At 44.1% G+C, this 142,898-nt stretch overlaps 4 protein-coding genes and 1 long non-coding RNA gene across 10 annotated transcripts; 4 read left to right on the top strand and 1 right to left on the bottom strand.

Moving 5' to 3' along the window:
- Positions 1-63,533: 63,533 nt before the first annotated feature.
- TACC3 (transforming acidic coiled-coil containing protein 3) lies at positions 63,534-85,625 on the bottom strand. Of its 4 annotated transcripts, none has more exons than XM_076335775.1 (16): positions 85,607-85,625; positions 79,299-79,479; positions 78,998-79,143; positions 75,478-76,566; positions 74,194-74,293; positions 73,548-73,740; positions 72,453-72,505; positions 71,474-71,607; positions 71,254-71,383; positions 70,394-70,546; positions 67,947-68,023; positions 67,806-67,849; positions 66,612-66,772; positions 65,154-65,260; positions 64,823-64,943; positions 63,534-63,704 (listed from the first exon to the last, which is right to left on the bottom strand). In XM_076335775.1, the coding sequence occupies exons 2-16, from the start codon at positions 79,476-79,478 to the stop codon at positions 63,639-63,641; spliced, it is 2,754 nt and encodes a 917-aa protein (XP_076191890.1). In that variant the 5' UTR covers position 79,479; positions 85,607-85,625; the 3' UTR covers positions 63,534-63,638. The 4 variants fall into 4 exon arrangements, with proteins under 4 accessions (XP_076191890.1, XP_076191889.1, XP_076191891.1 ...); XM_076335774.1 differs by lacking the exon at positions 85,607-85,625 and adding an exon at positions 83,061-83,122; XM_076335776.1 differs by lacking the exon at positions 85,607-85,625 and adding an exon at positions 83,061-83,122 and having other exon boundaries at positions 71,272-71,383.
- On the top strand, positions 83,336-84,361 carry LOC143160013 (uncharacterized). Its single transcript, XR_012995295.1, has 2 exons — positions 83,336-83,609; positions 83,913-84,361. It is a non-coding gene; the product is annotated as an uncharacterized LOC143160013 (long non-coding RNA).
- On the top strand, positions 85,547-106,074 carry TMEM129 (transmembrane protein 129, E3 ubiquitin ligase). Of its 3 annotated transcripts, XM_076335779.1 has the most exons (5): positions 85,547-85,775; positions 86,355-86,829; positions 89,245-89,404; positions 101,557-101,816; positions 106,015-106,074. In XM_076335779.1, exons 1-4 carry the CDS (start codon positions 85,571-85,573, stop codon positions 101,803-101,805), a joined length of 1,089 nt encoding a protein of 362 aa, XP_076191894.1. In that variant the 5' UTR covers positions 85,547-85,570; the 3' UTR covers positions 101,806-101,816; positions 106,015-106,074. The 3 variants fall into 3 exon arrangements, with proteins under 3 accessions (XP_076191894.1, XP_076191893.1, XP_076191895.1); XM_076335778.1 differs by lacking the exon at positions 106,015-106,074 and having other exon boundaries at positions 101,557-105,895; XM_076335780.1 differs by lacking the exons at positions 101,557-101,816; positions 106,015-106,074 and adding an exon at positions 96,215-100,250.
- A 712-nt stretch (positions 106,075-106,786) lies between these two features.
- On the top strand, positions 106,787-125,181 carry LOC143159940 (uncharacterized). The gene is made up of 12 exons (XM_076337516.1): positions 106,787-106,971; positions 108,759-108,875; positions 110,674-110,778; positions 111,501-111,632; positions 113,332-113,481; positions 114,298-114,435; positions 115,123-115,239; positions 116,300-116,407; positions 116,831-116,944; positions 120,873-120,986; positions 121,756-121,941; positions 123,805-125,181. Exons 1-10 carry the CDS (start codon positions 106,787-106,789, stop codon positions 120,976-120,978), a joined length of 1,272 nt encoding a protein of 423 aa, XP_076193631.1. The 3' UTR covers positions 120,979-120,986; positions 121,756-121,941; positions 123,805-125,181.
- Positions 125,182-130,975: 5,794 nt separating this feature from the next.
- Positions 130,976-139,883, top strand: SLBP (stem-loop histone mRNA binding protein). The gene is made up of 8 exons (XM_076337568.1): positions 130,976-131,118; positions 131,736-131,867; positions 134,911-135,015; positions 135,547-135,606; positions 135,852-135,983; positions 136,612-136,761; positions 138,073-138,157; positions 138,903-139,883. The coding sequence occupies exons 1-8, from the start codon at positions 131,075-131,077 to the stop codon at positions 139,017-139,019; spliced, it is 825 nt and encodes a 274-aa protein (XP_076193683.1). The 5' UTR covers positions 130,976-131,074; the 3' UTR covers positions 139,020-139,883.
- Positions 139,884-142,898: the final 3,015 nt, after the last annotated feature.

The following is a 142,898-nucleotide window of genomic DNA, read 5'->3' as shown; positions in this document are numbered from 1 at the left end:
TGCTACGCTAAACTTAAATAGTTATGTGCAACCACAGCACTGCTGAATTTGATCCTTGGTAACAGTTTCCTTTCTTTGCTATGATTTCAGCACAACTCTGGGGCTGAGGCACCCTTTGGGTAGCCACCCTGACATCAGGACGCGGCACTGGCTTCACACTAATTTGGGTCACAGAAGAGGAGTTCGAGGAGTCAGGTGCCATCAAGGACTTAAGACTCCTTTAGCACAGAATGAGTAAGCCCTTGCTTACTGAGAACTGCTTACTGGGAATGACAGTAAGGATGGATATACAGGAACTAGAGAGCTTCAGATCTGCATAAATTACTAGAAAAATGGAGGAACTTTTTTAACAAGAATGAAAAGATTCAGGGTGTGTATCTTACAGGGGAAATGCATGTAGTCTGGCCAAAAAACAGTTTACATACTGGGGTAGTTTGGGGTGACTGAGAATTTTATTGATCCATCAGCACAAGCCCCAGTTCAGGAGCAACTACACTGATATAAAGATGCTTTAAGGCAGAGATGCGTGTTTGCTGAGGGAGGAACAGGGCCTGTTTCAGATGCTACGTTACAGCTGCTCTCTATCACTCCTTTTATGATCACATCAACACCAGATCTAGCAAAACAGACCGTATGGACACTGGTCACCTGCTTTGTCTGCAACAGTTTAAATAACCATTCAAAGTGAGCTGAGCTAACTGCGCTGACTTTGCATCAAAACCGACAAAGGACCTTCATATACTGATTTGCACCAGATTTGCTAATGGAAATACTTGCCAAGGGGCAAGAGGTCTTCAAAATAATAGTGTTGCCATGAATGAATCCTAAATTTGGATTGGGACCTTGTGCTAGACGCTGTAGAAAAAAAGTGTGATAACACTTACTGCAGACAGTTTCCAATCCGAGTATGTTCTAAGTCTAAAGAGGCAACAGAGATGCAGGCAGAGGGGGAAATACAAGGAAATGATGAGACATTACGGAGTAGCACACTAGAAAGCAATCTCAGCATGTTAGTACTCACCAGTTATCAAATTCTTTGAAGAAACATGGCAAAAGTGAGTTTTAAGGAGGGATTTCAGAGATAGCTATAACAGGATGGACACCACAGCCACTGGGAGGAGGACGGCAGCTTTGCACCAGTGATGGCACTGCCAGAGCTGATAACAGTTCCCTTTTTGTGTGTAGACAAAGCATAAAGGAATATGGTACAAAATAATGAACGGTACAGAGGTGGCAAATAGGTTATACGCACTTATCCTCTCTCAAAGTGCAAGTGCATGAGAATAAGCCAAAGGAAAACAAACACAACTAAAGGTGGAAAACCCTTCTTTTCATATATGGGCATTATTAACCTGAGGAACTTATTGTGTGTGATTTCACTGAGTTAAGACACTATCAGAATTCAGAAACAAAAAGGATTCTTGTATTTTTACTGAGCAAACTGACTAATATGTCAGGAAGAAATTAATCCTCAGGACAGTTTGTTCCATAGGCAGCTGCCTAGTCCCGTGTAAAAGAAAAATGCCTCTTCCTGGACATGGGAGAAGGGTGATCACTCTAATATCTAATAAAGCATAAACGGGAATGGAAACGTCCTCTGCAATTAAAACACTTCATGGAGCGTGCTTGTGTGGATTCTCAAGTGTTTAATAAAGCCTGAGGTCCCAGTGCAGCCTATCAGTAAGGGCATTAACAGAGCCTCTCTTCTCCATCCAACAGCTTATTTACACTTGTAAGAACTCAATATGCTTGAACTCTCTACCCTTCTGTTATGTTTAGTTGAAATTGGCTTGTGAGTTCAAAACTAGTTAGAGAACACACCTGCTACATAAACATGTACGCGCACACACACAACATACTGTGTGATGGCACAAGTCTTGTTCTGTTATGAGACCAGGCTAAAAAGCAGCATGGGCACGGGAACATCCCCCCTTTGACCCCTTCCCAAAATCAGGACCTGAATTCACACCAGCATTTTACACCTACGTTCCCAGAGGGCACCCATGGCTGTGCTCAGGACCGGAACCAGGATGGCAGGCAGGGGCCAGACAGCTTCTGACCTCCCAAACCACAGGGCTGGGGGCATGAGAGACAAGCTCACCTCCCTCCATCCACACCTGAGTGTTTCTTTATACAGAACAATTTTGGGGTGAGGGATTTCAGTCATCTCCCAGATCCCCGAGAAGAACATTTTGGCCCCGTGTGCTTGGAGAACATGTGCTGGGAGACACAGACTACGATTGCCAAATCCCCAGCCCCAGGTGGGCAGTGGTGCTCCCTGAGCAATCCCTCTCGCCATGCTGCACAGACAAACCTTCGCACGCACCAGAGCGTGTCGGCTCATTTCCCCGCTGCTTTCACAACAGGGTTCGCCAACCTCCACTGCGATCTACGCTGGAGCCATCACTCAGTGATTTGTGATGTACTGAAACACAGTTTACATTGCAAAAAGCTCTAATATGTCCCTGGAAAGCAATTAAGAGAGAGTTGCATATGAGTGTTAAGGGTTTTGCTTCACGAGCAGATGTCCTCTTGGCGGATGCACTGCCGACCTCTCGCTCCGGCAAGCTTTGCTCCACCTTGGAGCCACAGCAAGGAGAGGGGCCATCTTGCTCCTGATCAGCCAGGCTGATTTTTATTAGGTCTTTCTCCGGAAATAAGAAGTATGGTAAAGCGAGGTGATCTTCCCCCGCGGCTGCTGGTGTGGATTACAGAGCTGGCAGCAGCAGGAACGCATTAAGGGAAAGCTCCCAGCAACGGGTAAGTTTTAAAATGAAAGCTGGCTCAGTGTTAATGCGCAAGTAATGTGTCCCAGCTGTCTTTAATAAAACAGCCAGCTGAAACTCAGCATCATAATAAACGGAGCAGGGATTTCACAAACATCCTGGCTGCTCAGAAAAAGACTGTATTTTTTTTTTTTTTTAAATTGATTAAACGTTTCCTGTTTTCAGCTTTCCAGAAAGGTCCTCGGAAGCCTCCCCCTGCTGCTTTCGTGCTGGCAGCCTCATTTTTCAAGGCCCTCTCCTGGTCCCGGTGTGACACAGAAACAGGAGGATTCGTGTGGACCTGATGCCTGGGCAAGAAATGCCTCTGCTGTGGCTGCAGCCCCATGGGGTTTGATGCCATCCCTGCAAGCATGGGTTGGCACGATGCTGATGGCAGTCCCAAACACCGGGTAGTCTCACAAGACCCCGGAGACGAGCCTTATGACCCGTCGCATCCTATTTGCAGACAAGGTGCGGAGGAAGTCCTCTACAGCTGCGAAATAAACCTCGGAGCACCAGTGATTTCTGCTTTTGCTGCTGATTCAGGCAAAGTCACCCTAAGGCTAGACCATCAGAGATGATTAAGTGTTCAACAATTCACATAGGAACAAGTCCCTGAAGCAGAACCTGACAAAGCAGCTGGGCTGGGTTTCATCCCATTAAACTCAGGTCAGCCTTTAGAGTCTGTCCCAGCCAGTGGAGCAAAATAGGCACCTTTGGGAACAATTAATCTGAATTAATTTGAGGGTTTTTTTTAAATAAAATTTAACACATCCTAGAAGATCACGGACATGACTGTGCACCTCTCTTGTGTCCATAGCCAAACCTCGCACCCATCCCATGGCTGTATCCAGCCCAAGTCTGGAGGAGAAGAGGAGAGTCTCCTGGCCATGCCAGTCCTTTTGATGATCCAGGGCTTCTACAGCTCTTTCCACAAACTCTTCTGAATCAGGGAACTGGAAGAAATAATGTGCTTTTTCTCAGCTTTTTTCCCAACCTCTGAAGACCAATCAGAGCTTGAAATCCAAAATGAGGGATGAAAGCTGCCTTGAAATTCTCACATGTTCCTGCCTCTGCCTAGCAAGCAAGTGGTACTCCTGACCTTCAGCTGAGGTACACAGGCATTTTGCCAGCCAATAAAATCAAGTTTCACCAATTAACTTTCAGTAGTGGAGGGTCTGGCTAGAAGTACTCAACTTTAATCCCAGATAATGCGTGACAACTTTCAGTGCGCTCATTCCAAATGTTTAATGGGCTTCAGTATTTCCTATAGCTCTGTAATATCTCCCACAAACATATAAATCATCTCTGTGGTACAGAAGAGAGAAAAGGCTCGAAACACTGACTGTAGCAGAAGTAGAAGCGTCTCCTCATGATCTCCTGGTTTCAGTGGTATGTGTCCAAATATCTCTAGAATTCAAGCTTCGCCGACTGTTTAGAAATGCCTATGATTTCTATGTTGTTATCTTGATAGCCAGCTAGGGATCCCTTCATGAACTGGAATTTAACTTCTTCTTGCCTTAACTTTCCACATCTGACAAGGGTGTTGCAAGGATCAGTTAATATTGTAAGGTGGTGATTAATGAGCGGATCTTTCAAAACACAAAGTGCCGCCTGATGCTGAGGGTTTTCAGGGGAGTTTGGAGAGTGGCATTCCTAAGGAGCTAGTCTGAACTTGACCTCTCTAGATCATAAAATTATCATACACACCAACATGAAATGGAAATATTCTCTAATGTTCCTTTTTGGTAATAGGCTCGTGAATGGTGAGGGCTTCAGTTGATGCTTCTGGCTACCCATAAATTTCTGCAGGATTTGTAACATTCTGAGGGATGTTCCAAGAAAACAGATTAATTTTCTTTCCCCCGCAGTCTTATTTTACTTTGAATCCTCAGCATTTTCTTTTCCTAAAACAAGGTATCAAAATATCTTGGATGGAATTATTCAATACATTCTGTGAAACACCTTGCCAAAAAACATTCACTTCAAACAGTATTTGTTTGGAGTACCTGAGTTTTCCTTCAGCCTCAGGAATTCTGCTTAGCACAACTCCATAATATTTTAAAATGGAAACAAAACAACATTAAAATTTATCAGCCATATGCAGTGCTTTTTTAGACTTTGTACATTGATCTTGGATAACTGAAAATAAGTTTTTCTGGAGTTTTCTCAAATTTGTTTTACACTTATTCGTCCTTTTTTCTCTTCTATACAATCTTCTTCTTTATTGTCCTCCTACAAGTTTTCGGAAAGGTTACCTTCATGTTGTGAACAGACTGAAGATAAAGTGTAAGCACGTAGCTTTCCTCAGTAACACATGCCTTTATTATCAATATTTCTAAAATAACTATCAATCAGTGATATATTTCATATTTTCAGAATTTTTTCCAAACACTAGTATGGCCATCCCACAGAGGTGATTTAGAGTAGCTCATACTCTTTATGGTTTTGTAGTCCATGCAATAGACTGACCCACAAATGCAGAAAAAAGATATATTTCAACAACCAGCTAAAAATATTTTCCCAAAAAAGTTTCTACCCAAGAATGACTTTATGTCAAACGTGACATTCTTTAAGGAAAAGGAAAAAAAAAACCAAACTCTTTTGAGAAACTTTTCCATTTCAAAATTTAAAGACAATGCCCTTTCTCACTGTTTGATCCGCTTCCATTTGAGGACTAAAGAAAATAAATATTTTTCCTGCTGAAAAAGCACAGGGAGAAAAAAGAGTGAACACATTTTTTTGTCTCTACCTTAATGCTCCCATTCTAACAAAAATTACACAAAATCAAGATGAAATACAAAGTCGAGAATCAGAAATCATCCTCTACATTTTCATTATGTCACAAGGTATTAGTGATCTTCCCAAATGTGAGAGCATTTCTGATGAAAGCAAGTCCTGGACAAAAATTACTTAGCCTTAAAATGAAATGCTGTCCCAGAAGGAAGGTTAGATCCTGCTGAGCTCAAACTTTCTCTTTCAGAGATTTGCCAATCAAGCTACCGCTTTGCTCTGGAAATTGCCATTGAACTCACATCTCAGACTGTAGGCAAAGTAAAACATTACAGTACACACTACAAAACCAGCCTAGGAGCCTGCCTAGGACAGGTGGACAATTTGACCTTTGGAACAGTTGGGTCTTTTCATTTTTTGTTTCTAAAGCCTAGAATTAAACAGTGGTCTCAACGAAATAACCTTGAAAGCGGCCTTCAGATAGCACAACCTGTGTCTATTGTATAGTAATGCTCGCAGGCCTGGAAAGGGAACAAGCCTCTATTGTTTTTCATGCTGCCCCTTCCCCCAGGATTTCTGGTCTGACACATACAAAGCCAGGATAAAGGAAAGTGGCTGTTATTATCCTCCTCCACAGCTCCATTGTATGGGCTGAGAACCAGGGCAGAAGGTCCCATGACTTATTCTTGGATGCACACCCAAAGTCTGTGCCAGCAATGGTATTTAACCCAGCTCTTTGTCCTAGGCCTATGTTTTATCAATAAGACCCATTTTTCCCTCCACAGATTTTTTCCAAACAAATACACATTTTTAGACTGCCCCTGCTCTTTTGCTATGGCACATCGTCCCTGTCAGCCATTCCTTGGCATCTGCCCAACCATCGTGGCCATCACTTGTTAGCAGCTTCATCCCTCTGAGAACATGGCTATTGTCATGATGCTCCACGGAGATCAAAGGTCCCAACCAAGATGGAGACTTGGTTGTTTTAAACATCACCTAAAATTACATTTCTATAAAATAAACCTTTTCATACAGTGAAAACTCTTCCAACAGAGCTGACACATAATCAGCTTTAGGTACAACATATCCTTGGCTGTAGATGAGCAACTGCTGTTCACACAAGTCATCATTTCTGGGAACGGGGAGACAATTCCCCATGGCACCAAACTGTAGTTCTTGGAAAAGGTGCTATTTGTGATTGGGACAGACAGGTTCCTTTTGCCAGGTTGGAGACAACACTGGTGCGGGTACACCCAGCTAGTTCAAAGCACTGTGAAGAGCAGCAGTATCATTCTCTAGTGGAGACCTGCTTCGGTAGAGCTAGTGGTTTAGCTGATGTCTCCCAAACCTGTGCTAAATAAAGACAGGCATTAGTGATGGGAGTGCTTGTTCAGGCTCCATGATGATTATAACATGGTTTTTACTGCAGGGGAGACTGCTAATTTTAACTCCATCTGTACTAATTAACAGTCAAACATACTTTTTCCAGATTCTACGGCAGTCTAAATGGGAAAGCTCATATTTATTTTCAGGAGATTAAAGAATGGCATGTCCATATTAAGTGATTGTTTAGAAACTTCTACATTCATTTGTGTGTCTTGTCACAGTTAGTCTTGAACCCCGTCCTTCATAATAGCCATGCTGACATTAATGGCATAGAAACTGGCTTGGGTCCTGCCATAGGGGCTATGCTGTGATTATATCCGTAAACAAGCCCATCTTTTGTGAGGATTTTTTGTATTTGTTTTTGTTCTACAACTGAATGGAAACCAAACTTTCTAAATTTGTTTCACCCACAGGAAGAAAAAGATATGACAGGCCATCCTGGACTACAAAAACCTTCCTAATAAGAAACACAGCTCCAACAAACCAGCTCTTACCGATCTAAAGAAGAGAAAGACATAAAGAAGCACAATGAAAGAAGAGCTGGTTGGAAGACTTCAGGCTGGCTGCAGAGGTGAAACCCTTCACGAATAGTGCAGGGGAGGACGGTGCCATCACTGCATCATCACTCCAGTGGCACCTGTGACCTTTGGGCCAGTGTATTGGGGTACGGAGGAAAGCCCACCTCCATCAGTAAGGGGCAGAAGGCATGGAGAAGGCAATTTCCCCTCGTGCCACCCATATTTAGCCAGGGGCATGGTCTACTCCAGGGGAACAGTTGTGGGCACTGTACTAGCAAGATCCATAGCAGAGACAGGGTCTAGCTTCAATGCCAAGGACAAAGAGCTTCAAGTAGACCTTCCTGTAGACTCTCAGGCTGACTTTGCCCAAAGTGTCTTGCTACGAGGGCTTTTATTTTTGTTTGTCTGTTTGTTTGCATGGTTTTGCACTTCCTAAGAGTTGGGCCAGAAGTGGGAGCAAGGAGACAATACACACAATGCTGGCCTCGCAGTATTTCCAACTGCCAGCACAAGGGAGGGCAGAAAAACTCACAAGAAGCCCAGTTTTTCAGAATAGAAGTGTTTGGATAAATACTGACCGCTTTGAGGTTTAATCATTCCGGTGCAAAATGGGGAAAACAGGAACGGAAAATGCCTCTAAGATCACTGAGGTTCATTGCCTGCCGGGATAGGATTATGCCTCTTCTCTGTTCTGTCCAGTCCTGGTGTAAAATTCCTTACCAAGGAACCCGCATGCTCATTTTGGTAGGGCAGCAGAAGTCCTCATCCTGTCGAGGAGGGCAGCTGCTCAAAGCAGGGGGTTTTACGCCTTTGGGGCAGCAATTAGCGCTGGCAGTCCAGCCTCAGAATCCCCTCGCACGGTTATTTTCTTCTGTAAATAGACCCATGTTTTATGTTTTCCCTTGTGCTTCTTCATTTTATACCCAGGTGAAGACAGTGCCCATTGAGCCGAGCTGCCTTTTCTATTACTTCACCATTTCTGTCTCTTTTGTCTTCCCTCTGCATGTCGCTGAGAAATGATCATCATGTCCTCATGGGGAAAGATTAACACCTCACTTTACTAGCAGTTGCCCCGAACTTCCCTTTCCTAATTTTTTTTCATTGCTCCTCCATGTACCTTCACAGCTCCTGAGGGAAGTCGTAAAGAGAGAAATGTTCTTTTCCTTCCAGAAAGCAGCCCAAATTAACATTTTCCTTTGTCTATATGACCCATTGTCCAAAATTTAGGTCAGATTCTCAGCCGATACAAAGCTCACAAATTCGTACTCTCTATCATTTCATGGTGGTTGAGAATTGATGTAAAATGGGTCTGAGCAAAAAAATAAGCCTCTGGTTTTGGACTGTCCTGGCTGCACAGACCAGCCACTTTCAATGCTGCTAGCAGAAACCATCTCTCAGGTAGGATGGGCAAAGAGACTGTCCAATGCAAAAAAATGGGTATTGTATATATTAATATAATCTCTAGACATCTGAAGTAAAACAAGACGCTATTGTAGCCAGACTAAAAAAATCTAGGGTTAAAAGAACAAGTAATCAGTCTCTCAGAAATGTTTTTTTCTTTTCATCAATCTTTGTGGCCACATTTATCCTGACAAACTATAAGGCCATTGACATCTACCAAAAGCATTTCCTGCCCTTCTGTCCCAAAACACACACGTTTCTGCCTGGAGTGGAAACCCTGTGAAGAACATGTGTTGCCCTGCAGCAAATGTACTGAGGGACATATAAGACATATAAGCAACATGGAAGCCAAGAAACATGATGGATAAAACAGGCTGGATTTTCATCGCTGGTGGCCATAACAACACACGATAGAAAGTGTAATAAGTACAGTGTTTCCGAGAGGATGTGAGGTTATGGATCCAGCAATATCGGTAAATGGCGTCTGCTCTTCAGTTTGACCACATAATAGCTAAACTGCTGTATTTTCCACACTGCTCAGCTAAACAGCTTAAATTGGACCCTCTCGAAGGCTAAAAGGAATCAATTTCATCCTAAACAATTCCAAGGCCAACCTGACCAAAGCCTTTAATTCATGCCAGTTAAAGTCAAAAGCTGTATGGTGCTGGTTATTGTTTAATATTTACTGGCGGAGTGAAGTGCGATGGCCTTGTTCCCCTTGACCTCCCACTGCAGAGGTGACCAGCAGCTGATAACTGGGATCACTCAGAAGTGAGGAGCTCCCTGGGTCAGTCCTCCGCTACTGACTTCATTTCGGCGCAGCTCTGCACCCTTCTCATTACCTGGAAGCTATTAACTCCCTGGTCTGCACTCCCCTTTCAGGGGCCACTCAGCAGAGCATATTGCTGACCAGTTCCTGGTATGTTCTTTCATCTGATGAAAGAGCTTATTTAAACAGAAATTTGAACATTTCTGCTCTGCCAGGCACTGGCTGAAAATATGTTAGTAGATGCTTTGTCATGAGCAAATCCAGACCAGAGTTTCCCCCTAGGTTCCTCGAGTTCCAGTTATGAGGTCCTCAGTTTTCAGCCAGGTAGGTAAAAATCATTCACATTTTACAGATGGGGAAACTGTGGTGGAGCAAAGAGTGTAAGAAACGCGCCCAAGATCAACAGTGATATTTTTTTGTGGCGAAGTGAAGAGTCGAGCTCAGATCTCCTGCCACCCAGTGGGGTGCTTTCACCACACCACCCTCCTTCCTTTGCAAGCCTGCTAGATCTGGGTTAATGGACAACACTTCAAACCCAGTGGCACCAGTCATCCCACAGAGAGCAAAACAGTGCCCAGGGTCAGTGGCTGGGTTGCTAAAATGCAGAAGTGAGACACATCACACACATCTCCTGCAGAATGACAAGCATACTGTCAGGGCTGGAGTGTCCCACCACCATCTAAGGCATAAAAAGCTAAAATCTGGCTGCAAAGGAAACTACACAGACAGCTCTTGGAAACCACTTGCAAACAACCCTGTCATCCAGCCCAGGACCTGATAGATCAGACCACCCACTCCAGCGCAGGCATTAGGCGCCACGGACCTGGTGATCAGTACGGGAGGAATTCATTTCACCTAACTTCAGATGCCTACAAGGTAGAACTGGCCACCCTCATGCTCTTCAATAGATGCTTTTTAAAGAGACACTTGTCTGACCTACTTTAGAGGTCTATTTTAAGATAAGCAGAATTATACCCTGGATGTAAAAAAGTAGAAAAGGCAGCTGCAGAGTCCAGCTCAGATGGAAATATCTACGCTCCATGCATCTACTTTTGATCACATGTATCTCACCCAACATGACAAATGGGAATAAACTCAAATTTAAGTAGAATTCTCTCAAAAACCTGTGAAGTGATGCTTAGTCCAGAGTCGCTTTCTTTTATTTTAAATATATATATATAGATCTTTCATATAGATGTAAATGTAGTGCAATATCATTTGGCCACAGTACAGAGCTGATATTTAGGAACATGGGGAATGTTTCCATTATGAAAGATGTTAATTAAGTTGAGTGTTTTTGATGCAGTCTTGTTTACCTGCAGAGAAAGTTCATGTTCTCATTTTCTTCTGGGCATAGTGGGAATCAAAGAGTAAAGAAGAGCCTCTCCCTATCTTCTTGGTCTCTTTTTCTGGTCAACTCTATACTCAAAACACCCTTTTCGCGGTCAGTTGGGGTTACACACACAGCTGATTTGTGGCAGCTCTGGGCTTTCTGCTACCATCTCCTCTCTCCTTCTCTGGCACATTTGCTTTTACACACACAAAATTCAACCAAAACAATATCCTGACCCCAGGTTTGCCTTCTGCTGCCAGTGAAACACCTCAGGAAGTACAGCTGGATTTCTGAAGAGCCTCAGTACAACTTCTGTTTTGGGAAACAGCTTCTATTACTTGAGCTCAGACCTACCTGTCTGGAGTGGAGGATGGCCATAATAGCCAGCAATTCAGTGATATTTTGCAGAAGTGGTCAGGCATGGGTAGAACAAGTAGCAGAGCTTGTCCCCTTCAGCTCTCGGTCTCCTCCTGAATGGTTCTGGAACAGACCCTACTTTCAATCACTTCCTATTTTGCCAGACTTTAACTGTGTGGGCTGAAATGTTATGCTCCAGATATCTACTGCAGTCAGTTCTATATCAGTCAGATATCTACAAGTCAGTTTGAGACAAAAAGTTTCAGGAGATTTTGTACACAAAGCAAAGGAAAAATACGTTATTTTGCCCACGTTAAGCAAGCTGTTCCTTGAACAGTGGAACTGAAGAAATGTGGTTTCACCTCAACATGCAGCCTTTGGCTGCTAACATAACCTCCCTGCAATCCCCCTCGTTCCCCCCATGCCTTCTGCTCTGTCCCAATGGAGAAGCAACAAAATACACTGTGGTTTGTCCTGAGCCATGTGCTTACGGACAGACTGGACATGATGAAGTTTGACCTCTTGTCCCCATTTTCAGGACACTTACATGCATCTCTATCCTCTCCTCAGCCATCAAGTTTCACAGAACTTGCAGGAACTTTATTGTATTGGAGATCTTCCTCCTTCTCTCAAAACTGGTTTGCAATTAGCCAAGTGATTAAAAAAAATGAAGATGGATGGGCAGAGGGAATGATCACATAATCCTTCTTTTCACATAAGTTAAAATCATTATTGGACCTTTATTAGTGGCATTACCAACTCTGCTTACAGCCCATTTAATAGCACATCTGTGTATTAACATGTACCTAAATACTGAGGAGAAAATAAAAGAGCTAATCCAAAGCCTCTTGGGCCAAGGACAATTATTTCAACACCTCTGTGGCGCTTTAAATCAGGCCCAGAAAGAGGAACAAGACTTGGCAGGTACTTTTATTTTGGGATTTATTTTGAAGAAACAAAACAATAAAAAAAACCCAACTAAATTTTCTACAGAGACAGTGTTTTCCACAGTGTTTCTAGGTTCATCCTTGTCTCTTGGGTACAACAGCTTTGTGTAATTTTAAAAAAAAATCCAGCAGATTATATCTATTAGCATGATGAGTTGCATTAAAGCGAACAGTTGTACACTGGGGCAATGTGGGGAAGGTGCTGAGGTGAACACATTTAGAGCAGCTGTAAACAGAGATGCTAAAGGACTGTAATGTACTCCATGTTTACAGCTTTGTGGCACCCGCAAGGGACTGGGAGGATGTTCTTGACAGTGACAGAAGAGATGGTTTCTAGGGAAAATTAGTGTCTTGTCTTCCAAGTTTAATGGCTTTAAGGAGTCCAGCCCAGGTGTTCATTGCAGGGGATTAATCTAACACATGAAACTCAAGCAGCCTCCAGGAGTCTGCTCCACACACTCACCTGGTGACTTGGGGCAGAGCAAAAGAGACAGCAATCTGGTATTCATCTGCATATGGAAATGCTACACTGGAGGTGACAAACGAAGCTAAGAGAGTGCTGATGGACTGAGGGAATGTCAGAGAAGACCTCAGCTTTGCTTCGAGATGGGGACCCACTTTGGCATTTTTGATGTTTGCAGCAGGGTGGTAGGAGCAAAGCAGGTATAAGATGCCCTGACTGTCCGCGTAAGCGAGGATGAGGTGCAAATACAACACCAACTTCTGCTTCACTCCATTGTGAGGGGAAGGTAGGAAGGCTCCCTCTTCCAGATTCGAGGTTTCCTAGCTTTAGGAGGCCACGTGCTATTAGGAATAACTGATCTTATTAAGAGCTATTGTCACTTACATCACAGCACTGGACTTATACTGTACTTTACAAATAGTGGGAAGGGTGTGCAAAGGTTGAAAGCAGAATTAGAGAGCAAGCAAGGATTTTCTTGCTTATGATTCCTCGATGTTTGAGTTTCACCAGATGAAAAGCTCTTCCTATGCTCTTCACCTCAGCATCTGTAGGTGATTCAAAAGTAAAGTCCTTCCCACTTCATCTCTGAATTTGACCTACTTTCTTAGTATTTCCTTACAAATCTGTTTTGAGCAGCAGCAGAAAAGAGGATATTGCTACCCAAGGACTTATAATACAACGTCATCCTGTGCTAAGGCCAGCAAAACCCTTCTTCTTTAGTCACCTGGCTACAATTTGATCTTTTCCAGCAGTGCATGAAAATGAAAAAGTCAATGAAAGTCTACAAACTTGTTTGAAGAAATGTTATCTAAAATATGAAATGCCTGGTAGCTTAGAAGATAAACGTTAGTGGTCACTGCCCAGACCAGAACAGATATTCCCATGTTAAACACCAGCTAAATGATGTCTTTTGGGCACTCACAGAGGAGGCACCAGTATGAAAAGAATTTTTGACCATTTCTCTGATGTGGCCCTTTGGGTTTAGCTGAAGCAGGTAGATGAAGTGCCGTGGAAAAAATGTGTATTGACCACTATTCCCCTTGCACCACTTGTAAGGGATGCCAAGAAGATGACAAATCCCAGCTGGTCATCCAACTCGGTTAATGAGCCACAGAATCACACTATGCAAACCCATTGTTCTGCACACATTATTTTGGCTGATGAAATACCAGCAAATTAGTTCAGAAACTCTTGGAAAGCAGAGCTGCAGTATTGGTATCAGTTCTTCTTCCACCAGCCCTTCTGCCATCACAAGAAGGAACACACAGGCAGGCCTTTTCATATGCCCCAAAGTGTCTGAGATGCTCATCAAAATGAACAATTCATCCTCCCGGTGTTGCATGAAGAAGTCCCTGCTCCTTGGCGACTGCATAAACTTCCTGAATACAAGAACATGCATGTAATTACCAGCAGCCCTAAGGTTAGCATAAATCAAAGTGAGAAGTCAGCTGCCAGTGGCACTTCAGATGCAATGCCCACATCTCGAACAGAGCTGAGCTAAAGCAATAACCCCATCCAAGTCCCTGAATGGGCCATGGCTTGTAATGGGCTGGCACAAAGCTACATTATGCCACAAACTGCACCTGCTTCTAGAGCTTCTGTAGCAGTAGCAAATAGAGATGCCACCTGGCAAGATGGCATTTCCTGAAGCCTGCAATGACAGGGCCAAAAAAAAATTCCCAACAAACAGATGGTGCCTACAGAAATGGGAGCTATATGGAAACAACAAAGGGCACTATAGCGACGACAAATACACTGCTCTCAGCCCTCTCTAAACTGTCACGCACATCCTTAGTGGGTGGTAAAGACAGGCCTAAATTCAGGTGCCTGCTCTCCCAGGAGAAAGGGATCTTGTTTTTCAAGTTCATTGCTCCTCAAACTGTATGAAAAAGATTAGAATCACAAAGACCCACTGAGCAGTGTCTGTCCCTCAGCATAAAGACAGCAAAAAATAAAACCCAAGGACTGACAGTGCTAGAAACAGGCCATCTGCAAAAGGATGTAAATGTGACTGTACCCCTAAGTCATGGCTTACAGTCTTGGAAAGCAGAAACACACTGACTGAAAGCACGCAATTAGTGCCAAGAAGAATATAAAGTATGGGAATACAAGAAGTGGGGAGGTGGTCGAATTTGCAAGAGGAAAACAAAAGTTTGTTTATTCCAATGAATTCATTGCAAAACTTGGAAGTAACAAACAATGTCAGAGGTGCCTCTGCCGTGGGTTATTGATTCTGACGGTGTCCGGCTCCAGTTGCAGCCACCAGTTACAGAATAAATGGCCTGAAAGGAGAATTACTTCCTGACCCACAATAGTTATGCCCTGAAACATAAGAGCTTATGTCCTTCCCATAGCTCTTGTTTATCTAGTCTTTAAAGTGTTATGATTATAATGCTGGATAGTCCTGTCATCTACTGAAATAAGTTATCCTTATTTCCATATGGCCAATTATTTCTTGAGTCACGACCCTTGAGATTTCACAATAGTGTCGAAATAATAATTGCATCTGAAGGATCTGAAAGAGCTTTGCAAATCATGGACAAGATCCTGCCTCCCTTGACAGGAGATGCCCCAAGTTCATACTGATGGAGCCTCCAAAGTAGCAGTCTCCTTGGAGACTGAAGTTACCTTCCCATGGGAATGGTGGGAGAAGGAGAGACACGGCTCTCTGGGTACCCAAGGAGCAACTGGAAAAATCTCATGTGTCTAAAATCATCCACAGAAAAGTCAGTAACGGCTCATAAGTGGCAAGATATTCTAGAAATTATCCCTGGACCACCATCCTGAAGAAGCAATCCATTACTTCTTAACCCCTATTAGTGTCATTGCCCTACAATCCCATGGGGGTTCCCTGCCCCACACCACACACTTGACAAAGCAGAGGCAGACATAGCTCAGCTCTGCTCAACTTTTGATCCAGTCTCCTGAACTCTAGTAGATCATTTGGGAACATGGCAAAGGGTTGCCTTCCTTTTTTGACTTATGTTCTAGAGAAGGAAAACACCTCAAAAGGAAAAGCTGGAGCAGCTTGGCCAGTTCCAAGGGCTGCAGGTCATGTATTTGTGGTGGTATTAGCTGTTCAGAGGGGTCAGTCACCCTGCCTCAGGCAGCAGCTCTTTCCTCCCTGACATCCCTGTAGTGCAGCAGAGAGGAGCGAGAAGACCCTGCTCCCCTCCCATGTGCCATGACACACCATTTTGCATCCTGGAACATTATGTTTTTGCCCAGTTGGCTTTAAACCCTGGGAAGTGCTAAACTGGGGAAAACAATGCCAAAAGAAGTCTGCAGAACTATTAGGCTGAATCCTGGTGAGCAAGGCAGGCAACGTGGTGCTCTGGTGATGGCTGCATGCTGTGCAGGGAAGGGACAGTAAATTCCTGAAGTCCAGGACTCTGGTGTCACTTTATGCTGTGTTTCCCCTTTGTGATCATTCCATTTCCAGCCTATTCTGGCCACTGGGCACTCGCTTTGGATGTCTTGTCTGGTTTCTGGCTGTGTACTAACCACAGACATGTCTTTCCTGAAAAAGAAAAAAAAAAAAAAAAGGTGAAACATCTATGCCACCACCTCCACAGGCCTTAGCTAACCCCAAAGGCATTAACATAAAGGTGCAAAGACCCGATCTAGATATTCCCTCTCTTTTTTCCCCAGTGCTCTCCCCTTTTGTACTATGGTTCGTCCATTTTTCCGTACGTCCAAACATCACGAGGAAACTTTTCAGCCCTCCCTTTCAGTTTCTGCCTAACCCATGAAACCAGTTAAGCATGCTTCATCCCAGCCTCACTGGTGTTACCAGTGGTCTCCTTTTGGCTGGATGACCCTGGTGTCCCATTAAAGAGACCGTAAGGATCAGTGTGATACTTACACATCCTGCTTCTATGTGGCATGCTACAGGCTATGCATAATAAATAGAGCTACATGTATCCTCATGTATGTCTTTTCCTCATCTGGTTTTCTTTTAACAAGGAACATCTATTTATTGATGTCCTCACTCGCTCCACATGCCACACACAAAGTCTTTCTGCTCAGCGTTCACACAGACCAAAGTCAGCGATCATCTACAGCTTGGGCTACAGCTTTGGAGAGACATCTCACACTCATCTGGGTAGAAGACCCAACACTGAAGCGTTGCTCTTCCCAGAAGGACACCAAAGTTTTCTGTATCAACTCAGTATACATCCCCCTGGAGAAGTTTCACATCCTTCCAGAATAAATGCAGCATGCTGAAATCTCTGTGTGATCAACAGGTCAGCATCTCACCCAGGGTTTAAGCTTCTGTTCAGGCAGGGCTAAGTTTAAAGATAGACTTGGTCTTCTTTTTTTTCCCTAAGGAACGTCGTGCCCCACCACTGCTGTGTTATAACTGCAGGAGGCTCAGCTCAGGCAGCCCCTGTTGTGAGACCAGGGCGAGCGACCCAGCAGAAGTTAACAAATGAGAGAGTCAAGAAGATGCAGCAGTGGAAAGATGAGACGAGACGAGACGAGACGAGACGAGACGAGACGAGACGAGACGAGACGAGACGAGAAGAGAAGAGAAGAGAAGAGAAGAGAAGAGAAGAGAAGAGAAGAGAAGAGAAAAGAGAAGAATAAGCAGCTTCAAACAAGAATAACTTGAAATGACAAAAAATCAAACCAGTTCATGGAAGGGAAAAAAAAAATATGAGACTTAAAGACAGAAGAGTTGGCACAAGGGCAAACGCAAAATTATCACAGCCTCAGAAATGGATCCAGTCACAATGCCAGATGCAACACAGGAATAGTTCAGATCCAAACCAGAGCTTTCCAGCTCCTATCTATTTCTGGGATAATCAGTACCATGGGGGAAAGGGAAATAGAAACACTATAAAGTTTATCTAAGGGATGGAAACACACCCAGCATTTGACGTGAGAAAAGAAAATGTGCTATCATCTAGCATGTGTACTGCAGGAATGGCCACAGGCCTGGGCTGGGATCAAGGTCTATTGCGCTGAACTGCATGAGTGCACATGGAGAGGCTGAAGTGAAAATACTCTCTCACCATCTGCTCTGACAGCATCTGAACCAAACATGCAAAGACTGATGGTTTGGTTTTTTTCCCTCAAACAACTCAGAAATGAATGAAAAGCCTCCTACGATCCATAAAACAAAATTCAGCAAACATTTTCTTGTTTTCCCATCTTTGTTCGAAGTACATCACAGAAGATAAAAGGCTGCAGCCTCAGCTGGTCTGAAACATTATTAAGCTCAGGTGAAAGGTCCCAATTTACTACCACTGGAGAATTAGGTTTCTAAAACTTGTTGATCTGCTCCAGAGATATTGGAAGTTAGGAAAAAGTGTCCTGCTAGAGTTTTGGGCAAAGGCTGTAAGTGAGAAAAGTTTGCACTTCATGTAATCAAAACAACTGAGCCAGAGAGTGAGAGGAGAGAGGGGAAGAGGATCAGAGAGAAAACCAGATAGACCAAGATTTCAAGAGTGGCTGATGACTTTGGATGTCTCATTTCTAAAGACCTCAGCTTGAAGAAGACCAGATTGTTCCACATGTGAATCAGTAGAGATTCACCGCTGGGATCAGCAGCAGGGGAGTGGAGAGCAAACCTGAGAATCAACACAGCTGGTACCAACTCCTGGATCTGCTAGCTGGTCTTAACTAAAATTCTCTGCCTCTGCTTTTCAATTCCCAGCCCAAGCTGTCTTGACTATACAGCATGACGACCTCTTTGAAGAGGGAATTGCCTCCCATTCTAGATGGCACACCTACCTAAATTTAGGCATCAATAACACAGGTGTCACTCCAGCTTCCCTTGCGGTTGGTGAAGAGAAAGAGGCTTTCTCAGGAGATCAGTCTTAGGTGACAATTTTATGATGTCCCACTCTCTACTGAAACAGTATTGTCTGTACTGTTTCCATTGCCTATAGCTCTGATGTAGGCACCCACACTGTAAACTTCAAAACTTGGCCACCTAAATCCCAGCCTATATGTCTCTGTCTCTATTTCAAGGAGCCTAGATTCCAGCCAGGACCTCAGTATACAGCAATAACAAAACTAATGTTAGATAGATCTGAACACACTGAGGCACTGGGCTCACAGCCACCAGTTATTTAGGGACTCAGCTCCTAACCTGCACCATAGCTAGGAAACCACTGGGAATCAGGGACCTAAATGCCTCTGTGGATCAAGATCCAAATTCCTGACTTACTGGAAGTGTAACAGCAATGAACTTTACCCACCTTCCACGGGCTTCAGCGGAGCTGTTGTGGTTTCATACTCCCTCTAACATCCACTGCTGCTGATCTGCTGACCTGCTGACCTCAGGGGTCCTGGAATGCAGGCCACATTTGGGGCAGGATGAGAATCGGTACTATAGCCTTTTTCCCGTTCCCAAGAACCAGCCTGTAATCAGAAGCTGGCAAACCTCAGAAAGTTTGGTGCGCCATCCAAAGAAGTTCAAATGAAAATGTTAGGGACAGGAACCGGGATCCAAATCTGCTGAGAGCAAACAGGGTTTCTTACCATAGCAGGGCAGAAAGTGCTAGTAACAATAGGCATTTTGTGGTGTTTCACTTTGAGCCCCAACTGGAGCCAAGGAGCACAGACCACCTGCAGACGTATTTTAGACTGCAATGAACCTTTTTTTTTCTACATACCAGAGTGAAAAAAAGGCTGGGAAAAGGCTCTGGGTTGTCACCTGCATCTATTCAAATATAGCTAGTCAGTCACTAATGACAATCTACATTGAGACATGTCCAAAACACAAACCAACCCTTTGATGGAGTTTTTTAGAAGTCTGAATAATAAGGGTTTGGGGTTTTTTCCTCTCCTCTTCTTTCTTTCCCGCTCTGTTCTTCAGGGTCCCCAGATCAGAAGCAGGAGCGCCAAAATACGAGGGGAACTGTCCATCCAGCCAGGTTCCCTCAAAGCAATGAATACTGTTATTTTTCATGTCCTGCAGTGTGCTTTCACCGAGGTCTCTGCTCACTTTAATTCCTCACTGTCCAACAGGGGCTGTGAGGACACGCGCCTCCCCAGTGATCAAGACATGTTAGTTTGCCTGTGTGTTAGTTGTCGCAGCCAGTGATGGGCAAACTTCAGAAAGGTAGTAACTAGTAAAGCTGGAATTAAACATCAGCTTGCAGGGCACACAGCCCTTCTTATACAGCTGACCCGACATGTTTTGGGGGAATTTAAGTCCTTCTTCAGATCTGCCCTGAAGAGGGACCTGTGTGTCCAACTAGTTGTTGATATATTTCTATCTAGATAAAGTAATCTAATAAAAAATCTTCTCTACCCTACAAACTTGTCTCTTCTTTTGACAACTAGACTATCACCTCTCAACCTTTCAGGCACATAGGGACCTTGATTTTGGACCATAAAAGCTATTGAGGCACTGCAGGCTGGGGCACTCAGCTGGATGCAGGCATGGTTTCTCATCTCTGCTGCCAGGTCTTCAGTCCAGTGAGAAAGACACTGGCACGTATCTAGAAATATCTGAGGATTTCTTTTTTTGCTTTTCATAATCGCACTCACACTTTGATGCAAATACAATTCAGAGAAACACAGAGTTGTCACATTTTGTGAGAGGGTCCTGGGTGTGAGGGGAGCACCGAGGTGGTGCTCCTGCCAATGGATCCAGAAGTGCCCCACTGAAGTCAGAGAAAGATAAAATCTTCCCCTCCGTGGGCCTCTAGAGAATAAGGATCACCTTCAAATCCCACCTGCATTTGGAGGTCAAAACCAGAAGCCAGGCAGAGGGGAACTGTAGGGTGGTCTTTGACAGCCAGCTCAGCCAGTGACTGTTTCTGGGAGGATCATCTCAGAATTTCCACCACGCTGGCTGTTTCCTGTAATTGTCTAAGGGAACACAGAGGCAGCAGATGCTCTGGCTGGCCTGATAAGATTAAGCAATTTTTTAAACAGCATCATTCCAAGAGAGAAATCAAAACGCCCGAGTTTGTCGTCTTCTCCTCATACCCTCTCCCTGAGTCTGAGTAGGAAAAGCAAAAAAGAAAGCCTCAGATATTTCTAGTTAGTATTTTAAACCTTTCCACTATGCTAGCTAGGAAATGCTGCAAAACTGTTCCAGTTACTCAGAGCTAATTGAGCCACTGAGTGCAGGAGAGTTCATTGAACCAGACTGAGCCAAGCAACAAATTATAGCCTGCATGACCTACTGAAGAGTCTTTTCATCTTTATCATTTTAATGTCACTCTTCCTTTTAATTAAACAGTTTATTTTTCCGGATAAAGAGGAAATCCCAAATGCCATTACTTGGGAATTTTCAAGCAATTATTGTCTTGCAAAGTCTATCCCTGGACACTCAAGGATTTAATATGGCTCGGTACTGGCTAGTGAATGTTTGTAGACCCATTTGTAGAACAAATGTAGATTTGTAGGAAGGTCCTATGGACCTGAAGAAAGGCGTGCATGGACACTGGATCATTTGAAATCAGTAATAAGTAGACTTCAGCAGGATCAGGATTAATCCCACTGTTTTTTTCCTGAGAGCAGGGAGCTTTTCTCCTCCAGCTTTCCATAGCTGTCACGATCTCAGGCTGCAAGGAAATTGCATTATCCCACCAGACAGTTAAAACGGCAGTTGGGTAGCTACACTTAATAGCAATAATACAAATAATTCTGATAGACATCAGATTACTCACAGACTCATAAAAACACCTCTCAAGCAGGAAAACAACTTTGTACCAGCCAGATTAAGACTAAGAAATATTGTCTGTCTCTTTGTGGCAGACATTCATTAATTCTGATAAACATGGAAAATGTGGCTTCTCTTTCCATCATGATCTGGGTAATGGTCATAAGTTCAGACAAGCAGAGCTTTGGTATAAAAACACACAGGAGTCCTGACAATTCAACAAGAGGTTTTTCCTTCCACTCTCTATGCTTCTATGTCTGTTGCTTTTTCTCCCTGTTTATATTTAGCACACTTAAAAGAACTGCAGAATAAGCTTTATTTATATCCATAAAATAAATCCAGAGAGAGTCAAAAGGCTGATGAAGAAAACGGCACAAGGTTGCAAAGTCAGCAGATCTTGAACGTTGTGAACCCAAATCCATAATCAACAAGTTTGTTAGGAGTAAGCGATGCATGGGCATGGCATGACTGAACTCCAAACAAAGAGTACAGTGGGACATCTATGTGTTAGGCACAGAGGATAATAAATCATAGCTGTACTTACATCATTATGGTCATCCCAAAGGAATTCAGGATTACAGATTAACATATGGAGATATTTTCACCTTCCTCAGAAAAGAAATTGCCTCAGGCTACATTATGTCAAGAGAGAATAACAGAATCACTGGGACCAGAAGTAGAGAAAAAATTTGCACCCAGCTGAAACTAGGGAAAAACTTGGTATAGAATCATAGAAAAGGGATAAATACAATCTCAGGAGTCATATACCACCTTCTGCTGCCCCAGGACAGCAGCCCTGTGAAGGACTTGGGGTACTGGTGGATGAAAAGCTGGATGTGAGCCAGCAATGTGCGCTCGCAGCCCAGAAGGCCAATCGTATCCTGGGCTGCATCCAAAGCAGCGTGGCCAGCAGGTCGAGGGAGGGGATTCTGCCCCTCTACTCTGCTCTGGTGAGACCCCACCTGCAGTACTGCGTCCAGCTCTGGAGCCCTCAGCACAGGAATGACATGGACCTGTTGGAGCGGGTCCAGAAGAGGCCCACGAAAATGATCAGGGGGATGGAACAGCTCTGCTATGAAGAAAGGCTGAGAGAGTTGGGGTTGTTCAGCCTGGAGAAGAGAAGGCTTCGGGGAGACCTGATTGCAGCCCATCAGTACTTAAAGGGGGCTTATAAGAAAGATGGGGACAAACTTTTTAGCAGGGCCTGTTGCGACAGGACAAGGGGGAATGGTTTTAAACTAGAAGAGGGTAGATTCAGACTAGATGTAAGGAAGAAATTTTTGATGCTGAGTGTGGTGAAGCACTGGCACAGGTTGCCCAGAGAGGTGGTGGATGCCCCATCCCTGGAAACGTTCAAGGTCAGGTTGGATGGGGCCTTGAGCAACCTGATCTAGTTGAAGATGTCCCTGCCCACGGCAGGGGGGTTGGACTAGATGACCTTTAGAGGTCCCTTCCAACCCAAACTATTCAATGATTCTATGATTCTATAAATACAAGATCTAAATCCGTTCCCACAGATCCCCATAGCAGATCCCACAGCTAACACTGTCAGTGCTTCACTGCCCTTCTACTATTCCTAATGTCCAAATTGATTTTCTCCTGTAACTTATCTTCATTGCTTCCTGTCTTAGCTTCATATGTAGGCAATGTGTACTTAAGAAACCAAACCTTGATGTCTTCATAGTCCTGAATTCTGGAGTGTCAGCCAGCCTAGATCTGATTTTTTTTTAGTTAAGCTAAACATGGGACGTAAATGTCTCCACTTGCCCTTAAGGGAATGCAGATCTGGGGTCTCAGGCTCGTAGCAAGCAGTAAAGCAACTGGGCAACTCTTACCTCTCTTTATTCTCGCAGGAACCACTGCGGAAACTTGAATAAATTGCACCCTTGGTTTTATATCCCATAAGAGAAGAAGAAATATGGACTGGCTCAGAAGTAAAAGGCTTCAGAGGAATTTTGCTGGGCTAGGGGGCAAAGTCCTGAGCAAATATATCACAGGACCTGAAGGGGGAGACTGCTGGCAGGAGGGAGGAAAGGTGCGCAGAAGAGGAGCTGAAGCCTCTTCTGTGAGGCCTGGGACTTTTTCCAACTCAGTCAGAATACCCTTTCTGCAAATATTTCAGTGCCTCAGAAAATGTTGGATGATATCAGTTTAGCCCTCCATAAAAATAGCTGAAGCAAGGGGTAGGGAAGAGAGGGTGCTGCTCCGTTCAGCTGTGCCTCTTTCAACTACCTGGCAGAGTCCTGGCCTGATCCTTCTCGGTCCGTACCAGGATTTGGCTCCATGGATAGTGACAGCAAGTGACATTTTGATAACATCCCTTATTTTATTTTCTTTCTAGGGTCTGTTACAGAAATGCTGCTTCACTTTTGCTGCTTCACTGGTTTAACTCCCCTATGAACTCTGAATCCCCAAATTATGAAATCTTAGACAATACAAAAGGAAGCTTATGAACCAACAGCAGTATTTTGGCTGCTCCAGCAGACATGCATTTGGACCAGCAGCTAATCCTGTTAATAATTTCTCACCACTTCATCTACTGATGCGAACAGCGTGTCTGTCTGATCCTCATAGTAGGATCTCTCGGGCTATGCACTTCAGAGAGCCTGTAAAAACACAGTGGTTTAATATGCTTAAATCCCCCCCAAGCTGAAAAGAGAGCTAGAGAGACATCCCATGTCACCATGAGAGCCTGTCTCTTTTGATTGAGACAAGAGCGGTGACTGTGCTGCATGAGTGCTTGTCAGTGCCTGTCCGGGAAGGTTTAGTAACGATTTCTAACTCACACAAAAACATTATTCATCTATTTTGGTGATAGATGCCTAGCACAAAAGTCAAGGCAAAGGTTTGCTTCGCTTGTCTAATCCAAACTTCCCACCTGCCCCCTTGTATTTTGGCCTATGCCTCATTCCCCAAGCCGGAGATGCTCCTTCAGGAATGCAATAAGACTTGAAACGGGGACAACGGCCCCGGGGCTGCAAGGCTGTGCTGGTCGGATGGGGTGGGTTCGCTCGGCTCTTGGTTTGAAGTCTGTAGTGCAGAGCAGCAACCGCTGAGCCCAGGCAGAGCGCAAGTCCCAACTTGATCTCAACGCACGGCCAAGCTGGGAGAAGTGAATCAGGAGGGGAAGGGTTTGGAAAGGAGTAAGTGGAGGCTGGAACCAGCTCTCCACCTCTGCTTACAAATGTTGCCACTTCAATCGATTCATCGGGTACCAAAGTACCTCTCTGGTGTCTGCTCCTCCCACTCCATCACCCTGGGCCCAAGCTTAAAAATTGCATCAGCCAATTTTGCCCTCCCGGCTCCTGCTGGGACTGCTAATGTCAGCAAGATGTCACGCCTTTCCACCAGGGTCTCAGGTACCTCCTCTGGAAGAAGTGACAGGACCCCGGGCAGGCATCACTCACTAATTTATTGATTTTTCCATTTCACTCTTCTTTTGATACTTCCACCTGTGAAAGCAGTTTGAATGGTGTACAGATCAGGTTTAGCCCACAGTGCCCCAGTAGGTGCCTGTCTATCACGGTGGCCAATATTCAGCGAGTGACGGACAATTCAGGATACTTATTGTCCAGCTTTTCTGCCCCAGATCCCTATACAGAGAAGCTGCTATGATGCTAAAGCCACATCCTGTAGCTAGACAGATTGAATACGGCCCTTCATCAACACTGTCTGGAAGATGTGATGCTCCCTTCAGTCTCTGAAATAGGAAAGAAATTTTTGAGCTTCTCTACAGTGTCGTGCGTACCAACCCCCTTCGCATCCAGGGCAGTAAAACAGAGCAATCTGCACCTTTCACCTCAGCCGTCTGCTTTTCATTTTCTCCTTTAATCACAAGCAGATTTCGGCTATCAAGTGTGAAAGTTTAGCAGACTCAGAGACCCCTGCAGAGGAGGAGATCCAAACTCAATGCAAAATTCATTTTGTGCCTGCTGATATACCTGATCCCTGATTTGAAAAAGGGGATTTGCTGAATGTTTTACCCCCATAGGGAGAAAGAAAAAGGGAAGATTTACACTCGCAGGAAGGTATTTAAGCAAATACCAGCAGTACTATAGACAGTCTCCCCCTGTTTCAGGAAAAAAAAACACCTTCTCTGTGATAAAAAGAAACACAAACCACAAAGAAAAATGTGCATGATTACTGATTCACCCAGCTCAGCGCCAGCTGACCTCTGCTCGTTTTCCTACGTGTTCTGCATTTGCACAGCGCCTTGCACCATGAAAAAATAATAACTTCACTCCAGCTCTTACAGGATGGGTACCAATGGCTTAAAGCCCACCAGCAGAAGAAGGTGAGGGAGAAGCAGGGAGGCACGCTGACTGCACAGGCAGGCGTGCTCCAGGTGTGGATTCCCATGGACGTTTCTCACAGGGGGATCTGTGAACCCGGGAAGTGTCTCCAGCTGGAGGATGCACGTGCACAGTCAGTGCAGCCTTTAAGAGGCAGCGAGTGGCTTCTCAAAGCCAAATCTAACACAGGGAATGATGCAGAGCTTTCCAGCCCAGCAGGAACAGCTCCCCGGGTGGGACAGTCTCTCCTGGAATTGTTTCCATCACCCCGTGGACTGTTCAGTCCGTCAGGTTGGAGCAGGGTGACGCGTACATGGCAGGACAGGTCTGCTCTGAATCATGCACCAGAGCACAGTGGGGAAGCTGATGAAGCAGTCAGCAAATTCCTCAATGCCCGAGGGAGGAACAGATATGTTAAAAGACTTTTTTTTTTTTCCCCCCCCCAAAAAAAAGCTCCTTTCACAGTCATCAGTGTCAGCTTTGCTTTCTCCACTCTTATTTATTTTAGTCAGTTTATATAGCTCCAGACACCATTCAGCTGGGCATGTCCATACAGAGGGGAGGAAAACACATTTTCAGGGCAATGCATTTGATCACAACCCCCTGACACGAACACCTCGTGCCCGTGAGAGTGGGGGGAGCAGATGGGCCGTCCTCCTGGGAAAGGCTTGTGTGAGCAAGACTTTGGGGACTCACTGTTCGCCTCCCAACCCTCTGGTCCCCTTAGGAAAATCTCTCAGACAGCAATAGCTGCTACTACTACTTGTTTTCTCTCATCGTGCCTGGCAGCGTCCCACGCATTCACTTTTTGAAGTATGTTCCCAAGTCTATCTTGGCCATATCAGCCATCCCCCACTCCAGGACTCTTTGAATTTGCTGACAAGTTTTTCATGCTCAGCATACCAATATCTCACAGCTTCCATCCAGCTTAAAAGCCACGTCTCCATTCCTCTTACTCTTGTAATGTGTATGTTGTTCTGATGCTTAAACTATTTACTATTTTTGTGTCTGGCAAGTGCACTGAAACTTGAATTCTAGCAGTCTCAAGAAAATAATGAAAACAAATATCTCCAACAGTATATCTATGTGATTTCTATTAATCTACAGTCATCTCCTCTGCAATGTGTCCCTTCTCTGAACCATTAGTTAGCATCAATATTATTGCTGTTAGCATTATCTCTCCAGAAGTCAATCAAGATTAGGATCTTACCATGTTAGACGCTGCTTTTTGCACAAAAAAGCAACTAGTTCTTGGACACTGAATAGAAAAACGTGGAAAAAAGTTAAGTGAATTGAAAGGGGTTTGGCACGGCTGCTTCTCTCGCTGGTTGGACCATGGCAACAATGCGCTCGGGGAGTGTGTGAAGGTGCTGTCAGCAGACACAAGTTTGCCCAGGATCACTCGTGTATCAGACCTGCCCTCCTGGCTCTACCACACCTCAGCTGGCGATGAAATCTCCCCATGCACATGGGATTTCAGAGAAGTTTAATTATTCTGTGGGAAAGTTTTAATTATTTTGTGCTTAATCTAGCATTAAGGTATTTTTGTACCATAACATTGACAGGGCATTGCTACGGTGGGTTAGTAGCATGTGTTGTATTAAAATAACACCACACGTTGCATTTTAATGGGGATCAAGGGTGAAAAAAGTCTAACAGTTTGGTAAGTGTGCCTCAAGTTATTTTGCCACGCAGTGAAATAATCCCACATGACTAAATATTTTTTGCTGCCTGACATTTCCTATGGTTAACTCCTCCTGAGAACCGAAGGGATTGAAACAGGCAGGTATAAGCTCCTCACTGGTGTAGACAGGAGGGATTATTGTAGGAAGCTGAAGTGGCAATGGGGAAGGGGGTGTTTATACTGAATTTGCTGCTCTGGCTAATAAAAGTGCTGAGGCACCATGTCAGTTGTTGTCAAACTTACACTGGTCCTTCAGCGACAGTCCCGTGTGATGTGCGCGTCTCAAACCAGCACTTCCCCTGCCCACAGCGGCATTCATGAAAACTGTGTTTGCTTGCTCTTCTGCAAAGACAAGACAAACGGCTTGTCTGCAACGAAACAGCTTTGTCACCTGCTGACGCCGTGGTCCTGAGGGGAAACTGCTCTGACTGCTCCGGAAAACAGACTGCAATTTGCTGGAGAGGGAGGATGCTGTGGAGACCTGAATGGCAGGCATCACCATGAACCAGCCACCCCTGCAGGCTGTGCTACCGGCAGAGGCTCTGGCTTGCAGCAGGCATTGCCCCTGCAAAACAGACTCTGGCTGGTCTCCTTGGCTCGGACACGTCACTTTCCCAGCTTTTCCCTTAAATAACTTGTCTTTGCAACAGTCAGTTTGTCGGCAGCGATAACCACCTGAGGAGCAGCAGTCTCCTATCAGTCTGCAGAGAAGGTCTCAAAAGCAGCTGTGCCTTCTGGAGCCACCCCAGTTCCTTCAGAGGGCCGTACACCCAAAACCACTTGCTCAAATTACCACAGTATTGACCCACTAATCCCAAATTAGATACACAGGAAGCACAGCAATTTTCAAGAGAATCTGTGTCTGCAAGTGGATTCAAAGTCACTTGGGAATGTCATCTCTCTGGACCTGTGCTGGTGTGGGGCCACGGCCCCACCAAACGTACAAAGAGCCTTAAGTTCATTTCCCTCTGTCTCCCCATGCTCACCACATTGTAAATATTGTGCTTATACCCTGCAGCTATTATGAACCTGGGGCTTTGTTCTTATACATAATATTTTATTTTCCAAGGACAAACATAATAAGCAGGTTTCTAATGTGCTGGAAATGCTAGGAAATAGTCTGCGCTCTAGATAACAGTCCACTTGTGTTGAGTGCTGACCGTCCTAAATTGCTCCCTCAACTCCGGGCTGGGAAATACTCACTGATGCTGGGGACCTCTAATGCTGGAAGAGTGACAAAAGCAGGGGACCCACGTGGCATCAATCCACCCTGATAGCACAGACACCCCCAAACTTACCCCGTTCGGAGGACTACCTGCAAACTCCAAACATGGCAAAGATGCAGAAGTTTGAGTGGGATATCGGGAGATGGAGATGCGATGCCAGAGATCCTCCCCACCCATGTGGCCATTCAGTAAAGATGTAATCAGCAGATCAGAGCATCTTATGTACGTAGAAAAGGGCTGGCCAGAAACAGCCAAGGTCCAGCTGCCAGACAGCCACACACTGCCAGTTACGACATGGCCGACAACATGCCCCTGCTACATGCTTTGCTATTTGCTGTACGGAGTAAAGGGGGTAACGATCCTGCTGCTGCATGCTAGAGAGGTTAAGAGTCCTTCACTGATGGGAAAGGCATATTCTGGAGAAAAAGGTGACATCACAGCCCACTAATATTTGTGAACACTGAAGCAGAACAAAAATTAAAGTTTGGACCTCAAACTAGGAATCTCAGGAGGCAGACGGACTAAGCCTGTCAAAAATGCCAGTTGCTTTATAAAGCCCCAGTCTGGTGTTAAACTCTTGCCACACGAGGTATCAATAAACTTACCAGCCATCGTCACTTGAGCTGGGGATCGGGGAGGAGAAGGAAGAGGCCCGCAGATGAGTGCTAGGGCTGGCGAGCACCTTGCTGGCCAAAGGAAGCCTTCCCTCAAACCTCATTGAAATGTGAATTCTGCCACTGTGCAAGGCCTGAAATCTGAATGTTTCCTGACGTCCCACACTGCTATTAAAAATAAACCGAAAAGGTTTCCAACAAAGCAGCACATTTTATATATGCCAGGAAGAAAATGAATTAAAAATGCATATCTTTGTTTCTTCCTGACAGTATCCCATTGATGCAAAGCAGTGAGCAAACTAGAGCAACAATCAGTGCTCTGCAAAGAGGTGCCCATAACCACGCAATGAGGAGGTTTTGTTCCCCATCCTTGGATTACGCTCACTAATAATCTGTATTTCCACGCACATCTTCCTCCCCACCATGGGGAAATCTCAAGGCCTATTTGCATGCAATGGCTCTTGAAGGGAGTAAGCTCCTTAAACCATTCCTGACACTGGAAAAATCAGGAAACTTTAATTAAGGGAGCAAAAACAAAAAACCACCCACAAGACATTTTTGTACTTACTTTCACTAAGTGCAAAAACGAACTTCACATGAATTTCATCCCACAGGAATTTCCAATATTTTAGTATTTGTTTCCGTTATGACTTGGGACAAAATGTTGAAATATCAAAGCATTTTCATAGAATGAAGTGTTCTGGGAAGCAATATTTTGTACGTCATTTTGACGTGTTTCATACTTGAACTTGCACCTGGCTGAGCTGCTGAGAGGTCACCATGCAAGTGCCTTGTGGTCCCAGGCTTCTTTATAGACCAGCATCAGAACATCCGAGACTTTCCACCCAAAATACATCACCAGGTCCCACAGCGCAACACAGAAATGCAACAAGGCAGAAGGCAGTAGTTCATCACGGGACATGTAGTCCAGGTAATGACTTGGTCTGTCTAAGAGAATGGGCCATCAGATCTCCATCCTGTGTGAGCTGAGCATACATAAATGCTGAACACAGCCCAAATGTTTCATTTCAGAGTTGTTGGCTTTGTTTATTTTTCAGCATAAAAGATGGACAATTCTCAGCCAGCTGTAACAGTGTATTGGTCTGTCAGCACTCCAGTGACATCCCCACCTCAAACTGCGTAGCAGAACTGCACCCCTGCTGTCTTCTCCATGACACAGATGGGCAGGAGAGGGGGGCTGTGGTGGCTAACGCTGGGAACGCCTGTCCACACCAGCATGTCCTTGGCCTGGATCCGTGCTGGGGGCTGGATCTATCCGCCTCTGCCCTCCATCACCATCTTCAAGAGATTAAACTTCTAGCTTAAGCTTGTTGCTTAAGCTCTCTCACTAAATCTGTCCTCCTTTTGTGATCATTTGTCCCAGTCCTGCCTTGCAGAGTTTTCCAGAGGAGATCAGGGTCAGAGAGCAGAGCAGCGAGTGGGGCCACCAGGAAGAAAGTCACCTTTGGAGGAAAGGGGAAAAAACCTTATTCTCAACACAAAGCTGTAACAAAAAATCCCAGCAGTACAAGGGCCCTTGTGCCTTTTTCTGTTGGCCAGTCTCAGCATCAGATTTCATATCACCTGGCAGAAAAGGATGGCAGAACTGATTGTGAGTTTTAATTTTTCAAACATGTCTGGCCTAAGAACTGCTATTGTACATTTTCCACGTCTGATACTTTCTCACATATTGTTTTGTGCTCTCCAACCATTGCCTTTCTGGGAATTCAGGTGACCCGTGGCTTGTGCAGGAATTTCCTTCCCAAACTTCATTCTTCCAGACATTTTTGGTATCAAGAAAAATAAGCCCCATTCCACACACACACCCTTTTTACCTTTGAAACCTCAATCTCTCCTGGAGCAAGCATGGATCAGGAGCTGGCCAGGACCACACACAGCTCTTCTAATATCCCAGCCTGATGAACAAGAGAGGGATGGAGGAGACAACCAGCGCACTGTGCAGAAAGGAAGAAGATGAAATCCAGCCATGCACAGCAAAGGACCGTGAAGCCTTTGCTCAGATCAAAAAAACTATGAAAATTAGTGCAGCTTTTGACAGAATAAGGACAGAGGCCCATGATCTGCACCCTAGAGCTGTGCATGAGAGATTCCTCCAGGCACGAGCCCCATTTTGGGCAGATCGTGCAGGCTGGCATGCCCATCACTTCCTCTCAGACCCCTTGCAGGTATCTCCATGGGCCAAAGTCTTACGGGCAGCCAGGGACAAAGGTGGGCTTCTCACTGCCAGCTCAACCCCAAGGCTGGTCCAAGCCCCTTGCAGAGCTCCTGGTGGGGTCGGGGGCTGTCCCCAGGGCTTGGCTAGAAATAAATAAGTGTGTGTTGCATTCCTGTGGGTTTCCTGGCAGGCCGAGCAATCACACCCTGCTGAGTTAGGATCACAACCATTCGTGTACTGTGGACTTACCTTCTGATGTAACGGAAGGTTTGATTTCCACCGTAATTCAACAACACAAGTCAATATGTCACAGCCTGCGAGGACGTATCTAGCCAAGGGCTGGAAATGATGCATTGGACACAGTTCTTGCAGAAGGGATTGTTTTGTTCCAAAGGCAGGTCCTCACCCAGCAAAAGGTGTTGCCAGCAAATGCAGCTCCTTCCCGGAGCCCACAGCCCTCCATGCATCTCTTGCAGCAAGCACTTTCTCTACTTACAAACACGTCTTGCGCTTCCCAAGCAAGGGTGTAGGAAGATTTTTGATACATAGTCTCCATGGCCACAAACACATTGTGCATGTTGTGGGCTTAACAAACAAAGAGAATTTGTTATGCTTACCATCAGATCATTTCCACCAAGATATGACACATTCTCAGGTCCAGTCAGTGGAAGCTTTTACTTAAGAAAAGACTGGGAAAGATGTCTGTTGTAGCAAATATCAGCTGATATTAATTGGGAGGGGGGCCTTTATCTCCTGTAATGCTATGCTAATTCAAACCAGATCAGATTTCCTTGGACACCATGGTGGCAGGCTCAGATTGTTACGAGAACCAGGACTGTTCATAAGAGCAGACTCGCCTGACCAGACCTAAATCCTAGAAACGCTGTAACCTGGCCAGAAAGCACCTGACTTGCTGGCAGGGTAGGTTCAGCTGGTCCCGCTGCTGTGAGGTCTGCCCATTCAGACGTCCGACCCCATGTCAGGCCAGGACTTCACCTCTTTTTCCTTGCCATAGTGCCAAGAACACTCAGTCCTCTGTGCTGCAAAAGGCTGAAGCACATGACTTTCTTTCCAGCCAAGCATGAAGGAAATCACAAATTCTCAACCTTTCAATAACCTTTAAATAATGCACAACTTATCTAAGTTGGGACAGATCCTGTCATTTTGCATCACTGCAAATTCATCGTAGGGCTGTCCAGTAGGAACTGATGAGGAGTCACTCCATGTGGGCAGTAATTTGCTGGTGTCAGAGCAATAGAATTGATTACTTCCCACTCCTGCAGGAGCATGAAAATATGTATTAGTGGCATTGGGTTCAGGGCTTTTGGCTCCAAAAAACTCTTGTCTCAGTTTGCTTGAGACACAGGGAGTGAGTGAAGACACCAGAGAGTCAAACAATGCTTCTCAAAGTATGTGATTCCTCAGGACTGTAGGAATTAGGATTTCTAGATGCAAACTCCCTTCACAAACTCCAGGAAAAAATGTCCAAACACACTTACAGACAGGGACAATAGCAGCCTGAGCAACCCTACCTGCTGACTGCTGGCCCCAGCTTTAGGTGGGGGTCCCCTTCGGTACCCAGTCATGCAGAGAAGGGTACCATGTTGGCTGACAGATCATGATCTGCTCCCAAACTACACTTTTCCAGCATAATTTCACTTCTCACCTTTTTTACTCTCTCCCTAATTAATTTGTTATCTACACAGTTGTTTCCTACTTCTGCTCCTAGACCTTACCATAGCCTCTCTTCCGATGATGCTGAGTGCCTTCTTTGATGCTCCACGCTAAATGAATTCTTTCCCTGGAGTCCTAAATGACAATAGAAAAAAAATATTTCCTCGTATTGTTTTTGGGGATTGCCACTTTTCAGATCTGCTGGCATCACCATTGTAGGGAGGGTCAGCCTGAAAGGAGGAACACCTCCTTTGCAGAGGCAGCGCTGGGAAGCAGGAGTGGCATAGATGGAGGAGGAATGGGGAGACCTTGCAGAAACGCTGCCCAATGGTTGAAGGTGGCACCAATACCTCACAGCAGCAACTTCCACAGGTCAACGGCAGCATTTGTAAGAAAACTCTGTTTCCCATGTATTTGTCACCTCTGAGTTCAGATATGTTGGAGATGGCCACAGTATTACAGCTAAACAGAACAGAACATCCTCCAATAACTTTAAAAGCGGAGCCCTTTGACTCAAATATCTTTTTATCTGTCATGTCTTCCTATATCATCTGCAAAGCTGTGAGTCTGTATACAACAGCATCTACCCGCAGGTGGGTTCTCTCTCTCTGCAGCTTCAAAAATGAAAATGAAAAAATAAATTCCCAGCGCAGGCACAGAAGCACCAGAACTAATTTTCCGGCAGATGCAAGAGACCGTCAACTAATGTAGGAAATTAAATGTTTAAGGAAATTATAGAACGAAAATATAAACTCTTGAACAGGAGCCAAAAAATACAAATTCCATCATTTATCAAAAAGCTCCAAAATGAGCCTTGAAACGGTGTGGGGACGACTGAATGAAAGGCTATATTCAGGCAGCAGCACTGTTTAGCTTACTTTTTGGACCTTTTCCCTTTATTGATGCTGTTGGGAGGCCCTCATTCCAAAACCTCTAATGCCATCGTGTTCTAGGATGAGTTACTAAAAGCAACCGTTCTTCTGCATGTGAAAACATTCGATTATTTGCATGTTCGGTGTCTTTAATGCCTCTTTTGTGCCCCTGTTTTTTGGCAGGAAGGCAGATGAGGGATCTTGAATTTCAGCAGTATTCTGATATAAACTTCCTCTGAGAGAGGGAAGGCAAAGAAGAAAAAGTCTTTGCAAGCCTGAAATGGAGTCAAGGAGGGCTGGCTTTCTTGATTCACTTGAAGGGACTGATGAAGGTGTTTATTCAGGATTTGCGGAGTCCTGCCAGCCCTTAAATAAAGACTCAACCCTGAAGTTTCAACATTACCTAGCGTCCCTTGAGCCATGTGACAAAAAACACCCAATCTGAACCATCCCGAACTGTTGGGGATGGTTCAGATGAAGGGCTCAGAAAGCTGTTCCATAAGCATCTCCACACAGAAAAGGGTGAGGGTGTGCAGTGCTAGGTAAGTGTTTTGGGGCAGAAAACTTCCTGGCAGGTCACAGCAGTCAAGTCCAAGCCTTCATGTGGTCATCTTGGCTCTCTCTTGCATGGGCTAGAAGGTTACAGGAAAGCTGGAGGCACCTGGCCAGCTGTAGACATGTTACCAGCATTAGGAAATACTTTAAATACTGTCCAATTGACCTGTGAAACTCGCTGCTACAAGGCATTACCAAGCCTCTGGGTATAAGCAGATCATGGCTTGTTCCCTAGCACGTTGGATGATGTTGAAACAGTGTCTTGTGCTGGGGGAGATCCTACCCTTCTGTAAATGCAGGTTAAATCTCAGTTAAAACTGCTGCTGAACTCCGCTGTGCAATTGCAAAGGGCTAAGACCTCACAAATGGCCAGTGGCCACAGCTCAGTGGAGAAGTGGTAATTCATTATGCCCTGATAATTCAAGTGCTTGTGATTTTCTTCCCATATCCAACAAATCTAGCAGGAATCCAAAAAAAGAATTGCTTGCATTTATGGCTAACAAAATTAGCTGGTCATAAGAGCCAATATTAAACAAACAAAAAATAAGAGGTTTGGAGGAAATAAAAATCCTCAGGGTTTAAACCAGTGAATGGGGCCAGTGGATGGGGATTAGGAAGAAATTCCTCTGAGGCTCAGTTATTCCTAATCTCTCACGGCTTGTTACATCTCCTGCCAGAGCCTCTAGCCTTTGCCCAAGAAGTACAGGCCTAAACAAAGCACTATCCTGCTTCACCGTAGGCAGGCATGGGTCTGCAGAGGACAGCCGAAGGAGAACACCTTGCCCCCGTGAATCCCACAGTGGTCCTCCATCACTCGATGCCATCTCTCTGCGTCCCATTTTTGACTCATCAGCGTTTGGCACCGGAGCTCAGGATTGACCCGTCAAGGTGCTCCCACAGCTCTGAACCGCCCGGGTTTTCTCAGTCCTTCTGACTTGCTCATTTAACACTGCTTTTATTGGAGCTTTTATTATCTGTGAATGAAGAGCCCAGCTTTGCTTTCCTGGGCCAGCAGCACCATCTACAGCCTGCTCCGACATGGGCAGTCCACTTCTGCCTGCGGGAACATACCTCCTCCTTCCATCCGCAGCTGAGAAAAAAAAAAGACAAAAAAAATTTACACGTGTTAGGGTGGAAAAGAGAAGTTGTTGGACTGAACAGCACCTCTGGGGCTAGAGAAGCTAATAGACAGTCATATACAGCTGGTGTATTGTACTAAGAGAAGGGAAGTAGGCTTTGTACAGTTAGAGGCATAAAGGATGTGATTTGTAGCTAAACATGCTGTCTGCTAATACAAGGTAGCACTGCATGTATTTGGAAGAGAAAGCTCTTCAGCCAGGGGGTATATGAGCCTCGTATACTGCTTCCATGGTGTGAAAACAGGGAAGCAATTTGGGCAGACTTACAAAAACAGCTGGTGACAGAGCCAGGATCGGAGCCTGTGGCCGCTGCTTACAATTGCCCAGCCAACAGCAGGTCATTGCTACTTTTCCAAGGACAAACGAAGAGGGTCACTGCCTTCAGTGTCCTAAAAACATCCACCCAGTTCAGGACAAGGGCCCGTGGCACAGTCCCTCCATGCACCTTGACATGCGCTGGCGCTGTGCAGTGCTTCCAAGGGCCACTTACGGTGCAAACTTATAACCCGCAGCAGAACCGTATGACATCACTCTAACGTGCCACTGGAAGAGAGCGGGAGAAACCCAAGGCATAGCCTCTTGCAGACCTCTGCCTTAGAAAGGAATTTGTAAGATAAAGCTCTGAGATAATGCTAGCAAGCAGGGCGTGCCCCGTGCTCACAGAGGAGAGCAAAAGTGAAAAAACTTCTTTCCTCTGTCTTCTGGTCTAGGGGAAAACCCTTCCTCACGCCCCTTCACTTTAAACTCACCAGGCTGACCTTTGAAGCACTCAGCTGGATAGGGGAGCCAGTACCCTAGAAATGAGCATGGGGTAGTGTGCTGCCTTTCCCCAAATGATTTGGAAACATCATATCCTGAAAAATGGGTTAGTCAAAGCACTGATATTTGTACGGGAAAGGTCAGCCCTGCATGGCCCCAGTGCTACACACCACCACTGAGGACATTACAGCAGCTGCGTACATCTGCACCATGACACACACAGAAAGGCGCGAGGAAGAGCTGTATGCACAAAAAATGGAACAAAATGTCCTAATCTATCCTGTCTGTTTTTGCAACAAATCTATGTTTTGCTTTGCTGTTACAGGAGCCGTGGACCAGCGAACCCAAGGGAACAGATAGATTTCTCCCTTGTCTCCTCTTCCTTCCTCTCCTCTGCAGAAAGCAGGATCTGCTGTACTGGCAACAGCTGAGTTAGACCCCACCAGCACGTAGTGGGGTTAGACAGTTAAACAAAGCTCTCTGGAGCACAGATTGTACCTTGTGGCTACATCCACTCTAGTAACCTGGGTGGGACCAAGACACAGTCCATAGTCCCATGGGTGTCCATTGCCTCCCACATGATGCTAGGACACAAGGCAACATGGGCCAGAAAAACTGCTTTCCCCATAGATAGTTTGGATGAAACCCTCTGCCACTCCTGAGGAATTGCTCTGAACACTTTGGGGAAAGCTGCTATATGCAGTAGGACGCTGCGGTCTCGGGTACTCAGGAGTAGCAACGACCAGGTCCCAGAGCCACAACTGCAAAACAAAAGTTCCTGGCAGGAGGGAGCAGAGATTTCCCAGGAGATGCTGAAGTGCCAGCACCACACGTCTTTGATCTCATTCACTCTGTCTCTCTCTCTGAGCAACAAGGGACTGTATGGGAATAAATCAGCATATTAATGGGGATGCTAATTGCAGCTGAATCTGGGATGGACTGAAATCTGTACATTCCTTCTAATTATGAATTCTACAGGCCAATTTGAACCACACTTGGAAAAATTCGTGAGAGCAGCTATTATTTTAAAGATCAACCATCCTTTCAATGGTTTGATACTTAGATTAAAATATAAAGACAGATAAGAGGACAGATCCCAATCTCTGTATCACAGCATAATCCAGACTACCTCCCTTATAGTGCAGGAGCCATTCAGAGTAACTGAGGTCAGGCTAGGGCCCTGTATTTGAAAATGCGCCTTTTTAATGGGAGGCAGAAATACACTTCTCTTCCATTTCTCCTTGGCTGAGCAACGCTGCAGCGATAAGTAATTGGCATTTCAATGCCTGTGTGCAGTGACCACATCCTTGAGTGAGCACAGACCTATGAAGTGTCTGTAACTACAAACCCTACATATTGGGGGGGGTGGGGGGGTGGGGGTGCATATATATTATATATATATTTGTGTGTGTGAGAGAGAGAGAGAGTTGCGTGTGTGTGTGTGTGCACGCGCTGCTTTGTTACCACTCCTCCCTGTGCAGAGGAGTCAGGGGGGTTACCAGGTTTCCCATTACAATTTCCCCAGCCCAGGAGGGCTTCACAATGGGGTTTAAACACCTTTACCTTTTTCTTTTCTTTTTAGGCAGCTTAATGAAGGAAGTCTAAAAGAAATGAAATGTTGCCTTGCACCCACAGTGTTATACATGGCCCAGAGCCTTGTCTTGCACCTGCTACCGCTGAAGACAGCATGAGCGAACCAGTATCAAAGATCTCACACTCGTGGGAGCCTGTCTCAGGAGGGGATGATCTACAGCCACAGTTATGAAAGTTAATGTCTCTTACAGGACTCTTCTGAGGGCAAGAGGAGAGGTGAGAAACCAGGTTCTGGATCTTCCCCACCTCCTTCCAAGCTCTGCTCATTTGCTTCTTCAGGCTGAGCTTGCGGCCCTCGAGGTGCATTGCAGCAATGAGTTCCACAAATCATACCAGTACTCTTCACTCAGCCCACTACTTTGTATGAATTATCCCCAGGCTTTGGTTATTTAATGCAGTCTAAGTGTCCAGTCTGCCTTCTCTTGTCAGTCCATCCTCCTGCCAGTAGCTTTTTCACCCCTTTTATTGGTTATGGTTGCCATTCTCCAAAGAGTGAGCACGTACCCCACTGGAGACCAGTCAAGCCACCTGAGTCTCACCTGTCAATGCAGAATTTCAGAGTTTGCATCAACTGAGTATTTCATGAGCTTGAGACATTTCCAGTTACAGGGAAGCTGCAATAGCCCTTAGGAAATAATTTTAATTAATATCACAGTTTCCTCTTTTTCTACTGTCTTTCCATTAAACCCTCTGTAGGTCCCAAAAGCACCTCCCTCATGTCCTCTTCAGCCTCTGGCTGCCTGAGGTCTCAGCCCCAAGGCCAGACTCTGGTCTCACGTGCACGGAAGAAACATCCAAAGCTACTCCCTCCAATTTCTCCAGAATGCCACCAGCAAGAGGCCGCTTCAAATCTCTCCTTCCCCCATCCACATGTGGTCTTTTCTTCATGGCTTTCTGTATTCATCCCGGACACTTCATACCTGTGTCCATCCCAAAACATTTGCCTGGAAAATAAGCAGTTTGGCAAGTTTCCCCATTATAACCTATTCTCACTTATTTCTGGAGCTTTGTTCAGGAGAGAGTGGAAAGCTCCAGGGGCTTCTTGTCTTGGGTCACAGCTCAAACCTGAAGATGATTTAATTGTGGCAAAGTCCAGAGCCCTTATAACAACTTGATTTGGGATATTGCTCTACTCCTAATAGAAAGGCTCAGAGACTAGGTCCAGGCGTGCACATACTTCCTTCTATACTGAATTTAATTTATGGTGTGTTGTCATATGAAGAGCTGTTAAATGGAGTGTTCTTCTTCTTTAAGGGGGAGCTGTAATAACACAGGGGTATGAACAGGCTTGTGCATTTGAATCAGCTAAGTCGCATCTCTCCAGGCCTTCTCCCCTGTAGAGAGTCAGGGTGGGAAGTTATAGCACTGCTGATGGCAGTGTATGAAAAATGGTCAACAGCCGGCTGAACATGAGCCGGCAGTGTGCCCAGGTGGCCAAGAAGGCCAATGGCATCCTGGCTTGTATCAGAAATAGTGTGGCCAGTAGGAGTAGGGAAGTGATCGTGCCCCTGTACTCGGCCCTGGTGAGGCCGCACCTCGAATACTGTGTTCAGTTTTGGGCCCCGCACTACAAGAAGGACGTCGAGGTGCTGGAGCGTGTCCAGAGAAGGGCAACGAGGCTGGTGAGGGGTCTGGAGAACAAGTCTTGTGAGGAGCAGCTGAGGGAACTGGGGCTGTTTAGCCTGGAGAAGAGGAGGCTGAGGGGAGACCTCATTGCTCTCTACAACTACCTGAAAGGAGGTTGTAGCGAGGTGGGTGTCGGTCTCTTCTCCCAAGTAACAAGTGATAGAACGAGAGGAAATGGCCTCAAGTTGCTCCAGGGGAGGTTTAGATTGGATATTAGGACAAATTTCTCCACCGAAAGGGTTGTCAAGCATTGGAACAGGCTGACCAGGGAAGTGGTTGAGTCCCCATCCCTGGAGGTATTTAAAAGATGTAGATGTGGTGCTTAGGGACATGGTTTAGTGGTGGACTTGGCAGTGCTAGGTTAACGGTTGGACTTTAAGATCTTAAAGGGCTTTTCCAACCTAAACAATTCTAAGATTCTAAAATACATATTTTCTGATACATTAGATATGCATGCATAGAAAAACTTGCTCTTCAGCTTTGTGATATGCAGGTATATGCATAGTCTGGCTTTGTTTCTTTGGCAGAAACCTTATGGCTGGATGAAACATCCAGGTGGGACCAGAGAGTCTCCAAGAACCCCGGGACAGTGGTCCTCAGTGACACTGGTGCAGTTACATGGGGCACAGCCCCATGGGGACATTAGAAGGGAAAGCCTAGAGAGCAAGAGGAGTGCTAGGTTGGCTCTGGATTCCCCACCACCAGTCTAACCTCCTCCCAGAACTGGTTGAAGGGATGTTTCAGATGATTATGAGAGTCAGCCTTGTCTTGGAGCATGGGATTGCAAAAAACAGCTTTGAGTTTCCCCCTAGCCTTGCTGGGGTTGTGATTCATCCCATCCTAAACAAGGATGCCAAGCAGGATGAGTCCCCCTCTGGAAATGCTTTTCCCTCCCCAGTGACCAGACAAGGGGCAAGAGAACTAACTCATGTCAAGCACGTACCCCACTTTTAAAAAGCTAGATCCAGCAAGATTATCTCCCCCCTCATCCTCTGTGAGTGTGGAAGGACCCTCTAAGAGAGATGTCAAAGGAGTGGGAATGTGTCAAATTCTGGCTGAGGACTGTCCTGGTTTTGGCTAGGATAGAGTTAACTTTCTTCCTAGCATCTGGTACAGTGCTGTGTTTTGGATTTAGTGTGAGAACAATGTTGATAACACACCGATGTTTTAGTTGTTGCTAAGTAGTGCTTACACTGGTCAAGGACTTTTCAGCTTCTCATGCCCTGCCAGCGAGAAGCTGGGAGGAGGCACAGCCAGGACAGCTGACCCAAACTGGCCAAAGGGATATTCCATACCATATGATGTCATGCTCAGTACATAAACTGGGGGGAGTTGGCGGGGGGGCGGCGACCGCTGCTTGGGAACTGGCTGGGCATCGGTGAGTGGGTGGTGAGCAACTGCATTGTGCATCACTTATTGTGTATATTCTTTTATCATTATTATTATTATTATTTTTATTATCCCTTCCTTTTCTGTCCTATTAAACTGTCTTTATCTCAACCCACGAATTTTACTTTTTTTTTCCCAATTCTCTCCCCCGTTCCACTGGGGGTGGGAAATGAGCGAACGGCTGTGTGGTGTTTAGCAGCCTGCAGAGTTAAACCACAACAGGACACAAGCCCACAGAGGTTTTTAGCGTCAGAAGGGGTCTTTAGCAGTAAGCCTCAGGTCCAGCAGTCCCTACATGGCTGTGAGAAGATGTACATATCACTTGACTCCAGCTGGAGGTCAGCAGATTTCTCCACGCTTCAGCTTCAATGTGGGCTGAAGTGTCTGGTTCCTAACATCTCACCTAAGAAAAACTTCAGCTGCTAAAAAAAGTTAAGCAGAAGGACCTCACCTCCAACCACGGCTTCAAGAGCTCGCCCTGCCACAGGCACCGCTGGAGAACAGGCTCCCTCCTGCACCCAGCCTACCGCTTCCTCCAGCCCCAACAGCTCGGGACCTGTTCACAACACAGACGTACCCCAAGCACTCCACCAGCAAAGCGCGGGCTGAGTTCCCGGAGTGAGTGGCCAGTGATTTAACTGGGCAAGCATGCTGTAAAGTAGCAAATAAGTGGGTCAAAAGTAAATAGTAGGTTTTATATAGTTGTTATATTTATTCTGCTGAAGTGTTTTGATGCCAGATTCAGGAGGAAGGGGGGAGGAGAATTTTAATTCACATAATGGGAGCTGGCTCCATTATAAACATCCTTTCAAGGTTTGTCAGTCACTGTTATAAAAGGGGGTGGCAAGGTGGGTTAACACACCAGCTTTTCAGTCTTGCAGATTTATGTTCAGTTCACAGCCACGCACTGATTCCAGCTCTCACTAGTTTAACATGTGCTTTGACACGGGGCTCTGCTCCTCAAGCTGCAACCCCTGCAGTCAAGTACGCAGGTGAGACGCTCAGCTCGTGATGAACAGCAAAAGCTTCAAGACATCACAGTGGGGCAGAAAGGCTCAAAAAAATACACAGTAAGAACCCCGAATTGATTATTTCTTTAGACGCGAGGAGTTTTTAGGTGCATCTGGAAATTTCCTGAACCACGATACAAGTTTAAACAAACGGGCAATCTCTGCTGGAACAAAACCCCCACCGGTGTGCCCAGCACTCCCTTTGGGGAGAGGCTGAGAGAGGGACCAAGGCATGTGCGGTGCACGCTGGTTGCACCCTGGTTCCAGCGATGGGAAATGCATGCCTGCAAGGGGGGCACTTTTTCTGTACATCGCAGTTTTAAATATTCATGGTTTGGTGGTTTTGGATTCCTCAAAGCGACAGACCTGACCAGGTGCTGTTTATAATGTTTATCAGCATAAACACCCAAGGGGAATGTATTGTACTGCAGGATATTATACGTCTTTAAATGAAAGTCGGTTTAATTTCTATCTGCTTGTATGTCTGTCCCCTGTGATAATGATCTCTGATGAAAATCAAGGCTTCCCTCTGAGATTTCCACACTGCTATCATTTTACCACAGGTACACTGGAGGGGGCACAGGAATGATGTTATTTGAACACATATACATCCTACCCACCACTACTGAAAGCAGAAGTACCCATATACAAAAATACCAGTCACACAAACCTTTGCTGGTGAAGCTTTTCTCATGACTACCAGCATTTCTGCAAGAGGAAACACAATAAATACAAACAGGCTCCCATTTACTGCAAAAGCAGAGCTTTTAACCAACGGCACTATGCAGCACACAAAAAAAGTCAGCAGAGCTAAAGATCCTAAAAAATTTAGCCAGGCCCAAGTCTACACAGCAAAGCACCATGGGATTTTAGTTCCATTTAAACCTTTACCAAAAAGGTATAGAAGAAAGTGCCTAAATTATAGCACAGGCCAAAAGAAATATGACAAAAATATGTGAAAGTCAATGGAAATGCATTGGGAGTTGAAGGGCTCGTTGCCCAACATTGGCTGCTTCCCGAGAAATGGTTTCTTCTGTTTTCAAACGTGCTACAGAAGCAGCCAAAGAAAACCTGCGGGTTTTCATAAAGAAAACCAATGAGAGCAAACGTGTCTCCTCGGTGCTCTCACACGAGAAGAATTTTGCATTCAAAGCCTCATGATAAATTTTTCATGTCAGGTGCCTCCTTCACCCTTTGGCTGGCAGGTCTCCACCCAGGCTGCCCACAGAGACATCAGGCTGGCCAGACATTTGTGCCCCGTCTTGTCTAAACAAGTCCTAGGTGAAGGTTTAAAAGAAGCTGCTGCTCAAGCACAGGAATAACAGGAGTCTGCTGAGCCGTAAACTATTAGCCCCAGTTCCTCTGCTCTCCTGGCAAGGTTCAATGGACAAGAGGCATCATGGACTATCCTGGAGCCGTGCACCCACTGATCGCCTTGTGGGCCTCTCTCACTCAACATGCATGCATACTGGGTGCTCCCTGCTTTCTCCTGGGTGGGTCCTCTCATTCTCTGGGCACCCAGACACATAATGAATCTCCTTGACCAGATCTGCCAGCTGCATTCACAGCGTGGTCTTACAGCAACAGAGACAACTCTGCAACTTCAGAGAAAACCCATTAGCTACGACATGTGAAGATCTGGCTCTGTGCTTTTTGGTGGCTTAGTAGATGCCATAAATGACACAGAAACACATGTTGACAGAGTCTGGTCCTGTGGGCTGCCTGACTAGGTGTGTTGCCATTGACCTGGCAGGGAAGAGGACCAACTCCACACATCAGCATGACAGATCCGAAGTCTGGGAACAAAGCCCAGTGAACAGTGGAGAAGAAAGGAGGAGGAGAGCTGCTCAGTGTGCAGCTGGGGACACCCCATGGAAGGGCTTGAAAGCTGTACCCTCACTGCAGCACAGACAGACCAAAGTCAGAGGTCACCAGTGTGGCAACAGCTTCCTCTCTGCCATGACAACGTTGTAGATAAGTGAGGGGGAGAAGCATGGAGACATGACCCTGCTGGTACGGTCATGGTACGGGATAAGTACAGTCATGGTACCCTGGTCTGGTCTGGTACAGCCTTCCGACTACTACCCACTGCTGGTTATACAGGCTGGCAGTGATGAGGTTCCAGAGAGAAGTCCTGCAGTGATCAAAAGGGACTTCAGGGCACTGGGGCGACTGGTTGAAGGATCGGGAGCACAGGTAGTGTTTTCCTCTATCCCTACAGTGGCAGGGAAGGATACTGAAAGGAACAGGAAAACACACCCGATCAACACGTGGCTCAGGGGCTGGTGCCATCAGAGGAATTTTGGCTTTTCTGATCATGGGGAGGTTTACACGGCACCGGGCCTGCTGGCGACAGATGGAGTCCAGCTGTCTCACAGGGGGAAAAGGATCATTGCTCATGAATTGGCAGGGCTCATTGAGAGGGCTTTAAACTAGGTTTGAAGGGGAAAGGGGATAAAACCAGGCTCACTAGAGATGAGCCTAGGGGTGGCATGCCAATGCTGGGGGTGAAATCGATAGCCCAGCTCAAGTGCATCTACACCAATGCACGCAGCATGGGCGGCAAGCAGGAGGAGCTGGAAGCCATTGTGCAGCGGGAGAGATATGACTTAGTCGCCATCACAGAAACATGGTGGGGTGACTCTCATGACTGGAGTGCTGCAATGGATGGCTATAGACTCTTCAGAAGGGACAGGCGAGGAAGGAGAGGCGGTGGGGTGGCCCTGTATGTTAGGGTGTTTCAATTGTATAGAGCTCAACGATTGTGATGATGATAAGGTTGAGTGTTTATGGGTAAGGATGAGGGGAAGGCCAACGAGGCAGATATGCTGCTGGGAGTCTGTTATAGACCACCCAACCAGGATGAAGGGGTGGATGAAGTGTTCTACACGCGGCTGGCAGAAGTCTCTCAATCGCTAGCCCTTGTTCTCGTGGGGGACTTCAACTTCCCGGACGTCTGCTGGAAATACAACACGGCAGAGAGGAAGCAGTCTAGGAGGTTCCTGGAGTGTGTGGAAGACAACTTCCTGACACAGCTGGTAAGTGAGCCTACCAGGGGAGGTGCCTCGCTCGACCTGCTGTTTACAAACAGAGAAGGACTGGTGGGAGATGTGGTGGTCGGAGGCCGTCTTGGGCTTAGCGACCATGAAATGGTAGAATTCTCCATTCTTGGTGAAGTAAGGAAGGGGGGCAGCAAAAACGCAACCATTGACTTCCAGAGGGCGGACTTTGGCCTGTTCAGGATGCTGGTTGAGAGAGTCCCTTGGGAGGCAGTCCTGAAGGGCAAAGGGGTCCAGGAAGGCTGGACGATCTTCAAGAAGGAAGTCTTAAAGGCACAGGAGCAGGCTGTCCCCATACGCTGTAAGAAGAACGGGCGGGGAAGACGACCAGCCTGGCTGAACGGGGAGCTCTTGCTGGGACTCAGGAAAAAAAGGAGAGTTTACCACTTGTGGAAGAAGGGGCAGGCGACTCAAGAAGAGTACAGGGATCTCGTTAGGTCATGCAGAGAGGAAATGAGAAAGGCAAAAGCCCAGCTAGAACACAATCTGGCTGCTGTCGTTAAAGACAACAAAAAAAAGTTTTTACAAATATATTAATGACAAGAAGAGAGCCAAGGAGAATCTCCATCCCTTATTGGATGCGGGGGGGAACATTGTCACCGAGGATGAGGAGAAGGCTGAGGTACTCAATGCCTTCTTTGCCTCAGTCGTTAACAGGCAGACCAGTTATCCTCAGGGTACTCAGCCCCCCGAGCTGGAAGACAGGGACGGCGAGCAGGATGAACCCCCCATAATCCAAGAGGAAGCAGTCAATGACCTGCTACGCCACCTGGATGCTCACAAGTCTATGGGGCCAGATGGGATCCACCCGAGAGTGCTGAGGGAGCTGGCGGAGGAGCTCGCCAAGCCACTCTCCATCATTTATCAGCAGTCCTGGTTAACGGGGGAGGTCCCGGACGACTGGAGGCTTGCCAATGTGACGCCCATCTACAAGAAAGGCCGGAAGGAGGATCCGGGGAACTACAGGCCTGTCAGCCTGACCTCGGTGCCGGGGAAGATTATGGAGCAGTTCATCTTGAGGGCGCTCACAAGGCATGTGCGGGACAACCAGGGGATCAGGCCCAGCCAGCACGGGTTCATGAGAGGCAGGTCCTGCTTGACCAACCTGATCTCCTTCTATGACCAGGTGACCCGCCTAGTGGATGAGGGAAAGGCTGTGGATGTGGTCTACCTGGACTTCAGCAAGGCCTTTGACACCGTCTCCCACAGCATTCTCCTAGAGAAGCTGGCAGCTCACGGCTCAGACAGGTGGACTCTGCGCTGGGTCAAAACTGGCTGGATGGCCGGGCCCAGAGAGTTGTGGTGAATGGAGTTAAATCCAGTTGGCGGCCGGTCACGAGCGGTGTTCCCCAGGGCTCAGTACTGGGGCCGGTCTTGTTTAATATCTTTATTGATGATCTGGAGGAGGGGATTGAGTGCACCCTCAGTCAGTTTGCAGACGACACCAAGTTGGGCGGGAGCGTTGATCTGCTCGAGGGTAGGAAGGCTCTGCAGAGGGACCTGGACAGGCGGGATGGATGGGCCCAGGCCAACTGTATGAGGTTCAACAAGGCCAAGTGCCGGGTCCTGCACTTGGGTCACAACAACCCCATGCAGCGCTACAGGCTTGGGGAAGAGTGGCTGGAAAGCTGCCCAGCAGAAAAGGACCTGGGGGTGCTGGTTGACAGCCAGCTGAACATGAGCCGGCAGTGTGCCCAGGTGGCCAAGAAGGCCAATGGCATCCTGGCCTGTATCAGCAATAGTGTGGCCAGCAGGAGTAGGGAAGTGATTGTGCCCCTGTACTCGGCACTGGTGAGGCTGCACCTCGAATACTGTGTTCAGTTTTGGGCCCCTCACTACAAGAATGACATTGAGGTGCTGGAGCGTCTCCAGAGAAGGGCAGTGAAGCTGGTGAGGGGTCTGGAGAACAAGTCTTATGAGGAGCGGCTGAGGGAACTGGGGCTGTTTAGCCTGGAGAAGAGGAGGCTGAGGGGAGACCTCATCGCTCTCTACAACTACCTGAAAGGAGGTTGTAGCGAGGTGGGTGTCGGTCTCTTCTCCCAAGTAACAAGCGATAGGACGAGAGGAAATGGCCTCAAGTTGCGCCAGGGGAGGTTTAGATTGGACATGAGGAAAAATGTCTTTGCTGAAAGAGTGGTTAAACATTGGAACAGGCTGCCCAGGGAAGTGGTTGAGTCCCCATCCCTGGAGGTATTTAGAAGACGTGTAGATGCGGCGCTTAGGGACATGGTTTAGTGGACATGGTGGTGTTGGGTTGACGGTTGGACTCGATGATCTTAGAGGTCTTTTCCAACCTTAATGATTCTATGATTCTATGCTGCAATGAGTCTGTGAGGAGGGGTCTTACCCTGAAACAGCCCCCTTCCAGCCCTGCAAGTGGTAGGTTTTGGAGATAACCAGAAAAGATGATCTGACAGAACTGGGACATTGCTGGAAAAGTAAAAAGGTGTCACCAAATGACTGCTGCAGCAGCCTTGCATAGCAAACAGATGGTCAGATCCTGCAAACAGCAGCTGTCTGCCCAGGAATGACAGGAGGAGCCCAGGTTTCCCAAGGGAAGAGCTTAGAGAAAGGAGCAGGAATCCAGTCTGTCCATGCCTTGAGTTGTAGCTACAACCAGCACTTTGACAATTAATTCTCCTTATAATGATTTGGCAGCGTTTTTCATGGCTCTGAGTCCTTCGACAGTATTACCTACAGTCACAGGCCGACTGCATCATTGCAGAGCCCTGGAGACCAACCCGCTCAGCCCCGGGGCCAGACCGGAGCTGGCCTCCTCGCTCTGTGCCATGCCTCCTCTGGGTGATAAACCACCCCAAACCTGAGAAACTTGGTGCAACCATACAGAGCTCACTCCTTTTCTGTCCTGAATGTGATGAGACCAAATGCTGCACCATCAGAGTAAAAATATTGCTCCTAGTACAGAGAATAAGGAGGAAATGAACACAGGGGCTGTAGCAGCATATAGCAATGGTGACAAAATTTTATAGACCTATTTTTTAAGTTAGGTCAAAAAGAGAGGCCAAGGGGTGAAGTGTCAAGGAAATGGGTATAGGCAGAGGGAAAAGAAATGAGCTTTCCACCTCCACAGCTATAAAAGACCATAAAACAGGGTCAGGTCATTTTAGGGAGCCTAAGATATAAAATTAAGGTAAAATCAGAGTGGAGACTGTCCAGAAACAGAGGGATAAGTACAGCCATTCCCTATTTGAAATAACACAGGTTTATATGAGAGAGGAGCTGATGCGGGTGAGCTCTGCCCCAAGCAGCGTCCTTCCCACTGACCCCCTGTCTCCACGCTGCAGTGGGACCCCATCTCCTCACAGCTGGACCCCTGAAGCTTGGGCAAGGCTTAGTCCTAACCCACTGGCACCCCAGGGACAGTTCTTAACCTCTGCTTATCACAGAATCACAGAGCAGCTGTGGTGGGAAGGGACCTCTAGAGACCCTCTCATCCAACCCCCTGCTCACGCCAGGTCAGCTGGAGCAGGTTGCTCAGGACCTTGCTGGCACCCCTGTTCGTCTCACCAGCACAAGATGTCCACGTCTGGGGATGGGATCACTCCCTTGCTGTCAGCAGGGAGTTCACCACCCTCAGGGAAGCTCCTGGTGCAAGGACTGATCTGCAGCCCCACACAGAGTGGTCCTACTGTGCCCGGGACACATGCAGAAAGGCAAAATATAACCCCAGTTAAAATCCATGTCTTCACCGCAGTTTTTACTCTCTTTCTTTGAGTTTAGAAAGAAAAAATCTCCACTCTAAAGCACGTAAGTTACATCAGCCTGTGTGTCTGTGAGACATGATGATGGAAGTCAGGCCAGAGATGCTCTGGGACAGTGTGGTAGCAGGCAAACCTTGTGGAATTGAAGTAAAACAGTGCCGGGACTCCTTGGGGCGATGGATTTCTAGAGAAAAAAAAAATGTTCAGACCAATGTGGAAGCAAGCACAGTTTATATAACAGGCTGATGATGGGATAAAGTGGAAGAAACAAAAACACAACCAATTTTACTGTCTCACTGTGATGAAAAGCATGTGAATTGAGTGGAGCATTGCAGAATGATGTCCAAAGGAATGCAAAGGCTTAGGAGTCATTTGATGAGTGCTGAGACTCCAGCAATTGGAAGAATGAAAAGAAATACAGTTGTTTGGGGTTTGTTTTGTGGTTTTTTTTTTTTCACTTGAAACTAAGGAATGGAGGACAGAGTAGAGACTTCTGCTCCACAGCTGAGAACTTTGGCATCTGTATATGAACCGGGAAGCACAAACGCTTCCTGGCTCAAGAGAGAGCTCTTTGCGGGACCCAAGATTTTCAGGAGGAATTACTGAGGGCAGCAGAGCTAAACTTCCAAACAGCAAGGCCAGCAGAATTGTCCAGGGAGAGGATGCGATCGACAACCACTCGAGTAAGCAAGTACACAGCTTCAAGCGAAGGGAGGTTGGGAATCAGGATGGAGAGGTGAATGGGGAAATCATCTGTCTCAGGGCAGTGCAGTGATGTAGTAAAGAAAGAAGTACTTAAATTCTGGACAACAGCACAGGGAGAAAGAGGTTTACTTTGTGTCCCCAGCTAGTCCTTCCTTGCCAGAAGTCAGGCAAGAAAAAAGCAGTTTTGGTGACTGAGGCTTTGGGGCTCTCCAGCGTAACGGAAGGTGTCCAAGCAGGTCTCAAGGCTGGGTGGAATTAGATGGGATTAGAGGATTTTCCCCTCCAGTCCTCTCCCCTCCATGTAAAGACGTTTTTACTCCAGGACAAGAATAAGTCAAGGGAGAGGCAATCCTGAACCATGGTTCTGAAGCTGTGCTGCCTCCCCCATGGAAGGGAGCAGAGCGGGACAGGCTGACCTGATGTCCCTGGCATCCTGGGCACTGAGGGAAGAGCCTGCACCCTAAAGAAAATGTAAATGTGAAGCATCTGAAGGCTGACAGCTCTCTGAACATATACTCGGAGATAACTCCCAAAGAGGTGTCACGGAGTCAGTCAGGAACCAGCAAAGGATGTCCTAAGCACGAGACCAGCCCTGAACTACTGCAACAGCGCAGAGCAACCAAGGATCAGAGTGGGGAAGAGGCATAAGGATAGCTCAGTGCACAGCCAGCAGCTCGCAGGGCCTCAGGCAAGGATGGGGGACATCCTCATGAATGGGTCCAATCCACTGGCTTCATGAACATGGACCCATGTGAACTCTCCCTTATGCCAAACATGAGACATGAGCCTGGCTGACAAAAGTAGCCAAATGTCCCAGGCGCTGCTTCTCAGGTACCAACAGATAACCACCTAAGGAGCTGGTGGTGGATCCCATCACTCAGCTGGCTGCCTCCTCCCCTTCTCGGATGTGCCTGCTCCAGGAGACCTCTCAAACCCTCACATTTCACAGCACACAAGGCCAAAATAGCAGGTGCCAGTTTCCCTAGCATCCCACGCTAAATAGCATCACACTGCAGAGGAGCAGTAGCGTTACTGTGGTCATCCTAAAGCAAGAATGCGACTGTGCCCTTCGCCCATTTGCTCCTCGTGGCACATCAGCAGTGGCACGTCAGACCGAGGACAACAGTCCCCAGCACTGCTCAGCCACTTGCTGGCAAATCTAAGGCAGCCCCATCGCTGGATGGCAGGGAGCATTTTAAAGCATATTCAGCTTTGTTATTTGACAGTGGCTTGCTATGCACATTACGGTATAAAGGTTTTCATTTGTTCCTGTTGTTGCAATGTTTATTCCCCAAACTCTTTTAATAGTGGGCTTTGACGAAGTGTTTCCCCAGCAGTGGGAACTACATATACAGCACAAAGCAAACACTTGCAGGATAAACATCCTTCACGTCCCGTGCTGGTCCTAACTTCTCGGAGCTCGCCATTACCCCCCTTGGAGCAATTCAGCACAACTTAATCAAAGTTAAAAATGATACTGTGTGATTTTATTTTTTGTACTTGCTCAGCGAGCTTTTATTGGCAGCTGCTGCCAGGATCTGAGACTCTGCCAAATTCCCTGGTTATATTGCTCCAGTGTGGACAAACAAAGAAAGCCTATTTCAAGTTTCTTGGACTCAAATAAGGTTAAAACATAACAAAATTAAAAACAATGTGTAATTATTTGTTTCCTTTATGAAAGACCTCCTTTGGAGTCCTTTGAAATCAGTTCTGGTTTCCACCTACGGAAGTCACCCAAGTGTATTATTTAATACCAATAGACATTCCTGAACCAGAATGTTACAGCCAGAGGCACAAAATCCAAGGAAAAAAGGCTATCTACCTTTGCCTTTCATATTACACTTCCTGAGCCAAAATAACAACTTTAGCTCCCTGCCTTTCTCAGTAACGTTTGTTGCTTCAAATCATGACTCAAAACAATTTTGTATTTAAAATATTTAAGCACAATAATATTAATTAAGAATTTTATATTAATTAAGCATTTTCTATTAATTCAAGATTAAGGCCCCCGTCAACAATACCTGCCTTTAGGTGCATGCGTTGATCTCCTGACCTTTGGTGTTTCTGCATGAGGACTGCTGCCGTCTCATGCCATTTAGCAGGCAATCGTTGCTCATATGTGACACTGAGGGCCTTGCCACCTTGTTAAGGTCACTGCCATTGTGCTGGGTTCTTCAACGGTTAAAAAGTCAGAAACACAAAGGGCACTGCTGAATGCACAGTCTGAAATTCATCCCTTTGCACAGAGCAGCCTCTCGCCCCATATCCTGTATCGGAGGGAGAGAGGTGCAGAGAGGGCAGGAGAGAAGGAGAAGGAGAGGGAGAAGGGGGGGAGAGGGACAGAGAGAGAGGAGAGAGGAAGAAGGGAAAGGGAGAGGAAAATCTCTCCCTTTTGGACAAGGCTATTTGGCAGCATTTTGGAGCCAAAGTGCCTCCTGTCAACAACACACACAATGTGCTTTTGAAAAAGCAGAAACGTACATGCAGTTCCTTGGCAATTGGAAATAACAGTCAATATACAGACAAACAGGTTTTGGAGCATATGTTTTCTGAAATCCCAAGAAACTGCAGCTTATCCGTTTTTTTCAGGTCGCCTCCAATTTGTTATGCAGAGTCAGTCACTTGCTGGTGTGCACAGTCCCGAGTCACAATAAGCATAAGAAAAAAACCCACCCTCTCTCCCAGCAGAAAAGTCTGACAGCAAAAAAGGGCTAAAAAAAAAGCTTCTTGTTTCCTCATCAGTGGCTGCAAAAGGAGATTAGGGAGGAAATAAAATCCCTGTTTTGCTTCTCCCTCTCACTCAGCAAGTTTTGGTCTGAGAGAGCCTCTTAGAACTCATTTAAGAAGCTTGAAAATTCCAAGTCTAAAATTCAGGTCATTTGCAAGCATTTCTTGGGCTCGGGAAATGTCTGAATTCCCACGTGTAACAGAAAGCAGGAGCTGAGATGTTTGCCTTCCTTGCTAGACCACCTTCCTCACCTTTACTCCACCCTGTCTTAGCAAGTCCAGCTGCATCAGGACTTGTGTCTGTTACCTGTGGACAGCAGACGCAGCCAGCCTGCTCGGGCTGGGAGCCACCTGCCAGAAACTGCTTTTGCCCCTGGACATACCATGCACTTTGGGCAGCCACAGGGACATGGAGACACAGGCTGGAGACCACAGCGCGTCGGTCCCTTACTGCTGCAATTCGGCTTCCCCCACTCTTGGAGACAAAGGTACCCCAGCACCTGTGGTGTTTCTGCAAGGGACGTGCCCCAGGACATGCATGGCTCTATGGAGCGTCCTGTGGCTCATAAAGATTCTGTTATCTTATTCTAGCAAGGCGGGTTTCTTAACTCCATTTATTGCTGTGCAAGGAGGTGTTGGCTCTTCGTTGTTTTTGTCAGGGTAGATGTGACTTGAAATAGGACGGAGGGAAAGAATCGGGACTTCACCCCATGGAGCTCATGGCTCACGTGTCAGACCCTCAGTCAGGTAGACCATCTGGAGTGAAAAGCCCTGGGTGTGTTCTGCAGATCTTTAACATGGCCGCAACCTGCCAGTCTTCGAAAGTCAGTGTCCTTAAAACCTACCGATTCCTTCCTGCAATTCATTCTCCGCTCCTGCCGCAACCCATCAGCAGCTCTGATCCAGAAGGATTTCTTGTGTCGCCTCCCTAGTTCTCTTTGCAAAGGAGAGATCATCTCTCCACTGGCCTAAAAAGAAAGCTGAGAGTTGGAAGTTGTCTATTGATCCATCTGCAGAGCTGTGAAGAGGGAGATGAAAAGGAAAGGAAAGGCAATTTGCTGTGACACCAGCCTCCCGCCCTGGAGAAGTGCATTTTGTACTGGGGGAAACAGCTGGGAGGCAGGTTAGCTCTCGGCCAGAGGAAACGCTTGATTCCACTGAAGTGACACCAGCTTGCTTCAGCCGTATATTTTTTAAAGATACCTTTAGAATCATAAGTTATATTAAAAGGTATTGCAGCAGAAGGAAATCGCAGCAGAGTGCAGCTTAGTAACAGGGGTTCATCACAAGTCTGCCATCTCCCCTTGGGCAAAGCACAGCCTGTAGGGGAATAGTGCTCAGGTCTTTGTCATGAATAGGTACCTCATTCCCATTGAAATCCATGAGAATGACATGTCTAAACCCCTTTGAGGATCTGGCCTTATAGTACCCAGGATATTTCTAGCTTCCCATGCATGAGAGTCTTGCTGAAACGTGCCTTGGATCTATTTATCACTGTTATTGAGATGATGCTGGTTTCTGCTGGTGCTAACCCAGTCCTAGAAGTTTTGCAGTGGGAATAAAGCAATTTGAGAGCATACAGTTTTACACTCAAGGCAAAAACCTAACTCCTTCCCGCACCTTGCTGCAGGTGGTATGGATACACTGCCTTGCAGTTTGGTCTGTCTTGTCTCAATTGTTCCAAGGGAGGAGGAAGAAGCAATCTTGGTTTCACCTTTTCTTATTTGCAGACCTCCACCAGCATACCAAAGCAGGCGTGGACTAGCAACTGAAGAATCCAAACCCACTTGCAGCATGTACTTACCTCTCACGGAGCCCCAAGCTATTGCAAACCACAGGCTGAAAATCATGCTGGCTCATTCTGCCCTGTGTCCAACAGACAGCATGCTGCCAATGGCCTTCCCTGAGCTCTGGGGTCTATCACCATCATCTACCATGAATTCATAGCTCAGACCCCTCTCGGCATGCTTGTATAGACCTGGAGACAGGCTCGCTGCTAACACAGGGACCCACAACCCCACCTGAGCCATACCAGAAGACCTGGAACTCAAATTGGCCCATCCAGTTAATTTCTCCTGCAATCTCTGGGTTACAGCCCTTTCCTTTATATTTTACTCATTGTTAATCAAACTAAAACCCAAGCTGCAGTTCATTTTCCTTGCAAGAATCCACAATGTAAATCCCTTTTATCCATTTCTTTAACACCCTCTGGATTTCGCAGCCACAAATCACAGCAAAATCCAACTGAAAGATGCAGTCTGAAGTAATTACTTTGTTGGTTGCCAGGAGGATAAAGTTCCCGTAAATAATATTCCTTACAATGCTGAGAAACTGAATATCACTGTGAGCAAAGCAAGTAATTAAGTGCAGAGCAGTTTCACACCTGGATGGGCAATACAGGTAGCCTAATTCCTTGTCTACAGCAACCAAGCTGCTTTGCTCCCTGTCCATCCACACAAATTAGCTGAAAAAGACCCGGCAGCCATGCAAAGTACTTTCCTGTTAGTGGATCCGGACTCTTGTTTAGCTATGGCAGGACTTCTCAGAGCTGGTAAGCACCAGGGGGGCTGCGAGGGGCACTTCACATCCCCAGCGGTGCAGGGCATTGGTAGCTCAGACCAGGCTGCATGACAGGACCACTGCTGTTTTGCAATGGGACCTCTGAGATAAACTTATCATCGCCTGCCTGTGAACTACTCTCTTCTCCATGGCACGCGGCTCAAGGCTGGTGGCTTTCAGCACATGAAGGTTTCGGGATACCGCCTCTAGGGTCAAGAAGCTTGGCCACCTGTACTCAGAAGACAGTTGGACCCTGACTCTAATTGCAAAGCAATAAATGTTGCATGCCTATTTCTCACATATGGCCTCAAAGATCTCTCTCCTGAGTGAGTTATGCTTCTTGTGCAAGGGCAAATAGTCAATTCTCTGCAGCCAGCCTCATCCCCATAGATTCCCTATAGAACAAGGATACCAGGGATGACCACCAGCTCCAGCTCTGCATAACACTTGCTGCAACAGGCCGTAGCTTGCCCAGTGAGTGCTGGGATGAAAATGAATAGGTGAATATTAAAAATAATCCTTAGCTGTGCTTCCCAACAGACCTATGCAGGCATCATCTATACCGCTGCTGATGTCCTAGGAAGCTTTGATTGGAAAGCAAGACGTGACACTTAGAGAGATGTGCATATACATACAGACACACGTACACCTATATATAGGTATATATACGCACCTATATATATGTGTATATATGTATATATATTCTGTTTACGTGTATATATAGGTATACATGTAAACAGAAGAAGACAAATACGCTGTCAACATTTCCAATTGCAGTTCTTTTCCTGCTCAGGTTAGTATAGATGCTCAGATTAGACCTAATCCTGGAAATTAGGATTAGGTGCCCCTAATTCCAAAGGGCACTGAGAGAGCTCATTTCCTTCCAGATGGGACTCTCTCCCTTTCAGGAGCCAGCCAAACACAATCAATGTTTACTCTCAAGTATATGCAGATACTTCCTAACTTTTTATGTGCAGTCTGGATGGACGTAACATTCTCAGCCCCTACAGAAGCAGCCAAGGACATTTCATGGTACATTCACACCTGGTCCAGCTCTTGATCGGTCACACACATTTCTCAGTCACCTTGTCTCACATTACCAGCTGGTGTCACCACCAGTATCCTCCTTCGGCCTCTGCGCTCTGTTGTTACCTAAGCCGAAAGCACAAGCGCTTTCCCAGATCTCCTCAGATGGGCTTTACAGTAAAAGGCGAGAGCAGCGCTCGAAGGAATGAATTACAGATCCCCGACAGACAAACTGACTCCAGGCTCCGCCTTGCCTAATTGTCACTGGAAGGACCTCAGGCACCAGAAAGAGGTTAATAACACCTGGTGCTTGTGTTGAGTCACTCCAAGTATTGAAATGTCACAAGTTTGAGCAGTGGATTTGTCAGTGCCAGCTAAATAAATGGTGTGCGATAACACACCAGCTGCTGTGGGCTCTGTGACAGCCAGTCCTTCAGGGTGCCCACAAGATGCTTCTGCCTTGCTCCCGGCACTGACCGCTCAGGGTCTTAACAGCAGCCACCACTTACAGACTCCTTGAAAGCCCTCATTTTACAGAAAACACGGGGCTGTTTCCATTTTTATTTAGAAGTAGCACATTTTTCTCATTATAAATGGGTGATGTTTACTGTGCTTTCTGGTTTAGAGGTACCGTTGCACACAGAGACAGCTCCTACATTGCTTGTCACAGGTAATGCAAAAAGCGCCAGACCAGTTTAAACTGGGTTTCTATTTGGAAGGAGGGTTCTCGTACATCACCTACATTAAAGAGTTAAATCCACAGCAAATCCTCCAGCCCCAATATCCCGGATTCCAGTGGGACTAGATCTGGTCTGGAGACTTCAGATTTGGGACCCAGATATAAGTTCCATTGTTTGGAAATAACTGCTGATCAAAACACTGTTTTGGAAAGGACTTTATTTATTTACAGAAATCTCCATAGAAACTACAGCAGAGATTTTTCAACCAGATGTGATGCTTCATTGTTAATTAGTTCATTTATCGGAACAACGGCTTTCCTATCACGAGATCTGGGCAGCTAAAATTTGAAGTGCTAGCTCCAGGCTGTCCATCAGATGGAAAATATTAGTAACACACTCGGCTTTTGGAACTGAAAATCTCCAAGTGAATTGTGTAAAAGCAGCAGACATTGTTAATCTTTAGCCACCACCGTGGAAACAGAGGCGCAAAGAAACCACCACCAAAGTGGCTTCTCCAAGAGCACGCTGCTACTCAGCACTTGGATCCCAGCACTCAAACTTGGCTCCCGTCACCTAGGCCATTATACCCTGCAACAGACTAGGATCATAGAATCATTAAGGTTGGAAAAGACCTCTAAGATCATCGAGCGCAACCATCGACCCAACACTACCACGTCCACTAAACCATGTCCCTAAATGCCTCATCTACACGTCTTTTAAATACCTCCAGGGATGGGGACTCAATCACTTTCCTGGGCAGCCTGTTCCAATGTTTCACCACTCTTTCAGTAAAGACATTTTTCCTCATGTCCAAAAACTAAACCCCACCTTTGCTGCAAGATCCAGTAAACAACACTATTGATTAATATTATGGATTATATCCAATGACTTTCTGCATCTAGGCTCTGGGGGCCATGGTGAATAGCAGCAATAAAATCAGGGTAGCAGCAGGTGATACCATGATTGGGAAAACAAAGCAGCCGCCACATCTCTGTCTCCCTAGCTTTGCTGAGCACAGTTTAGGAGCTAGGCTGAGGATCTATTTTTAGATCAGCATTTACCTCTCTTCCAACCCAAACATAATTCGCCCTTGTAATACTGATGATGCTTTCAAACGGAACAGCGAATCATGGCGCCATAATTATAAATAAAATTATCAGCTGTCGGGCATGGGCTCCCACACAACTCCTCAGTGCGAGCCGGGGTAACGCTTGTCTCTTGCCTCCCAAACGCAGTCCCATTGGGTTTGCTAATGGAAAGAAAGGCAGGGGGTGTTGTTTTAAATGCTGAAAGACAGACAAGCGGTGGACTTTCTGCATGATGAAACGTTGCATAACTAACTTCCCGAAAAATGTTCAATTCCTGGGTCTACCATCCCACGGTGGGTTTTTTTCCGTAATGGTACCTGTTCACTTAAACTGGGGACAAATCCCAGACAAGAAATTAATGTAAAACATTTGCATTCTCTCACCACCGGGGCCTGACTGGCATCCTCCTGCCCTCTGGGACACACAGCCCATTCACACTAATATGTGCTGCTTGTTCCCCAAAGCCAGCATCACCTTTCTGCTAGCTTTGTTCTCTTTTTGGCTGGTGCATTCCCCAGGGTGAATAATAGAGAACCGGCTTGAAGAACTTGGACAAAAGGAAATGGGTTGATTGAATTCGAGAAGCACAAGGTTTACTTGTGTTGGGAGGGAGCGATGTAGGCTCTTGATTTGGAAAAAATAAAAATTAAAAAAAAATTACATGGCACTGCAGGGAAACTATTTCTTTGAGGATAAAGTTAAATCAGACAATAGAAAGCCATCTTATTTTTAAGACATTAAAATAAATGAAAAAGCAAAAGGTAAAGCAGTTAACTGGGCTCCAGCATGCAATATTACTCAGCAAGCTTGGAAAACAGAAAGAAAATAGAAAGTTTAAATGATTCATTAGGTAGCTCCATGCCATCCTGCCACATTTCCTCCACAAGTGTCTGAAGTTGACCCTGGCATTGTACGAAAGGGCTAGACACCAGGTTTGGGACTAAGGCAATATAGAAGCGAGTACTGGAAGGGTCTGAAAATCTTCCCCCCAAGTCTTGTGCTGCAAGTCTAAGTGGATTTAAAGAGATGCAGGGAGGAAGATTCACCACATTTGTGTCCCCAGTGGCTCTTTCCTCAAGCCTAACAAGCCATACGATACATGTGAGCACACTTGGTGCTCTGCTGCGACCCATAACATGTGTCAGCCCCGTTAAACTGTCACAGCTGCTTCTGGGCCACTGAGACCTATCATACATAGTCAGACAAGCTGGTCCTCAGCTCCATCAATTCCTGTAGTGCTCTGACAGGTGACACTAGCCAAGGGACTGTCCTCTCGCACACCAAGAGCCAGGAGAGACTCCGTGGAGATGGGTGAAGTTACACCATAACCCTCTTAAGGACAGCAGGACTTCACCACTGGGAAAGTCTCCCAATGGAGAGAAAAATCAGGGTCTGACACAGGTTCTGAGTCTGCAGACTGCTAGGGAGACTTTCAAACAGCAAGACATCATTGGCAAAAACCTGGCAGCAAGCACTGAAAAGCAAATAGCTGATGTAAACTGCAGTTAATTTTACTGGCACTATCATCAAAAATAGGACAAAACTCGCAAGGAACAAAGTAGATGCTGTGACTGATCCATTTGACAAAGTCAAAACCACACAGGTCTTTCAGAACCGTAAGATTAGTCATGTCATGATCTAACGACTTCTGAAAAGATGGAGAGCTCCTCATACAGCCAAAGACAGCATGCTGTGGTTAAATGCTTTATAAGTTTGTTTTCTAATGGAAAAATAGTATTAATTTCCCTTTCTGGCTTTAAAATGCTCTGTTGTTTTCTAGTTCAGGTAATAAATCCATCCTCCAAACTGAGGAAAAATAGGAGATGGTCCATTATTTCTCTGTTTTTCTTCTGTGCAATTTAGATTTTTAAAAGAGGGAGAGGAAAAAAGATGAGTTATACCTGCTTTGGAGGCATAAATTGCAACCTTAAAAGTGAAGCTGTATGTTTAGATGTCCAGCTGAAGTCACAGGGTTTGATTCAGCCCTTGCCTGGTTCCAGTTTCACACCGAGATGACTCTGTTGAAATTCCCTCATATCAAGCTATGGCATTTCTTTAATTACTCTGTGCTGTCAGAGCAGCACAAAAGGACTAGAAAGTTGGTCAGAATCCAACCCACTGATCAATCTGGAGACATTCCCCGAGTCCAGCAGGGTTTAAGCCATGGCTTCTGAACCAAAGTCTTTAACTATGCGAGAGACTATAGTCTGTTCTCGGACCACGACAAGTGTTGTGCTGAAAATTGGTTTTGGTGGAACAGGAGTGGAAATGGCTGGAAAGAAGGTGACCTTAGACCACGTAGGCAAGGTTGCACAGTTACGTTTGCTTTGGAAGCCTAAGAGAAGAAAAAGATCCGTTACAAGAGAGATTGACCAACATCAGTGCAGGTATATGGCACAGATTGCCTGCGTAGTAGTACGGTCAAGAAGAGTCCAAGGGCAGATGTGTATCCTCAAGACTTCCTGGAGAACCCAAGAAATGCCACAAAAAGGTGTTAAAAGCACAGACCTGTGGAAGCCCTTGATGTAACACACCAGTGTTGTTAGATCGCACAAGCCAGGTTCAGTAGCTTTGATCCACCCCGATCAGCTCTGAAATAAAATACATTCTCCCATATACTTGAAGCAGGAACAGGCTGTGTGGAGCAAGAACTGTCATCCTCTGTTTGTACAGCACCTAGCAATTATTCATATAAATGAAAAATAAAATCAAGCGAGCAGAGGCACCAAGCAGTGTCGGTTTTCCCTCCTATTATCTGCTTGCAGAGAGGCCAATTCACATCAGATGAGGCTCAGTAAGTAAACGGCAATAAGGTAACAAGCCAGCTAGGTTGAGTCTTATCTCAGTAAGTGCACACTAACTAATCCCACCGAAACACACCTGTATTTTGCATACAACAGCTCACACAAGTTCATTAATGTGCGTCTGGCCACTAATATTGTACGCTGTAAAGGTGAATTCTTCTGAAGGGGACTGTCCAGCATAAGAAGGATAGTAACAAGAACAATTCTTTAAAATAAGGACGGTAACATTTAAATGATACTTTCCAGCTAGGAATTACAAAATACTAAATTCTTTCAGACGGTGTGAGTGTTAAGTTGGAGGTACATATTGCACCTGCAGACAAAAATAAGCCATCCCTTCTGAGCAGTTTAAAAATGCAGAGGCCCCCCCGTCCCCCAACCTTTGGCAAGCAAAATATAGTTATCCAAGCTGAAAGCTAGGCAATGCCTTGAAGTTAAGCCCTGGGGACTCACACATTCGAAACCTGCTCGCTCATCCTCTTCAGTGCCCAGGCATTTATAGCGATCTCCATTCAAGCATTGGTTTTCACATACTGTCAGTTTTGTTGTAAGTACTGACACAATCAGGAAACAGGAGAGCCCGGGGCAGATTTCACAGGCAGCGGTCACAGATTACAGCAGGAGCGTGGTGTGCTGTCTTTCCACTGAAGTGCAATTTCCATTATCCACTATCAACAGGCAATAACTGGCCGCACAAGGTGTGATTCTTGATAACGTGGGTGATAATAGACCAAATAAGGTGGCACTGGCACTACCATAGCACCTGTATCTGGTATGCTGGTCTCTACTGCACTTCTTCCTCTGTATCCACCTCCACCAGCAGCCTGGGGACAGCGAGGTCTGTAAGGCCGCTGTATTCAAGCAACAGAACAAATAGGTTGAAAATCTCCCCTCCCTTCTCTCCCAGCAGCTCTCCTCCCTTCATCCAGCAAGCTACCGGACCGGAGACATTCTGCATACATAGTAGAAAGCCAGAGGGAATAGCAGAAAGCCATCTTACCCTGAAGGAATAAAGGAAGGTAAGGAAGACCCCAGTGCTCACTTATACAGCAGTTGCCTGAAGGCGCACACAGTGCTGTAATACTACTTTGGTAGTTGTAGCACAAAAACTCCAGATAGCATTATCACTATTTACACACAGTCCATTGGCATACAATCACTTAGCAGCTCTTTATCCTTTCCAACAGGAATTTATCAGAACAATTGTCTTCTTAGCATTAAGTGCAACTAGAGAAGAGAGGGACAATCTCCACCTCTGCAATGTGCTGAAGCACAGGCTTGTCCAGTATAGCAAACATTTCAAAAAGCAGCAGCTACATCTTGTGGAAAAATTTAGCATTGCAGGCTTATTCCTAATAAATGCGAGTTTATAAAGTTAATAGCTCAAGTTCAGCATTATATTAATCTAGCCAGGGATTCTGCTGAAATGCTTCACCCTTTTCTACCCCTATTTGTGTGTAAGATGTACAAAGTGAACCTGCACAGCACACTGATCCACTGCAAAACAGCAGTTTTGTCCAGTCAACACCCTTTCCCCCAGACTAGTTTGTCCGACTCATCACACCACCGAGATGACCCAACACCAGGGGGGAAAGAGCAGGCCTACCCTTTGTGGCTGCACGCTTAACCTTATCGAACCGTAGGCTACACCAGCCTATAACCTCAACATTCACTGAGGACTTGAATAAAAATCAGTTTCTATAATTAAACACACATGGGCAAGACAGTTCACAAATTAGACCAAGTACAAGATTTCTCATCTGTATGGTTGTCTATTACAAAGGAACATTCCAAGACACAGCCTTGAGCAATCCCTGCTATCTGAAGTTGAGGCAGGGAGTAGACTTTGGTTTTGTACATTCTATGACTAATTTTTTCTCTGCTACCATCTGGCACTTTCCTAAGCAGTAAGTTAAGGAAAACATAGAGCAGAGCAACTTCCGCAGGAGCTAGGCGTTCTGTATTGTTGCTACTGACTTCATACTGACCCTCTCAGGTTAGTGCAGAAATCACAAAGAAAACATCACATACCATGAACCTGAAGTGTGTTAATTAACTGTAGACCTGCTCCGCTCTATAGGGCGTTCCTGCTACATGCAGTTGCCAATAAACATAACAGTACTGATCAGTAGCTACCTAACCAAACGGTAGACCCCAGATCTCCTAAGCACTGCTACTCATTTTACCATACATGTAAGGGAAGGGCTCCAAGCACACCTACAAGCACCCCCAGCAGCAACAGCCCTTCTGAGAGGAAAAGGCAGCTACTAGTCAGGCAAGTGAGGGAATGACCTCCCAGTAATATTAGAAATAAAAAGCTGTAGCTTGCAATAAGACAACCCTGTTAATGTCTGTTAGGTAATAACAGCTTATCTGAAATGTCTGCTACTGCCCTCCTTAAAGCTGACTTCATCATAACCTGTGACCTGCAGCCTATATCTCTCAAGGCTTTCCATTACAGGCAAGTGGCAGGGAGCTCTCGACTGGTGACTGGAGAGTCAATAGCATCGGACAGATTAGTGACATGAAAAAAAAAATCATGGAGATAAGAGTAGCAAGCAATGTGTCCCGCTACTCAGTACTCTGCTTAGCTTGTCTGCAAAAACAGAATCACTCCAGCTCCTCTTTAAAAAAAAAAAAAACACAAACCTGAAGTTCCAAATTTTTTTTTACATCACTAAATTTAAAAAAACATCATCCCACCCCTCCCCCCCCATGTTCTGTTCACAAATAAAGTACAAGACAACCATATGAGATATTTTGCTTATTATTCACTTTCAAGATTAGTAATGGGCTTGGGTTACTGCAAACATTTAGCAAGTCTTCTAAAGGTTCACACCAATAAGCAAGTGTCTTACGAAAAAGGACTATAGGTAGCTGTTGACAGGGTATGACATCTAGTCTGTTTAAACTTCCAGTTTTTACTTTATAGCATTTGTGACAGGTCAAATTTTATTACAATCTTGTAACTCTGGAATGTTTTGATTCAAGTGAGACAGCAGGAAGTGCAAAATAGAGACATGGCCGATGCTGATCCTCACCAGCAAAGCCAGGTCATGTGTACAGAACCTTGGCGTTCTTACACAGCGAAAAGACTGAGGGCGAGACTTAAGTTTTTCCCTTGAGTGACATGTGAAAATGTTATGCAAGACTTGTTACCTACTGGAAGCACCAACTGAACTTAAGTATTCATGAACTTGTCAGTTTATTGACATTTCCTACAAAAGATACAGCCAATAATATGCAAGACAAGTGCAAATCAAGAGTTTTATTTTTTCCTCACATACATAATTAAAAAAGCAAGTGAACAAGACAGGAAGTCAGAGAGACTAGACATATTTACAAGACAGTTAAGCTATCAAATTTTTTCCATCTTCAAGATCAAATCATCACAGATTTTCGTTAGTTCATCATTTTCTTTAGTCTGTTGAAGACAAAAAAGTGGTGAATTTCAGGTATGCTGAAAGTATATCCACTATACTGTCCCTACTTCTACAGTAATAATACCTGGGGACCAACTGATCTAGGGAAATAAGACTTTTCAGACTCAAAGTCTTTTTGTTAGATACATTGAAATTCAAGATAGTGACAGTTTAGATTTTAATCTTCACAAGACAGACAACTCTGTAGGATGATGCTTTATACTTCTACTGACATGTGGCAATAATTTCTAGTTTGTATAATTCCTTATATGTTCAAACTATTTTAGTAAAAGTTTTTAATATAAAATGTTACTGTATTTATAACAGGAACAAAACTAGTTCTGTGTTAAATGGCTTGCCTCATCTCTCAAGTTACAGGCCTACTGTAACACCAGCTATGCAAACCTTAGCCATAAGCCTAAAGACTAACACAAATGTGGGACTTTTCCCTAACAGGAATGTGTCAGCATTATCTATTTTTGAGTCTTCCATGCCAGCAAAGATACAACCATGATGCAGTAAAACTAATAGCATGCATTTCCAGCAATATGACTTTTAACCTTCAAAAAGCTTTTTCCTTTGAAGGGTTCTAACAAAGGAAACTGATGTGCCTTTACAAAACATTCTAAGACTTTATCTATGCAATATGAAATACCGCCATCAAATACAATGATTAACGGCCTGAAAATTATTGCAAGAGTTCAGTCAATACAAAAGCATCTGTATTAGTGCTGAGAGCTTGCAAATCATATGTTTATGAACAGGCTGAATCAGACAGTTATTCAAGATTCATTCCCAGATTCTGCCCTGGGACATGTTTAAGTTTTAGATCACTATCTCCTTCAGTAGTTCAGATAACCTCCTGACAGAGTAGCCTGGACTGATCACTTCTGCGACCCACCTATGGGAACAAACCTTTTGCTCCAGAAAAATCTAAACACACAGATGACTCTTGACAGAGTTGTGCCTTAAGTTTCAGTGCCTATTTCCCAAAGCCTGCCAGTACAGCAGCCAAAGCCAGCACAGTTAGCCTGGCTATTTCTAGCACTGGTACAAGGCAGTTCTTGACCTAGTCTAAGGCAATAGCTTGAAGAGAGTCACTCATGGCATTTTGACTAACCTTTTGTTCAAGGCTCCTCTCTAAAGACTGGATCCTCATTTGTTCTTTGCGGAGACTGGCTTGTAGTGCTGCAGTCTCTGATTTAGCTTTGCTTCGTACCTGGGCAATTTCCTCATTTGCTCTGAAATGGAAGCAAGATGGTGTTTACATCCCCTTCAGACAGCACAGCAAAACTGTTCACAGAATCACGCTAGATTCTCGTACTTTGGATCAATCTCCAAACTAAAAGTGTTTTAAGCCAAGTTTTAGCATTAATGAACCACATTTTGCAGCAACTGTGAAAACTATGTTTTTTCACTCCCAGTACTTGGCTTCTTGACATGGTACTTACTGATGCAGCTTTTCTTCAGCATGTGCCTTTAGCGCCTGATATCTCTGCTCCTCTTTTTTAATTCTAGCCAGGTATTCTTCAGCACATTTTTTCAGAGCTTCTTCATTCTGTCCCAAGAATAAGAAGCTTAGTTAGCTTCTGTGCTAGTACATGGAAGAGTCTCTCCACTTCACAAAGGGGCTATCTGACTACACTGAAGCAAGAGTATTCGCTCATCAGAATAACAAGAACAACTGTGAAGTCCTACAGACCTACATAGGGACTAAAGTTCCCCCTTTCAACTCTTAACTTTGCAAACTAACATTTATTCACCCCATTGCCCTCCCAACATACTCTGTTTAGTAAAGTTTGCTACTAAATAAAGGGGAAAGGTCATTGAAACAAAGGTCACTAATCAGTTTTGTGTGTTCTGTTTTTTTTTTTTTAAATCAGCTTTGTCTTAGCTTACAATTGTCCTAAGAATAGCTAGAAATTCAATTACTTCAGAGAATCCTTGGAAAGATTCAGGCTTTGGACCCTGATGTAAGTGAATCCAACATTAACAGCAAGAAAGTTACCTTGGTAGGCACAGACACTATGACACCCAATTTTATTAGCTAGTACAGCAAGTTGGAACCGTTTGAAACAAGTGCTAAGACTTCCTACTAATTCCAGCTTTTGAATTTAGCAACTCTGTTTCCAAGTGATGCTTTAACTCTGTGCTAAAAGGGCTTCTGAATTTAGGGTGGAAAGATGGAACAGACACAACATAAAGGAAGTCTGACATGTTAGTAAAGCAGAAACTTAAGTCATAACAGCCATTACAACTGTTGCTCAAACCTAGACTACCATGAACCTTATAACAGGTTAGTTCTAAGCTTGAGTAAATAGGGGACATTAAAGGATAACTGAAGGAAAAAATCTGAAGCCACTTTTTTAAACACCAACTGAATCAATTTTTATGCATTTCATGCAGTAAGAAACCATAGCTTATGCTCCTCATTAGCTTCATTCCTCCAGTCTCTGAAGATGCTGCAGAACACAGGCCTGACTTTACCATGTTGGGTTTTTTTTAAGCTAAAGAACACCCAATAAGGTATTATCATTTTGATTTGTAATAGCAAATTCTCTTCACCATCCATTCAACAGGATGCAGAGGAAACAAGCTGCCCTTATACAGCAGTTGCTACATGAGAGTCTGTCTCTATGATTAACAGAAAAATGATATGCATGCAGCAAGAAACAGCTCATTCATCTGTTCGAAGAAACTTTGGCTTCTAACAGAGAGATAGTTATACTTTAAGGCAGCCACTAAATACAACAAACCAGTAATTTTTTAAATCTTTAATAAACAACTTAGCACCTGGTTTTACAGGTAGTACCTATACTAGCTAACTAATGGCTGCTCTAGAAATTTATTTCCTCTCCACTAAGTCTCATTTATCCTGGAAGGATATTATTTGCATTATAGCATCTTACTTTGCGGTAACCCTCTAGCACTTCTTTCTGTTTTTCAAATCGTTTGAAGAGTTCAGAGAAAGATTTCTCCATAGAGTTCAGATCTGAAATAACTTGTTGCTTCTCTTCCACCATCCTCTGCATTTCCTTCTTTGAAAATTCCTTCTGCTTCTGAGCATCCTCTAAAGAAAGTGGAGTTAACAGGGTTACACTCATGATAGTTATTGCATTAGCATAAAACTAGTTCCATAGTATGGACAGATAACCCCCACACCTTCAGTTCTTCCTCTTAAGCAAAAAAGGATTTCATGACATAGCCTCTCCTCTGGAAGGACACCGTATCTTTGCTTTTAAGGAAGCAGTTATACTCTTTGCTACATACTACCTCGGACCAATCCTAAGGCCGTTAAGGACCAATTATAAGGTGCTTGCCCAAAGCATTGTTTCTCCTGCAATATAGTCAAAATACTACACCCAAGTTTACCGTAACAGGAGCCTCAAGTGGTGTGATAGAAGCAAGGAATCCAAGAATATCTGTTTGAATACACACTGGAAGAATATAGCTGGAAGAACTGGAGGAGACTGGGATAACAAGCCAAACTAGCATAGCAAACTCTTTCAGGACAAGTTTTGGTCAGCACACCCGAGTTATGTTTCCCACAGGCTCAAAGAAGCACAAGAAAGCTGACATAATATTCTGTCTCCCTAAAGAACTAAATTTAAGCAAGGCACGGATTTGGCTATTCAGCTTTGAACCAGGAGAATGTACCTATACAACAAGAGTTTCATTTAATGTCTTCCTAGCATTGAAGCCACAAACTTGACTGAAGCAAAGGCCAGGTCTGTCCAGCAAGAACTCCTATTGACATCTTATCACTTAAATGAGGTCAGATAAACAGTTAAAACTGGCAGATCCAGTTGTCTACACCTTGTGTTTAATAAGCCAACAGCTCACACTCCAGTGGAGAATAAGAAAAAAGTTAGATGTGTTCACGCCTGATTCAGGAAGTCATCATTATCTACTGAGTGATATCATGTCTGTATGAATATGCATAAAAGTGTTACTCTAACTTGTCTGAAGCCTTACACTCACCCTGGAAGCACTTGAAATATCAATGCCAGCAGAAGTGAAAGAGCACTAACTTCAGTTAGTAACCTTAGGCTAAGCATGCCCCACCCGTCCCAAGCCATTCAAAGTGTAAATATGGAACTTACCCATCATTTGCGTTATTGTACCTTCAAACTCAGCAACTATTTTTCTAAAAAAAAAAAAACCATGAAAAACAATGTTGAACATAAGTTAGAGAAAGCAGCTGGAGTAAGTAAGTAGATATAAAAATCAAGACACATTCATACCCCATTTCCTTGTATTCCATATGAAGCTTATCATACTTCTTCTTCCATTCCTGTGTCTCCAACTGTTTCTCTTGAACCTTTGAGGGAAAAAGTAAACGTTTATTTCTTGCACAGGAAGAGATACAAAATTTGATACTTGGAACAGTCTAAAGGGCAGCTTAGGTACACTTATAACTTGATATGGAGAAAAACAAGTTCTAACTGCTAACAGATTCAAAATTAAGTGTTACATTACAAAGTTGAGTCAAATAAGATGTAGCTTGATGTGTAGATTTCACATACATGATTCCCACTCAATGTTACCAACCTCTCAAATGGCAATATCAGAGCCAACTCAGCCAATCTCCTGGCTACTCTTATTCATCCTATATGTGGATAATTGTTCGTTGGCCGGTAACGTTCTCTCAAGAAGTAATATTCCCTCAAGTGACATTTCCCTTTTATTTACAAGGCAGACAAAATAAGCCAACAAATCTGCTAATCTTAACACAGGAAAGAGCAAATACCAGAAGGCTACTCTAGTCAAGATCAATTGTTGTTGGGAGTCATCTGTATTCAAACACTCAATCCTCCCCCTACCATGATTCCAAATTTAAAGACACCTCAGTTCATTTAAGAATAACCATACCTATTTCACATCAGCTGAATTAAAGCAGAACTCACAGTAACAGTATTAAGCAGTATAAGCATTCTTTGCTATATGCTTTGTGCAGACTCCATGAACTTAATTTTGTCCTGGGGTTTCTATTAAGAACTTTAACACTAATAGTTGACTGCCATGTGGGAGGCCTTCAATGACAAAGGCCCAAAATACATAAAACAACCTGGAACTTTAAACAAGAGAAGGTGAGAGCACATGATTACTGCTGATTTCCCCTCAAAGTTGCATGATACACTGTAGTACGCTGCTTTTCAGTATTTGTTTTAGAGTAAACTCATTTTAAATGTATTGTAATATTTCAGATGACAAGAAGTGGGGCACAAGTAAAAAAGAATGTACCAAAATATAAAGAGAAAGAATTAACAAAAGTTAGGCTAGAAACAAATGTTACAAAAGCAAAAATATGGGAAGATGGAAACTGGTTAGGAACTTCCCATTTGCAAACTCAGAAATGGTTCAGTAGACCCAAAAAAAAAGCACACTTTCACGAAGTGCTGTATTTGCCCAGAAGGAAAACAGTTTTTTCCTCTCCTCTCACTCTTGAGTTGTTGCACCAAAAAAGTCATCTTTAAATTTAGTCTGTCTTCCTTTCAAGTTAATACAGTAATTCCAAGCATTTTTATTTATGTGACACAGCTGGAGTCATCCAGTCACACCTGTCTTGCTACAACTATGTTCAGACATTTAAAATAGTTCTTTGAAATGAAAGATTAGAGCACCAATTTTAAGATATTACAAGCTTTACCCCCTGTTATATAAATTTTTCATTTTAGATCAATACACTAGGAGCTGTCCCCTGTCAAAGCTACACTTGTTCTCCTGTACTAGACAGTATGCTGGGTAAAAGTGTCCTCCTAAATGACAGAAAGCAAAAGTTACTCCTAGAAAAGCTAGTATCTTTGTACTCCAAAGGGAAAGAATAACTAAAGTAGCAAATAATCACAGGTCATCTTCGTTTGGTGTCCTTAGTGTCACTGCCAGCAGTATAGCTAGTCAGGAATTTTGAATGCTCCGTTTTCTTCTGAAGTTAATTTGAAGTGACACAATTAGCTTTAAGGACATTTATGCTTAAATACTCCCCTTCCATTATTTAGTATTTGTAAGGTTACATAACCCAGAAGCTATAATGAATCAAGTGCTCAGATTTTTGAAGTGACTGGATACATAAAACTCTTCTTGCATCAGTAAGATGGGGGTTCAAAAGCAATTCCTGTAGTGATATAGTTACAGAATATGCTTGAAATACCACCAACTTCCCTCCCTACTACTTCCCTCCTCCACTGATGTTTTTCTCCTCCAGAGTGAGCTCCAGATCTCACTTATTTTATTAGCTGAACATACTCTTGTACCTCCCCATCCCACAAAAAAATTGATCACTGCACTGAATTGACATTACAGTTTTATCTTGTTTTAAGGAAGTTACATCAGAAGCAGCCACTCGGTCCCATTGGCAAGAACAGGTATTTCCTGGCTAGTTTAATAAAGAGTATTCAGATCACTGATATTAAGCCTAACCATTCCATCTGATAACAGATGCTTTTTAATACTGACCAGTTCTAAGGCAGAACCTGACTAATAGCGAAGTTTACCGTATTTCTTTATATATTAGCTCTGAAGAGTTCTATACCTACTGCTCCTATCAAGTGCACAGCAAGCTTTTCAGAATGAGATGCTTATGTCAAGTACAATGGAAAGAATTACCAAGTATAGAGATTTATACCAGATAATCTAAACAAAAGGAACTTTCAAAGGCTACGCAAAGTTCTGCTTTGAAGGATCACCATACCTCTCTCTTAACCATTTCAACAGCTGCATCCATGTCTTTTTGGCTGTATTTTAGCACATCTATAATAGCATCCACTGCAGTGTTTGTGGAAGCAGCAAAAGGGAGTGAAGGAACATCACTAGTCAGGGAGTCTGGAATTAGGGGACCTGTGTCCTGTGAGGGAAAAAAACAAAAAGCCGAGTTTCAGATTCCTATTTTCATGCCATTGATTAGCTCTATGCTAAGTCAGATTATTTGATGCTAAGTCAACATATTTTACTTAAACATCCAAAATATCTCCATAACTTTGTTACCATAACTTTCTTACTTTGTAGATAACTACATAGTTCCAAAAGTTATCTTTAAGATGTAACAGAAACTGCTATCCACCAATTATAGCTATCAGAAACAAAGCAAATGACACCATGCTGTTCCCCACCAGCGAAAAGGCACCATTTCAGGATGAACTGCTTTGTGCAGATCTGTTCATAAAAGGCTGTTCAAACCTTAGACTGTAGAGCATCAAGTTTAATCAAAGAAATGCTTTTCATCCCAGCACTGCAATTAAAATACAAGCTTGTCTTATTTTTGTGGCTTCAGCTGTATGAAAAAGATTGCTTGATTAAAGCATTGTTAAAAAACAGCTCAAATTCACCTAGACCACGTGCAGTGCCACCAGTTTCCATAAAAAAGATTTTTAATACTTAAGAAAATGAAGTCTATCAAAAAGTTCAACTTTGATATAAGTGAGTATCCAGTCTGTTTAAGAGAACAGTTTAAATAAGCATTAAGTATTCTGCAATCCTTAGAATATCTGCATAAGTCTTAAATCCAGAACCTAGCCCATCCCTTTCCCAAAATATCAACAGGAAACCTGATACCATTCCAGACACCCTTACAGAAGTTGTAAATGTTCCTAGAAGATCTAGTCCTCTTGGTTTTTCTTCATTTTGAAGACTCACTGCAGGCTTTTCAGCTTCTTCAAGCAATTTACTTAAATCAGCAACAGGACTAGAAATGAACAAACATACACCATTACATTCAAGCGCTGCCTTTCTTTGTAAAGCCATGTACTACAACTTAGATTAAGTCAATACCTACCCATGCTGAAGTTGAGCTGTCATGATATTCATATTTGTTTCAATAGTACCAGAAATTGGTTCTCTTGGACTGTCTCTCAATAGAGGGTCAAACTTCAAATACAGTGACTGTTTCCTCAAGGCAGACTCTTTGAACTGAGGGGAAAGAGGCATAAACCGACAGGTATGTTGCTTCACAGCATAACACACACATCCCACACACGCACGTAAGTAATCCTCTGGAGAGAGGGTAAGTATTCTTCAGTGGCCAGGGCATTGTTCTCAGGAGAAAAATTACGTAAGAGAACTCAGTGCCCACACGCTTACATCCTTATGTACTATCAAGTGAACTCGATCTGCTCACAGACAGAACCAAAAGGGCAAACATTTATGAACTATTCAAAACCAGCAGAAGACACTGAAAGGGAAAGATAGTATTGTAAGCTGAATGAGCAGTGTATGTCATACAACAATAAGGACAAACACAGCATGATCAAAAACAATTTCAATTCAGTGTATTCACTCCTTCTCTGGACCAAAGTAGGAGAAAGAATAACTAAGCTGAACTGATTAAAACATGACATGCCCAATTTAGAGACAGATTTCCTGGAACTGCCCATAAAACAAAAGAGCTTAGAAAAAAATATTTTCAAAACAATGATCCTGCACTTTCAAAGCATTAAGTTCTTGCAGTTTTGGCAACCAGAGAGGTGAAAGATCATCCATCTCAGTTTCACAGCTATTAAAGTAAAATAGCACCTTTGCAAACTAAAAGCAAAAGACCTCTGATCCTTAGCAGAATTGCTTATAACTACATTTTCTTCCACCACCACCCCCTGCCCAGCCTTGTCAACACATTCTGTTGGAATAGAACCTATATTTCTGTGGGCAAGTTCAAAGTGAAGTTAGTTCATGAAAACGTTTAAGGCTTGACAGTTTCATCTTCCTTTCCTCTCCCCTCTGCCAGGGAAGCAAACAAAACATTTCAGTGTCATACTTACTGATGAAGTCCCAAACTGTTCCAGATAGTCTATTTCTATGCCCATTCCTAGAACTGGAAAAGGAAGTGATACAATGAAGATGCAATATTGTCATATTGTCTTACAGTGAAGGACCCACAGACAGAAACAAATAGATATGTGTATAAAGCAAATAAATCCCTGCTCCCATCTCATGAGCTCTAGTTTCACTTGCTAAAAGTACTGTATTTCTATCTGGACCTGAAAAAAATAAAAAAATCAGGCAAAGATTTCTAAGCTAAGCAAACTTACAGCTTCCATTTGTCCCTAAATACCTGTAAGAATATATAGAATTTAACACTCAGCTGAAGAACTTCTGTTGTTCTATGGTTAAAGTGGCAAGCACACTCAGATGTTCTACTCTTTTATACAGTGCCCCATAAAAGAGTAAGATTGGCAATCTCACTATGAAAATTAGCACAGTGCTCGGATTTGAACAATGAATTTACAGCCATTTCTCAATATACTGATTCCACTCAAGTATCAAGATAAGTAACAGACTGCACTGCAGTCAAATAATTTGCTCATTCTTCCACACAATGCTCCTACAAGGAATAACCCTTCCAGGTGGTTAAGTCACAGCTATGTAGTAAGCTTTCAAGACAGGCATGCAAGTGCAGAAAGACCATCCATACTGCAATATGAGTCAGTATTCAAGTAGTGCTAAGGCCTGCAGTAATCTACAAGACTCACAAATACAGGCAGTTGCACAGCTCTAGTGCCCTCAATTTAGAGGGTCCTTAAAAATCACTTCTGGTATTAAGGGAGCATTTTTTCAGCACAGAAAGCTGCCACTGAAACTCTAAAAAGATTGTTTCTGTACCAGCCTAAAATTTATCCTTCCAGGCAGCTGAATGCTAATAGCCAGCTTTTTGAATTTAGCTTAATCCAGAGAAAGTTAGAAATACGCTTAGGTACGTTTCCCACCCGTGCTAGTCATTGTAGGTTTTACAGTCCTTTCAGAAGAGCAAGATGAGAGAAAAACTAGAATCCATGCCAAAACTGAAGTAGAGGAATACATACACAGAGGTTATTGTAACAATATCTTTTCAGTCTGTTCTAAAGAAATGCCCTTACCTTCTGATGATGGTCTGAAGAGTTCTTCAGGTTCAGTGTTAGCTGTCTGCTCATCTGCTGCTATTTCAGTTCTGTGGGAACTAGGTTTAATTTCTTCTGCAGACATTGACTTTTTTCCACTGTCAGCAGAAACCAAATTATCTTGAGAGGGGACATTAGCTGGAGACATTTTAGATGGGCTCATTTGCTTCTCCTGATGAGAAAAACAATCCTTTACTGTTAAAATAATGATTTAAATGCAATGAAAATCACAATGATCAAATTGGTTTGTCATAAACTAGCTGGGCAGCCAGCATAATAAATCAAGAGTTCACAGGCATAGAAACTAAGCTACCAACACTGAGTGCAGCTCACATGATACAGCAGTCACTTTTTTTTCTTAGAGTCCACACCCTTATGTTTGTCCTTATATGTGACTGCTGATCAAAAAAAGATACTAGATACCAAGGTACCAATTTGGCTGTCTCTGATGTTACCTTCAAAAGACAAGTCTGCACAGCTGATAGTCATTCTAGAGCTGCTGAAGATGCATAAACACACCAATTCTTAGACAAAAATAACAAACATGAGTTTGACAAGGTTAAGTCAAAGAACTCCATTTCATGGAACAACTCAGCAAGAACTGGCTATCTTTCCTATACCTTACCATGGCTATCTCTCCTGGAAGTTCAGCTGCTGCTTGAACTCCTGGCTTGTCTTCTTGAGTTCTTGGCTTGTCTTCTACCACAGTCTGTTTGCTGATTTCCCTAAAGAAAAAAAAAAATCAAAATCCAAGTCACACAGACAGTTCCAAGTTCTGTATTACCAGATATACTGAAGCTTTGGTCAAAGTAAGCTTCTTTGAGAGTTTCTACTGCCACAGTACAGGAAGCTTTATGGAGGGTGGGGATGTAAATTCACTGTCTTGCCTGGTGACAACTTAAATGACAGAAAGCTCTCCCTCCATCAGAAGCAGTGTTATCTGAGAAGCAGAAAGTCACAGCAGTATCGCTTATTCCTATTCACTTAACACTGTTCTCTTATTTCCATTTAAGCTCATTTTTTTTAATTAAAGACAGGCTTTTTGTTTAATTAAGAACAGAATTACAATCAGCCTGCTACTCTTTCCAAAGTAATGCAGTGATTATTGGTGTAAAGCACAGAACTTCATTAGAGAAGTCCAACACTTCAGTTACTGCTGACAGCGCAAACTTAACTTTTCAGCTTGGTAAACAGTAGCTGATCATGTTACACAGGGAGCAAGAGAGCAAACATTTCTGTCAAATGAACTTCTTGTGCCAGTCTAGTTCTGGTAGGCACCTGGCTATCTGTAGTAATGCTGACATTTTAATAGTGAAACTTTCTAGGAAAGGCAACACAACATCTCCCGTTCTCAAATAAAGTTTTATGTGGTGCCAAAAAAATGCAACTACAGTGACAGGCCTTTTTATTGGAGAGAGCATTCAGATACCAAGAACATGCAAGGAAGAAACAGCACCTCATAGTTCAGTCAGGACACTAAGCAGAGAACCGAATTGCCTAGTCCCTTCACATGCTGCATGATGTGCAACACTGCTGCCTACTTACCCGTTTTTTTTCAAAGACAGCAGCAGCCACCTGATTCTCCACATTTTACTCTAATCTTGGAAGAGTGGGAAAAGAGCCACTTGACCAAGGTACTAATGCTTTTCCCATATAAGCCTGTTTTCTCCCATTCCTCCAGATTTAAGAGCATCTTTTGCCTAGAGCTAGCTATCTCAGGATGGTTTCCCCAACAAGATCTTTGCTGTTGCAACGTATTGTGTTAAAGGTTACAATGTGCAACAGACTCAGCCAGCCGTGGAGGGAGGAAGTCAAGGAGGTAGGAATCAACTTGTTACAGATACCACATAACTACCTTTTCCGCAAGTGAGTTCAAGGTGCTTCTACATTCAGCTACAGATTTACTTACGGACTTTTGGGTTCTCTTTTCTCAAGAGTTTCACAGGTACTTGGTCCATTATCCTGCTCCACTGGAAGAGGTTCCCTTCTTGATGATATACTATCCTGCTCCTCTTGCAGGTGAACTTTCTGAGGGCTAGGTTTAGAACACTTGGGTGAGATGGAAATTTTAGAGCCTCCTCCAAATGGATTAAAGTCTGGATCATCAAGTTTGTCCCAGTCAAACTTATAAGATGCTTTGGGAACAGGGATTTCATCTTCCACATTACTTTTATTTTGCACTTCAGTATTTTCTGTTTTCGTCTTAGTAATAGGAGTTTTTTTGGAAGGTGGCTTAATTCCAGGTCTTTTACCTAGTTTCTTAGGAGGTGGCTTTCTAGCAGTGGTATTATCAAAGTCAAATTCCAGTTTTACTGGTCCAGCCTTGGTGACACCTGGCTTTTCTGCACGTTCCCCTTTGGAGATAGCCAGCTCTTCTGTAGGCTTTGACTCTTCTGCAGAAGCTTTTTCTGCTACTGAAACATTCTGAAGCTTCAATTCCCCAGTTTTAGAAGAATTAGTTACATCAGAACTACTGGGACCTAAATTGCCAGATAACTGTACAGGAGGTGTAGGTGCTTCTGCTAATCCCACTGAATTATCAATTTGGCTCACATCTGCAGAAGCAGACTTCACATCCTGCACAGAAACACTGATTGCTTGCTTAGGAGACAACTTGGATTTGTTAGACTCCAGCTCTCTCAATACAGATTCTTGTCCAGAGAAAGGAGTCTTCTCCTCTTCACTTGAGCGCTCTGTACTTGCTGTGGTTGAAGCAAAAGAAGCTGTACCATCCAGAAGAGAATCATTACTTTTTTCAGAAGTTTTCTCAGGACTGCTAGATGCTCTTACAGGAGACTTTTGCAGATCTCCAGGAGAATGCTGCAACTGCACTGAACTTTGAAAGGGATTGATGTCATTTAAGTTATCAAAATCAAGATTGTAGGAACCTCGACTCTTCACTGGCATCTCATCATCTGGGTAAGGAGCCACACTGACCTTCTCTGGCATTTGTGTATTTATCACTGTATTATTTGCTTCAGCCTTTTGTTGACATGTGCTGCATTTAAAAAAAAGTCAGATCACACATGCTATAGCTATTTTTAGACATCATTTGAAGTCATCTTGAGAAAGGTATTTGCACAAGTAGCTTTGTATGCTCAATCTGATTTTTTTCTGACATAAGGCAACTGACAGCAAAAGAATATCATAACAGCAAGAATTCAGTTGCACCTAAACAGTCAGAAGTTATGAGCTCTGGTACACATGAACTATAGGGAGATCAATCCTTGAAACTAGTCAGTATTCTTAAGCTATCTGTTCTACGCAGCTACATTACCTTATGCCAGTCATCACTGGAGACTGCTCTACTCACTACAGCACATGGACATTTCTATTTCACTAGACAGTGAAACATACGTTGCTTAGGAGGAGAATTAAGAGTAAGCAGCTCAAACACAGGCACAACTAGTAGTACATCTTCATATAGATTCATCTACAAGTCATGACAGACTCACAAGTATAGGACCAAAACGAGTCATGATTCAGGTTCTCCCATTCTAGTCATTACTTTGTCCAGTCATTCTCGCAGATATTTTTCCCCTGAAAGTATGCACCAGCATTTCATCTATGAGGGCCTACATACCAAAACAGAACTTGAACCTGAGGCACTCTAAACTCTGTACAGCAGCAGATCTGAAGAGCAAAGCAGTATACAAGAAAATACTTCTCCAGTAAGAGAAAGGATAAGATTCTCTAGCAGAAGAAACAGGTTAAAGAAAGAGTCTGCGTACTCACTACTGCTGGGTATTCTACAGGTTATTGCTCTCCACTTCATTTCCCCAAAACTCTACTCAGCTTTTGAGGCTTAGCCTCAGACTACAGAGAGTTAAGCCATTACTTCCTGAAACAGGATTTCCTCCCATTGTTTTGTCCCTTCGTAAAGTTATTCTATCTATGTGCCATCCATATCTGCTGTACAACAGAACATGATCAAAAGCCACTCACTAAAAACACCACTTCGATAAACCCGAAAGCAAAGGCAGGAGATAAGAGTTCAGGAAGTCCTTCTCACCCGGTTTGAGTGCCTCTTCCCTGCAATAGTTCAGTCGCAGGCTTGTTCAACTACTCAGGCCCCTCCCATTCTCCTTCAGTGTTTAACCTAATAAATGCCAGTCAAGAGCAAGACACCTGCTTGAAACTTGAATTACTTGAGACTAGTCAAAAGTGACACCCTTCAGCAACACTCAGTCCTTTAGCTTGCTACAAACAGATCCTTACATTTTAAAAGTAGAAAGGACATGACAGTAAAAGCAATGTCTTGACACATAGTTATGCCCTAACTAAAACCAATTTGGTGCTAGCCCTTTTAACTCATTTGAGCCTTATATGTACTAAGTCTTCATTTATTCACAAGCAATACATTTGGAGCATAAATGCAATTAAGTAATTTAATTGTGATGGCTAGCTCAGAAGTACTTTTCTAAACTAGAGTATACATGCAAGCTAACAGCTGAAGCAAACCTATACATTTAAGAACATTTAGGTGTTCCCATCATTATCCCTTGTCCCCATCCCAAAAACAAGAATGGGGTCAAATGAAAGTACTGGGTAGTTAAAAAACAAGCAAAAGGATTTATTTCCTTGCAGAAGACAAAGCTAAGATCTGAGACTTCCTGCCACTGGGAATTATAGATGTCAGATGTTTATACAAGTTTAAAGAGGGGCTAAAAGAAGTCAGTAACAAAAATATGCATTGAGGCCTATTTTGTCATAACATTGTATTATTATACCACTATAACAATATTTCTAGTAAAGGATAGTTGCAAAACTCCAAATTGGAACACTGCAGACTTTATGCTCTTCTCTAGACAGCTACCATAAGCCACTTTGAGACCCAGGCTGCTAGACTATAAAGGCACACAAACTTTTTCGTACTTGGGATTGATGTTACATTCACTTTGTGTTGCTAGATTTTCTTTACTCTCAATACTCATTGACTCAAGGTGCCAATTCAAACTAGCCCTTCAGAAGATGTATCTTAAGGAGAAAAATCTAAAGAGATAAAACTGTACTTAACATACAAGAGAAGAAATTTTAAGGCTTAGCTTTAAGGATTAGCTTCAGAATAGTTGTAGTCTCACATGAAAACCTTACTATAGGAAACAGTTTTGTATTCTCTGCCTAATGTGTCTCTTCTCTTAAACTATTTACCCATATCATAAGTCATCTCTGAAATTAGTTACTGAATAGTTAGAAATAGAGTTCAGTATTCAATATTACAACCAAGATAATTGTCATTACTTTTAAGAAAATTTTATCTTTGAAAAACAGTTCATGCGAAGTCAGCATTAATTTTGGTCCTTTGTGCAGTTTACACCTTGTTATAAAATACAAAATTACATTTTAACTATACAAGTATATAATGGGGAAATATCAACTTGAGTATGTCCCACATTGCTAATACTACTAGCAGTGAATACATTACTTACTCAACATTGATGGGCGTGGATAAAAGATCATCCACCAAGGCTTCACTGCAATCTTCAAGCGTGAAAGTAGTCTCAAGTCTGTCTGTCATAGTAGGACTTAAGATTTTTCGAGTCTGAGGATCTCTTAGAGGAGTTTGAAAGGTTACCTTTAAGAAAGGGGTGGAGGGGGAAGCAAGAACATGAACACCACAGTATTTTCAAGCTCCAAATAGCATATGCATTCAGTAGCATAGAAGAATCAGAGTAGCATAGAGATCATAGAAGGCCAAAGAATATAATCAATACAAAAGCAAAAGTTTACCTTCATAGCTTTTGACACATTTTTTGGTGGCAAGTTTTCCTTCTGGGACAGGCGTAGAATGGAAGGTCTCCCTGTAGGTTCCGGCAGTGCAAAGAAAAAGCCACAGTCTTCCGCTGTTAGGTCATCATTGATGTTTCCTCCGTTTTCTCCATTTTCTGCATTTAAAATCTGCAGACTCATTCTAGAACATCAACACATACAACATCACAGCATGAATGAGAGGGTGTGGTCAGCCAGATGCACTTTCAGATAATCGAAGAAGTTGGAAGCCTGGCACTGGCTAGCAAAGATTAGGAGCTTCAAAAGCAGTTTTAAAAGTATTGAAAATCTTCATATGAAAAGTTAGATCTTGGAAGACCGTCCAAAAGCTTCTGAATGCAGCACTGCACAGCCCCTCTGCTTTTGTTAGGGGTCTAGCAAGTTAATTGTTGATACCACACTTTCCACAGTTAACATTATAACCTTACAAATTAAGCTGCCCATCCTTTAAAGGGAGCTCTATCATTTGCAAGTTTGTTCATTCCCAACCCCTTAAAGCCAGTAGTGACATACAGTCATGTCTCTTGTAATAGGGCATCTAGCTAAGCAAAATTACAGCTTTTGCAAGGGGCTGATGACAATCATTTCTCTATTTTATTCACATGGTCTCATTACTACATTGTACATCAGCAAACAGCAAAAACCAATTTGGTTAGTTAGGGTGTGTTTAGGATCAGAGTCCTGAAATAAATTATTTAGCTTTTTCCTGCACTGTCTGAGCACGTGCTGCTTTTGTAAGACACATAATACTTAGGAATCCTTTGCAGCATAGACATTATTGGTATGCAAACCTCAAAAAAAATTTGTAATTAAAAAGGTATTTCTTAAATACTGTTCTTACATTGGACATGCACAAGCTTTAGTAGACCATATAGGCTGATCTAATCTTACTAGTATTTCAAGTGTGAAGGACTTGAAACTAAAGCTTGCGTCACATCTAAGATTAAGGATGAAAATAAGTTAGAAATGGAGAAAGAACACATTTCAAGTATCCCAGGCAAGCCAGCACATTATAGGTACTTAAACGCTATCTACCTTTTACTTCCATTGGAGCCTCTGCTGTTCTTAAAGGTTTAACATTAATAGCAGTAACATCACTGAGTGTTTCTTAAACAGATACAGGCAAAAAACAGAAAAAGGACCAGAGCACAAAAGGTATGTTAAGCAAGATCTAGGCATAATCATTGTCCATGAAGGATGACCCCTGAGAAGTGCAGTTAGTTATCTGTCAAACCATTATCAAAGTGATTTCTTTCATAAGAACTGATGTGTTAACTTGTACCACCTATGCAAGGTAATCAGTATCATCAAGTGGAGATGCTGGCTTTCTGCAATGGATAACCATTCCAAATGATCTCAAACACTTGATTTGACCAAACAGCTAATCCTTAGCTCATTTCTCCATCCTCCATCATGCAGTCAATGTTAATCCAGAAAATCAGCTGAGGAAGACTCCAAATTATTGTCTTCATTGTCATAAAGAGGTAACAAGAACACTCCCACTGAAAGTTTTAAGTCATGTTTTCAATCTCATTGCCCTTACATATTCTAATTTCTGTATTTAAGTCTCTGTGCACATTTCATACTCTCCACTGAACTCAGCTGCTTTGTCTGCAAGCCCGACAACAGCACTTTTAATCAGCAATGGAATGCAAACAATGGCTACAGAAGCAATGGCAAGCAAAGCATGCCTGTATTAGCTATTTCTTCATTCCTTCTTTATTCTTCATCATATTCATACTTTAGCCCAACTTATTTTATACATGAAGTGTTTTTACATTAACAACTTGTAGAACTTGAAGTGAACATCATTGCTTTCCTTCATTCCAAACTCGAGACAACAGTGGATCAAGTGGATCTTTACAGACTGTAGTCATTTACTGTAATTACTTTAGAAACAAGCCTAGGACATGAAAAAGTTGGCAACACCTTCTAAAACAAGCTCCATAAGCAGGGGAGGTTTGTTTGGAGGCTTCCTCAGGTTTGTCATGGAGCTACTTGTGCATCATTGCTAAACCAGATTCAGATCATTAAAATACCCAGTAAATTGACCCCATATACATACACCACATTTGCCCAGTATTTTAGGTATTAAATCTAAAAACCAAACTCCTTTCTAGGATTAAGTCATTAAAAGTAATTCAGCACTTATTTAAAATATTTGCAACCAAGATATGGTCTAAATTCCATTTCACAAGTTCATTAGCTAGTAGCTGTGATAAAGTGAAAGGCAAAGGGAGGCTTTATTAAAGGCATCTTTTTGTTTAAAGTGGTCAGCGTCCAATGCATGCAAGCAAGTATTGTGAAAGGCAGCAAGTTTTCCCACTGTGGCCAAAGTTCACAAAAATTAAATTGCTGCACGCTTTAGAAGAATATTTATCCAGGCACAAACAGCAGTCTGTCATTCTGTATTTGAGAATGAACATAAATTCAATGACATCAGATAATTAAACCTCAGGTACCTATCATTTGTAAGTTGAGGGCTTCATGGCAACTACCTGTTGTTTAATGATCACTGGGGCACAACATCCAAAACACCAATGTGATCTCAAATGCCTAGAAAAGCCATTGAACAGGCAGGGCAAAGGTGGTGGAATTTTTCTACTTAATTATCCTTCTGAACTTCTCCAGCAGCTAAGATGCAGAGCACTCGCTCAGAGTAACTTAGTATGTGCTGTGAATATTCCCATACAAACTGACACAGAGCTGACTGCTATATGGTTTTTTAGTGCAAACATCTCAATTCAGAACAAATAAGCACTCTTCTGGTTAACCGACTCCTTCATAATCACGACCTTCCCCTGACTACAGAAGTCACCCGACTCTCAACAGACCATTTGAGGACGGGGGATTCGCAGCAGTTTTAGCCAAAAAAAAAAAACCAACCAGGCTTGGGAGGCAGCAGATGCGGAGCCCCAGCCCAGCCGGCCTCGTTAACCCCCGGAGCAGGCACTCGGGGCCCGCAGGTCGTTGCAGGGGAACAAAAGATGGCCTTGGCCTTCGGCGGCTGAGGCGGAGGCAGCCGCTCGGGGCGGGAGCCGGCGATGAAGGGGCTCCTCCGCGCCGGGCAGGGGGAAGGAGGAGCAGCAAGGCCGGGGAAGGCTTCGCAGGCTCTCCGGGAAAGCACCGTCCCTGCCCATCGTTACACCTAGCCATGCTCTAAGTAGAAAAAGAAACCCCCAAAAAACCACCCCGACCCTCCCCTCCCTCAGCCCCCCAATTCACCGGGGTGCCTCCAACACTCCTGAGTCACCCTAGGCCACAAGAGCCCCACATCACCCACCTCGAAACGCAGCGGGGTGCCCTCCACAACCCCCGGCCACCCGGGCTGCCACAGCCTCCCTCAGCCCCCTAAAACCCCCAGGCCCACAGAAGCGCCCACGTATACCATTCCCGCCGCCCCGCCATCCTCAGAGGCGGCCCCGAGTCCCCATCAGCCCCGTATCACCCTCAAAACGCACAGAGACGCTCCCAAGGCACTCCTGAGCCCCACCTCATCCTCGAATTCATGGGGGAGCCCCTGAGCTCCACCCCCATCACCCCCGACAGCCCCCCCTTACCCCCAAGCTCCTAGAAGTTCCCCCAGTCCTAAGCTCACAAAAGTGCCGCTGAGACCCCTCGACAGGAGCTCCGCTCAGCCCCACGCCGCCCCCAAGTTCACAGAGAGGGTCCCCGAGCCCTCCCCCCCCAAACTCAGCGGGGCAGCCCCCAAAGGACCCCCACCTGCCGGCGGGGCCCGGGTGCGAGCCCGCAGGACGCTCGGCTGAGGCGACGCTCGGGACCCGGCAGGCGCAAGCTCCCCGCCGCTGCAGCCAGCACCGGGCAGCGCCCCCTTCGCCCCCACCACAGGATTTCAAATTTCAACGGCAGCCCCTGCCCGCGAATGAGGAAGCGGCATTCGGAACGCGTCCGCCAATCAGGAAAGCGCCCTGCAGGGGGGCGGGGACAGCCGCGACCCTGGCCGATGAGCCCCCGCGGGAGAGCGCTCCCGCGCGAGGCGTGTCGGGAAGTGTAGTGCGCAGGGGTCCGTCATGGCGCCGCGCTGACGTGTATAACGGTAGAACGCCTCAGCCCGGGGGCGGCCGGCAGCGAAGTCCCGCTTCAGACCCCCGCTCGGGGAAGCGCATACCGGCTCTGGGGGAAAAACTGCGCGTTTGGCGTTCTTCGGGAGGAACCGTGTCAAGTATGTGTGGTGTTACCGCTGGTCCAAGGTCAGGCCCCGCATGACTTCGTTGTCTCTGGGGGCAGGGACCTGTGCCTGCAAATCCTGAGGTAAACAATTCCACCCTTTGGCAGGAGATTTTAGAAGAGCAAATTCTCAATACCCAAAACCATTTGCATTGGAAGGAGTGAAGTAAGAGGGCGGGGACAAAGCGCTGGAGGCCCGTGCGGATTTTTACGGAGCCCGGCGTACCTCCCGGGCATCGGCCTCTCCATCGCGTTGCTCTGTGGCCAGGGGAGAGCCAGGCAGGCACTTGCCCGTTCACACTGCTCTGTGCTACACACACTCTGATTTCCACGCAAAGCAAAACTGGGCGAGAATGTGGGATGTAGACTCCAATATTCTTCTTGTAGGTGCCTGCTGTGGAGGAATTGGGTCTGGGGCCTACACAGGCTTCGTAAAAGAGGCCAATGTCAGTGAACCTGGAGTGTCCCCTGAGACCCAGTCCTGTGGTGAGTTCATGAAATACCGTTGACACCATTAGGACTCTTTAAAGGAAATGAAAGTTGCTGATACAGAAATTAATGCAGGATCGGCTCAGAAGCTGGAAAGCTTTTGGAAGAAGAAGGTCCACATTTAAGTTTTGGTTCCATTCAGAGATCCACAATGATAAATAAATCCACGTGAACTTCCATCATCTTCAGGACTTTTGCGCAACTGTCCCATGTGGCTGTTAGAGCATTTTGCCTCTCTTCCCCCATCACAACATAAACCCATCAGTCCCCTGTAGCCCCGAGTACATCCGCAACATCTCAGTTACTCTGCTTCAACAATCTTTTGAATAAAACCACAGAAAAGAAAACCTGCTGCTTCACAACCTGATTTTTATTATTGAACTTCATAGTCCATTCCGCAAATTCAAACAGTCCTTACTGTTGAGTCATTAGACAGCAACAATTTTAAAACAATAGACTTGCCGACGATGTCTTTTAGAATGAAGATGCCCGTAATCCAAGAGTAATTTTGCTGGTGTGACTGTCTTATTCAAGAGTCACTAAACAGCCAGGAATTCCCGATCTCCATCAACAACAGTAACACATCAACCATCTGCCAGCGTAAGATTTCACATTCCGGGGGCGGCTTTTCCTATTGACCTAGTTCCCCATCAGCTGTAGCATATAACATTGCACGTTGCTTTCTCTGCCGTGTTTCCCCCAATATGCAATTTCCCCTTTCGCCAAAAGAGACAAATATTGCAGTGTATGGTTATTACAGGGTGCAAGCAGGGGGGTTGTTGCATTCTAAGAAAAAGAGCGATTCTTGTGGCTATTAGTTACTGTTTGCACTTCAGTAGTAACCGGAGATCCCACTCAGGCCTCTCCCTTTACTGTGTTCGGGAGCGTACAAAGCTATCTTAAAACCTGCCTCCCTTTAAGGCCTTTTAAGATCTTACGTCCCTGTCTTGATCATTCTCTGAAGAAAACACTGCATAAAATACATCAGGAAAAACAAGTAAGTTTTTCCAGACCCTTAAGGCAGACATGCCACTTGCCTACTTCAGAAGGATGCTACCCTCATCCAGCAGAGCTCTTTTAAGTTCAGAACTGGAATCAGTTTCTTTCGCCAGGCCTGTGCAGCATAACCTCAGGAGCTGATAAAGCGCGAGGCCACGGGGAGGGTCGGCTACTGGGAGATCTGAGCCCCGGTCAGCTCTGGGGGGACCGGGGCTGAGTGAGGTGGCCGGTACCGCCAGCTGGAGCGGGGCCGTGGCCTCAGGGGCCCGCCACTGGGGAGGCTGGGACGGAGGGGCTCCGTGCCTCAGCCCGCCCGCGGCAGAGACCCGCCTCGTACCGCTACTGCCGGGGCCCTCCGCCCACCCCGCGCAGAGCCGCGGCCGGCTCCGCCCCAGCGGAACTGCCGGGCCGGCCCCTCCCGCGGCCGCGCCGTCCATCCGGGGCTGCGGCGGGAACTACCGCTCCCAGGGAGCCGCGGGGCGGCGGCGGGTCGGGTCGGGTCGGGTCGGGCCGGGCCGGGCCGCGGCGGGAGCGGGCCGTGCCCCGCGGGGCGCAGCATGGAGAGCCCGGCGGTGACCTTCACTCTGGCCTACCTGGTGTTCGCCGTCTGCTTCGTCTTCCCGCCCGACGAGGTGCGCTCGGCGGGGCTGACGGTGCAGAGCCTGCTGGCCGCCTGGCTGGGCAGCGAGGACGCGGCCTTCGTGCAGTACCACCTGCGGCGCAGCACCGGCACGCTGCTGGCGCACTCCCTCCTGCCCCTGGGTGAGCCCCGGCCGGCGGCGGGCGGGCGGGAGGGCCCGGGACGGGGGCAGGGGGAGACGGCAGCCCTCAGCCTCGCGGGTGTGAAAGGCAAACCCGCTGCCGGGGTGAGCCTGCACTCGGGAGCCTGCTGTGCCCGGTGTGACCCCCGGCCGGGCGGGAGCGAGGGGGTTCCTCACCGGTGTCCGCATGTCGGGTGCACGCAGGTGTGGGTCAATCAGGTTACGCTACACATCTTGGAAATACAGTATTTTAGTATCTCTCAAGCTTCTTTGTAAGGTACACCCTAAACTTTATAACTAGTTGGCTGCATCGGAGTACATGCAATTACAAAGGAATAGCATTTTATTTAACCAGCGAATTAAAATCAGCTTCATTTAGCTACATAATTCTGGTAAAAATCAGTGACGGGTAAGAATTTACCTCAGATTGCTTCGGACAAGAGGCTTGAATTTGAGTTACTGCTCAGAAGTACAATAGCTCTCCTGGAGGTGAGCTCACTGGTTAGATAACTGTGAGTCAGGGGTATGTGGTTATGCGTGTACTTACTTGTTTTCTGAAAGTAAGTCTTTTTCCTTTTAGGTTATTACCTTGGTATGTGCTTTGCTGCACCTGAAAAACATCTTTGTTTTTTCTACCTGGCTTCCAGAGGATGGAAAATTTTCTTCTTCTTCGCTGTTCTCTTTCCAGCAGTCACCAGTGCCCTGGCATATTACTGGTCACGGAAAGGTTGGAATAATCATCCGTTAGCCCGAACGCTTGCTGTTCATGCTCTCCCGCAGTCGGGTTGGAGGGCAGTAGCTTCTTCCATCAATACAGAATTTAGGAGGATCGACAAATTTGCTACCGGCACCCCAGGAGCGAGGGTTATTGTTACGGACACATGGGTGATTAAAGTGACCACCTACTGTTTACACGTTGCCCAGCAGCAGGACATTCATTTGACGGTGACAGACTCCAGACAGCATGAACTCACCCCAGACTCAAATATGCCTGTGCAGTTCCTCACCATCCGTGTTGCCAGTATTAATCCCTACGTGAAGGCATTTGATATCCGGTAAAACAACTACCCTGTTATGTTATATATATGCTATTTGACAGTGCTAATGGAGTGCTTTTGTGGCAGATTTTAAGACTCCTTGGGTCTCGTCCCTTCCCTTTTGCTCCGTGTCTGGTGTTCAGAGATGCTGTATGCACAGTTCTGCCACACAGTGCAGTGAAGAAAGGTTGTTTAGAAAAATTCATACAGCTACGGTATTGAATGCACAGTGGTTAAACAAGAGGGACTGCCCCGTTTGATCCATTCTTAGGAAGAGGATTGTGCTGGATGCAGAAAGAAGTAACTGGAAAAACTTAGGTGAAAGACGGAGGACAGGAATGAAAGGGAGAATCTTTGGTCTGCCAAATCTGGGGGGAGGAGAAATAGTTATTTGTCTAAAACTGGCTGTTGTTCACCCATGACTTTTTTTTTTCTTCTTCTTCTTCTGCTCAAGGCTCATAATTTTGTTGCTGCTCAGAAGAGTTCTCGCTGAGCTACTGCAGGCTAACTGCCCTTAAAGCAAGGAAGTAATTTTGGTCCATTTCTGATTTATGTGTTCTCGTAGCAGTAAATCATAGCAAATGTGCTGTGAACTGTTAGGGCTTGTTTTCCAAGGGCCCATGCTGCTTTTTTCAGCAGTCTTTCTGTGTAGCTACCCAAAAGTACAAGCTTTGCAGAAACCTGTAACACTGATTATAATGGTGCTAAAGTCTTTGTTGTCGTTGTGTCAGTAAAAGGAGTACACAAAGCCATGCTGGTGCTCGTACAACTATATATTTGAAAAGGCACTTGGGTGTCTGTCTGCTGTAAAGTTGTATGTCAGCAGCATTTATTTACTAGGTAATTAAAAGTAGGCAAATCACCGGACTTCTAGGTGAGCAGAGGGGTCCTGGCAAGTATGAGGCATAGAGGTGATTGTGTCAGATATCCAGGTGAACAGAGCTCAGAAGGAGAGGTTGAGGTAAGCATGGCAGTCCTAAGAAAAGAGGAGACCTTTACAGACCTGTGAGAGTGGTGACCAAATAAGTATTAAACAACTAATGATTTTCTTCTGTAAGTGCTTCAGTGCCAGAGTGATAAAACTACGTCCCCAGCTGAGAAAATCATGGCTGCTTTGGCAATTCCTTTTAGGGGAAAAAAATCTGAACCCCAAAATTTTATTTTGTGGCTAAACAGAACAGCACTGAGAAGAGTGTTTAAAAATTCTTGTAATATGATGTGTCAGAAATAGCAAATCTCTGCTAGAATGCAGTCATACAGGATTTAAGAAAAGTGCCCTAGGACAAAATTCCCCCATTAAGGATATAGGATCGTTGTATATATCCAGAATCAGAATTGGATACAGTGGGATGTTTCTGGGAGAACAATGCTTTTGTGTAAGCAGGCCACATTTCCCTGCGTATTCAAGGTGAATTTTTCCTCTGGATACAAAGGTTTCTGTTATTTGCACAGATAGTATCTGTTAACAAAGAACATTATCCCATAATAGTTAAAACAATGGAGACCACCGGGAGCTAAAGCTAAGCAAGCGTTGCATTGTACTGGGCTCCGGGAACTCAGCGAGTGGTAGGAAGAACGAGGAATTTCAGGGCGATGTTCCCAAGGCTTCTCCATGAAAGCTGTTTAATGAGTGGAAACACGGAGCTGGGGAGTTCTGAATCTACAGTTCAGAACTGTTACATTAAAAAGGGGTAACAACGGCGATGTGTCACTGCAGGATCTGCACGAGGTCTCATGTGCCACTTGAGGTCTGTGGGCCTCACTTAAGAGAGACTTACTTTAGCAGAAGCAACCAACCTAGTGTGAAACGCAGCTTGTTACAGCCTTAAATGACAGTGTGAGTTACATTCAGCAGCTGTTTGTAACCTTTGTGAAATTCCAGGTTTTATCTAAAGTTGTATCATAAAATCACAGAAACTGATACTGATTGATATTCTGATACTTATATGTACTGTATCACCATGTGATACATGCCACATGATACAACTCTAATTTCTGTCCTCAGGAGTTTATAAACTAGAATTTAGATATGGTATAAGTAAATAGGCATTAAAAAGGTGGACAGAAATTGCGCATGCAGTACTTCACAGTTAATGCATAATTTAAGTACCTGTATTGCTTTTGTTCATGCTGATCACTTCAAAAGCCTTTATTTTTGTATGATGTTTTAGCTACTCTCTGGCATATCCTGTCGGCAATCTGACACAGATATGAAGGAGAACAGTGTGTTCTGTTGTCTAAGTTGTGTCAAAAACAACAACTAAACAGCAAAAGAAAACAAAAGGCTCACTGTGTACTTACTCTGACTAGTATGTACCAACCTAAATTACTTTTCTGTGGATTCACTTCTCTGATGTTAACCTCTGCAATGTACTATCAAGGTATTTGAATAGATAATCAAGGTAACATTTTGTTCCATCTTTTCTTCTTCAGGTTGAACTCCACAGAGTATGGGGAACTCCGAGAAAAGCTCCATGCTCCCATCAGCAATGCAGCTAATGTTGTGATCCATCAAAGCCTTAGTGATTTATTTCTAGAAACCTTTACATCTCTGGTGGAAATGAACCAGACATATCCTGTTCCAAGCACTCAGGTGAGACTTTCTATCCACTGTGATAACTACACTTTTCAATATAGGTAATTGATAACTGTTTACTTAGGGCTGTCGCAGGTGAATTATTAAGAGAAGTCATTGTTGTAGGGTTAACCAAAAAGTTTTATTAAACAATGATTGAATGATGATTAAATGATAATTATTAAATGATTATTATTAAATGGTAATTAAACAATAATTAAATGGCAGTCAAACACTCTACTACTTACTGCACTTCTAATAATTAAGCTAGCTGGTAAACAGTATGTTTTAGACCTAATATAAAATGTCGCTTACCTTGCTGTAGATAGCAGATGCCAGGTAAGGGATCTCTCGACCTCGAGGAGTAATCTTGAGAGGCGTCCAACCCAAGGGGAGATCACTGCTGTGCAGCCCGCTGCCGTTCAGGAGAGCTCAATGGGCTCAGGGGGGCTAGAGATATTTATAGCGTGAAGTGACTGACTTGTAGTCAAATTCCCCTTTGGTGAGCGTGTGCAGCTGTAGCAGTTTTAGTTTTGTCTAGTTCCAGCTCAGGCTGGCACCATTAGCTCCTGTAAGACATAGCCTAACTTCCTTAACGTCCTGGGAAGATACGGCCTAGCACAACTTCTCAAGGTCTGCACAGCAGGGCTGACTCCAGCCAGGCCCACTTGTCGGTGATGCCTGAACCAAAGTGCTGTTCACTCAGTCGGGGTGGGTGCATCCGTCACACTCCACCCTGTGACTACAGTCAATTCAGTTTACTTCACAGAGTGGTGGTACGGTCACCTCTTGCCTCTGTGCTATAAATATGAGGCGGTAATAGCATTATGTTGTCTACTGGAGGATTAAGCGATAAATACAAAATTAACTAAGGTTAATTATAAGATAGTTTCACACAATCAGTAGCAGGATATTTTGTGTGTTTTACAATGAGATATACTGATCGGGCCAAAACCCAGACTCAAATATATAAAAAGACAATACAAACTATCAGAAGGGCAAACATTATTACTACAGGATGTAACATGGCGTTCAATACACCTGTTGCCATTGGAGACCATCCTAATAGGGTTTCCCACCAGTGGTGTTCCCCATCCTTCTTCACTCTTCCTAGTATACGGTGTATTTCTTCTCCATCGTGATGTGCAGGTATTAATGCAGTTTTGCTTTGTTGTTGTACTTTTTGTAATAAGGCCTGTAAATCTTTGTTTCAGTAGCTTGTGAAACACCATCAAGTTCATTCCAATGGGGGAAGGCAAAAGGTCTTGATATAGTGTGTAGTTTTCCTTTAACAGTGCGTATGAGGTCACTGGGGCTCTGTAATTAAAGTCACATCCAGTAATGTTTACAAAGTTACAAACACATTTGATTGATTGGACACTTTATGGGTAAAATTTCTATCAACAATTAAGTCTTCACAAAGTGTTTTTATACAGATTAGTACATATGGACAGTTCTACCCTTTTCAGGGATCATGACAGGTTAAATACGACTTGTTGCTGTCCTGTACATTTAATAGTGTAGGGTCCAATTGCAGAAATTTGTGGATATGTAACTTGGTTGGTTGTGGGAGTAATAGAATAGGGAGTAGGTTGACAGGTAGTAGGGGTAGGTTTTGGTATAGTGTGAGGTCTGGGAGTAGATGTTAGCATGACCTTTAAGAATAGTCCATTTTCGCTACCTCTGCCTTTATCTGTCCACAGGCACGCTGCTTCTATAGTTGTGTCATTAAAGAGGAAACTAATTATACAACTGGGGAGTGAGGGACAGCCTACTCTGCTTTTTGACTGAGTTTGATTTATCTTCCTGACGATCATGTAGGTGTTTGCCTTTGGATAATTTATCACATTACATTCAATAGAGATTCTGTCAGCTGGTGTAGCAGAAATAAGGTGACTCTTATTTGCTTTTACAATTGTGTGATTACCAGTGATTGTCATTGTTAGGTTTTTTGCTGGTTCTCCCAATATTCCTGTACTTCCATCAATTTCAAACATGCATGATGTAGAATGTACTACAGTTACCGTATTGATTAGCACCAATAAAAGAAGTGAGGGCCTCCAACCCATGCACTGGGCTTGTTGAGGTGTAAACTGGATCTGGTCCACGTTGGCAATGATTACTCCTGCGAGAAGGATGAATATTCCTCTGATGACCAATCCGATCTCCAAGGGGGGCATTCTGGTATCATTCCCGGTACCGTTCCTGGAAAGAGAAAATAACACAAGTCTCGGTGGGGTCACTCCAGACTGGTTACCCTTTTTAGTTAGTAGCTAGGATATATTGACCTAGTGGTCTTTGCAGACAACTTGGTCCTATTAAGTGAATCCTGGGACGGAATGCAGAAAAATACTGACATTTTAGAGGTCTTTTGTGATCTGACAGGCCTCAAAACACAAGGGGATAAGTGCCACGGCTTTTACATCCAGCCTACAAAGGACTCTTACATGATCAGTGACAGTCCGGCGTGGACAATAAATGGCACACCCCTCAATATGATCGATCCTGGTAGTTCGGAAAAATACCTGGGAATACGTATAGACCCATGGATTGGAATATCTAAGCCAGAAAAAGCTAGAAAAACTGAACAAATGGGTAAGGCGGATTGGGCAGGCTCCATTGGAGCCGTTTCAGACAGTGGGCATCTTGAAAGGATATACTATCCCACGATTGACTTAGCAGACCAAGCCGATGTGAAAGCCACGTACCTACAGACCCTTGATTTGGCAATTGGAGCAGCCGTCAAGGATTGGTTACATCTACCTGCGTGCACCTGTGATGCCATCCTGTATTCCAGCACTCGGGATGGAGGGCTGGGTATTAACCAGACTCTCTGGACTAATTCCTAGTGTGCAGGCCCGTAGGCTGCGCTGAATTGCTCAGTCATTGGACAGCACTGCAAGATCTGTTGTCCAGAAAGAAGGTATAGAGAAAGAGTTTGAAAAACTATGGATTGCAGCAGGTGGGGATAAAGAGAAAATGCCATCTATTTGGGACCCCAGAGCAGTCATGGTGATCTCAGAAGTTGTGAGTGGTGAGGAACCGGTCTCGGAACGGGAGATGTCCACTCCGAAGGTTATCTTTCCGAGACCCTGTGACTGGTGAAAGCAGGAATTTTTGAATTGGACCAAGTTGCCGTCCCAGGGCCATGGGACTACCAACTTTGAAAAGGATAAAATTAGTAATAACTGGATTGAATATTATAGGGGCATTCCTCACAGAAAGCTCATCGCTGCATTACAATTAAGAACTAATGCCTACCCCACGAGAGTATTTGGCAAGGGGTAGGCAGGACACTCAAATTAAGAACTGTTGGCATTGTCAAGCAGAGAGTGAGACTTGCTCACATACTATTGGATATTGCCCTGCAGTTCGAGGTGCTAGAATAAAGAGACAAAACCAACTATGTGAACTGTTGGCAGAGGAAGCTAAAAAGAAAGAATGGGTAATATTTCAGGAGCCACTTTTAAAAGATCATCAAAATGAATTCTATAAACCTGCCCTGATATTTGTCAAGGGAGGTCAGGCTTTTGTGGTGGACTTAACTGTTAGATATGAGAGTAAACCATCATCACTTGCTGATGCAGTGGCTGAGAAAGTTAGAAAATACCAACATCTTCAGGAGCAAGTCCAGGAGGTGACAAATGCCGGTAATACAAAATTTATTGGATTTCCTGGATGGTCGCATCCAGAGAGTAGTGGTCAATGGCTCAATGTCCAGATGGAGATCAGTGACAAGCAGTGTCCCGCAGGGGTCCATATTGGGACCGGTACTGTTTAATATCTTCATCAGTGACCTAGACAGTGGGATTGAGTGCACCCTCAGCAAGTTTGCAGATGACACCAAGCTGAGTGGTGCAGTTGACATGTCAGAGGGATGGGATGCCATCCAGAGGGACCTGGACAAGTTCGAGAAGTGGGCCCATGTGAACCTCATGAGGTTGAACAAGGCCAAGTGCAGGGTCCTGCACCTGGGTCGGGGCAACCCCGGATATCAATCCAGGCTGGGGGATGAAGGGATTGAGAGCAGCCCTGCCAAGAAGGACTTGGGGGTACTGGTGGATGAAAAGCTGGACATGAGCCAGCAATGTGCGCTCGCAGCCCAGGCGGCCAATCGTATCCTGGGCTGCATCAAAAGAAGTGTGGCCAGCAGGTCGAGGGAGGTGATTCTGCCCCTCTACTCTGCTCTGGTGAGACTCCACCTGCAGTACTGCATCCAGCTCTGGAGCCCTCAGCACAGGAATGACATGGACCTGTTGGAGCGGGTCCAGAAGAGGCCCACGAAAATGATCAGGGGGATGGAACAGCTCTGCTATGAAGAAAGGCTGAGAGAGTTGGGGTTGTTCAGCCTGGAGAAGAGAAGGCTTCGGGGAGACCTGATTGCAGCCCATCAGTACTTCAAGGGGGCTTATAAGAAAGACGGGGACAAACTTTTTAGCAGGGCTTGTAGCGACAGGACAAGGGGGAATGGTTTTAAACTAAAAGAGGGTAAATTGAGACTAGATATAAGGAAGAAATTTTTTACGCTGAGTGTGGTGAAACACTGGCACAGGTTGCCCAGAGAGGTGGTGGATGCCCCATCCCTGGAAACGTTCAAGGTCAGGTTGGACGGGGCTCTGAGCAACCTGATCTAGTTGAAGATGTCCCTGCCCATTGCAGGTGGGTTGGACTAGATGACCTTTAGAGGTCCCTTCCAACCCAAACTATTCTATGATTCTACTGAAACAATGAACAGGTAGACAAGGCTGTCAGAATTGAAGTAGCTCAGGTGGACCTGGACTGGGAGTATAAGGGCTACTATTCAAGCTACTATTTGTAGCTTGATGGGCCCACAAAACATCGGGACATCTAGGGAGAAATGCAACATACAGATGGGCTCGTGATCAAGGGGTGGACCTGACCATGGAGGCCATCACACAGGTCACTCATGAATGTGAAACGTGCTGCAATCAAGTGAGCCACATGAGTAAAATCTCCCTGGAACAGAGGGCGGTGGCTGGGTTTTCAATATGGCAAGGCCTGGCAAATTGACTATATTGGACCACTGCCACGAACACGCCAAGGCAAGCGCTACGTACTCACCATGGTGGAAGGAACTACTGGTTGGCTAGAAACTTACCCTGTAAACCATGCCACTGCCTGAAACACCATCTTAGGCCTTGAAAGGCAAATTTTGTGGCGACATGGTACCCCATAAAGAATTGAATCAGACAATGGGACTCATTTCTGAAATAACCTCATAAACTCCTGGGCAAAGAAACACAGCATTGAGTGGGTGTATCACGTCCCCTATCACCCACAAGCCTTTGGAAAGATTGAGAGATATAATGGACTGTTAAAGACTATGTTGAGAGCGTTAGGCAATGGGGCATGGAAGCACTGGGATACAAATTTAGCAGAAGCCACTTGGCTGGTTAACAGCAGAGGATGTGCTAACTGTCCTGGTCCTGCCCAAACAAAACCCCTACATACTGTGGGAGGAGATAAGGTCCCTGTAGTGCACATAGGGAAGTGGCTAGGGAAGGCAGTGTGGATTGCTCCTCCCATGGGAAAAGGCAAACCCATTTGTGGGATTGTCTTCCCTCAAGGACCTGGGTGTACTTGGTGGGTAATGCGGAAGGATGGGGAGACCCAGTGTGTGCCTCAAGGAGATTTAACCTTGGGGGAAAAATAATCTGTGATGCGAGTTGTACATTGTAGGAAGTAATGTAGCAGAAATGACCTGAACTGATGGAGAGTGAGTTTTGCAAGGAACCAGATGAGTGCAATGATGACCCAAACCAAGCCGGTGTTGGTGCCCAACAATCGAACACACTGCTTCACCTGTCCTCAGCCCCCGCCTTAACAGATGGGGCCCAAGTCATAGCCTGTTCTTATAAACATCTGGAGGAGTGGAGGAAGCCCATGGGATGGGAGAGTAGTATCTATCTGTTAAAGGACAGGGGATAGTAGTTAATGAGAATGTATAAATCTGTATGTTGGGTATAAAGATGGTTTAAGTATGTAGTTTAAGTTGTAAGTGTTGGTAAGAAGGCATTTCAGTAATGAGAATTAAATACAATGGGATGGTTAGAAGACATATATATATATATGTATGTATTAAATTATGTGGGACCTGAGCAAGACGCAAATGGTATGGAATAATGGGTGGAGATTGTATTGGGTCTGGCTGAGATGGAGTTAATTTCCCATAGCAGCCCTCATAGTGCTGTGCTTTGTATTGGTAGCTAGAAAGGTGTTGATAACACACCAGCGTTTTGGCTACTGCTGAGCAGTCCTCGCACAGCATCAAGGCTGTCTCTCCAACATTCCCCCCTCACCAGTAGGCTGGGGGTGGGCAAGACCTTGGGAGGGGACATAGCCAGGACAGCTGACCCAAACTGACCAAAGGGATATTCCATACCATATGACGTCTGCTCAGCAATAAAAGCTAAGAGAAAGGAGGAGGAAGGGGGGGCATTTGTTATTACAACGTTTGTCTTCTGGAGCAACTGCTACACATGCTGAAGCCCTACTTCCCGGGAAGTGGCTGGACATCACCTGCTGATGGGAAGTAGAGAATAAATCTTTTGTTTTCCTTTGCTTCCACGTGCGGCCTTTACTTTTGCTTTATTAAACTGCCTTTATCTTGACCCATGAGTTTTTTTCCATCTTATTTTCTCTCCCCCTCCCCCGTCCTGCTGAGGAGGGGAGTTACAGAGCAGCTTGGTGGGCACCTGGTATCCAGCCAAGGTCAACCCACCACAACATATATTTGCGAGCCAAGCAAGAGCTATTGTAAAAGCCTAACTGACTGTAAATAAACTGATTGTTTTCTTTTTTCCTAAGGCAGGAGCCGGACCCCAATGAGGAGTGAAGGAGAGAGGTGGGAGAGACCTGATAGTATGTAGGGATGAAAAGGGACTCAGTATCATGATGCATCATCTTTCCCGCAGACACCAATTACCAGCCTTACCTAGATGGACAGGCCACCTTTACTTAACCCAGAAAAGGAACATGTATCAATTATATATGTTTCATAAATAGCTAGGATATATCCACCTGGCACTAATATGATGTTTAGCTCCACCAAGCTATAGTGGGTGAATGCTTATAGCCCTGAGGAAGTCTATTAAAAGTAAATTGTATCCCATCCTACATAAAAGCAAATTTTCTTTTATCCTCCTTCTGCAACGGCACCATAAAAAACGTATCTTTCACATCTGGTACCACCATCCAGGGGTGAGCGGCAGTCTGGAGGGTGGCAGTTCATGTAGGAATGTTCAGGATGGTGGCTGTGAGAGGGGCGTTGTTTGCATTTAACTTTCTATAGTCTATGTTTAGGCGCCACCTCCCGTCTGGTTTTTTAACTGGCCACACTGGGGAATTATATGGGGAGTGCGTTCGGGAGATAATGTGTCTTTTATTCTAGGTCACCTATGACCTCTGCAATACCTGTCCAGGCAGCAGCAGAGCTAGGATACTGAGGAAAGTTAGTTATTTTTGAGTCAGGCAGCATGGGTGCAGCTCGCAGTAAGTGAACTACACCAGTTCACTGACGCCCACGAGTAGCTGCTAATTTTTGCTCAGCTAACCGAGGACACTCCAGGCAGCCAAAAGACCAAACGCTACCATCCGGCAATTTCCAAACTCGTAATATGTCAAAGCCTAACACATTTTCTTTCCGCGAAGCTACTGCCAATTGGTGCCTTGATATCCTTTTCTGCCCTGGCAATAACAAGTTTACTTTAGCTATGGAGCATGTTTTACTTTTGCTGGTAAATCCTGTTATTTTAACCCTCCACTGACCGGGCTTAACGTAAGTTCTTTGGGCATCCAAACTTGAGATTATTGAAATTTGAGCTTCTGTGTCAATTAAAAAATTTACTAGCTGTCTTTGGGGGCTGACTGGGGCATAAATGTGAGCGCTGTCTGTGTTATCCCATTGATAAGTTTCAATCCTCCGGACAGGCAGCCCAAGTTGCCGTCTGGGACTTACTCTTTTTTTTGGCTTCAAGGTTTGCAATTCCTACCTAAGAGGTCTAAAACGGTTATTCTCAGGGTCTTTGAGGGCGGACAGTTGTTTGGTTTGTTCCAGATTCCCTGATACCCCTTGTTTTTGGAACACCTTGATCAGACTAAGTATAGTCCCCATCGGTTGGCCCTGTATGGCTACCTGAGGTATGCCTACCGCTAAGGCTTCTCTCCATAGTTCATTACGCCTTTTTCAGGGGTCCACTACCTCACCAGGGGGTTTATGAGGTTGGGGAAGGTGTTGGGGGTTCTGGGGAGTCTTTTTTACTTGCCAGATCCATCTGCTGTCTGCTTCAGCTCGGGATTGCCCAGTTGGTGTCGGTTCGTTCCACCCCATCTCTCGACCATGATTGACAATGTCATGCAACAGTTCTGCCCAGGTTGACATGGATCGAAGGCAGAGTTGGCCGTTCTGACCCTCCTGAGTGTTATGCTCTATGTTTTGTCTTATTTCATCCCTTTTTGCAATGAGGTACGGTTTTAAGGTAGCAGGGGCTCCCCTTATCAGTGGTTTCATAGCCTGAGGGTCTACAGGGGCAGCAATAGGGTAATTACCATGTGCACCCCTGTCGTTCATAGCCTGAAGGCAGGCTGCTTTTGTAACAGCAGTAGAAAGTTCGCTTAATGATCTTATTGGTATAGCAGTGGGCTCCCCTCTATCCCGAGGGTCTATGCCCCCTGCCCAATACGCCACTCACTTGTGATAGAGTGTGGCTCAGTGTTAGGGTCTGGTCCCTCATTCAAGAACACTCCTGGTCCCCAAAAGCCATCTGCTTTGCCTTGATTTAACATAGTAAGGTCTCCTCCAGTAAAGGAGACATGCCACAGATACTCAGTCTCGCTCTCGCCAGGCTTCCACCCGTATTTTTCTTGCAGATTGGCCAGCTGAAGGGGGTCCCATGGAATGTCCTTGTGGTGTTTCTCTGGTTGCCCCTTTGGGGTCCAGCAGATACCTCAGTTTTAATATCTGGAGCTACCTTATATTCTTATTCATCTATTCACTCTCCTCGCTAAGTTCTTGATCGGGGTCCTCCCAAATATCTCCATCACAGTCTTCCAGGGATATGATTAGTTTACAGATTTTTACAGCATCTGGGGTGTTGGGGGCCCAAGTAATCATGAGTTCTAGTGTATCCTCTACCTCCCTTCGTTTTTCTTTTTCCTCCCCCAGTTGTTTCAGCAATTGGTCTGTTCGCAGAGATAACAGCATTTCTTGTCGCTTTCTTTGTTCAGTCTCATCGTGTAACATTTGCACTTCCCTTTCCTTGCATTCCTTATACTGACAGGCTGCTTCCAAACATGTTCCCAACATTTTGCATATTATTCCCTTTTATTTACCATCTTTCACTTTCCCTCTTGTGAGGTTTAACTGCTCTATCTTATTCCAATTATCCCAATTTTCACGTGCCCGATCTTCCGAAAATTTCAGTGAAGAGCTAACTCCATGCCTCCATAAGTAGTCAGTGACTGAACCCGCCACCCTGCTGACTATGCCAATTTTTGTTGCAGGTGAATTATTAAAAGAAGTTGTGGGGTTAACTAAAAGGTCTTATTAAACAATGATTAAATTATAATTAAATGATGGTTAAACAATAATTATTAAACAGTAATCAAACAGTAATTAAATGGTAATTAAATGGCAGTCAAACACTCTACTACTTACTGCACTTCTAATAATTAAGCTAGCTGGTAAACAGTATGCTTTAGACCTAATATAAAATGTCGCTTACCTTGCTGTAGATAGCAGATGCCAGGTAAGGGATCTCTCGACCTCGAGGAGTAATCTTGAGAGGCGTCCAACCCAAGGGGAGATCACTGCTGTGCAGCCCGCTGCCGTTCAGGAGAGCTCAATGGGCTCAGGGGGGCTAGAGATATTTATAGCGTGAAGTGACTGACTTGTAGTCAAATTCCCCTTTGGTGAGCGTGTGCAGCTGTAGCAGTTTTAGTTTTGTCTAGTTCCAGCTCAGGCTGGCACCATTAGCTCCTGTAAGACATAGCCTAACTTCCTTAACGTCCTGGGAAGATACGGCCTAGCACAACTTCTCAAGGTCCGCACAGCAGGGCTGACTCCAGCCAGGCCCACTTGTCGGTGATGCCTGAACCAAAGTGCTGTTCACTCAGCCGGGGTGGGTGCATCCGTCACAAGGGCTCACCTTCCATTGCAGTAAACACGTAATAAATGTAGTTCTGGCTGCTTCTTCTGTTCCTTCTGTGAGGAGATGAACTGTATTGTGAACATTACATTTTTGAGGCATGAGAAATAGCAGAGTGGAAGATAGACCCCTATGATTATTTCCACAAAAATTTTACTTGAAAACATTTGGACATTATGAGGTTACATTTCCAGAAAGTTTATGGGGAGCTAGAATCACAGCTGCTGTTACTGTTCTTTAGGCAGTTTGCTCCATTAGAGCTTGCTTTTCTAGACTGCCAGGCTTTGCTGGATCTTCTGCTGAAATAAATTAATGATTCTTAATTGGGGCTTGCTTTAATTGTAAATAACACCATGGAGTCCTTCCTTCGGTAATATTTACGGAGACCTGGTCATTATTATACTTGTGCTGCAATCGGAAGTGTGACTAGAGCACTGTTCAATGTACCAGAGGTAACTAATTAAACTAGTTCTGGTGATCTTGCAGTGAGTCTGTCAGACGTTCCAGCCAGTGGAGTGAGTACTTGATATCTTCGGTAGTGTCTTGCAGCTTATACGGTGTCTTCACTGCATGGTTACATGAACTAGCTAAAATAAAACTAGATCAGATATGTCTGCACATAATGTAATTGTGCGTTCTGATTGCAGTGCAAGTGTATAGTGAAAAGAGATGTTCAAAATAAAGAGAAGATACTATTCATTTGAGAGAGTTGCTTTCTTACAGGGCTTTTAATTTGTGATACATTTAAGTGTCAGCTGAGCAACCATATTTTGGTTTGACATTGAGTGATAAATAACATCAGAAATTATGATACAGACATTAAAAATACAACATGGGATTTTTCCCTATTTTGAAGCTCCATTAGTAAGTTGAAAAAGTTAGTTAACCTGTCTATGCTAGAGTTTTTCCTGCCTAAAAACTAAGGTAAGCCCTAATTTCACAAGCAAAAAGCTGATACAGCTTCTGAAAGATGCAGTCCTGCTTCCTGCACTCTCCTCATCCCCATGTTGACACAAGACTTTGTCTGCGGTGAACCTGGTTGGGGGAAATGACTGAGGTGAAAAGAGGCAAAGAAAGATGATCCGCTCCACAGTCAAGCTGCCAGCGTGGTTGAACAGACACTTGAGCTGACAAGGGAAGAGACGTTGGAGGTGGGAACTAGAGACCACAAAGCAGAGCTGCTTTTTGTTACACCAATAGCAGTATGAATAGGATTCAGGTCTCCATGCCTGTTCAGTGTGTTGTCTTTTGAACTTTGTCAAGTTCTTGGAGAGCTTTGGCTGGAAGACACATGGGAAATGCTAATTATTGTTTATTAATTGTAAAACACTTCATAGCAAGATGATCTCCGTATATGCAACTGCAAGTTCATGTGGCATAATTAACAGTGGGGAAATATCAATTATTCCAATATTATCCAAGAAAAATTAAGTAAATTTCTAGTCTTTCAAGATGAGTGCCCATTGTGTTCAGTAGAGCCCTGATTTCCTCTGTTATTTGTGTCTCTTACTTACAAAGATGGAAGATAGGAACAGCCATTTGCTGTAATAAGTGGTAAGAACTGTTTGCTTTGTTCATTTTCCTTACTTTATATTGGTATGTTTTTTGAAAAATAGTATGTCTGAATGATAAAGATGGCTGCTTGCTTACCTTGCTCTGGCTGCTATGCTCTGGAAACAGGTGGAGCTCTTCAGAGAGGGAAAGAACGTTTATTTTCAGTCATTTTTGTTTAATCAGTCTCATGCAGCAGTTCTGGGTTTTCTGTGTAAAGAGATACTTCGTTCTCATTCATTAGAGGGTGTTCTGATGAAACATGGCTCTGGAGATTGAAACCATTTGGTATCTTCTGGTGGGGCAGTTCTGCCTTGAGGATCTACCCGGCTCAGGTTCTGGCTTCAAGCTCTGCAATGCTTGTGCGCAGATAATTTTCTAAAAGCCTCTGAAGAGCAATAACAGCAACCTTTCTGTGCAGTTCGTAATTTTGATGTTTTTCTCCTCCTTTAGGAGCTGGAGCCATGCATAGGGTGTATGCAGACCATCGCTAACATCAAGCTCATCAAGAACTGCCAGGAGCCAAACGACGGGGAATGCCAGCAATGCTACTGTCGTCCCATGTGGTGCCTCACCTGCATGGGCAAATGGTTTGCCAGCCGGCAGGATCAGCAGCACCCAGAGACCTGGCTGTCGAGCCAAGTGCCTTGTCCGACTTGCCGAGCCAAATTTTGCATTTTAGATGTTTGCATAATACGATGAATAATACTTGGGTATGTTTTAACTTTTTAAATTTGAATGTATTTCATAATGGATTTGGTTAAACGGCCTGTTTGATTTGTTTGAGACTTCACATCCTACAGGGATGCAAACTCCAAAGCTTTCTTTTACAGTGTTGAAAACAGATGTAAATCTTTTCAGTTCCTCTCCACTTTTACTGGTATTGTTGGTTTTTATTCACCAGATGTCAGTTTCTGGAATTTTTTTTTTTTAAACCCGTATTTTGCTTTCTTACGTCTTGCATGGAATAAGGGTTTCCCTCTATATTTGCAGTACTATTCTCTTTTCAAGTTTTAACGTAGGTTAAACTGTTTCAATTTTTAAATTTAACTTGGGTTTTGACTCTTTAGTAAAGGGCTAACTGAGAAAACTACTTTGGTTAGACTTCATTGATACTTCTTCTTTAATCCATTTGTAAAGTTCTTATTAATCTTCGCAAGTGTTCACCGAACAAGTATACCAGTTGTGTTCCTTCTGCTGGTCCCCTCCACTTATAAAGCGGATCAGTTTCTGTAGGCTAAGGAATTTAATCCCTGAAGATGTACAACTCCCATAGGGACCTTTTATTCCATTAATCTGCCTCTAGCTTATTTTTTTATGGATTTATTTATTTCAAACAACAGAAGGATTCAGAAACATACCCCATTTACCTACACTGCTAATGCTATGCATCGTTAAATCTGTTGTTTCCAGGACCTACATTGCTTAGGGTTTCGATGCTCTTTAGGTGATGGACTTTTTTTATACATTTGAAGGGAGTGCAGCAAACATCTGAACTGTCTAAATACTCTGAAAGAATGCTTAGCTATTTCAAAGCCTGTAAGCTTTTTCTGAGGGGTAACCTTTCCCCTGAAAGAGATGCCAGGATCACAAAGGTATAAGTTGCCATGCTAGATGCCCGAAGAACAACCATCATTAGTGAAAGTTTTTCAGGTTTGCAATTCAAAGACTGATCATAAGCAGTAGTCACTGTTTTAATATTCATAGGGTACTGATGCACACTTCCTGATCTGATCTGCATCAGAATAATCTGTAAATTAAAATCAGAGCATTTTCCATACATTTAAGAGAGCCCTTCTCCTAGACCTAAACACAGTGCTTAGTGTTCTAGCTATCACACCCTTCAATGAACAATTATTTGGCATACTGCTTGGTGGAAAGCCTCAAGCTGCTGGAGAATGTGAGTTCTTACACTGACCTGTGCACTGCAGGGGCTGAGGTGCAGGTATTTGCTTGCTTGGGTTGTCCATCTCAGAGGGGTAGTGCCCTCAGGCAGACAGGTGGGTCAAATAGCGAGAGAAAGGAATAATTTAATGCTTTGGTCTAGGAGAATAAAAACCCTAATACCTCCCACCTGTATAATCAGAAGGATCTTATCAGTAAGTCACTAGCGTAGATGACATGCCGTGGTTAACTGGAAATATCTTGATTACCGCAATAGGGAAAACTGCTTTGAGCAGGAATAGGTGGCAGGATGTTAAAAACGGTACAAGTACTGGAAGCTCAGCCACGGTTAGAGCCTCAGCCTAGCTACAGGTTGCGTGGTGAATGCACCAAACTGCGCTTAGAGCCAGCCAGCCAGGAAATGGTTACGAATGCGGCTGCGAGCCGTACTTTGGAGAGGGATAAGGAATCGAGAACAGATTTGACAGCATCATTTGAGAACTAGCATATATGTTATATTGTTGATGCTGGGTTTTTTGTTTGGGTTTTTTTCAATAACATGCACTTACAAAAGTCCAAACTGTTTGGGTTTAAGGACAGTAATTGCTTGAGCACAGCTCAGTCATTACATATACAACACTTACTATGCAATTATCTGTACTACCTATTAACAAGGGTGATTTTTCTGTTTTTCATTACCTGTTGTTTTGGATTGTATAGACTGAAAATTTGACACTGAGACTGGATTCGTCTCTCTTTCCCAGAGAGATCTTGTGGCGTGACCCTCTTCATCTGAATAGGATTAAATTGAGTTCCTGAGTTTCAGACAGATTTGTTGACAAGTCTGAAAATTAATAAAAAATCAAGGAGCTGATCAGTGATTGAATTTAAAATATTTTCCAGTACTTCCGTGGGAAAGTTATTTGGAAGTTTGAAATGGTCTTTGCAGGATTTTTTTAGCCTTTGGAAGATTCTTACAGGGCTGGGTGGTGTCATCTGACATGCACCTCCTCACTACACAGCAGCCTTTACAAATAAGCATTTTGTACCATTTACTTCTGGAAAGTTTACATAATGTGGCACAGATACAAGGGATGTGGTCCTTGAAATAGTTGCAGAAGAGAGGGTAGGATTTTGGAGTTGTGGTCTTGCCACTGACAGTCATTCAATTCTTACAGCTCTTTTCCTGTTTGGAATAAAAATATTTATTGTAAAGATGTGTGAAGTTAACATCGTAAAAGCCTTGAGAAACTTAGATAATAGATACATGTAGTTGCAGATGGTTTTATACACGAAAAACAGGTCAGTTGCCATTAGTATCTCATGTAATAAGAGCTTTAGTCTCCTAATTGCTTGTGCAGTGGAGTTGTTCTTTATAGAAATCTACTTTGAATTGATTGGAAGTTTTCCTTTCAGTGGAACTTTGCTTTTATTCATCTTACTTCTTGTGCCAATATAACAGTACGACAAACTAACAGTCAAAAATGTATAATACTCTTACATCTTTTAATGGTAGTGCTCTATCCACAGAAGTGCCTCTTAGAAAACTTAGTAATAATTACCAAATAAAATTATGATTTATGTTAATAATAGTGCCTGGCTTAAATTCCTTAAAACAAGCATTTTTTTTCCACATTTAAATTCTCAAAGTAATCTGGCATGCCTCCAAAGTTTGTAAGCTTCTTAAAGGCTGTGTTAGAGAACCAACTTGTTAAAAATCCGTATGACGTATTCTTCTTAGCGACAGTAGAAGGAGAAACCATGACCTCTCCCTGCACAGTCGTGTGATATCTTATTTGTCTTGAATAAATCACTGAACATGAAAATAATAGAGTAGAAAAATAGGCATTCGTCTTCGTGATAGCTTCAGGTCATCATCCGAAGAACCACATGCACATATAGGGCTGTTTCTAGAGAAGATCTCTGCAGTAAAAAGAAATACGTTGCCTCCCACCCAATCTTGATACGTTTCTTAAACATAAGGGTAGGGTTTAAAATCAGTCTTTTTACAGCACTTTTCTAAGAAAAAAAAAATGAACCAAGTAATGCAATGAGCTAAAATACTTAAAGAATTTTCTTGAATTATTAGTGATACAGCGTTGCTTTTTCAGCTCTGTGTATGCTTTTCCACATCACTGACTTGTGGGTATGCAATGTTAATAAACTGAAGTATGTTATATAAATGTAATGCCATTACAGTAAGACAATCTATATGTGGGTGCACAGTGTCAGTATAAATACCCCATATGTATGTATACATGTATAGCGCAAATTTCCATATGTGCTGCAGCTGAACAGGTGTTTCTGAAAACATGGGCTGTGGCTGTATTATTTATTTCCATAGTTGTATGATTTCTGTAATTATAGCATTCCAGCAAATATTGGCAAAATCAGTTGGTTTTTTAGGTTAACGTAATTTGCTAACCCAAAAAAGGCATTTTGTCCAAGCAGGATGTATTTTGAATCCATGATATGAATGCAGTTGTTTGCCATGAGGCTTGCCATAACTTGAAACCAACATAGCAGGTTATGATGTGATCTCTTCAGTGTGAGTATTTTTATTTTGTTGAAACACAGTAGACTGCAGCTATATACCATTCCAGTCAGGCCAAACCTCAGTAAGACATAACTGACTAAAGTTCCGAGTGCCATTTCTTAAGAAATGTTGACTAGGAGATATTTAAGGAGTCGAGATATAAATATTCAAGCTCTTACATGCATTACAAGACATTTTCTTCCAAAGATATACCGCAGGATTTGTTATTTGTGGTTTTTTTTTACCTAGATGGCTTACTTATTTTAAAATGGACAGTATTGTTTGGATAGCCTTTAAGGAACAGGCTTAACGAATACACGTAGTTAATCTTAAAACTCTCTGAAGAGCTGAATAAAAATACAATTGATTTTATGTAAGACTTCTGGTTTTCATTTCAAAGTTATGTTTACCAGTTAAAACTTTATATGGGTGGAATACAGTGTTTTAGCTGAGAACACATGACTACAAAGAGGGCTTAAATCCTCCTGAAGGTGCACCTGATAATTCCTTCTTTGATGAATTTTCCTGCGACAACCTGAATGCAGAGGGTTGCATAAATGAAAGGAGGTATGTAGAACCTATGTATGTATCTCAGGGAAAAAACCCAAATACTTCCCAAAACCAGCAGGTGGGAAGGAATGACACTGGATGTCATGAAATCAGCAGGGGCAATGACTAGAAATTTGTCTTTCCAGGGGAGCACTGGCATACAGCAGTGACGTGTCCTGCATAACACAGGTTGGTTGTTGTGGCATTGCTTAGCTATGTTAGCAAGCGCAGGCAACAGAAGAACGCAGTGCATTCCGTTAACGGTAGGAAAGGCGGGACGCGTCTCTCCAGTGGACGTTGCGGCGCCCATCGACCCCCTCTGCTGAGCCGATTTATCTCACCGCATCTAGCAAAAGACCAGCTTGGCCAAAACCGAATCCCTGGCTAATGACTGAGGTAACGCTCTGCTGCCGGAGCTGGGTTTTCGCCAGATGAGGGAGCGGAGCGGGCCCGGGGATCCCCCCCCCCCGCGCCGGGTGGGGGCGAGGGAGAGGCCGTGAGAGAGATGCTGCCCTTGGCGCGAGGGAGGCCGCGCCCTGCCGCCTGACGGCAGCGTGGGCCGCAGGACGCGCCGCCTTCCTCCCGCCCTCCCTGATCGGCCTTTTGGCAGGAGCGAGGTGTTTCTCCCCGCCCTGACCGGCGCTTTCGCCCCGGCGCCTTTTCCCGGCTCCCCGGCTGTAGCAACGTGACGCCACCTCAGCGGAGTTTGTGCGCATGCGCAGCCCCCCCCCCGGCTCGGCCGCATGCCGCGCATGCGCGCTACCCACCCTCGGGAGGAAGGGCGGCGCCTGCGCGCTGGCTCGCGCCGCGCCGGCGGCGCCGCTCGCCTCAGCCATGTTCCGAGGGCAGCGGGGCCTGCCGCGCCGCGCCGGCGGCGGGGAGCCGGGCGGGCTGCGCAGGTGGGAGCTACCGCGGAGGGCCGGGGCGGCTGGGGCGTGGGGGGTATTGCTCCCTCAGGGCGCCTGTAGAGCTCCCGGGGCTCCGGTGTGTGGGCGGGGCGGGGCGGGGCGGGGGTGTGGCGCTGCCTGTCCCAGGACGCCTGTTGTGGGGGGAGGCGGCGGGGAGGTCGCCCTTCCCCGCCTTCAGCCTCGTCCCCCTCGGAACCCGCGAGGGGGTAGCGGGGAGAGGCAGCTGCTGGCAGCTCGCCGCCCTACACCAGGAGGCGTCTCCTCCTCCTGCGCCCCGCGGGCTGGCGCCGTCGCTGAGGGAGCCTCCTTGCCGAGGTTGCTTTGGTCTCCTCTGGCAGTGGGGCTTGGAGTCAAAGATGGGCCGCAGCCCAGGCAGGGGCGTGTGGGCTCGGGTGAAATGCCGTGAGTCCGGCTGGGAGGCACTGGGGCTTGCCTTAAGGCTGACACTAAGTGGGCGGGGGGTGCACAGCACTGGAGTTAGATAAATACTGGAATATTTCTAAAAGGCAGGATTTTCTGTTAGCGTTTTTCCATAGGTTTTCAAATAGCGTTGTACCTAAGGCATGCTAGGTGTCGTGCTTTTTCTTTCTTTCTTTTTTTCTGTTTCTTTCAAGTTTTTAAATTGCGTAATTGTTGTTGAAGGTGGTTAGAGAAAGGTTTTATCTATTCACTGCCTTTGCAAAAATCGAATGTGTTGAAAGTGTCCTTTCGCCTAGATCCGTGTTTAGGAGTAAGCTATTAGTGCTATGCGTTAGTAACTTTGAGCCCTCTGGGAGCAGGAAACACCCAAAGCCAGTCAGGGTGGAGGAGGAAGGGAAAGAAAACATAGGTTGTTAATCCAGGATTAAAATAACAGAAACCTTCCTTTCCTCTTACTTGTTGACTTAAAAAGTGCAGAGGCCTCGCACATGCAGAACAGTATGTTTACTTGCACGTACAGAACAGCAGTATGTTTACTGTGTGGAGTCTGCAATACAGGGTCATTCTCTTAGGCAGGTGGTGGCTGATCTGCCGGTGTGGTCCTTAGCCCAGAAGCCAGGTCTGATGTTAGTAGATGCTGTGACAGTGTTTTGTTTAGAAACCTATCATTTAAGATGTCACCGCTGCCAGAACTGAGGAGGAAAATGTAGATAACTCTTAAACCTTAAGTAATCTCTGGCTGTCCTTCCAGCATGTTACAAGCACCCCACTCTAGCTCCTCATCCCATGCTTACTTGTGAGAACTCTGCAGCAGTGTCTGGTAAAGAATTTCCTGTGTAAAATTGTTTCCACATAAATGTTTAACCTAATTCTCCTTAGATGTGCTGTTTTCCTGTGTTGAAGTGATGTTTCTGTATTTGCCCCTTCTACGAGTTTACTGCTGGATAGAATGGTATATGAATGTCAAATAATGCATTGGTGACAGAGGACAGTCTATGAAAGTTGGCACATGTCAGCAGTTCCATAAACACTGGTGACAGTCTTCAGTTGTTTTTTTTCCCCTTTTTGTTTGCAAATAGAGAAAGGGTATACTTTTGGTGATCCAAATATTAACAGTTTATTTTAAAATTCTGATGTCTTAATTGCATTAGTCAAAGACCTTTTCTCAGCAATTGCATTGTCTAACACCTTTGTTAAGTTAGCGTTGCCTGAATGAGTAAGTTGACACAAATCACATATCTATGCCAAATCAGCATTTTGTAACTATAAATGATGGTATTCAGATTGTCCATATTTGTATAGGCAATGTTCAGTGACTACCAGTGACTTGATCTCTGATGAAAATTCTTATTTTCTAGTTCTGTGCAACATCCACACTGCTGGCATCAAGAACAGGAATGTAGAAGCTGGAATGATTCAGATTCTTTGGTGTTTGATGAATATCAATGTAGACATTTAGACCAATGGCTGGAGAGGTAAGGAATAAATGTGAAGTTTGTTTAAATCTTCACTTTGCTGCACTCTTTTCTTTAGGAATCTGGCAAAACCTTGGACGTGATTAAGTTAAATGTTTTCTAATAATACAGTAGCACAGAGTTAGCAAATGATCTCTGCATTATGCAAGGGTTTGGCTAATTGAAATACATGCCATAATATTAGCAAATATTTCATATGAAGGAGAGAAATGGTATATACTGAGGCAGTAGTTTAAGCCCTTTATTGCCGAGATCTTCAATATTAGTATAAAACTCCAATTGAAGCAATATGCTGTTACTTTTTATGCTTTGCTTACACATCTTTATGTGTAAGCGTGGACAACCCATGATGCTTGTCTCTTCACTTGACAGTGCACTCGGTATATTCAGCTGTACTACAGTTTTTAGTAAATACTTTTTTTTTTGTGTAGTCCAGTACCGAGGGCATTTTGCGATGAGATCAAATTTTATAGGTAGGTAGTTCTAGGAGTATTTTGCTTTGCTTTTGGATATTCTAGACTAAAGACCTCCGCTGGAGGAAGTGGTTGAGATTGGTATCCTAATGTCTGACAGGAAGTATGAAGAGTGGCGAGTACTTGGATATGTGCAGAAAACTGAGTAGAACGTAAGTTAGAAGAGATGAAATATTTTACTGAGGACACATGAAAACTTTTTTTATATAATTTATATGTCTGAGTATTACATTATATGAAGGCGATTGTCATTTCTGATGGCGTATTTAATATTGCTTCAGTTAATAAATGAATCTTTTCAAGAGCTTAGGAGAGACCTTGTATTCAGGAGTGTTTTCTATGTCTTTGATGCTATCATAAAAAATACTAACACTATGTTATGATTGTGAGTCAAACTGGATGTGCTAGCAGCATTTTGTGTTTCTCTTTTGCTGAGCAGATATGTCCCTTCTTAGTGTGGAATCTTTATGTCGTGTTAAAATGACATTGGCAGCATGGATGGTAATCTCATCTGTTGATGTGAAACTGTTTAGGGAAAGTAAGACTATAAGCTAAATCTACTTCTATATTACTTACGTTAAATGTTGAGGCATTAACATTGAAAGAAGCGGACAGGCTGAAAGCAGAAGTTTTCAGCGCTTCAGAACATTATAGAATTATACAGTTTTCATTTATTATATTTTTTAAGTTAATGAGAAACCTGGTAAGTGTTTCTTCACTCAGAGAACATCAGTGATCCAACTGATTATTTAAGTAAGAACTTCCTGACTCCCTTTTTGGCTTTACACAGCAGAGTTTACATTCTTGAAATGATATGTTGGGATATGATGGTGTCTGACAAAATGTTAGTTCTGCTGATGTGACGGGCATTTTTCTATTTCTTAAGCATCTCGTCTGCCCTTGACAAACTCCTTAGCTGAAGACAGAGAGCAGTGACTAGACTGATGATTTTGACCTCAAGTAATTTCATGAATTTTGCTCTTTGATGGAATGGCAATATTGAGAAGGTCCTGAAGTAGTAGAGGGAAGCATTTGGATTGGCTGAGTTGGGAGTATTTTAAGAGGTGGTCAGGTCTATGTTCTGACATGAAATTCACTTCATGACTATTTTCTTGCCCTGCAAAGTAAAACTGATAATCTTACATCACTGCTGAAGGTGACTTGAGCTGAAATGTTTCAATTTGTTTGACTTTGAACTGAAATGGAGTAGGGGCACGCCCATGGTGTTACAGTTGTGGAGCTGTTATTGTCCACTATTGAAGTTTCTGGTCATTAAATACGTTATGAGCAACAAACATTCATATTGAGTTCTCATTATTTTCCAGCTCTTCAACACCAGAAGATTCAAGGCCTCTTTCTAATTGCCCTGACTGGGAAGGTAGAATTGAAGAAGGCAAAACAATGAGGACATCAAATAAAAAAAAGACGAAGTAGGTATTGAATAATTATTAACTATTGTTGCGTTGGTTTTAGCAATAGCCATCTGATGCTCTCCAACTACTTTATATACATTAATGAAGATTTGAAACACAGCCAGGCTGTTTCATATCAAGCCTGAAGGAAGCCTTAAGGAGAGAGTAGCACTGAGAAGTCTTATCTCAAAAGCTACTTGTAACATCGTTTCAAATTCTCTTCCTTTTTCAGCTTAAATTGCATATTCATTACAGCTTTCCGTAAGAGAAAATACTGGAATAGTGAAAGGAAAAATGAAAACCAACCATCAAGGCTTAGAGAGAGAAATGGCTATTAGATCATTCAAACTAGCCTCCTTTATATTATCCATTTTCGCTTTATTGAGTTTAAGCTTTTTCATATTTATGTTAGAAGGTTGGTATACATATGTGCAATAATCGTGTATAATTTGATTTCCTTGTAGGACTAGCTATAAGGTTCTAGTGAGGCAGCTCTAGCACCAGTACCCTCAGGTATATGTTTACTTGTTAAAAACCTGAGCAATTGCATGAACTTGCAAAACCTACTCTTTTTGCTGTAATGACTCATTTGGTTAGCACAACTTTCACTTCTGTAAACTGGTGAAGTAAGAGTTGTGCTTACTGTCTCTCAGAGTAAGAATACATGCAGTTCTAGAGTTTGTTTTTATTGTAAAGCTATTAAGGTTCTTTTCAACTTAATTCTAATTTTTATTTTTAAGTTCTGTTTCAAGTGATTCTTCTAATCCAGCTGAAAGGGAAACAGATGAAGTGGTTCTGAGGAGAAGACAAAAACAGATCAATTTTGGAAAGAATACCCTTGCATATGACAGATACATTAAAGAAGTTCCAAAGTAAGTTGCACTACGTTGCACATTTCCAAATAAACTCTTATTTGTTCCTGACGTGTGTAGATGAGCACACAGCTTTAGTTCTCTTAAAATTATATGAACAGTAAGTGAAAAAAATTGAATCAATTGATTTTTGTTAAAGAGAAACCGGGTATTTTCTGCATATGAGCAAATTTAGTTAGGGAAAAATTAAAGCTAAATGTTCCCTTTGTGTATTGCTGTTGCTAGTAGCAAACACGCTTTAAATAAATTCTGTATTAATCAGCTCCCTGTGACACTTCTGGTGACTGTGTTGCTAGGCCAGTGTGAAGTTAATCAATAGCAGGAAATGACAGCTTTGAATGAGGACTGAATAAAGCCTTGCATTTAAGTATTGGTAAGAGAGACCAGTCTTCAATGATTCATCAGTAATTAACAAATCAAAACCTGGATTTCTTGCTTTCTCTAGCTGACTCCGTTATGGTAGGACTATAAACAGGATTATTTTGTACTGAATATACAGTTTGAGTGAGCTCTCCAGTAATCTGTGGTGGGCAGGATCTGGGTTTGGTATACTGTCTGAGAAATAGCACTTTCAGCCACTGGGTGATCCCAGACAGCATTGTTACGGTGTCTGCCCAGTGTAGATTCAGTGGAAAGGCATATATATCATTTAGATTTTACCCAGAGAGTGCGGGTACTTTGTTTTCTATACTCCCAAAAGACAAATGCTGTTTAGAATTATAGCAGTCGCCATTGTAATAATGCATGGACAGTGGTGGAACAAAAGTTCACTGAAGATACTTGTGGGTTGACCCCTGCCAGCAGCCAAGTACCCACACAGCTACTCGCTCCTTCCCTCTGCCCAGTGGGGTGGGGAAAGAATAGGAAGAGCAAAGGTGGGAAAACTGATGGATTGAGATAAGGGCAGTTTAACAGGTGAAGAAAAGAAAGGGCGGAAAAAGCAAGTGATGCAAATGCAATCGCTCGCTACCTCCCACAAGCAGAGGGGTGGCCTGACAGTCTCTGGAAGACACCTCCCCCTCTTCCTCTGCCCAGGTTTTTATTGCTGAGCATGACATTATATGGTGTGGAATATCTCTTTGGGTAGAGTCAGCTGTCCCAGCGGTTTCCCCTTTCAACTTCTTGTTCCCCCTCAACTTAGTAGCTGCGGGAGGGGGCAGGGCAGAGTGGGAAAAAGAGAAGGCCTTGAAGCTGTGTAAGCACTGTTCAGCAATAGCCAAAAATTAGTGTGTTATCAGCACTGTTTTAGCCATAAATCCAAAACACAGCACTACAGGGACTGCTATGAAGGAAGTTAACTCCATCCCAGCCAGACTCAGTACAATACTAAATACAAAGAAACTTCACCTGACTCAGGATAACTGAGACAGAAGTAGCTGGAGGCTAGAATATTATTGAAGGGGTATGAGTTATGCTTTTTCTGTTTCATATTTGTCCATGGGCAGTAGGGATCTGCTTTTTGCAGCTGTCAGAGTGCTGGACTAGATGAACCTCTGGTCTGGCTCAGCATGTTATTTTTAGTTGCTTGTGTGGTCTGGTTTTGACAATGTTTTAGAATATACCCATTTCAGTTAAGTGTTTAAAAATATGAAAATTTTATTTATTAGGTTACTGATAGTTGCGTGATCTGATGGACTGAGGATTTTTTTTAAGAATGAGAATCATGTCCTGAAATATAAATGTTACTGTGTATTTACAGGAATCAGCGAATACCAGGAGTTCATCCTAGAACTCCCAACAAATTTAAGAAGTACAGCCGTAGATCCTGGGACCAGCAGATCAGGCTGTGGAAGATAGCACTGCATGCCTGGGATCCTCCTACTGAAGAAACCTGGGATCTGCAGCCAGTGTGTGTATGGGTGAATTACGTCAGCACCTGTCTCTTGCTTCACAGGAGGACTCTGTATTTCCTTTAGAGCATTCCTAACTGGGAGCAAGAGATCAGGTTCAGAAATGGGAGTCGTCTTGAACGCCTTGTTTTCCGTTTGAATTCTGTTAGTCTTCAAGATATTCCCATTATTTAGCCTAAATTCATCTCCAATGAGGCACTTTGGGGAGGAGGGCTTTTGGTCTGTCTGCAGTAGTACACTCCCTTCCCCTGTGTGTTTACACTGGTCAGCACAAGGTAAAATTATTTTTCTAGAAAGGCATAGACATAAGCAGAAATTCAGTGATTACTGTTCCCTAACCTTGATAACCTTTCCATCTTTCCTTTTTCTGATGTCAGTGGAACTACCTTTCTCCTGCAATAACAATATGTTAGAGGATTTGAGAAGTGTAAGAAGATTAGAGAGGGATTTCTGTGCTCTCTGTAGGAGAGTGGCAACTGTGTTCAAGATGGATTTTTTTTTTTTTTAATATCTTTTCAGAACTTTGAATTTCTGTAACAAGGCTAGCTCCGCTAACTGACACCACCTAATACTTTACCAGGTTTGGACTAGTAAATTGGGAGAAAGAGTGGAAATACTAGCTCTGTAACTGCATTGTGTAAATAGTTTTGTTGTGTTGTAATTGACCTATGGTGGAAGTTGCAGTTGTTTGCCGTTTGGATCTCATGAGGTGAACTGTTAATTATTACTGCAGCTTAACTGTCTTCTGCTTGGAGTGGTAAGCTAGATGGGTAGTATTTTAAATCCAGGTGTTTTTTTTCCTTTTCTGTTTTTAGTAGTACAGAACCCTCAGGCAGTTCCCAGGAATGGTTCTGCAAAGATCAGGATGTTTCTGGCTCCCTTGTATTTGATGAAAAACAGAAGAGAAATGAGTGCGAAGATGAATGCAGACAGACCGACTACACACCGGAGAGGTATCAGATAAAACTTTTGTGGTTAACATTGAAATAATTCAATACACGTTGATGCTGTCAGTTTTTTTAGGAAATGTTTAATGAGTGAGGGCAGTTAATGCCCACATTAGGAGTTTGGCACTTTTGCTGTTGAATGTAATCCATCACTGGTACAGAGCGGCAAATGCAGAAGAACTACCAGCGTTACAGAATTGCATGATCAACAGCAGGAAAAGGTGGTGTGTCTTCAGCTTCTCTGTTTATACAGTGGAGTACTGAGGTTTCTTTAGCCACTGTTGGCAAGCACTGACAGTAGGATACCTTTTTCAGAAGCAAGAGTGGCCATCCTTAGTTAACAGTGTTACACCTGTCTGCAGAACAGCAGGGAGAAAAACAGTGAAGCACCTCATGCACTTCCCTGTTTACTGAGATATCTTGATCTGGGGGCATGCGTGTGGAGCTGAAAATGGTTCTGCTTCCAAGTTTCTTGTGTGATTGTGACTGGCTTCGCTTTCCAAAATACAATGGAGTGGTTACCAAAATTTGAGCCATTTTCTCTGTGTTCCTCTGTTGTGACTGAAGAATCATGCCTCAAAAAAAAGTCTTCCTGTGTAGCATGTGCCAGCCATTATTTTGCAGAACTCTGATAAGCATTTAAACAGAGATGAAAAATGTTACGTGTGTAAAATCTGTGCCTTATTCTTGTAGTTCCTGTTCTCCTGATTCTTCTCCAGTATGGAAACGCAGAAAAAGAAACAATTCTGACTCCTCTGTGGTTTCAAAGAGCAAAAACCATTATGTGCATATGTACCACACACTGGAAAGGTATGAAATGATTTTCCATATGGAGATTCATTGATATTATGAACCGACTCTTGAAATATGACTGGTATTTATCCCTCCATTTGTTAATAGCTTTAATTTTATCTAAATGCGTGTGCAATTTAATAAGGAAATCATGCCAGAATAATTGTGTTGTGTGATAGCAAATATTTACAGAGCAAAGGTGAAGAAACTTCAGTGTCAGAAGACACAACAGGTTATTTTTTGTGTGTAGACTTAGGCAACACTAATGTGTTATTCTTGATTTCTCATGGAACCTGGTTTCTGCTTCAGAGGTTGTAATTCTGAAATTGTTATGTGTCTGTCATAGTTATTTCCCATACCTCTGAAATGCACTGCATTCTGCTTTTTGGCATACAGAGTTTGTACAGGTTGATGAATGTTATGGTAAAGAAATGGAGCCCAATGTGCAGTCAGAAGTCTATCAGCAAATACTGAAACTTGCTGCCTATTTAATTATTGCCATGTTACGTTTGCTACAGGTGTTACAGGGAATATGTGTTCATGAAGGGATGTGAAAGAAGCTTTGTGTATTTTGATTAAGCTTTTCCCTGCCTTATGAAAGGTGGCATGGAAGAAAATGCTTGTTGGGACAACAAGGAATTGGTCACCCAGCCTGGGACTGGGACAGAGTGAAGTTAATGTTCGAAAATGGATAACGGAAGGGTAGACTTTTTCAGGCTAACACCTTCTTTATTCTAAGTTGTTCAGGAATTTAACTACTCCGCTAGCAATTGGTCTTAATCATATTTCCTTTTTTCCCCCTTCCTAGCTGCTGCATAAGAAGTCTTCCTATAAATGAGAAGTGTTAGGCTATGTAGAGGAGAGCGTGGTTTAACTCTATACAAAGTTTTGTCAGAACCACAAGAAACCTGGAACAATGATTTAAGTTTTTTGGGGTTTAGTAGACTTTTCACGCTAACCTTAGTAAAAATGTTTATACAGGTGTGGTTTTTTCTCTCTACATAGCCCCCTTCAGAAGAATTAAGAGGAACTGTGATACAAAGGTCCATGGTTTCAGACCTTTTCACTTTCTTTCTAGTCTTACTGAATCAGGACATCAGGAGGCTTTTTCAAAGAGCTCAGAGTGGGAAGCCTTTGGTGAAAATGACGAAGTAATGACAGTACAACATGGTATAGAAATAACAAGGTAAATACCATAATTATTATTATGTTCTTTATTGCTTGTGTTGTGAAGGTGGCCTTGGCTTTTTTATCTTCCTTTTCTTTCACTGTTTAATACAACTTTATTTTTTTCCTTCCTTACACTTCCTCTAACATGTGGTATGTTTGGTTCTTCATTTTGTTCTTTGGGTTTACTTGGCTTTTCCCAGTCTGGCTCTCCCATCTATTGCTTTCTGCTGCTTCTGCCATTAAGTAATGCTGGAAGATGCTGAGGCCCTTTCACCCTCTTTGTCTTGTGGAAAGCAATGGCATTTTACAGAATTGTTCCTCATGGTTGTTAATAGCCTCTCAGTTGCTAAGCCTAGGAGCTGAAAGCTTCTTCTTTGTCTCCTGAGAGATTAAGTTGTTTTGTAGCTGACAACAATGAGAGTTATTTGTTTTTATGCAGTGACCCAATTCCAGCCAGTTGTTCTTCAGGATGGAACAATCAGAAACAGAAAAAAACCAACTTCTTTCTGCCTGACAGCAAAAGTTGCAGAGATACAGACTGCAGGCTGGAGAGGTATAAAATGCAGCTCGTCAATTGGGGACCTTTTTTTGCGTATTAAGTTAGAAGCATAGTTGCCTTATTGCTGTATTTCAATCCAAGCTTTTATTATAAACATGGGTAACTTTTTTTTTTACTATTCTTCTTAGGGGGGTGTTGGCCAATATTTATATGTTGTGTGGTAAAATTCTGTCCTTATGTTCTCGCAGAGAACATAAGGTCACTTACATGTCACTCGCAGAGGCGATCAGCTCCAGTGCAGGTGTGTCCCACAGCGGAGCAGCGGATCGTGGCGTACAGGGGCGCAGGGAAACCCCTGGGGAGCGCAGGGACCCACTGGGAGCCGGCAGCTCTCACAAGGGCGGCTGACGAGGTGTAAGTGGGGCCAGGAGTAATGGCGGCCACCCCCCACTCTTACAAAAGGCAGCCCCAGGGAGCGCTGCAAACAGGATCGCTGGGACCAGGGTGGGCAAACAGGGTGTGGCGCGTCAGCTAGGGCATGGTGCGGCAGTTTGCACAGCAGTTCCTGTGGGAGGACGTGCAGGGAGGGCACCTCTTCGAAGGAGGGGCATTCCACAGGCTGGGTGGGAGACTTGGAGTACACATAACCCAGCAACCGGGCACCGTTCTGTGACCATCAGCAAAGGTCAAGGGCACTCATCGTACCTGACCCTCAAGGCAGAATGGCAGGCACTCATCTGAGAACAAAGGCCACGGCTCTGGCTGGGGGGTCTGCACCATCTGCCCCAGCGGTGGCCGATGCCTCCACCTGGATGGAGCTCCTGAAAGGAGAGGCTGCAGCGCAGACCTCAGGCTGCAGGAAGTGCCTAGACCTCTCTCCTGGGGCAGGGACAGGTGGCAGACCTGCCTGCAAAAGGTGTGCCCAGGTGGAGGACCTCCTGCAGCAGGTGGCTGAGCTGCAGGAGGCGGTGAGAAGGCTGTGTAACATCAGGGAGGTGGAGAAGGAGTCAGATAGCTGGTTCCAAGCGCAGTCTGCAGTGGACCCACAGCCCACAGCCATGCAGCCAAAAACTCCCCCACTGGCACACACAGAAGGGAGGGGGGCCAATAATGCAGAAGAATGGACGGTTGCAACAGCAAGAACCAGCAGAAGGAAGAGACTTCCCCCAAAGCCTGAGGCGCCCTTACAGAACCGCTTCACCACTCTGCAGACTGAAGAGGAAGGACCCATCACATCAGGAGAGATGCTGGACCTGAGTAAGGCAGCCTGATCTGCCCCCATACAACAACCAGCACAACTAAGAAAAGGCGACGGGTGATAGTAGTAGGTGACTCTCTTCTGAGAGGTACGGAAGCACACATTTGCTGACCTGATGCACTGTCTAGAGAGGTGTGCTGCTTACCGGGGGCTTGTGTCAGGGATGTCACCAAGAGGCTACCGAGCCTCATACAGTCCACTGACTATTATCCGCTGCTGTTGTTTCACGTGGGCACCAATGACACAGCCAGGAGCTGTCTGAGGACTATCAAGAAGGACTACAGAGCCTTGGGAGCGGCGGTAAGGGACTCTGGAGCACAGGTTCTCACCAACAAGGAGGGGCTGGTGGGGAATGTGAAGCTCAAGGGCAGCCTGGCTGCAGTGACCATGAAATGGTGGAGTTCAAGATCCTTAGGGCACTGAGGAGGGCGCACAGCAAACTCACTACCCTGGACTTCAGGAGAGCAGACTTTGGCCTCTTCAGGGATCTGCTTGGCAGAGTGCCATGGGACAAAGCCCTGGAGGGAAGAGGGGCCCGAGAAAGCTGAGTAATACTCAAGGATCACCTCCTCCAAGCTCAGGAGCGATGCATCCCAGCAAAGAGGGAGTCAGGCAAAAATGCCAGGAGGCCTGCATGGATGAACAAGGAGCTCCTGGACAAACTCAAACACAAAAAGGAAGCCTACAGAGGGTGGAAACAAGGACAGGCAGCCTGGGAGGAATACAGAGAAATTGTCCAAGCAGCCAGGGATCAGGTTAGGAACGCTAAAGCCCTGATAGAGTTAAATCTGGCCAGGGACATCAAGGGCGACAAGAAAAGATTCTATAGGTACGTTGGGGATAAAAGGAAGATGGGGGAAAATGTGGGCCCCCTCCAGAACGAAACAGGAGACCTGGTTACCCAGGATATGGAGAAGGCAGAGGTACTTAGTGACTTTTTTGCCTCAGTCTTCACCGGCAAGTGCTTGAGCCTCACTGCCCAAGCCGCAGAAGGCAAAGGCGGGGACTGGGAGAATGAAGAGCCGCCCACTGTGGGAGAGCATCAGGTGCAAGACCACCTAAGGAACCTGAAGGTGCACAAGTCCATGGGACCTGATGAGATCCATCCTCAGGTCCTGAAGGAACTGGCGGATGAAGTTGCTAAGCCACTATCCATCGCATTTGAGAAGTCGTGGCAGTCCGGTGAAGTTCCCACTGACTCGAAAAGGGGAAACATAACCCCCATTTTTAAAAAGGGAAAAAAGGGAGACCCAGGGAACTACAGGCCAGTCAGTCTCACCTCTGTGCCTGGGAAGATCATGGAACAGATCCTCCTGGAAGCTATGCTAAGGCACATGGAGGACAGGGAGGTGATTTGAGACAGCCAGCATGGCTTCACCAAGGGCAAGTCCTGCCTGACCAACCTAGTGGCCTTCTGTGATGGAGTGACTACATCAGTGGACATGGGAAGGGCTACAGATGTGATCAATCTGGACCTCTGTAAGACCTTTGATACAGTCCCCCACAACATCCTTCTCTCTAAACTGGAAAGGTATGGATTTGATGGGTGGACTGTCCGGTGGGTGAGGAATTGGTTAGATGGTTACATCCAGAGGGTACTGGCCAACAGCTCAATGTCCAGATGGAAATCGGTGACAAGTGGTGTCCCGCAGGGGTCCGTATTGGTACCAGTACTGTTTAATATCTTCATCAACGACCTAGACAGTGGGATTGAGTGCACCCTCAGCAAGTTTGCAGATGACACCAAGCTGAGTGGTGCAGTTGACATGTCAGAGGGATGGGATGCCATCCAGAGGGACCTGGACAAGTTCGAGAAGTGGGCCCGTGTGAACCTCATGAGGTTGAACAAGGCCAAGTGCAGGGTCCTGCACCTGGGTCGGGGCAACCCCGGATATCAATCCAGGCTGGGGGATGAAGGGATTGAGAGCAGCCCTGCCAAGAAGGACTTGGGGGTACTGGTGGGTGAAAAGCTGGACATGAGCCAGCAATGTGCGCTCGCAGCCCAGGCGGCCAGTCGTATCCTGGGCTGCATCAAAAGAAGTGTGGCCAGCAGGTCGAGGGAGGTGATTCTGCCCCTCTACTCTGCTCTGGTGAGACCCCACCTGCAGTACTGCGTCCAGCTCTGGAGCCCTCAGCATAAGAAAGACACAGACCTGTTGGAGCGGGTCCAGAAGAGTGCCACAAAAAATGATCAGGGGGCTGGAACAGCTCTGCTATGAAGAAAGGCTGAGAGAGTTGGGGTTGTTCAGCCTGGAGAAGAGAAGGCTTCGGGGAGACCTGATTGCAGCCCATCAGTACTTCAAGGGGGCTTATAAGAAAGATGGGAACAAACTTTTTAGCAGGGCCTGTTGTGACAGGACAAGGGGGAATGGTTTTAAACTAAAAGAGGGTAAATTGAGACTAGATATAAGGAAGAAATTTTTGATGCTGAGGGTGGTGAAACACTGGCACATGTTGCCCAGTGAGGTGGTGGATGCCCCATCCCTGGAAACGTTCAAGGTCAGGTTGGACGGGGCTCTGAGCAACCTGATCTAGTTGAAGATGTCCCTGCCCATGGCAGGGGGGTTGGACTAGATGACCTTTAGAGGTCCCTTCCAACCCAAACCATTCTATGATTCTCATGTTATAGTCTGTATTAGAGTAAATAGCAGGTTGTAGCTGTATTTAGTGTAAAAAGGTTACTGTAATAAAGCCACTTAGTCTTTGAGGTTTTTTTATTTGTAGGCTTAAACTTTGTAGCAGTTTATTGGAAGGACATCAGTCAGAATACCCTGAAAGGGGATGGGGAAGTGCAAGTGCTGAAGACAGAATAATGAGGAAAAAAATTTAAATACCAAGGTGAGTTCATGGTGACTACTTATTTTACTTACTTTATTTCAGTAGCCCATATGCAGTATCATTCTACAGAATCCAACTGTTCAGTTCAAGCAGATCAATTTCTCTTTTTATTCCTTTATTATATTAGTATTTTATCCCATCGTCTTGTATTTAATGCAGCACTTTAATTAAAAGATCTAATACTTCAGACTTAGTAAATTGAAATATTTACATGTTCAGCCAGAAAACATGTGTTTTATCACCCAAATGAAAAGTGCCAGTTTTTTTAATTATTTTTCTAGCAGCTTTTCTGCCTTTTAATATTTTTGTGATGAAGTCACAGCTTTGCATTTGCAGCAGTAGATTTCAATGAAAATTCTCTCTTGGACTTTAGATTCCTGTGGTGTATTAAGAGGATGGGTAGTATCTTGAGTCAAACAGCTTTTATTAGCAGATAGTCTTTTGTGTAATTTCATTATCTTTGATCTGCATTTAATGCAGGCTCTGAAATATTATGGACTAGGATATAAATGTCTTTTTAACAGTGATTTTGGAATATTTTGCATAATAAAACTCATTAACAATATGGCACACAATCAGTTTTACACTATTAAGATTTGAATTCTAGCAATATCGGGAAAAGGCAGGTAGAGCTTTTAAAAAATTGTGCTAATGGTTTTTTCCTATTGATTTTATTGTTTTTTTTTTTTAATTTAAAATCTTTGAGTATGAACAAGACAATATGGATTCACTTTTCTAAAGTGCTAATTCAATACTTGAAAATATCTAGTCTCTCTTTGTATATAGAAGTACCGAAGAAGGACGACTTTCTCCTGTGACAGAAAATGATTTGAAGAATAGGGATATAGTCTGAGATCATCCTTGGAAAACTGGTGCAGTCGCATAAGATCTGCACTGAAAGAGGAAGAGATTTACAGTCAGCATATGTGCAATCGACATAAGGTGAAATATGCAGGTAAAAGAAGCATGCCTCTGTACATCACAGTTAAGAGAGCCTTTCTCATTGTACTGGGCTCAGTGTTGGGGCCAGTTCTGTTCAATATCTTTATTAATGATCTGGATGAGGGGATCGAGTGCACCCTCAGTCAGTTTGCAGACGACACCAAGTTGGGCGGGAGTGTTGATCTGCTCGAGGGTAGGAAGGCTCTGCAGAGCGACCTGGACAGGCTGGATCGATGGCCCGAGGCCAACTGTATGAGGTTCAACAAGGCCAAGTGCCGGGTCCTGCACTTGGGCCACAACAACCCCATGCAGCGCTCCAGGCTTGGGGAAGAGTGGTTGGAAAGCTGCCTGTCGGAAAAGGACCTGGGGGTGTTGGTCGACAGCCGGCTGAACATGAGCCGGCAGTGTGCCCAGGTGGCCAAGAAGGCCAATGGTATCCTGGCCTGTATCAGCAATAGTGTGGCCAGCAGGAGTAGGGAAGTGATTGTGCCCCTGTACTCGGCACTGGTGAGGCCGCACCTTGAATACTGTGTTCAGTTTTGGGCCCCTCACTACAAGAAGGACGTCGAGGTGCTGGAGCGTGTCCAGAGAAGGGCAACGAGGCTGGTGAGGGGTCTGGAGAACAAGTCTGATGAGGAGCGGCTGAGGGAACTGGGACTGTTCAGCCTGGAGAAAAGGAGGCTGAGGGGAGACCTCATCGCTCTCTACAACTCCCTGAAAGGAGGTTGTAGCGAGGTGGGTGTCGGTCTCTTCTCCCGAGTAACAAGCGATAGGACAAGAGGAAATGGCCTCAAGTTGTGCCAGGGGAGGTTTAGATTGGATGTGAGGAAAAATGTCTTTACTGAAAGAGTGGTTAAACATTGGAACAGGCTGCCCAGGGAAGTGGTTGAGTCCCCATCCCTGGAGGTATTTAAAAGACGGGTAGATGTGGTGCTTAGGGACATGGTTTAGTGGTGGACTTGGCAGTGTTAGGTTTACAGTTGGACTCAATGATCCTAAAGGTCTTTTCCAACCTAAACAATTCTATTCTGTTCTATTCTGGTCTGCTAGATAGTCAGTTGATATTTAGCTGCTTTGCAGTTGTCTTTGTTGTAAATAAGTCTCTAACAAGGAGTTTTTATACTCAGTGGGTTCATAATCACTCATTCTAATTGAAAAATTATCTTTGTGACATGTAAAATGTAGAAAGTGAATTAAATAGCTTCTCTGTGGAGCAAAACATTGGTTTCCTGGGACGCAAAGATCAATATTAAGAGAGAGACACTGCCTTTAATCATGGTTTTTAGATGTGATGAGGTCTAACTCTCAAATGGGAGGAACTTCATCTGTGGAAAGTGAATGGTAGAATTCCACACCACCCGCCTTTTTGCTTAAAGAAACTTTCTCTCTTAAACAGGAAAAATAAATGTGGCTGTTTGGAGCCTGGTTAAATGTTTATAGTTTTGAATGTATCTGGTTGCTTTTTAAAGGAAAAAAAACTTAGTAGGATATTTAAGATATGGCAGACTAATTAGAATTGAGAGAAAAATTTATTTTATGAATTAATAACATTTAGGTGAAAGTGATGTGAGGGGTTGGGAAAAATAGGCTCAACTACTTCATTTTCTCTTTGACAAATACTTCAGCAACATAGGGTATGTAGTATTCTCTTTGTTTTTCCAATAACTTGCTCTCAAAGTGTTAGACTATCTGTAACACTTTCTTTAGTATGGACAGTATGGCTTTGTCTTTTATACTGTGCTTTAAGCTCACCATATGCAGTACTGTGTTCCATTTACTGCTACTGTAATACTGCAGCTTAAGATAGTAAATGTTTTGCTGTTAATGACTAGATTTATCATATTTATAAAACGCTGTTATCTACCTTTTTGTTTAGGTTTCTCCAGATCTTTAAGGATAGATTGTTTTCTGCAAGCTCTGCCTCAAGTGTAAAACTTCAGATTCCATTAAGTCTGTGCTACGATGATGATGGATGTTCCTTAAAGCTTTTGTGAGAATGTTTCTGCTTTACCTGTGTTGGCAGATGCCATGTACATCATACTGTAAAGGCTACTTCAGTTGATGGATCCTGCTGTTGCCGTTTGGAGATCATGCTACTTAGAGTGCGCTCATGTTATGCTGGTGAATTGGTCCAATATCAAGTCAGACTGAAGAGTGCCACCCCTTAAACCAAGGAGTTAAACCCTGTTTCCTCTACTGGACCAGAATTGTACATCCAGCCTGAAGAACTGCTTCAAAATAATGTAGATAATTCCAACCTTTCTCCAGTTGTTAAAGACAAACTGTTCTTAGCTTTTGAATTGGGTGATCTTCCATTTGGCTTATTTACTGTTCTCTGAGATAAGATATATTAAGCTAGCATTTGCCTAAGCCTAGTGAGAGAAGAGAAAGGAGGGGTAGATGGTTTATCAAAATCAGCTCTGTCTCTTTAAGGGGAGGAGTGACTGTTTGAACAGCAACACAGCCTAAATACCTGGATTTTACTTTTGTGTATGTTGCAGCCTGACCTGAAGAGGCAATCTCCTGCTGAGAGTATGAGGATGAGTTCAGTGCCTGCTGTTCCCACAGGAATTGGAGGTGAACAGCAGTATGCTCTTAGGCATGGGGTGCCCAGGCTAAGGGTTGTGACGGTGTTGAGATAAGCTCTCCTTTGTTTTACTCTCTAGCACTGTGCTCGGAAGGTAAAAGTGAGGGCTGAGGCTACAGTGGAGTTTAGACCAGATTCATGTGCCAGTTACCAGGTTATTTTTTACAGTCCTTGTGCCATTTTATGTAGCATGTACTGGGATACAAATGTCTGTTAGAGCTGGGAATTGTCTCTTTGCAGTAGTTCAGTTTGGCTCTTCACAAGGCCACTGCAGAACTGTGGCAGTGCTCAGGATGACACAGCCTTGCTGTGGGGCTGGCAGTGTACCCAAGGGCCAAAAGCCCATTGTGCTACTGAAGTGGAAGCAAGCTGCTTCCCCAGAAACTACTCTGTCCCTTCCAAAATGTTATTTCCAGGCATGCTCAGGCATGGGGTTCAATAGTGTCCCGGCACACGGGTGGCTCAGTCACATGCCACAGAGCGTGGAGTGTGTGTATACAAGGAACACATCTCTACAGGACTTTTTTAAGAAGTAATATTTAGAACCTTGTTGTTCCAGTGTGCATGCTTCCATGTGATTTATGATGATTGTAAATAAGGGAATGCGTTACATTTTTGGCATTTTGTCTTTATGCAGAAGAATTAAAGACTTTAACTTTAAAAATCCCCGTTAGTCTGCTTTTGCTGTTATGTTGTCAGAGTTTCATTATAAAAGGAATATGTGGGTTCAGTAGTCCTCTTTTTGTTTGTTTTAGGGTGTTCTGTTTATTTTAGGGGGGTTTTTTTAGCCCTTGCTAAAAGGAGGAAGGAGGACTCTTCGGAGATTAAATCAAACTCTTGTAGGGAGTTTACAGTACAACTTGGATTGTGTCCAGCCCCTCAGTTTGTATTTTGACGTTTTGTCATGAACTTGTATTTATTGCATTGTAACCTAGCGGAAGGGAGCAGCTGAAGCCCCAGCACCCATTCTGCCATGAGAAAGGTCTCCTCCTGGAGACGATGGAGCTGTTAGGTGAGAGTAATAGGCTGTCACAAAATACTTAAGCTCAGCTGTCAGAGCCCTTCCTTAAGCTTTTGCCTATGATGGACGGGGCCTGCAGCGGATTTATGGACATAGATCCATAGGATTTGTAATTCAGCAGTCCTGAAAAGATCTTGTATTTCTTGGTTGAAGACACTTAGACTAGAAATAGAATAACCAATCCGCCTGCGGCAGTTAAATTTTGGGCAGATTTGTTCCCTAATCCAGGCTCTGTATGCTTGGACAAGCTATGCTAGCACTAGGAAAGGAATGATACTGAGCAGATGAGGTTTGAGGTCTGCTAAAGTTATTTCATGCAGTGCTGCCACTGGATGTGGAACCACTGTAATGTCTTCAAATTAGTAGTAGTACCCTCATCAGTCTAAACAGAGCAGTTAAAACTGGAATGCAGTCCATCCATTCACTTGTTTATCTATCCAAGGCTATTTGACATAAGAGTTTACAACTGAGGTAAGCAAAGCTGAAGTCTGGCACTCCACCCCCAGTTTGTATTTGATAGCCTCCCATTAATTTTACCTATTTTAATTAAATCCAGTTTGCATAAATCTGTGCTCAGTTCGTAATTAAGCAAAAATAAACTCTGAACTTCACCAGCCAGGTTTAAATTTCTTCCAAGAAGTGACATGTATCTTCTATTGGCATGCTTCCCCTGGGAGAATCTACTTACAGATGATACTCTGTATGGAGGCACGGTGCTTGTAGAAACAGTCCTCCACTAGCAGTTCTGAAATGCCATTGGTTATGTGTACTTTGTTTTTAAAACTGCTCCTTTTGAGGTCACAGTGATGAGAATATCTCCTCCTCCCCTTAAAATTCCCACTGTGGTGTGAAAGTGCTTTTCTGAAGGATTTTCTTTGCTGACAAGGACAGAAAGATGCAAGGCAGCTGTAATCCCTAAGCTGTGTTACAGCAGATAGTTCTGCTTGGTAAACTGAATTTAACTTGTACATAGTGTTATGCTAAAAGTACTGCCTGGCTTCCAGGCTGGAGCCGTCCTCTATCTGGCTTCCTTGGATGCGTTCAGGTAAACATGCCGTTCAAGTCATCTTATCTCAGAGCAAGGCTGGAGAAAATGGAGTTTGTCTGTATGTGTTTTGAACCTATGCTGAACTTCAAGCGTGTCCTTGGTTCAGGAACACAGTTCTGTTTTCCATAGCAGTGTGTGGGAAAGGAGAGGTGCTAGCAGAGCAAACTTCCCTGCAGGAGCATGGGTGTTTATGCAGATGCCACACGGAAGATGCGTGAGTTTGTACAAATACTGTAAGGTCAAGCTAAGGGAAGGGAACTTCTAAGGTAAATCCCTTACATTGTACTATTTTCAGATCTTAGTGTTGCACTGAGCATAGAGCCAGCCCGACTGTTAATCGCCCAAAGGCAGGCACTTTGGAGACACCCTACAACAGAGATCTCTGAGCAGAAAAGTACAGGACCTGTGTACAACCTTTGAGGAAAAACCAGTGAGTTGATGGAAAGTGAACGCAGCTCTTCCTTACCTCTTCTCAAAATACTGCTGATTTCAGCCCGGAGCACTAGGTATGTAGACATTCCACCCAAAAAGCATTATTAAACAGCTAAAACACCATTTCCAAATACATACTTAGCAGGGGTCTTTGAGATACATACATAGAATGAGAATGCAGATGCAATTTGTAGAAGTGAAACATTTTAATTCAGTGCATTCACAAATGGATGGAAACAAAGGGTAAAATCATTGAAAAGTCGAGCAAAATAATGAAAAAAAAAAAAATAGAAAGTAAGCCAGCTGCTGAGATTTCAAACTGTTTAATTTGTAAAAGCCATTGCAAATTATTGCCTGAAGACTCTGGGTCTGGCCTGGTGCGGTTCCCAAGGCAGGCTGGCAGGGAGCAGTCTTCTTTCCACTTCTGAAGCTGTTAGTTTTGCTGGGAAGTTAGTGTGAGTGTCCCTGTGTATGCATCCATCCGTTGTCTGGCACGGCTTTGCCAAAAAAACCCCCAAACAAACAAACCCAAAATTCAGCCAAGTGGTTGAATAGTATTTGTGCCTTTTCGGGAAAAATAGTGTGAATTTCTCCAACTTTTAACAAGACAATGTGCAATGAACTTTGTGAATTCACTGTGAAGAGGACCTTCAACACATCTGAGCAATCCTGAGCTTCATTGAGCAGGTGCTTCCTCTTGGCCTTTGAGACCACATATATAATACTGCAGTGATCTCTGCTAGAAGAAAATTCAGCAGTTTTTACTCTGCTGATCTGGGACCCTTACGTGACTTTGCTCTTATGCCCAGAGTTAAAAGCAGCTGTAGATACTGTGCTGTATGGTTTTGCACAGCCTTGAAGAAAGCCCCTTCTTATATCTGCAAACTGGAAAAGGGGTAAGAAGGGCTGCCTGGTTATTTAGCAGACTTCAGCTGGGATGTTCCTGTGGGCCATGCTATTCAACTCTCCAGAAAAGATTAATCGGGAAACAGGAAGAAACAAATGTGTTCCTGGAACTACTCAAGATTTGAGTCTAGAGACCTGGAATTAATGGGAGCATGTGGTGAAGAAGAGGCAGAAAGACTAAGATATGTATTGCATGTTGCAGGTGCTGTTCCTCTGATGACTGTCTTAATTACTTTAAATAATATGGATCCAAAGCAACATACTTGTTTCAGCTGCAATTACGCTGTTTGGACAATTCCTTCTTCCTAGCACCCGAAGGTGCGTACTGCCACCCACTGTGCCTGGTGCCTGTGTCCTTTCTACTCAACTTGTGAAGAGCTCCAATTCTATGTAAATGGTGACCTGAAACAAGTCGGAGTAGCAGGCATCTTCCTTCTGTAAATAATTACATGAGAAACTTGTAGTTTGAAACCACGCTTCATTTCTACAGTAGAGATGCAAATTCTCCCTCTCAACATACGCTTCAACCTTGCTACGCATGAAGTATCTTCATAAAACAAAACAAAATACCACCTGTCAATGTGGTTGCTGGGCTTTGGTAGTTGCTTTTGTGTTAAGCTGCTCAAAATAAAAAAAACCCAAACCCAAAACAACTTTTGTTTGCTACTTCTGCCATCCATCAAACGCATTTCATTGCTGATCTTGCAAGTGTTACTCAAAGACGGCCTGTCATAGTAATGAACATGAGGTTCACTTCACCCAGGTTCATTGGAAGACGTGTTTATGCTCTCTAATCTGTCAAATACCTACTCCAGGGCTGCCTTGCACCTGCTCAGCTGACGTTTAAATTTTCCCTTACTGCTGTTTAAGTGTCCGGTCTTTGAATGAGCCAAAGAGCAGAGATTCTTGGGAACCGCAGTGGTTGTGACAACCTTACTGAACAAGTGTGCAAGCTAAAGGGAAAAAAAAATATTTAATTGCAGCTTTTGATATATCCCTACATCATATCCCTAAACTTCATTAGAAGTATTTTGGCCTAAGGCCACATCTGCACTAGAAAGCTTTACTGGTGAAACAGGCAGGATTTTTGCATTGCTTTCAGAGCTCAGTGGCGTACCTACACTGACTCCATGCAGTTACCTTGCGTGAGCTAGATGAGGTACGAATGTGTAACTGCGTTTCTGTCAAGTAACCAGAGCCAAGGTTTGCTGGCTTTCTGTTACCTGTGAAAGACGAGGCCGATCCAGTGAAAACGTAGACTGACATGCCAAACCACGTATGATCCAGAAGAAAGCTTGCTAAAACTAAATTTAAAATCCTATTTTCCGTATCCTGATACCATGACTATAATTCTGCTCTGCTTTTTTGAACTTTTATTATCATAACTGTTGTACAATAGTAGTTGGTTTTTTTAAGGCGAGGCAGTGAAGATATGTTAATCGTACGCTGCAGGCCCGTAACGGAGAGGCCAGCTGGGTCGGTGCAACAGATGATTCAGTTCCTGATGCACATGTGAGACGTGGTTAGAAGAAACTGCATCCTTGGAATTAACGCAAAATTCTGCCAGCTTCTACGGCAAGTGAGAGCTACTATGGTGACAATAGCTCTTACAAAGCCTGTAATTCTTGAGAACTTACCTTTTGACAGCAGAAAACTCAGGACCGGAAAGTATAGGATGAGTGAATATTACCGACGTGTGCTGGGAAGAAATGGATTTAATGAAAGAGGCTGGGGCTCTTGGCAGAGAAAAAAAGGATGAGTACCCTGACTGTGGGCTTTCTCCTCTCGCGTGTTGCCCCTGTGAACTGAAGCAGGAGGTGGCAGTTTTTCGTAGTTTTTAAGGTTTCACTTGAGGCATCATGACGGATTTTTTGTAGTATACTGAAACAGACTGTAAAGCTGAATCAGAATATGCAAAGACTGCATCTGAACAAGCAGAAATGTAACACGTAATTAAACACTCTCAGGGGTGACTGCGTACCTTAGAAACTGAATTCTAGAACAAAAGAAAAATTTACTTTGAGAACAGTGTTATTTCCTTCAATTTATTTCTTACTAATGTCAATAAATTTTATTAAATTAAGGATATTATATCTCTTTGCTGATCGTTTTAACCTTAATCTGACAACAGTTGATATGGTTGCTGGTCTGAGAAGCAAGCAAAATGCCTCTTGAAAAAAGGAAGAAAACTCTCATCTGGTTCTACAAGGAGAGAAACATCCCGTTCTCATGGCTACCGTACCGCAGTTTGAATACCAAACCTGCAGAAATCTGACGGTTATATTGCGTTCCAAAAATAATCTAACCCCGCCTGCGGAAACGCCATCCATTTGCAAGTGAAAACACCTGAAAACTCCACGTACTGAACCATGGCAACCTCCCGGCATTACCCAACCTTATTCCATATTGATACGAAATACTATTTAATGCCATGTCGTTTCATAAAATACACATCTATGTCATAACGGTCTGCTACAGGGCTTGAACTGGCCGTTGAAATACCACCTGCTCGTCATGGATTGAAGAGCCGCGCTGACGACTGCAATTCTTCATCTTTAAACCACGGGAATCTGTATTTTTCCTTCTGTTGTGGCTATTTTTTGTCGTTTAACACGCTTCGCCTCCGCACCCCGGGCCGGAGGCTCGCCGTGTTGTGGGCCCCGCCGCTCGCCCCGGCCCCGCCCCACAGCCAGCGCGCGCCAAAACCGCGCGCTGCCGCGCTCGATTCTCCCGCCAACACGCCCCGGGGCGGGGCTGGGCGGGGCCGACGGGAGGGGGCTAAACCATTACACGGGGGGGGGGGGGGGCATGGTAAGCGTCCTCGGGTCTGCGTGTGCCGGGGGCGCCGCGGCGGGGAGCGTGTTTGCTTCGTGCCCACCAGCGGGCTCGGCTCGGCGGGGCGAGGACGCGGGTTGGCGGCTGCGCTTTCCCCTTCCCCCCCCCCCCCGCGTACCCGTCCCCATGGAGGGGCCGGCGCAGGCGCCCCGCGGGGAGGCGGGGCGTGCGGTGTCAGTCAGCGCCGGCGGGAGATGCGAAGGGGCTGAGCGGGAAGGAAGGCTGCTCTCCCTCGCAGCCCGCCGCAGCTTCGCAGTCCGCTCCGGTCCCCGCGCCGCCCGGCTCTCCCTCCTGCCCTCCCGAGGGCACCCCGCGCCATGTCCTTCCGCCAGAGGAGCCCGCACGGCGGCACGAAGAGCAGGTAGGGCCGCCGCGGGCTGAGGCGAGGGGTGGCGGTACCGGCACTCGTCCCTCCCCGTCTTCTCCCCGCTCTCCGGTCGCGGAGCGGCGGACAGCGGCGGGCCGCCCTCGCTCCCCGTCCCTCAGGGGGGCCCCGCGCCGGGACGGGGGCGGGGGGGAACGGCGGCCCGCGCGCACCTGCGCGCGGCCTCCCCGCCCCCCAACGGCGCCGTTGCGCGGCCGCCGCCCGGGGTCCGCCATGTTCTCCCGCGGGGCAGCCGGTCGCTCCTGGCCGAGGTGCGGGTTCCCCAGCGAAAGCGAAGCTGGGCTGGGCCGCACGGAGGGAAGCGGGGCTGAAGCTCCCGCGGCGGGAAGGGGTGTAAATGCCCCGTTCGCCCACTGTGGAGGGGCGGGCGGTGAGGGGCGGGTTGTGGGGCCGCTGCTGGCGGAGCTCCCTTAGGTGGGAGAGCCTCCCTCTGAGGGACTCTTGAGGCCCACGCCTGGATGTGCCGCTCAGCTTGATTTGCTGAAGTAAAATTATAAACGGACTACGATGTCTGCGTGTGCTAATGTTTCAGAGAGGTCAATAAAATAAAACCACCTAGCATGCTCACGTTGTCTTGGCTTGTCTGCCGCCAGCCCACAGCCTCCGCCTCGCTGGTCCCAAGGAAGGAAACGTGGTGCAGATGGAAAGCGGAGAAAGCAGAATGAATCCGATTCATCCCTTTTTGATGAAAACAAGTACAGGCTTTCTGACAACAGGCTGGACAGGTAGGCAATGCTTGCAATAGAAACAGCCCTCTGCTCTCTTGTTCATCAGGAGCTGTTGAACTGACTATTGTACTCGCTTTTTCAAGCCCTGCCTATTTATAAACCACTCGTCGACCATAAATAGCTGGTCTTAAAGGAAGGAAAAGAATCAAGTGCAGTGTTCTTACCGTGGAGTCACTTCTTAAGAATAAACATTTTTCATTCTTATGGCTTGAATTACGTTCTTCATCGCTTTCTGTGTTATTTCATGCTTGCTTACTGCCATTCATCATGAAGCAATAACTGCACAAGCCAATTATGTTTGTTTGTGGATATAGGCTGTATGTACCGTTGCGGTAAAATTAAGTCATCTGCCTTCATGTTGCTGAAGGCAGTACAGACCATCTTGAAAAGTTGTGTCCAAGTATGTCAGCACGTGTGTGGTGGGGTCCACTTCTGAGGTCACTCACTCTGTTCATACTGTTGCTCGCTGCCTTCCTTACTGTTTCCCAGCACAGGTAAACTAGAGTTTAGTGAAAGTATCTTATTTTATATCACTATCTACACTCATGCTGTGGTCCCTTTTATCAGTGGATGGCAGTTGTGGCCTGCAGCCCAGTTGATTGAATTTAGATTTCTAATCCAGAATGAGATGGGTTGTGCCCTGTAACTAACCATTTTTCTTTGCTGATAATAAGCATGGAAGACATTGGTCAGTGGCTCAAATTACAGTATACAGAGTAAATTAAGTTAATTTCAGGAAGTGTGTTTGGATAGGAGTACAAAGATGAAACTTTACAGATTGCTTCATCAGTTTCAACCTAAATAAGCAATGCTTTTGTGTGTCTTCCAGTATTGAACTGAACAGGTGTACTTTCTGGTTTAGTTTGGATTCAGCTCTGATTGAAGTTGTTCTCTTCCTGTGCTAAAACTACATTTTGTTTATGCTAATTTAACATTGTGTCCTGGTTTCGGCTGGGATAGAGTTAACTTTCTTCCTAGCATCTGGTACAGTGCTGTGTTTTGGATTTAGTGTGAGAACAATGTTGATAACGCACCGACGTTTTATTTGTTGCTAAGCGGTGCTTACACCAGTCAAGGACTTTTCCACTTCCCATGTTCTACTGACTGAGCAGGCTGGAGGTGCACAAGAAGCTGGGAGGGGGCACAGCCAGGACAGCTGACCCCAACTGGCCACAGGGACATTCCATACCATGGGACGTCATGCTCAGTACATAAACTGGGGAAAGCTGGCTGGGGGGGCCGCTGCTCGGGGACTGGCTGGGCATTGGTCGGCGGGTGGTGAGCAATTGCACTGTGCATCACTTGCTTTGTATATTCTTTTATTATTATTATTATTATTTTATTTCAATTACTAAACTGTTCTTATCTCAACCCATGAGTTTTCTCACTTTCACTCTTCCGATTCTCTCCCCCATCCCACCAGGGCTGGGGGAAGAGTGAGCGGGCGGCTGTGTGGTGCTCAGTTGCCGGCTGAGGTTAAACCATGACACATTGTCAAAATAAAATTTTAAAATGGGAAGAGGATGGGGATGGATGTTGGGTCATACAACAGATTCAGTCTGGTGGGGGGCTACAGCCTTGTTTTTCTGCACCTCTGGCAGAGTTTGAGCACCGCTTGCAGTCCTGTCACGGCACCAGAGCTTCTCACCAAGTGTGAAATAGCATGTGGGGATGAGGGTCTGAAGAAAGACGGCGAAGCTTAGTATGTCTGGCACCAGTACTGTCACAGAGCAAATTAATCGAGAGAAATCCCACATTCTCCCTAACTCTCTGTATACACAGCACAGGTACAGAACCAAACAAGTATAAAAAGGTACGCCACAGTGTTGAGGAAAAAGCTCAGACGGTGGGACTAACCGTGTATTTCTGGGATTGCAAAAATTGAATGTGGCCTGCATTTTCTGCAAAGTTAGAAATCAATATAAGCAAATGCTAAAAATCCTTGGAAGTTGGACAGATATTTGCTGAGGGACCTGTACCGTTTGCTGTGGATTTTTAATTTTTCTGAGTTGGTAACTGGGTTTCACCTAAAAAGAACTTTTAGTTTGAATTTAACAAAAACTTCAAAGTAGTGCAAGCCGATTTCTGAGCTGGGAGCAGGGAGGGAGTTGGAACTGGTTTTAGCGCAGATGGATCTAATTCCCTTACTTCAAGGGACTTCTTTGTGCAGAATCCTGGTAAGTCTCCAGAGCGTTTCCAGATCTACTGAAAAAGCTCTGGTCTGTAGGATGTGGTTTTGAGTTTGTACTTTAGGAAAATCAGTCATCACGGAGGACAAAAACTGGAAAACATATTCAATAATCTAAACGTAGACAACTTGTTGGATATGGAATGGATGTAAGCTTATTCCCCTGCAGCAGTCTGAATCTGCTCGTGATGCTAATGGGCTACAATAAAGTTGTTAAATACCAGTTTGCAAAGTCATAGCAAATCTCAGTTTGCTAGCTAAAAATTGACTGCTTTTTTTTGTGCCTTTGCCTTCTCTACTAGGTATATTTTCACATGGAGAAACTCCTGGTGCTATTGTGTAATTTTAAGTCATTAGCTGTACAATTGAATTCTGTGTTCTAACTTTTGTCTCTTATATAGCTAATGAGTATGCAATCATGAAAGAATAAATATTTCTTAACTCATTTAGTGGAGTGAAAATAAGTGAGTAAATGAGTAAAGTTGGTATTTCACATACCGTTTTCTGAAGGACACCAGCTTAAAGTTATTGAAAGTGTAGGCTAGGTTACATGCTACAGTGGTATGTATCTATAGCTACCTACAAAAATTTTTAAGGAAAAAGCCAACCCCGAACCCAAACCCCAAACCACACAACTTCAAGGTTGAGGAACTATCAACTGGTGCTTAATTTTACAATGATGACATTTTAATAGAACAATACAAGATTTTCACAGCCATTGTGAGTACTATAAATGAACATATTAAATAGCTATCAAGCTGTGAATGGGGGAGATGCTGCGGGTGGGGTGGGAAATACAATAAAATAAAATTTTAATGTAGAGGCTTTTTTTTTCTTTCTTTTTCTTTCTAGTTTTACGACACCAGAAGGCCCTGGACCCCTCTCCCGGTGTTCAGATTGGGGAACTGCAGTGGAAGAAGATGAAATGAGGACCAGTGTTAACAAAGAAATGGCAAGGTACCCATGGGTGTTTAAGATGAAGTGGGGAAAGGAGGGGAAATAGTAGTTGTCTTGTAGAATCTGTATTGACTTTTATTTTTAACTTCACCATTGTAGTAAAATCAAACCAACCTTAGCTTCTTGTCTGCTGCTTTTAAGTCAGCTTTGGCTTAAGTCCTGCAGGAATGATATAGCATACCACATACACTCTGGAGAGTGGATGTGTATCACTAAATATCTCCCTTTTGGAAGAATCCTTTCCAAATTCTCTGAGATTGAATTACTTTGAATGTCCTTTCACTAATTACTGTTTTTGCATATTGTTGCTATAAAAAGATTTTTACGGAGAAGACTTAGGAAAAGAAAGTCCTCAGATTTTTTCAGGGGAAAACCAAGAGATCGGTTCCATAGTGGAAAGGCGTTTACAGCGTCTGGGTTGACTTCGAGACTGCTGCTTAGCTGAGAAGTAAAATCAACTATGAGCCGTGACAGTGCAGCCTTACATGTTCTCTTTGTGTATATTCTTAATATGGATTTGAACTCTTACAGATACAGAAGAAAACTCCTGATAAATGAATTTTCAAGAGAAAGGAAGTCCTCCTCTGGAAGGTAGGTTAAATTTCTAGCTTAGCTGAGGAAAATCCTGACAATAGTTCTGAATTTTCACATATACCATTGTTGCTTCTGAAAATGCTCAGTTTGAAGTAGTTCATCTTAAGTCTGCTCTAACATCATAGTTCAGTAACATTCATTTGAAAAGTTTTAACATGTTTCTTTATAATCTTCTACACGTGGGTTGGTTTGAGCGTCGCTTGTTTTCTAATAGTCCCAAATCTACAATGTTTTTTCTTTAGTTCTGATTCAAAGGAGTCCACTGTGACAGTAGAACTTGAGACAGATGAAGTGGTTTTGATGAGAAGACAAAAACAGATAAACTACGGGAAAAACACAATTGCATATGATAGATACATTAAAGAAGTTCCTAGGTAAGCTGCTTGAGTTTCTGGAAAACTAAATGTTCAATTGTAAGTCATACCTGTTCTTTATAAGCGTATTAATGTACTAAACTTGGTATCCGAGACACATTCAAATAGAAGGTATCTACAAATTAAACTTTCTAAGACATTTTTTAACCGATAAGTCACACTAACAATCAAATGACACGTGGATTATTTTTTTACTAGTTGGTACATGAGGAATATCCCTTCAAACTTCCTCATGCTGCAGAAATGGAAGTGAAAGTTCTTTTGGTTGTGCTTGTCAACTAGAAGAAATAAAACTGCTTCTTGCAGTCAATTTTCTCATTAGTGAACTAAAAGACAAAATGGACTACAGTTGCTCTTAAGTTTAGAATAAGGTTTTCAGACCTGTGATTGATAATCCTTTTTTTTCATTTGACTTGAAGACAGAAAAACTAAAAAGTTCATATGGATCTGACAACTTTTCACTTGCGTGCTGGAATTGCACAGTATTATTTTCTCATAAATAATATAATAACTTAGAATCTGTTGCGTTGTAATGAGTGTGTAGCAGGCAATCACTCTTACCATTTAAAACTACGTTATGTATGTGTGAAAAGCACTAATGAATTTTTCATGTCTAATATCTGAATAGATGCCATCGTATACCAGGAGTTCATCCCAGAACTCCAAATAAATTTAAGAAGTACAGCCGTAGGTCATGGGACCAGCAAATTAAACTATGGAAAGTTGCATTGCATTCCTGGGATCCGCCTACTGAAGAAGGATGTGATCTGCAAGAAATGTACGTATACAGTATTCAAGATACCTGTATAGAAATTAATGTATAAAATCTCATGTTAAAAAAAAAACAACCCAAAAAAAAGCCCAGCATAGTCCTTTTTGAGAAAAGTCTGTGATTGCTGAATGTTTTCATTAGTTACTTGTCTACAATTAGTGCTATTCAGTTCCTTCTCAGTCAAAATATCTAATAGCTTTCTGGACCTAGTTGGTGGGACTAGACTTACCCAGTGTCCTTGCAAGGGCATACATATATATCCCTCACTTCTTTAATGTATGTCCACTGGGTGAAATCAGAGCTTATTCTGCAGTGCTCTATAAAAGAAAATACCACACCATCGAGGCAAGCTGATTCTTTCAGAACACTCTGCAGATTCATCTCTGGTAGAAGCAGTGCTGGAGAGTTCTCGCTAATTAACAGATCTCATTAATATTGAGCTTGGACCAATACAATGTACAAGAACCTGCCTCATAGCCTTCTCACTTGCTAGTTCAAGAACAGTTGTATAAATTGTTTCTTGAGCAGAGAGGAGGAAAGAAGTACTTGTAAAATCACCTCGAGGTACCATTAAAAGCATGGCCACAAGTGTTCACAGTCCAAGCTACTGTGGTATTCTGCTCTAGAAGATGTAGAATAATGCAACTAGTTAATTTTCCTCTAGAGAAACCAATAAAGCTGATCAGGGACATACAAAACAAAACTGTAGGACTACAGAATGAAGGGAACACAGGTGTAACTAAGTCCTCAGGAGACGGTTTTGTGGTAATAAACTACTGTTTTTCCCTAACGGTGATGCTGATTTTAAAACCAATATGGAGCAATGGGATCTAAAAGCAAAGGCTTATTTTTAGCTTCCTTTTACTTGTAATCAACGTGAGGGGAGTTGGTGTTTCGGCCTGAAGCCTACTGTATATGTTGAAATACTAGTCTATCTTCAGATGCTGGGGTCAAGTTCTGTATGTAGTGGATATTAAATCTTATGTTGCAAAACAAATGATGAAAACCTTATCTGGAAAAAAAATTCCTCGCTCTTCCATAACATCTGTCATCATTTGTATTGAGGCATTGTTTTAAGTGTTGGGTATTTGCCTTTTACAAGTTGCAGTATCCAATCTCAAGACTTTAGTTTAGTCCTTGGCCGTTTTGGCTGTATTGAGTTGACCCGCGCTTCTGTTTGGTCTCTGCAGTTTGCTACCACTGTCGGTCTCTTTGCTCTTGTTTGGCCATCATTTTCAGAACTGCACCTACGAAGTGCAGCTTACTACTAAAAAACTGAATTTGTTTTAAGCTGTATGCTTTTTAATTATTTTACAGTAGTCCTGTTGACCTTGGTGAGATGGAGACAGAATCTGTCGGAAGCAATTCTACTGAATCTCAAACGAGCTGTCAAGATAATGATGTAAGCATATCTGTCATTTGGATAAATATTTGTTAATAATTGGTCCACTACTTGCAGTTAGATCCAGAGTAGCCTGAATAAATGAGAAATTCCATAATCTGCTATGTTTAGGGACTGTTTATAAAGCTGAGCGATCTTTAAATTCAGACGTTTTCCCAGCTGTAGCCAGTATCTGTCTGTATTCTGAGTTCAGAGAGTTAGAACTTAAGTGACCATCTCAAATGACGGATATCTCATTTTTCATAGCCTGCAAAAGAAAATTTATCTGTTCAAAGCATGTCAGTTATGAACTGTGACATACAGTGGAAATACTACTTTAGATTGCAATATCTAATTTTAAAATAGGTTGTAATTTTCTTGGCACACTCAGACTTTTTGAAGTAGGCTCTTTTTATATCCAGAAAGCATTTAGTACAGCTGAGCAGTAACCTTCAGTAAAGATCTAGTAATGTTTTTCTTACTGGATTTGTTTCTCTGGTGAATATCAAATCCGTATAATGTTTTAATGTGTGCATATATAGATCCTTAAAACATTTGCAGGAAATCTTAGAATGTGGTTGAATGGGCAGAAGCCTTCATTTAAATCTCTTCAATCTTAAGACTAGCCCTGGGTTTTTGTATGGCCTGTGAAGTGTTTGTAAGCCTCTGTTACAGGGTGGTCTGAACAAATTACAGGAGTGAAATGAATTATTGCATAACTAAACCTGTATTTAACTGCTAATTATTAACTGACTTTGTATTCCAGGATACCTGTTCTGGCACTCCCACCAAAGTTAGACATGTTGACTATCAAGCAGAAGGTGAATTTGACTTGGAAGTGTGTTTGAGTGAACCACTTAAAGATTTCGATACTGTGAGTTAAATAGTCCTGTGCAAACTGTTTTAGAGGAAGTTTCTTTTAAATTTGAGAGGTTAGCTTGATTCATAAACTGTTAATAGTAAGAAAGCTTAAGCAAAGTTGAAGACTGTTCTCAAGTTGTGGTTGGTCTACATCTTTTCTGGACCAAACTTATGTAAAAATAGAGTTAAGTTGTGTGACTTCTTTTTAACTTTTAATTTATGTATATCAGATTTTTTTATAAAACCTTTCAACAGAAAAAAAATGGCCAAAGGCAATGCTATCCTCAAGTAATTATAAATAGTTCAGCAAGATCTTACTGGTTTTTTTCCTCATTGTGTCCATAATGTCAATTGTCCACCTGCAGATCAAGAGCAAAGTAGGGAGGTATTTTTGAGCATCTGTATGTTACCTTGCTTTTGCATCTAACTTTACTACAAGGGTCTGACTTGAAGTAAAACAGGTGGTAGCTGAACCACACTACTGATTAGTACTAGTAAACTCATCTACTGCAGTTACTTACTGTAAGATTAAACTGCCTTACCTTTTTTTTTTAAAAAAAAAGGCAGATTCTTTTTTTATTTGAAAAAATGTTTCTGATTGGAAATTAAATACTCTTTAAATTGGTGGTCAGTATGGTAAAGCCCAGGCAATAATGCTTTAAGAAGCAGTAGCCTGAATTTGAAATTTGTAAATAGTCATGAGTCATTTGTTAATACAGTCAAGAAAACAATGTGGAGGTAAAGTGCTTGATTCTTTTTAATTTGCTGATTTTAAATGTAAAACTGTTGTAAATGATAACACTGTACAGATTTTCTGCTGAAAGCAGTTAATGTTTCCATTACTTTTGTATGGGATGTTGCTGGAAAATAAATGGAATTGCATTTACTTATGACTCTTCAACTTTGTTTCCTACTCGTGATGTTCTGTGGATAACAAAATGCAGGAAAATACTGAAAGCCATGTATCTGAGACTGATACTGATACTAGGCTGGGATATGTGTGTGTTAGCACCATCCTCTGACTTTGAGGGAGACCTTAAAACCTATTTATTTGTGTGCAGGCCACTGGGGTGAATTTAAGACTTAGTTATAATGGGTAAGCCTGTTGTTGACCTTTTGCAGACCCCTTAGAAGCAGTTTAGTTCAGCAGATGTCCATTAGCTGGTTACCAAGTTCTGTTCTCTAGAAAAACTGCTAGGAGAGCTAGGTGGACACTTCCATCTTGTTTACTATAGAGGACCTTTTGTTAAAGTCACCACGCCTGGTTTTATCTCTAAAATGGAATTTCTGGGTGTTGGTGATACAACACTGTCAAACTGAGTGCAGACACTTAAACTTTTCAACTCAAGTGAGTATCCCAGCTGTAAGCAATATTACTAGTGATCTAATTTGTTGAGCACTCTTAAAATCTGGTAGCTTGATCTGATGGGGAAACTTCTGAGAGGAAGCAGTGGCATGGGGATAAGGATGGAGCTGTGCTCTGGTGTTAAGGAGACGGCCTTCCTAGCATGTATTTTTTCCAGAAAAGGCAGCAAAGTGATAGTTAGTCTTGCTTACTACCTGGAGTGAGCCCTCTCTGCCCTCCCCAGATTGCTTTTCCTCATGGCACGTTTTCTGGCCACACTGTCCCTGGTTGTTCTGAAGTTTTCGTTGTGTAATACCTAATTGTAGCTTGAGCCGCAATTTGCTTTGGAACTTTTTTCCTATATCCCCTTCAATAAAAGTGGTCTTAAGGTCAAGCCAAACTCTTCCATGTCTAACTAGTATCATTTGATGCCTTTACTTAAGGCTTCTACGTAATGGCTAAAAGGGGTTTAAACTAGACTTCCCAGGTAGCACAGTAACTGTTCTGAGTGTCTCGGTTTTTAACTTTGATGATAGGCCTGACAGACAATTGCATGGGAAGCTACTTGGGAACATTATTTCAAGTCACGGCTACTTACTATTAGTTTTTTTAATGGTTAATGCATCTGAGTCCGCCGTGTAAAGCTTAACACAGTTCTGCCTCTGCCACTTGACAGTTAGTAACTGATGGTACTAAACTATTTTCAGAAGTGTTTTTTTAAGAGTATGTGTGTTACTTCTGAATGTTTTAAAGGTTAGTAATGAGTAACGTGAAGCCAAGAACAAAACCATTCATGTCTTAAGCTTCAAATAGTTCATGCAGTTGAACATCAGTCTAGAATAAAGTATTAATGTTAAATGATGTGTTTCTACCCAGTGTGAAATGTGTAAGGCAAGATTTCTGTAGAAAACTACATATTGCGTACCTGGAAACTAGTATTTTGTGTCAACTTGATTCTGTCTTCATAACCTTGAAGTGCAGGTTAGTGGTTAACACTTAGATGTGTCACAGTTTGTGTGTTATCAGGAGGCACCGGGTGCTTGTGCTGCTTGTACACTTGCTGTAGTGAGTAGTAATACTCAGGCTGTCTAGTTTGGTGGTGTTAGACTGGAATGGCTGTGCAGTGGATTAGGTGATCAGTGAATTGGCTACTATTTGTGCTATTCTTAACCTCAGGGTATACCTAAATTTTGCACAAATAAAGTGGCAGAACTTTTCAAGGGTACACCCAGGCTGTCGAGGATATCTTAGATGAGCTTAAATCTTGAGGTACTAACAGGTAGATGTAATCTGCTCTCCTGTGCAACACAAGCCATAAAATACCACCTTAAATAATTCTGGAGTGAATCACTAACTTTAATCCTTATGTGGAGAACCAGAATGAGGCAGTATTGGAGTCCCTGTGCTAGAAGAGAAACATTTAGATGAGATTTTTTAAGGGGAGGCAGGGGGTTGTGGTGTGTTAATCTGTACCTGAGTATCAGAACAGCCAGTAGAATGACTTTTTTTTTTAAGGGAAGTTTTTCTACACCGCTGTGGCTAGGTAAACAGGTTGGATCAGTGGAATATTCAAAAGATTTAGAGGCTTCCAAAGGGTAAGGTTACTTACACCTGGATACTTAATGAGAATATTGAACCCAATAAACATCTGCTGAGATAGCTAAGGGAAATGCATACATTTCAGAGCTTATTGTACGATAATTTAACTCTACTAGTCTGAAAAATGTCCATGTCTCTGAAAATCATTTTTTATTAAGGTTTTTCCATAACTGCACAAAAAACTCATTCCAGAAGGCATCTAGGTATGGTATCTGAGACTGTTAATATGGTTCTTAGTGGGAAGATAATACATGAACAAATACTATTAAAAAAAACCAACAACCCAGAACAACCAAATAAACCCAAACCAAAAAAAAACATGATCTTTTTGAGTAATTTGGGTTCTCTGTGACAGTCCTTATGATTTTTGTGACTTGTGTTCCTTGGAATCTGTATTAGAAGACAAAATGTGGGCGTCTTTTTCGGACTAAAACATCCAGGTACGGGGGAATGTGAGGAAAACATTATGAAGAACCATAATACCTATGCAGTGTAGAAAGATATTAGGCAAACAACTGAGACTAGTACTTTTCTGTTATAATGGAACGTACAACAAATACTTCTACTTTGGCAAAAGTCTTGAGATGCTTTTAAATTTCTGCAGAGTAACTTCTCAGTGGTTAGTCCATAAACTTCTATATCATTTGAGACAAAGCCAACTAACCTGCTACTACTCAGCCAAGATTTTCAGCATAGGACTTGGGGTCTGGTCAACTTGCTCTCAGTGTTGCATGCAACCTGCCCTTTGAGCAATGCTCGCTGAGCATTGCACTTGTATACACAACTGCCGGCCCCGTTGAGATTAGTGTTGCTTTTCACTGTGCTGCGCTCAGTCAGTTCCATCCGCATTCCATCCTTTCACCTTTCAAAGCTATGTTGTGTCACTTCTGCTTCAGAGTGTAAGGTCCTTTGTTACTGTTCCTTTTTCTGTGCTGATTTATCCCTTGTTTTCTTTTC

The sequence above is a fragment of the Aptenodytes patagonicus genome, chromosome 4, assembly GCF_965638725.1.
Source record: "Aptenodytes patagonicus chromosome 4, bAptPat1.pri.cur, whole genome shotgun sequence".
NCBI lineage: Eukaryota > Metazoa > Chordata > Aves > Sphenisciformes > Spheniscidae > Aptenodytes > Aptenodytes patagonicus.
Note: the sequence above shows the minus strand (reverse complement) of the source record. Positions and strands in the feature narration are given on the sequence as shown.

Bases quoted from the DNA above. Each gene is read 5' to 3' on its own strand.
- TACC3 (XM_076335775.1), bottom strand. From the start codon at position 79,478: ATGAGTCTGCAGATTTTAAATGCAGAAAATGGAGAAAACGGAGGAAAC. The intron at 73,741-74,193 runs GTAAGGTATAGG...TTTTCTCATCAG, and splicing joins TTCCAGGAGAGATAGCCATG to GAGAAGCAAATGAGCCCATC. The intron at 71,608-72,452 runs GTAAGTATGACA...CTTTCCCCTCAG, and splicing joins AACAGTTTGGGACTTCATCA to TTCAAAGAGTCTGCCTTGAG.
- TMEM129 (XM_076335779.1), top strand. From the start codon at position 85,571: ATGGAGAGCCCGGCGGTGACCTTCACTCTGGCCTACCTGGTGTTCGCC. The intron at 85,776-86,354 runs GTGAGCCCCGGC...TTTTCCTTTTAG, and splicing joins GCACTCCCTCCTGCCCCTGG to GTTATTACCTTGGTATGTGC. The intron at 89,405-101,556 runs GTGAGACTTTCT...CTCCTCCTTTAG, and splicing joins ATCCTGTTCCAAGCACTCAG to GAGCTGGAGCCATGCATAGG.
- LOC143159940 (XM_076337516.1), top strand. From the start codon at position 106,787: ATGCGCAGCCCCCCCCCCGGCTCGGCCGCATGCCGCGCATGCGCGCTA. The intron at 110,779-111,500 runs GTAGGTATTGAA...TTTATTTTTAAG, and splicing joins TCAAATAAAAAAAAGACGAA to TTCTGTTTCAAGTGATTCTT. The intron at 114,436-115,122 runs GTATCAGATAAA...TTATTCTTGTAG, and splicing joins ACCGACTACACACCGGAGAG to TTCCTGTTCTCCTGATTCTT.
- SLBP (XM_076337568.1), top strand. From the start codon at position 131,075: ATGTCCTTCCGCCAGAGGAGCCCGCACGGCGGCACGAAGAGCAG. The intron at 131,119-131,735 runs GTAGGGCCGCCG...GTCTGCCGCCAG, and splicing joins CACGGCGGCACGAAGAGCAG to CCCACAGCCTCCGCCTCGCT. The intron at 135,984-136,611 runs GTAAGCTGCTTG...ATATCTGAATAG, and splicing joins TACATTAAAGAAGTTCCTAG to ATGCCATCGTATACCAGGAG.